Here is a 143,145-nt window from a genome sequence, read left to right on the forward strand (position 1 = left end):
AGAATCAGTGAAATGTGATGGGGTCATACGGGCCTGAAATCAAAGATCAGCAAAACAGTGACTCGTGTGTTAATGTGTTTACCGAACGCCACTCTTCACTGTCTGTCTGAGAGTGGCACCTAAAAATACATCCCGATAATGACCTTAAACACTAAACAGGATCAGTGCGCTCTCTCTGTGAACCATCAGCTTGCTTTTAAAATAACTAAGCTATGGCTTACAGGGACGCTGCAAATGTTCTTTGGTGTGCAGCACGTTAAAGATTTGAACAAGAAGTAGACTACAACTGCAGGAGTGTGTAGAAGCTCTCCAGGATGTTTTGGAATGAATTAGAGAAAAAAACTCTTATTTTTATGTTTTTATGACCTCTTTAAAAAGTTATAACCAAAAACAAAAAGAGGGTAACAGGTGTGAGATTAAATCCTTTTTTGGTTTAAATTACTTTGTTGTTATGTATGTTTCTCTGTGTTTATTTTTATTTTTTAGTGGTGATGATGGTCAATACTGACTCACTGATCTCTGGGGAACAGCAATGTTTGTAACACGTGCACTCATGTAGATTAGTGCTAATACCAGGGGGTTAAGCAGTCCCCACTTAAATTAAATGACACTGACATTCACCAAGAAGCCGAGAGCTCCAAGGGTGACGAAAGGTAAAAGCGGCAGGCCGTCTGTGAGTGTGAGTTACATTATATTCTGACACTGTGGTGAACACTGAGGGTCAGAAATCACGTAATGTGTTTTAGGGGATGAGTTTTAATCTGCATTGTCTTGCTTCCATGGTTTCTACTGGGAGTCACCACACAGAGAAGTTTTATATATCAGGAAATTAAATATAAATTAACTAATAAAAATACACCAAATGAAAATAAACTAAACAAAAATAGAAACATAAAAAATACACAGAAATACAAATGCTTGCAAAGTTCTGGAAGGCTATAAAGGATATAAACATCACTTATAGCTTGAAACTTCCACACTAAAATCCACACTAACCTGCCTGTACCCTCATAAATGTACACAGTCTGACCGAGGTGAAGGAACTCATTGAAATCATACAACGCATACTGATGGGTTGATTTTTTTATCCCTGCAAAATGGATTGCTCTGCAAGGGTCAAAACAATCTCACGTGTTTGTTTTCATTAAAATATCCCATTCCTTAAGATGCACATGTCTTTATCTTTTACCAAAACCTTTATTAGAACCAAACATAAACCTTTGAAGGACACTTTGAACTCACTATATCTATTATAACGCCCTGAAATGCTATGCACAATTGAAATATTTAATGCATTTTTGAAATATATAAACTGGATCTAAAGGTCAAATTATTGGAGATAGAAGAAGGAAAAAGTCACCTGTCTGACGCCTTTTCACGCAGATTTTTGCGAGGCAGCAATTCTCATACGATTCCTCCGATATAATCACATCTTCCCACACAGAAAGAAGATTTCTTTCTTTCTTCTTTTAATCCACAGAAATATTTCCAAACGCTCTGACCCGTGAAAAAGTCGCTAAAAATACCGATACCGGCCGTCCATAATTGACCCCTGAGGTTCTGCTGTCCGAAGTCGGCGCACACTGAGCGGGCAGGTCTGAGATGAGAGGAGAGGGGAGGAGTCCCGTGCATCCTCCAGCTGCCATCACTGCTCACGGCAAACACAGTGCTCATGGGCCAGGCAGTGCTCGTAAAAATAGCTGCCAACGTTTTATTGTTTCTATTAAAAGCTTGCTGCAAAATCGTCAGAATTAAAAGTTCGAATTCACAGTAGAAAATTCTCTGTTACTGGTGTGACATATATGTCATCAGTGCTGCTGAAGTTTTGCCTTTGCAGTTTACTGAGCTCAAACATATGGCAAAGGGCCGCACAAACTGATGAACAAATGATCATGATGGTCATGATAGGAAAAAAACAAAACACTGACAGACTGAAACTGGGAGGTCTCCTGCTTTAAAGTCGCTTTTGTTTTTAGCCCATCCACACAGACCTCCTCCTTATGGCATTTTTGTGCTTCACAAATTCCATCACGTTACTTTTGCGATAAAACAGGAATCATTGTATGTGGAGGCATGCATCTCAGGGGAAAAAGCTTATTTCTGTTTTGTAACTTCTCCGTCATTGTCGGAAAGTAAGGTTATTTGCATTCAGTATCACATTTCAAATTTCAAAGAACGAACATGGCGAAGGTGAAAACATTCAGATCGAACCTTGGTAAACTTCACTCATCAATAGGTGACATCACAGTAGCTACAATTATCTTTTAAACTATTTGTGGTATACATGCAACCAGTGGTGTGAACCACAGACAAAAATGGACTCATGTGCTCAGGTAGCATACAGGTAGATGTTATTGGCGATGGGCTTCATGTGATGACTCCATGGTGACATCACAGGGTCCTAGGGGAAGGAAGAAATTTAAAGTAATATCAGTGAAGCAATTGCTGAGGGAGGAGGTGCTACTGAAGGTTTAGCCAAATATTACAGCTGTGAATGCCTACAGAAAAACAGAAGTGGTCCAAGGTCAGAGCCTTGAGGTATCCCCAATGAGAGGAGCAGATATGACTTTCATATGTATACAGAAATGAACAGGGAGTCTGTCACCTGATGAACAATAATGTGGGTGAACAAAGAGAGAGGCATCGTTATGCTCACTCTGCCACATAGCCCCGCCTCCACTCATACATCACCTGCACACATAAGGTTAAAAGAAAAATCCCTTGGCAATATACGGAGCTTCAGTTCTAATCCCAGATTAGACTTGAGCACCTATTTCAGCCAGCTAATGCTCCCTTGGGGCAGGGGAACATTTTATCTTCTATGGGAATAATTTAGAGATAAAAATGTAATATTACTTTTTTTTAAAAACTGACATATGTTTGTGTATTTTAACCAACACGTGACATATGCATATGTGACATATGCAGCGAAATTGTATTTCAGCTGAGAGAACTATCGGTGTATTGTGTGCTATTTGTGTCTCATCAAAAGCATTTGTGAACTGCCAACACATTTTCAGCCTCTAAAATTATTATTTTTAAATTATAATTCATGTTATTATAATTATTTTTAAAGTCATCACATTTAGCTTGATTGAACTTGAGATCTTTTAGATTTTAAAGCTGTTTTATTTGTAACTGTTAGTTAACTTAAATATAATTTAACTGTTAAATAATATTTTCATTTGGACAGCAGAGATGAAAAACTTGTGGATTTTGCTGTGTTTCGTCTGCCAGAAGAAACACAGGGATTTAGCTATGTAATAGACTTTGGGATTGTCCTTAGAGTGGCTTTAGGGCAATCCAGATACACAGAACAGGTGATTATGGTGTACAAAGAGGGGTTGGCCAAGTGGGATCATTACTTTCACTAAGTCTCACAGATGACCAAACATAAACTTAGTTTTTTGTTTGATTCCAGTTCAGTGTTGTGGTGAACCGGTCGAGCAGTGACTCTCTCGGTCCGCACGCCTCATTAGGTTTACTGTCCAGGTGCACCGGGATCTGTGAAAAGCGTCTTTAGTTCTCTGCCAGGAGGCACATGGTAATTACTGCATGCTAAACCCTGTCAGAGTGCAATTGTCTCTTGCATGTTGGCTTGACTGTGCATTTCCAAGTCAATCAGACAGGCATCAAATTCATTTACAGCCCTCAGCCAGTCATCGACGAGCTGAATATAAACTGAGGTGAACAGTCTCTAATCAGACCTGATTACCAGCTGGCAGCACGCTCGCTCTGAGCTAAACAAGAAGAGGGGAACAGTCCCAAATAAAGAGGATCAGATGACCCGTGGAGAGTGGTGCAGCCAAACTGCTGGTATACAGCAGCTTTTGTTAGGCTGACCCAAAGCCTGACCAGGACCATCAGCTTCCATCAACATCTTCATGTCCCAGATTGATTCATTTCACCTGATTTTAAGTGCTTCTCATTATAAAAACATGAAACTCAGCAAAGAAACTGGTCGGTCCTCTGACCATTTTCAATGGAATGTCTTTTATTTGCAAACTCATTTAAACAATGACCTAAGCAAACATGAAAAGGGACCAAACTCAAGGAATAAACAAATGTTGTTTTTACGCATAACATCTAATTTAGCAACGAACCCATTTTAAATGGTATCTTCTGGCACTTTGTTACTAGCAGCATGTCACAAAAACACAACACACATTTGTTTCCATTTCTTGTGGCTCGTTTTGTGTCCTTATCCATTTTAAACCACATGAAGCCATTTCTATGGCCTCCACTGCCATTAGTTATTTTACTATGTTTTGCATTATCGTCCCATTACTTTAGTTATTTTAACGAATACAGTTGCATACGCTCCAGGCCTGAGAGGGTGTGTGCAGCATCCTCAGGCTGCTACAGATGGGAGCTTCCTGCTTTTCTTTATGAAAAGATACAGTAAAGCCTGAGCCAATATCTAACTCCATATCAAGGTTCATTTGTTCTCCTGAAACAGCTCCATGGATGCATTTGTTTTTAATTCACATGTACCTTGTACTTGTTAAGTTACTCTCCATTCTTTCCATTTACCAGCTGCCATTCGGCAGCCCAGCACAGCACAGCCCAGACCTTTTTCTCAAGGTTTTCTTATCTGTTGTCCACATTAAATAGACTATGAATAAATCTCAGCACATACTAATTGAAAATACGTGAGTTTGAATGAACAGTATCACTGAAGAATGAAGCTGAGGACCGTTAGCCTGAGCTCGGGGCCTGCAACAGGATAACAAGATTAGGCTAATATAAAGAAACCGAAGGACAGCAGCCCCCTGAGGCTATTCTTGAGCTAAATGGTGCTTTTCATGTTAAACATGCTGATGTGTTTGGGTTTATTGCCATATAAAACCATCATATATACTGAGCAAATTACAATATAGCTGAAGATTATGAGAGTGTTTTTATCTATTAGGTTAAATGTTGAACAAATTTGACCAAAAGATGGCAGCAAGTTAAAAACTGTGGATCAGATTGATATTTTTGTCTTCAGTCTACGCAATAGATCCCCACACCAAAACCAGACATCCACCACTGCCGCTGTATGGTTTGCTGAGTCCCACTGTTTCCACCAGTGCTTCTCCAGCTACTTCTAATTCCCCTGTTTGTTTGTTTTTAACCTACTGGAAGAGAATGGATGATTTGGTGTTTTGGTGGTAAAATGGTGCAGAGATGTCACCGCCAAAACAACAGCACAAGTAATACTGCTAGCATCTGCAATGTCCACCTACTCGGGTGTTAAATTAAACACAAATGCACAAATTAAGACTCATAAAATAGAGAGAGTTTTTTGCAATGCTCTGCATGTACACATATATACAAATCTTATCAAACTACTGGGTATATTTATTTACTTATTATGGCACAAGCATAAACTTCAGAAAGGAAAAACAAAAAAAGAGCAACATTTTGTGGGATTACAAGGTTCTACTAAGATTTAGACTAAATGAAGTCCGCCTTCCTTTGATTCGTCGCCCATCTGCATACAATAAGCAGGGCCTCAGATGTGTCACGGCAGCCGATATCAGCTCAAGTGTCCGTGGCGCTGCCGTGGGCCCTCTTGTTCTGATTAGCTGCAGCCTGTTTATCAGTTGCTGGAGATAAGTACTTTCACTCATCTGTATTTCATACCAAACAGAGGAGATGATTTATCCTCCTCCAAGCACTTAGCCTACACAGAGTTTCTATGACAACCTGAAGGAAACTTGTGTGGGCCTTTAGGGCTGCATTAATAAGTACAGCTGCACATTGCTGTGGAAATGCAGATTAACAGAATTCAGAGGCAGCACAGAGACCTTCCTGACCCTCTGACCTTCCTCTCAGGAGACTTTCAGTTGTAAATAGTAATTCTTTTTTTTTTTTTGATCAAGGTCTTTTTATTGAACAAAGAATTGCTTCCAACAACAATTATGGCAAAATTAACAGACAGTTGTGCCCCCACCCCCCCAGAACAGTGTAACTAAAACCCAGCCAGAGAGGAAAGGAGAGACAAAATAACATAAAATAAAATAAAGTTACAGATACAAAGTAAATAATAAAATAAATGAACAACAGCAAGAGAAAAAAAAAAAAAAACCCCACTCACACGCACATTAAGCAATAGTATCCGGACTTAATCTTTCAAAGTAAGTAAGAAAAGGTTGCCATGTGTCATAGAACCGCCGAACCGAACCTTTTACAGTGTAGCGGATCTTTTCCAGCTGAGTATAGTACATGACATCCTTAACCCATTGCCCATATACAGGTGGAAGTGGCTCTTTCCATTTCAATAATATCATTCTACGGGCCAAAAGAGTGCAGAAGGCCAGAAGATCAGAGTGTGATTTGGAAAGACTGGCATCACAAGGCGTCACTCCAAAAATAGCTATAAACGGGCAGGGTGCAATTGGAACACCAAATATGTTGGATATGGTTTCAAATATGCTTTTCCAAAAGCTACCCAGTTTTGGACACGCCCAGAACATGTGAAATAGGGAAGCAGGCTCTCGTTTGCACCGGTCACATGTGGGGTCAAACCCATCCTTGATTTTGCTCAGTCTAGTTTTAGACCAATGGAGACGGTGAACAACTTTGAACTAAATCACCACATGTTTAAGGCAAATAGATGATGAAGAAATGCTATTGATTATCTTGTGCCAAGTCTCATCTAATCCGTTGGCCAAGATCACTTCCCCATCGTTCCCTAAGTGATTGCAATGTGGACAGCCTAAAATTACTCAACAGCTCATAAACATCACTTATAACCCGCTTAGCATTTGGCTTAAAATCAAAAATATCATCCAAAAGGGATGGTGGTGGACAGGACGGAAAGCAGTCAGTATTAGAAGCAACAAAATTCCTGAGTTGTAGATACTTGAAAAAGTGTGACTGAGGAATCTTGAACTTGTTCACCAGCTGTTCAAATGAGGAAAAGATATTGTCCGTGAAAAGAGCAGCCATTGACGTTATTCCCAGCTTTGTCCATATGTTAAATGCCTCGTCCGTCAAGGATGGGGAGAACATGCAGTGTCTATGCGGTGGTGCATTAAGAGAGAGTTCAGTCTGTTTAAAGTGCCGTCTGAGCTGATACCATAACTTCAGTGAGTGGACAACAAGAGGATTCGTGGTGAAGCTGGAGATCGGTCTCGCCAGAGGTAATCTGGCACACAGCAAAGACACCAGGGAGGATTGACTCACCGATAGCCGCTCCAGTGTTACCCATGATGATGATAAATTATCATGGTCTTTCATCCAGTACAATAATGCTCTTATATTAGCTGCCCAGTAATAAAACAGAAAATTTGGGAGTGCCAAGCCTCCTGCGCTCCGCGGTCTTTGTAATACACTCTGTTTCAGCCTAGGTGGTTTTTTGTTCCAAATGAAGGAGGAGATTTGACTATTTAGATTATTAAAAAAAGACTTGGTTAAAAAAATTGGAAGACACTGAAAAAGATATAGAAATTTAGGGAATATAGTCATCTTAATGATATTTAATCTACCACCCAGCGAAAGAGGCAAGGACTCCCACTTTCCAAAATCCTCCTTTAGTTTAGACAATAAAGGAAGATAATTAGTTTTATACAAGTCTCTATGATTCTGCGTAATCCAAATGCCCAAGTATTTGAACTTGTTATAGCTGAGCTTGAAAGGTGCTAAAATAGACGAAAGTTCCCCGGTTATTGTACCTAAAGGCATTGCCTCACTTTTCCCGAAATTCACCTTATATCCGGAAATTGTCCCGAATTCCTTAAGTACATCTAAAAGTTTAGGGAGGCTATTTGAAGGGTTGGAAATAAACAAGAGCATGTCGTCGGCATAAAGAGAGACTTTATGCTCGATATCCCCACGACATATTCCCTCAACCTCAACACAGTGTCTTAGAGCAATAGCTAGCGGTTCAATTGCGATGGCAAAAAGGAGAGGTGACAAAGGGCACCCCTGTCGTGTGCCACGCTGAAGCTGAAAAAAGGGGGACAGACTATTGTTGGTCCGAATGGCCGCTACAGGGTCACAGTACAATACTTTTATCCAGGATACAAAATTACTCCCGAGGCCAAATTTTTCAAGCGTATGGAAAAGAAAGTCCCATCTCACCCGATCAAACGCTTTCTCAGCATCAAGTGAAATAACAGTTTCCAATACAGTACCTTTGACATGGCTATAGATTATATTTAATAAACGTCTAATATTAAAAAACGAGTACCTGTTTTTGATAAAGCCTGTCTGATCAGGTGAGATAATGGAGGGCAGATGTTTCTCTAAACGGCGGGCCAACACTTTAGCAAGGATTTTGGTGTCGGTGTTCAGCAGAGATATTGGACGGTATGAGCCACAATCTAAATGATCCTTATCCTTTTTTAGAATTAGGGAGATCACTGCCTGACGCATTGTTGGAGGCAAGGATTGTGAGAGGAAAGATTCTTCAAAAGTCGATTTTAACAATGGATTCAATTGGTTAGAAAACTTCTTAAAAAAATCGGAAGGATACCCGTCGGGGCCAGGTGATTTTCCAGACTGCATACTCCGTATGGCCATTTCAATTTCAGCATCAGAAATGGGCTCCTCCAAACTGGTGGCCGCATCTTCTCCTAAGGAAGGGATATCAAGTTTCTCAAAGAAATTTTCTAGAGCCAGGTCATCCTTAGCCGGGGGGGAGCTGTATAAAGTCTGATAGTATCTAAAAAAAGTAAATAGTAATTCTAAGAGGTAATACAAAAGAAAAATAGTATGGAGAGGGCATCATGATCCTCTTTGAAGCTCTCTGATCACCAAATCACACCAACAGTCAATTCGAGTGGCTTTATATTGTAAAGGAAAGACCCTCAGAGAAGCCCAGAAGAGAAACCACTTGGCGACAGTGGGAAGGAAAAACTCTCTTTTAACAGGAAGAAGCCTCTAGCAGAACCAGGCTCAAGGAGGTTAAAGATGCTGTTTTATAATCCACTCATAATCAGTTATTTTACCTGTGCCCCAATCAGCTGCTGTTTATTCAGTTTGCACTCACAATCAGTGGACCACACAAGTGTTTGTGTACGTGATTCACATCAAAATCACAAGAGAATTTCATTCATTGAGCTCCTTGACAACACTGATTTCACAAACAGAGAATGAAGACTTCGGTCTAAAAATTCTAAAGAACGTTTTGCAATCATGTCAACATGAACTAGAAAGTCACAGGAATGAATGCATCCTGAACAGGAAGACTGGAGGGTGTTTGAGGGAAAGGGAAGGCACTTCATGATGTGGCTTTTGCTGCATGAGTGTACGTGCCTTAATTGCAACAGTGTGCCATGTTCCGATGGCTGCTTCCAGCAAGATAACAGACCGTGTCACAAAACTCAAGTATTATAAAACTGATATCTTAAGCTAGTTTCTTGACAATAAGTTCACTGTGCTCAAATCTCCTCCACAGGCGTCAGATATCCAGCCTAGCCTAAGCTAGGCTAGTAAGGTTTTAGAATGAAAACTTTATCTAGTGTTTGTAATTTTACACATAGTGGTTTAGGTTTATGTATGCAGTGGAAATGCAGTGGCTCAGAATGTCATTTGCCTTTAAAATGCAGTGCTAGTCTTTTTCACATCTTATTTTAATCAGATTTATGCAGATTTAGCCTAAAAGCTTTTGCTCTTCCCTGCTCATCTTAAATTTTTGTTTACAGTTTTTCTGTAGGGAAAATAAGGGTGATGACATGATTTCAGGACCCTGTTTACTCTCATAGTGTGAGCAGCTCATGGAGCTGTGGGTATTACACGTCTGCCCTCTGTTGGAGGCTTGTGAGATTAAACACACTCATTTGATGATTACATTAGATTAGATTATATAAAACTTTATTAATCGGTCAGGTGGGTTCCAGGTGGGGAAATTCAGTTTCCAGTAGCACAACACAATTGGAACTTGCATGTTACAGAGTTGGAATACCAAATAAAAGGGAATGAAAGAGTGCGAATATAAGCATAAATGTAGCATATATACATATTTTCAGGTAGGCGTGTCTCTCTCTTCCACATTAAGCTTGCCAGGTGTATTTATAGAAACGCCTGCAGTTGCTGCACGTATGCAGTTCACATAATTTGGATAGTTTCCCTTTTCTGTTGCTTTCTAAAAATTCTAGTTGTGCACGTGAGGCACTGGGAGAGGATCTAAAAAATTAGCAGGTTTACTTAATGGTAACTGCACTAGTCATTTCCAGTCCAGCTGTATTTCACATAATGCCACGTAAACTTTGCATAAGAATGTTTTGATACATCAGAAATCTAACACTTGGACTGCAAATAGCCCAAAACATTAATACATGCATAAGTAATTGCAGCCATGCACGCATGACTTACGCTGTGAATTGTGAGGTATTGTTACAGTCAGAAGATTGCCAATAAAACTTCCAAATATTTACAGTGTTGCTTCCGATTTTCCGATAGCAGGTCCTGCAGGTTTCTCTGAGCTAAAACATTCAAAGCATCAAAATAGCACAGACCCAAACAAAGTCACGCCATTTTTGTGTCACGCTAAATATCTAAGGCGCTCCAACAAGGCAGATGTGACCAATCAGATCTAAAATGAACAGATTTTTCTTTAGGATATGCTTCACAGAAACCTGAAGGTACACATTCCTGCATATATGTAAAGGTGTTGCCTTATGAAACACAGCATTTCAATATTGGAGCTCTATAGAGGGCAACCGTGGCTCAGGGGGTTGGGAATCGCATCTGTAACCGGAAGGTCGCCGGTTCGATCCCTGGGCTCTCTGTCCTGGTCGTTGTGTCCCTGGGCAAGACACTTTACCCTACTTGCCTACTGGTGTTGGCCAGAGGGGCCGATGGCGCAATATGGCAGCCTCGCTTCTGTCAGTCTGCCCCAGGGCAGCTGTGGCTACAACTGTAGCTTGCCTCCACCAGTGTATGAATGTGAGAGTGAATGAATAGTGGTATTGTAAAGCGCTTTGGGTGCCTTGAAAAGCGCTATATAAATGCAATCCATTATTATTATAGAAGGAAGTTGTGACAGTGTTTTCCCCCATGTGTCAGCCCTGCTGCAAAGAATACCTCCAGAAGAGTTTCATCCGTCAAATCATGGCCACTAACAAGAACGTAACTGAATCAGCACAGCCAAAATTAATGCTCTAACTCTATGAAATTAAATCACCCAGAAGCTGATTAAATAATAAATTACCTAATAGTTCATACTTTTATGATAAATAATCCTCGAAAAATCACTAATACCAGCTTCTGTGCCTGGAAAAAAGGACGCTGAGCCACGATGTTTTGCATTTCCAAAAACTGAACCTGTGTGTCTTGTATGTTTGTTGTAGTTTGTTGTTGTTGTTGTTTGTTTGTTTGTTTTACTAAAAACAGATGGTTCTTTATGCCTGGAAAACAGTAACAAGATCATCATCACTATATTTGGCACTGACTTCCAAAGTGACAGTTGTTACTCCGCCAAAGGGGTTATGTTTTGGTAGCTTTTGCATGCATGCATGAATGTGTGTCCCCAGTCTGTCTTTAAACACGATAGCTCGAAACATTTTAAATGAATTCTGACTTTGTAGAAGTGCAGAGTAGGGTCATGTTAAAAATTCATTAACATTTGGCTTACATCCACCCAGGTCTTTAGGGTCTGACAAAAAGCCTTATAACTTTGACGATTCTTACTTGTGTGATGAATATTGTCAACATTTAGAGTATCATGTCACATTTGACCTCTGACCTGTCTTTTAAGGTCAGCAGACTGGTATTAAGGTCAAAGTGATATTTAAAGCTATATAGAACTACTTAAAACTGTTTCTTACTGCCATGTTTGTACTGACCACATTTAACACGTTGATTCTGAAACATGTTACATTTTTAAAGAAAGTATTGTGAAGAGAGATCGAATGAGCTGCCTAGTTAGTTAGAAACATATTGTAGTATAACTTATATTATAAGCTCAAGCTTTTCATGTCTAGTTATTTATAAATCAGCACCTACTATCCATTACCTACTCCTACATAATGTTTGCATAGTCAAAGTTAATGTGAGTGTTGCTACCCTTATCTGACATTTACTGAACTACAAACTTGTGAAAGTATGTTTAAAAAGGCAGAAGAAAATGAAATTAATATACAAAATGCAATACAGTTACCTTAAAAGTAAACATTGCCCAGAGACTGAGCTGCCTGGGACAGACGTTCATGCTTTAAACGGGATGATGTATCTAAAACCTGAGTGATTCCATGACTCCATACAATTTTACCTCTGGATGTGCTAAAGACATGACATGGGCAAAGTTGCTTTAAAGCCCCTGAAGATCAAGGATAACAGTTTGAAACATCATGCACTCATAAACAAATATTTATATATATTGTAAATGTGGCAGACTGTTGCATCATTCACTGGTTGGAGGTTTGCTTTTGTTTTTTTGTTTTTTAACTCGGTTGATGTTTTTGTTGCGATTTCATTATCTTCCCTATAATGCTGACCTTCAGTTTTTGGTTTTTCATTTGTGTTATCTCTCTCAGGGTGATATTTCTCTGTCCTCTCTCTATCTACAATGTATGAAAGCTGGAATATACAAGCCAAGGCAGAAGGAGGACTCAACTAAGCAGCAGTCTTTTGTTATTCAAATGTTGTTTCAGTTCTGTAAGATGAACCAACTTTCTGCGCTTCTCTGTTTCAGTGTGATTAAAATAGGTGACATATTGTCACATTGCACTCTGCTGTGAATTTAATTCAAAGTGACCCTAAATAGAAAAAATGTCATCAGCACTGTTAGATCTGAAATCAGAGATCACAAATGTGCCAAATGACTCTTTACTGACATCACATTAAAGGATTGCGGTGTAGGGATAAAAGGAATTTCCTGCAGAAGGCTAAATCAAGCTTAAGATGAGTTGGCAAGAAGTCCACGGTGTGCAATCTAGGAAATGAGAGAGGAGGTATCTGTTAGTGTTGCTCTCTATCCTTTGGTTGTTTTACTTTGAAGGTCAGACTTCTGTTGTGTCCTTTTTTAGTTTTACTTTTTTCCTCTCTTGGGTAATCAGTCCACTGTGTATATATAGTCCCGTGTTCCACTTTGGAATTTTTATTTTTTTATTTTTTTGTGGCTTCTTATTGTTTTGGATTGTGTTTTATCTCTTCGACTTTGCTGTTTTTGGATTTGATTATCAGATACTAAATTGCATCGTTCCTAGGAATATTCTGTTTCAGGCATCTGACATTTGGATCGGCACACATCACATGGTGACACATGTAGATGGTTATTTGTCAGTGACACAGCACTATTACCTCAATATAGATGTCAGCTGCTCTGTTTCACTAACAATGGAACTGATCTCATTTAGTGACTTGTAGTTCTAGTTCAGATATTACAGAAATGCCTGGAAAACATGGAGAAATTCCTTTTTTATGTTTCACAAGCAAGTAAAACATCTAATTGCATCATAACTTCTTTATTCATCATTGAGACAGGCTTCTAGAACCTCACATTTATATTAAAAAATTAACAAATTGTAGACACACTGTTGATTACGTTATTGAATTTTTTTACCGGGTTTAAAAATATACAAAGACTGCTTGATAATAAATCAAATAAACCTATACAAACACTAACTAACTTAAAAAAAATCTGTGTTTCACAGATTTGTGCTTGCATCATATCAATACTTGATGTACATATAGTGTAAATGAGTAATACAGTTTATCCCCTGGGTAAAATTACTGACGATAACAAGAAGCTTTGCAGCCAGCAGTAAATCACCAACCTTTGTCCTTGTTGTGAAACAAGTCCAATCTTTGTGTTATCTTACTATAAGTTTTGCAGATAGTCACTGTCCTGTAAAAGCTCTTGCTCTGCTTTTTTCAGTACAAGAGACTCTCTTATGTTTCGTTAGAACAACATCAGTGATGAAAGTCACACTTTACAGTTCAAGGAAACATTTGTTTACACCCTTAGACAAGGCGTGAAGTGAAAGTAAACACTGATCCACGGACATCAGAGGGTTAAAGAGCACCAAGCAGAGCAGGTTTGTGTCAGCAGCAGCAGTCTTCAGGCTCCACGACCTCGTGTTATCTCCATTTTTACCTCTAAAAGATTCACTGAGTACCTGTCAGCACTCTCTGTCAATCAGTAACCTCTGTACTCCATAGTTACATTTATCTATAGGCAATGTTTTTTCTATATAAGTAAATTCGGTGGAGCCGGTATTTGGAGGGTGTTCACTGCTGCTTTTCTGCTTTAGTGAAAATATTTGGACCAAAGGAAGATCACAGCACATGTACGAGCATAGTTCAGTGTGTACACACTGGCGTTGTTTGTGACATCGGTTGAGGTGTTTCGCTTTAAGCAAAAAATAGTAAAGCTCAGAAATTACTTGCCTTAGAAATAATTCCTTGATGTAAATGGCAAAGAATTAGGGGAGATGTCATTTGTCTAAAACACTTGTCTGACACAAGTGACTTTGGTCTTTTGTAGCACTGAAATAAAAATAATAATTCTGTAATGAAAACATTACAGCTTAGGAACACATTTTATTACTGCACCCAAGTCATAGATGCAAACTGGAACCATTTAATAGAGAAACCCCAGAAGCCAGAGTAACTAAGGAATTATTTTCACCTTTATACATCACATTATATTCTTGTTCCTCTTGCAGAGAGATCGTATGCTGTGCATGTTGAAGGACTCCTGCTAAGGACAATCCGTGTCCACAGTCCATGTCTACAAGCAAGAGCTGAAAAACTTCAGCACCCAGTTTTTCTTTTTATAATTTAAATGATTACAGCACATAAACGGCAATTAAAAGTCTCTTTTTTTCCAATAAACTTTATTTCAAGTGGTTAAGAAAGATCAAAGGAAAACCTCAGAATCATACGTTTTTTAACAAAGAGGACAAAAATGCAGGAGAATGACAGAAAGTCGACTTAAACACACACAGGACTGACAGCGTTTACTATTATTACTATTTTCATTTCCTTTGTAAACACAAGAATAATTGGATTTTTATTTACATTTTAAAAAAAAGTTGAAGGACTATATGCAGCAATCTCGTTTTCAACTATAGTCCATCCATCCTTTTCCACTTATCTGGGTCTGGGTCTAAGTGGACACTGAGGGATTCTGCAGCTGACAGCATGTTCTGGAGGAGCATTCTCTTTGCTTTGAGCACTTCTGTCTCACCCTATATATAAAGACCAAAATTCGAGACAGTTTTATATTAGAAATATATATTCTGCACAAACAAGATGTAAAATATGACCAAAGTGAGAAGAATGAGAGCTGTGGTGGTGCTCAGGTCACCATTGGTCCTTTCTTTGTGGAGTTTGCATGTTATGTTCTGATTGAGGCAGTTAAAGTGACTAACCTGTCTAGTATGAATGAATGAATGAATGAAGCTTTAAAGTATATATTCCAAAAATGACAGATTCTGTTACCAAATATTCCTCGTTTTTCAATTTAAGTGTAGTTAGTTTTATAAGTTTACGGTGTCATTCTGTTCTAGCGTTTAATTTGTGTTGTCTGAAGGGTCTCCGTTGGGCTTTGATCCCGGTGATAAGGTTGTTTAATGACCGCTTGCTGTCCGTGGCAGCCGGTGACGCGTCGCATGGAGCGGAAGAGGAAGCGGGAGCAGAGAGAGGCCGACGTCCTGTTGGTAGTTAGCCGCCGCCGCTGCTCTCGGGAGTTTTTTTTTTTCTTCACGGCTATGATTGACAGAGGCAGCAGAGGTTTACACGGGCATGTCCGCACACTTGCTCGTTTGTTATCGTAACAGAAAGACGTGCAGCATGGCGACTGAAGCCGGAGCCCAGAGCTGTCGCCAGAGGAGGAGACGGAGAGCTGCCTGCGTGGGGCTCCTGAGGATCTTATTTATTGCTTTTATTCACACGACGCGGGCGAATAAACAAGGTTTGGAACTTAGCTTTAGCAGGAGCTAACTTCCGCAGACATCTCACCAAGTGTGTGCTGTGGTTAGCGCTACCTTTGCGGGCCGACTTTACACCAGCTCGGTGCTAACAGCGACCCAGCAGTGCTGAATTATTATTAAACGCTAACAGAGAGCAGGCTGTGTTTAAACTGACAAAGAACTGCCGTTAGTTAGCCAAATGTATTTGGCCTTACTCTGGACGTTAGCTTCGTCTGTAGCATGTTGTCATTCTTTCCTTATATGGCTTAGTTGGGCTAATAATTTACCTGTGAGATATGACAGGGTTTACAGCCTCGGCTAGCCCTAGAGCTGGCTCAGAGGAGCCTCTGGGTGAGCTTGAAGCACAGACAGAGGGGAGTTGTAGGGGACAAGCTGCCCAGCAGTACTTCCTCATACCGGGCTCAGTGAGGAAAAGCCTCGACTGTTTGTTTGATTGGGCTCCAGCCGCTTGTTATCGATCTTCTGATCGTGTCAGGTCACTATGACTGGCACACAGCTGTCATCCAGGGCCAAGGTGGTCCGAGCTAGCCCTGAAACGCGCCCGTGAATTAGTCCACATGAACCTGGACCTCACAAGAAGTGCACTCAGGTGATTGTGTTACTTGTTGAGCAACTCTCAGAGCAGAGGTGTCAGACTCACAGTGGTTCATGGACCAAGCAAGAAAAAAAACATTGCGTAATGTTAATATTCAGGCTTTATGAAAAACAGCCCAAACGAAAGACACCACTTATTTTAAAAACTGGTAGATACTTGTTATATTATTATTTTTGTAGTTCATGGATGATGTATTGAGAAAACGGGTGTACTTTTACACCCGTTTTCCCCGGGGACAATTTGAGCTTTGTATCTCTGTCCAAATTCACGAGTCATCCTCTGTATATTACAGTATATTGCACTCTTTATAAATAAATAATACAAGTACTTAACGTCTTTGTAATTCAATCAGCTCGTCTAGGTCGAGAAATCTAGAAATACTAAAAGTTTTCCCGTGTGAAACATTTTACAGATAATTTGTGTTGCTGTTTTGCTTATTCAATGACTTCACTGCAGTTTTCACACTCGGCACTGGATTTGGGCTCGCCCTGTAACAACATTATTTTGGTTAAAATGATTCAGAATCACAGTTACAATCACATTAACAAATATAATCCACCATTTTTTTTTTAGTTGATGTTGTGATTTTGATTTGTGACTACAAACTCTGGGGAATAATGGATTTGTTCACCAACAAGTTGTAGTTCAACTAAAATGAATTTCTAACTAACATTTAATTATTTTTTTGCTGCCTGAAATGTTCCTATTTAGTATTTAGTATTTATTTATTTATTGTCATTGTCAAGAACAATGAAATTGCGTTTGGGGCTTCCATACAACCCAAAAAAAGAAGAAAATAATAAATACCCCTTAAAACCCAAGTGTACATATTTAACCCAGTGTGACTCCAATGCAATAAGACAATCCTTAGCAATAATGTTCGTAGAAATTCAGACAAAGACCTGAGAAACATGACAAAATACAACAATGCAACCCATTCAATATTATTGTACTGTGAGATATGATATCAGATATGATAGTTATCTATTTAAGAAAGGGGGGGGGGCAGGAGGGGGAAGAGAATAAAGATATGATGCACCAATGCAGACCAGTTCATTGCTATTAAGAAGTTGGATATGGTTATTGTCCGTGAGAGGGGGGCAGAGAGTTCAGGAGCCTCACAGCCTGTGATAATGCCTCACACTCCAGTAATGCACTTGAATGAATTCACGAGTTATTTAGCAACTCTTAGAGTCTGACTTCATCTTGTCATGCTTTTTACCAACAGTGCAAACTGAGTCAGCTGATTAAATTTAGGCTGTTCGCATATCAGAGGTTCACTACAACATTATTGTGGTCAAACTGACTCACAATCACATTTTTTAAAATTGGAGTAAGCCTGCTCGATCGTGACAATATTAGAATCTCAATTTCGGTAGATATTGTAATCGAATTTTTTTTCATTATGATTATTCATTAATTTGATAAGTATCATGCAAGTTTTTACCGAGTATTTCCTCAAACTTTAAACATAATTCAACAGAAGAAGAAGAAGAGGAAAAACGGAGGGTGGCGATGGGTTCGGGGTCGTCCAGCTGGGAGTTAGAGCCTGTACGGGATTTGAAGACTACGAGTGATCCAGAGACAAAGGCGACCATTTCATTAATCCTCACAGAGGAAATGTTGAGTTTTACTTCCTCTGCATCGACCTTGTTGACTGAACGCTCTCTTTTATTCAGCTGAACTCAACAGTGAGTTTGCATTTTTAGTAGGGCTGCCACGATTTGTCGACTAGTCACGATTACGTCGACTATCAAAATCGTCGACGACTGATTTAATAGTCGACGTGTCGTTTGAAGCTTTGTAAGATCGCAAAAGACGCAGGAATAATAGCAGGATTTAAGAGTGTAATAACGGACTGAAACAGAAGATGGCAGCACTGCATGTACAAGGATGCCAGCTGCCGTTAAACCCCGAAGAAGAAGAAGCAGCTGTGTCCCAGAATTCATAGCGCGGCCCAGCTTAGTTTCCAACAATGGCGGTAGCTATTTTTTTTTTTTCTTTCTTTTATTAGTAATATAAACATACAAACAAAATGCGCCATATATTACAGATTCAGAGAATAAACATTTCTTACATATTAGCAACTTTCATATATAGTGAAAATAAAATATAAAGATGGGGTCACATAAATTAACAGATTATTAACTCACTAAATCAAAATCTTCTACAAAGGAAACAAAAAAAGCAGCCTTTTTCTTTTTAACTAAAGTCAAAGATTTAACCAACAGGTTTAGGTCGTTTTTCCAGTGAGCCAGTGTTGGTTTAATCTTAAAAAAGCGACATTTATGTATAAAATACTTACACAAGATTAATAACACATTAACACCATAATTAGCTTTCTTTTCTTTCAAAAACACTCCAAACATTATCATATTTAAGGTAAATGGGGTAATTTGAATCCCACTGGAATAAAGCCAGGTATGAAAATCCAACCAAAATATTTGTATAAAATTGCACAAAAAGAATAGATGGTCCAAATCCTCCTCTTCTGTTTCACAAAATACACAATTACCCGTTTCTATTTTGAATCTATCACTAAGGAGTCTATTTGTCGGGTAAATTTTATTCAAGATTTTAAATTGGACTTCTTTCCCTTTAGGAGGGATAGGGAAGGTGATATAATCAGTTCTTATTTTTTCAATTTCTTCCCTTTGGAAATCTTTTAATATGTAATTACGTCTAAGTAAATTTGGAGAATAAAGACTCCTTAATGAAGATCTAAGAAACTTATTGTTGCATTTAACATCACAAAATCGAATACCATCTATATATAATTGCCTTAACTTGGGGGAGATGTCAGAATATATTATATCATTTACAACTATGTTTTTAAGTGACAATGGAATGGATTTTATAACCCGATTAAATTTACTTTTAGAACATTGGATATTAAACTTTTGGCAAAAATCTTGATGTCCTAGAACATGTCCTTCCTCATCTACAAAATGGGCAATTGCCCAAACACCTTTTGATAACCAATCTTGAATAAAAATAGATTTTCTGTTCATCAGTATATATCTATTGTTCCAAATTGGGCTATTATGTGGAGTGAAATTATGTTTAAATAACATTTTCCAATAAAGAAGGACCTGTTTATGGAATTCAGAGAGTTTAGCAGGTAGCTTAGTAATTTCAAAGTCACACTTTAGGAGAAAGTCGATACCCCCTAGTGTGTTAAAGACCAAATGGAGTGTGGATTATTTAGGAAGGATTTTAACCATTTAAGTTTCAAAACACCATTCATTATGTCAAAATCAATTGCGTTTCCACCGCCTTCAATGTATGGTTTAACCAAATCATCTTTAGATATATAATGGCACTTATTCCTCCAAATAAAATTAAAATTCAAGCTATTAATTGTTTTTGGCGGTAGCTAGTTAGTTTTAATATTACTCTTATTATTCTTTCTGGGTCACAAAATAAACGTTTAACATATTTTCAGGCGAGAATGTAGCTGTGTAAACCTCAAATATCGGCTCAGTTTATCAGGACACCACATATTTTCAAAAGCGCTCCGACGTTTTCGGAGACGTCTGTTACCCACTAGCTCGATAGCTAGCCGGGGGCTAGGTCACTAGCGCCGTGAGAACACCGGACTCCCGGCAAATTGTTTTCTAACCCACCGCCGTCTTTCGCGACTCAGGTTAAATATATATGAGTCACTTAGATAAATTAAAAATGTTGTTGTTTGGCTTTTTTTTTTTTTTTGTATTTTATTTGTTCCTGAGTAAATCGGTTTGGCTGAGATTAAAGTTATAGTTTTTACACAGCTGAATAAACGTCAAGCAGACAGCTGATTATCAGAAGTGTGAGATGCTGGAGAATATACTCCGGTGTCCTGTTATATTTTAGATAGCAAGGAGTTTATTAAACTTTACCGAAACAATCTGCAAATTTCATTAAAATTGAATAAACTATCATCTTGTCTTTATTTTTAGTTAGCACCTTAAAAGCTTAAAGCTGTAAGCTAATGATAGTTATATAAGAGCAGATGCTGCTGGTGCAATAAGCTGTAGTTTTACGTCCAGTGGATGATGATCTGATTAGTCGACTAATCGCATAAATAATCGGTGACTAGTCGACTATCAAAATAATCGTTTGTGGCAGCCCTAATTTTTAGGGAGGGGAAAAGGGTGTGATTTGATTTATAACAGGAGCAAAAGTGAGAGCGTTGCATCAAAAACAAACTTCACGATGTAATAATTTTACCCTTTGTTTAGTATTCATGATTATTTAGCATCATCTTTTAGACAGTTAAGCTCTGGATAGGTTTAAATGGTCCTTCCCCAGGGTCATCCACAGAAACCTTTGAGTTTTACTACCTTTAGATCATTTTTGTTTGTTCCACAGATGAAGTGGCCGTGAAATTTTACCTTTCTGATTCAAACGCCCGGTGTAGATCTAGGAATTATGATTTTTAAGGATAATTTTTTGCATGACACATCAGTAGAGACAGGAAAGCAGGGAGAGTAGTGGGTAACGCCATGCAGGGACTTGAACCCCAGCCCTTGCAATAGCTTCTGGAAAATGAGTCACCTGCTCAATCAGGTGAGCTACAATATGACCTTGAGGAATGATTTTCTTTCCTCTGGAATAAAGCTGGCATCTCCAAACCAAAGATAGAAATGCATTTTGTTGAAAGGTTTGAGTAATTGCTGTCTTTACTGCAGTTTTTTTCATACTTTGTACACCATCCATGAGGCTGAATAGGCTGTTTTGGTGTGGATGGATCTAATCCTGACCCTTTGTTCACCTTAGCTGGAGCTGAACTAAACAGCGGCGAGTTTGAGCTCCTAGGGCGAGAGAAACGGACACGATTGAATAACAACACAAGAAAAACAACGAGAGCTTTGTAGCTAAAGTTAAACGCTAAGAAGTTATCTTTCTATCGTGACTGTTTTAGGTAAGAAAGTTGAGAGAGGGGGAAAAAAAATATACTCGACAGCTGCTCGCTTTCATGTTCTCTTATCTAACCGATCTACTCGATTCAGACATTGATCTGTCTGTAATCTGGAGGTGGTGAGGCAGTGGCTATGACAGACACGTCAATGTCACTGTGCAGCAAATAAGACAGAATTTGCATGTAGATTTACATAAATGGCTTAGAAGTGTTGTTGTGTTTTTGTTTTGTTTTTTTGTTAAAGACTGGCGTCCTCTACGTGGAAACATCAGCATGTCTGCCTGCAAAGTACTGTTCACTCTCGTACCAGTTTCACTGCTTGTTTCTCCGGGTGTCCATTCTGAGACGATTTCAAGAGCTCCTGACAAACTCGTAAGCTTAGGACGCCGAGAACTAAAGCGGTGGAGTTTCATGTAAAAATCTGATGCCATGGAGTCTTGCATCTCTACCAATGCCACATCATCCTTGTGGACCACAGACTGGTGACACTGTATAATGAAACACCCACAGAGGTGTTGCCGGTGCTATTCCTGCCAGTCAAATGGCGACATCCACCCCTTTTTCAAGCCACTGTAAAGACATATAATTTTAACAGACAGTGAGCACGGCATACTGAGCTGAGGTTGGTTTTACTCTGCTGTAGAGATGGGATTGAGCTTAACATTTTTTATTTAGGACTTAAAGGATGCAGGACATCAGAGTGATTCGGTTTAATTTTGTGCAGACGTGTATTCAGAGCTTGAGACTTTCATTATTTGTTAGCTTTTTTTCGTGATGTACAGCAGGAAGTGTAGCTTTTTCACACCTCTGCTCAGCCTGATGTTGGCTGTGTCTCATCGGCTCAATGAAGTTGTGAAATGTTTCTTAACTGCTTAGATCCCCTGATTCTGCTCAGATATTTGAATTTAAAACCTACATTGTAGCTTGCAGGGTGTTATTAAACGTAGCAGTTAGTTGAACGTAACAATTACGCTTGCCGACAGTGAGCTGTGAGCACAGAAAAAGGTCGATCTAGTAGCACAACTTGTGAGATCTGTTAAGTTTAAGGCAAAATTTAAAGCTCTGCAGATGATGGAAGGGACATCCGGCCTTTTAAAATCATGTCGATAATGGTGGTTGCTGAGGATTCACTTCACTTAACCCCACCCTGGCATTTATATAACACCCTGAAACAGACGTGCAGAGTTGCTCTGTGTTCACAGCAGTGATTGAGACCTGGGTTATGCTCAGGTTTTGCTCCCGCAGTTGTGTCTGTTTGCGCACGTTTTTTTTTTTTTTTTTTAATGTTTTACAGAGAGCCTTTGGAGAAAAATGCTCTGGTGTAGTCCTCCAAAATCCCAACTACATATTGCTCAATGTGTGTGGCGCTGCGCATCGTTCATATGCTGATTGGTTGATGAATGTGCCAGATCAGAGACGAGACTAACAGTGAAGTTCACCAGAGTGGGAGAAGCACAGAAAAAAACGTTAAAGAAAACAAAAACAAAACTGGTGGCTGCAGTGGACATGGCATTATTTTTAACGCTCAGCTCTTTAGCTCTTTGAATGTTAGAGCTTCGCTCTCTCCGTGGCTGACTAACACAACTGGAACACATTGGTTGTACCACATACTTTGGCACTGTCCCCCGGTACACCCCTCTTCCCGAGACTATTGGTGGCAAAACCTGTACACCTAACTCAAACTAAACTTAAACACAAAAAAAGTGTGAAAGAATGTTTTAGTTTAATGAAATCTGAATGAAAATTGGAGTTTAGAATCAAACTAAGAAAGTAAAATAAGATAGCTGGGTTTATTGGGTTGGTCAGTTAAATGCAGTATTGAAGCACATTTTAGCTGGAGACTGGGGTGAGGCTGTTCCCTCTCTACACTCTTAATTCAGATGTTTTGTATTTTTTGATTTGTTTTGTTTCCTTTTTCTACGTTTTTTTTTTTTTTTATATACTTAATGAAAGTTTTCAAATTTCAGAGCTGAAAAGCACATTTAAAATCAGTTAAAAACTGCAACCAGATCACTTTCACACCAACTCAAAAATCCGGTTTTGATCTGATCTCTTAGCTAATGAATGAGCTGCTTTTCTACTACGGTATATTTGAGATCAGGCTCATCACCTAGCCGGAATTTCTTCTGGTGAAAGTAGCTTTGGATTAGATCCTTCTTTCACCGCACATGGAGCAGAAAAGGAGCACAGATCTGGAGGCTGAACTTTCTCTTGTCTCTAGTTCAGTACACAAGATTGAAGTTGAAGTTGGTTTTTATTTCGTTAAATTCGACAGCAATCAGCAGCTGCTGCCATCTCCAGTCCATAAATCAGTCTGTACCTTTTCAGGGATTTCAAAAAGGTGCTTTGCCATGCAAATGAAGCGTTAGTTGGTTTTGGTAACCCAATCAGCAGCTCACACACATCAGTATGCTATGATTTTGTTTATTGAACATTTACCCCTTTTAGCTTTCTTTTATGTAGTGTAAAAATGTGTTTCTCTCTGATCTTCCTATTTTTCTCTTTGCAGCATTCATTCAGTCAGACACAATACTAGAAGTTCTACATTTTGGCGAGGGCAGCCTTTTACAGGTAAGGCCATTAAAATGGTATTGTAACGGACCTTCACAGAGCAAGAAGAGGCTAAAGCCCTGCTCAACTACCAAATTAATCCCCTGGTTTTTGATATTGTGATTAATTCTTACTGTATGTTTGTGTTGTGCTTGCAGGGAGAGTCTGACATCGATTTTAGTTTATATCATCAACAAAGGTATGAGAAATCCTCCCTTTTTTTATACTAGCATGAATTCAATAAAATGTTGTATTTGTATTTTTAAACCGTGTGCTTCTACATTAACTTGCCTGGACAACAAGCAAACGCAAAGTGTATTGTGTTAAAGCAAAACAAGTTTTACTGCTTCAATGCGGCTGCTGTGACAGCATGTTAAGATCATTTAGGGGGTAAAATTATACAAAAAAATTAGATTGTGGGGAAAAAGGGCAAATATCTGTGCCACTGATCATCAGAGAAACCTCTCTGTCTGTGTCACCCTGAGCGCTTTTCTGGCCACATGTTCTAGGATGAGTCGAGTCCACAGTGACATTGGTTTTATAGCCTGCAGCAGCTGTTAGAAGCAGGCAGGATTCTTTCATGCAGTCGAATGTGACTGAAGTGTTTTTGGTTTTTTTTGAGGAAGTTATTATTTGCTTCAGGCTCTTTTTATCCCAGCTTTGGCACAACAACAGGCAGAAGTGCTCAAACAAGTAAGGACTATTTTCATTACAGGAAGTGTGTAAAAAGTCAGTTGGTTGCATCATGTTCCTGTATAGCGGTTCTGAAGCGTCACAGAGGGCTCGCATACCTTTCAGATGGATGTTTTATCAGGGTCCAGCATACAGCTCAGACAGCATGTAAACCATACAAAGGTTATCTTTAGGGGCATGGCGTGACCACTCCCTAGACAGTTATGTTTGAGGTCAGTGTGTGTGTTCCAGTCCTTTTTAGATGTTAAACTTCCCCTTTTTTTTTTCTGTGTGTGTGTGTGTGGTTTCAAACCTGTCTGTTTGCGATATGTATTTGCCAGATAAACCTCTGTACTGGTGAACAAACAGCTACAGTGGTGTTGTATATTTGGTGTGGCAATGCAGAGGCAGGCAGGTAAGAAACAAAAGGAGTCTTTATTCATTGAAGGCAAAAAAACTGACTTAGTCAGAGAGAGAAAAAAAAAAAGGGGGAAACCCAGCAATAGAACACAAGGAAACATAAGGGAGGGAATCCAGCAAGAAAAAAAAGGAAGTAAAACGGGAATGAGACACCGGTGAGACTGAGCTTACAAAGTAAAACAGGAAGTAACCAAAAGATAAACAACTAATACTAAAACACCAACTAACAGTAACCAGGGAGCACAGAAGTCACAGGAAATGAAACGCCAACTGAAAATAGAAAGTGGTACAACAGAACTACAGAACGCCAGAGGTCTGGTGTAGTAAGCAGGAGTAGGTGCTTTCACTGTTGTGAATGTGGTTCACTTCTTACTGGTGTAAATAACCACTGTAACTTGTGCTGGACCCCTGTTCTGCTCTGGAGCAGCTTGTGTTTGAGAGAAGAGATCAACAGGTACCCACTGATCCGTCAGAACACCACGTCTTTCATGCGAACGTGCTTATCGCCACATTAGGAAACCTGGTGTTGACTTATGCAGTTGATAACCACCTTTGTGACCACTTAGCGAGATTAAGATTAGCCACTGTTAGAGTAAGCGAAGCCTGGTGACGGAAAGATGATGGATTTCTTGATCACAGCCAAGCCCCTGGCAGCTTCTTAAGGTCCGTATTTAAGAGCCAGAGAGGATAATATTTAGTATTTTAGTTGTGTTTAGTTTGTTTTATTATGATGACCTTACTTTAAAAAAATAATAAAATACACGCTCTCCTGACAGAAAAACACCCACAAATGCACAAATGATTTTTTTTTTTATAATTGAAGTCTTTATTTGTTTTTAACATTTCACAACACAAAAACAAACAAAACAACCAACAAACAACAACAGGAAAAAAATATATATAAAAAATATAATAATAATAATTTAAAAAAAAAAAAATTTAAAAAATTAAAAAATTAAAAAAAAAAAAAAAAAACTCAAATCAGTTAACTCAAATCTTTAAGTCATTCCCTTACTGAGTGCCTACACAAACAAACAGTGCAGCAAGCGTACAACATGACTAAAGATAATTGCCCTGACCAAATAAGTTCCAACCATCTCAGCCAAAAACACGTCCCCACGATTCGTCAAAACCCTCCCTATCATCATTAATCCTAGCCAAGAGCTTTTCATACGACACCATTTTCAGCATAGTTTCTTTCCACCTATTATATTCTGGAGGAGACGGTTCCTTCCATACACTGAGAATAACTCGAGCCGCTGCGATCACCCCCACCTTTATAACCACAAAGTCATATTTTGAAACCCCAGGTAATACTGACCGATCCCCTAATAAGCACAGTCTTGGTGACAGGGGTATCATCAAACCAATCCACCTTCCTATTTTGTCCAATACTTTTTGCCAAAAGGGATAAACTTTCCCACATTCCCAAATAGCATGTATAAATGTCCCTGGATCTGAACTACATTTCCAGCATACATTACTGGGACTAATTCCCATTCTATAAAGTTTGGATGGAGTGAAGTACCACCTGTGTATTAATTTATACTGAGTAAATTTACCCCTGGCCTCTCTTATATATTTATCAGAGAATGACAAAATTCTGCGCCAGTCTTCTTTAGAAATTGCACAACCCAGATCCCTCTGCCATATAACCCTCAAGTTTTCACATATCTCTTTTTTTGGATTGTTAAACAGTTTGTAGAAAACCGCCGCCCTATGTGCTGTACTGGACAATTCTAAAAACTCCACAACCATATTCGAGCTTTGAGCAAATTTTCCTTTGGTAACACAATCCCTTATTTGTAAATATTTCCAAAAATTATTTTCTCTTGTCAAACTGTATTTTCGGGTTATTTCAGCAAATGACATAAACACTCCCCCTGAGTAAAGATCACTTATCCTGCGTATGCCTTTGACAAGCCATTCCTTCCAGAACACAGTTTTCCGCCCAATCCTTACAGCAATATTGTTCCATAGCGAGGCATAAGGTTGTCTTAGATGAGATGCTCCACACAACTTGTGCACCTCCACCCAGACAGCTTTGGAATACCTGAGCACTGGGTTATCATGAGTCTTGTCCATTAGTTGCCGCGCCCTGCGAGAGAACATCCAAAGGTGTGAAGGGGCTCGCTAGTTCCTGTTCGATCTTCATCCAGCTCAGCTCAGAGCCCGATCCTGTCCAGTATTTGGCCAGTCTTGACAATTCAAAAGCTAAATTATACAACTTCACATTTGGGAGGGCCATTCCTCCAATGTCTTTAGAGGCCCACATTTTCTTTATATTCACTCTCGGCTTCTTGTTATTCCACAAAAAATCTTTGATTAACTTCTCAATTTGACCAAATATGTGCAAAGGAATCCGTACAGGTAACATCATGGAAACATAATTGAACTGTGGGACCACCATCATTTTAATCACATTAATTTTACCCCATAGTGTAAGATTCAATTTACCCCATTTATCCAGATTTGTTTTTATCTTTAGGAGGAGAGGTTCCACATTTGAAAGCATAATATCCTCCAAGTCGGGTTTTAATAATATTCCTAAATACTTCATACCTGAAGGTGAGTACTTAAAATTGAATGGAGTAACGCAGAATGACATGATGCTGACAATGGCATGCCCTCTGACTTGTCCCAGTTTATCTTATAACCTGACAACCCTGAAAATGACTCAACACACGTGAGTAGCGCTGGTAGAGACTGCATGGGATCCGTCAATACTGCTAAGATGTCATCAGCATATAGAAACAACTTGTGTTCCATACCCCCTGCATGAACACCTCTGACACCCCTGTTTGCTCGAATAGCCAAGGCCAGCGGTTCCAGAAATATTGTAAAAAGCAACAGGGACAAAGGGCACCCCTGTCGGGTCCCGCGAGTAAGATGAAAAAACCCTGACACCAATCCATTTGTCAAAACCGCTGCCCTTGGACTTGCATATACAGTTTTGACCCAATTACAAAACCCAGGCCCAAACCCGAACCTTGTGAGGGTCGTCATAAGGAAGCCCCATTCCACCCGATCAAAGGCCTTCTCAGCATCTAGCGAGAAGGCCGCAACCGGGGTTAGATTAGATTCGCTTCTGTGCATGAGATGAAGAAGTCTTCTAATGTTATCACCTGAGGACCTATTTTTAATAAAGCCAACCTGGTCACCATTAATGATATCTGGTAATATTTGATCCAGGCGGGAGGCCAAAACCTTTGTCAAAATTTTGCAATCAACGCCCAAAAGGCTTACAGGCCGGTAATTTGCTGGGTCCGACAGATCCCTATCCTTTTTAGGAATAAGGGAGATCAGTGCTTCATTAAACGTACTCTGCAAGGAACCTATCTCCAATGCCTCAAGGTAAACTTTATGCAGGACTGGGGCTAAAATATCGATATATTTCTTATAATACTCAATCGGGAAGCCATCCAAGCCTGGCGATTTCCCATTCTTCATTAATAAGATCGCAGCCCTGACCTCTTCTTCCGTTATAGGCTCATCCAGTCTCGTTTTCTGTTCCCCAGAGAGAGTAGGTAATTGTAGACCTGAAAAAAATGTCTCCACCTCCCCTTCATCAAGCACACCAGCAGACGTATACAAATCTTGATAAAATGATTGGAAAACTGAGTTTATTTCCTTCGATGAGGTTATCACTTGGCCGTCCTTCTTAATCATAGATATATTATTCAAATTATCTTGCTGCTTCAGTTGTCTTGCCAATAGTCTTCCACTCTTTTCGCCACCTTCATAAAATTTTGTTTTGAGCCTAAATAAGGCATATTCCGCCTTTTTGTTATAAATGTCATTCAACTGGCATTTTAATTTACATATAGTCTGATATTTATAATTTGAATATTGACTCGGTAAGTCCTTCTCCAACTCCCGTATTTCTTTATCCAAGGTTTCTACCCGTTCTAGATCACTTTTCTTAACTTTTGATGCGTATGCAATCATCTTTCCTCTTATATATGCTTTAGACGCTTCCCAAACTGTGGCTACTTTGTCTGTGGAACCCATATTGATTTCGAAAAAAATTTTGAGATCCTTTGTTAACTCCTCACTGAAACTCTTGTTCTGCAACAACATCGTGTTAAGCCTCCAGCGGCCCCTCTTCGTTCTATCCGTGTTCAAGTCAATTTGCAACTCTACTGTGGCATGATCACTAATAGCAATGGCACCAATCTCACAGTCTACGACTGACTCGACCAGAGACTTTGATATTAAGGCGAAATCGATCCTCGAATATGTTTTATGACAGTTGGAGTAAAACGTGTATTCCCTTGAACTGGGATTAACTAACCTCCAAATGTCCGTTAAGCAAAGATCCTCTGTCAGTAAATGAACAGCCTCTCTGTCCCTGGGTGTAGACGTACCCCTGGGATTACTCTTATCAATTATCCCATCCATCACCTGGTTGAAATCCCCAGCCAATATCACCTGCCCCACATGATCCCCTATTATCTTATTAATTTTGTGAAAAAAAACTGGCTCTTCCTTATTAGGTGCATAAATATTGCACAAAACTGTTCGAACCCCATTAATTAAGGCCTCCAAGCATATAATGCGTCCTTCGTCATCATTATACTTCTTCAGCAACACGAAGCTTAATTTCTTATTAACAAGGATCAATACACCATTTCGTTTACTCGAATATGAACTATGAAAAACGGAGCCCACCCAGTCTCGTTTAAATTTTTTCGCCTCTTCTTCCCCCGCAATGTGGGATTCCTGAATAAACGCTATATCTGCATTTTTAGATTTTAAGTATTTTAGAACCTTCCTCCTCTTGATTGGGTCCCCACATCCGTTTATGTTCCACGATATTATTTTAGTATACCTGTTCATCGCTTTCTAACAGAAATGGGGTAAGGCACACCTTGTGCGCTTTACAACACAACACAAATATATGCATAGGCACTCAATATTACAAAACCCATCTGGTCTTATCAAACTAGCCGTCATTAAAAACAAACAAAAAAAACAAACAAACCTGAACAAAACCAAAACCCTTCTTTGCATAGCAACTCTGAACAACGTTGCTAAGCGCCCCCTCCCTCCCCTCCTACCCAAGCCTAACTAACTTTAGCTTGAGACCCCAAACTGCTCGTGGTCCGTGAGACACGCTAATCATCCGACAGCAGCACCACCGCCACAGCCCCATTGTGCCCATTGTTTGTTTGTTACCTTATTTCAAAATCCACATACACTACTCCGATCTGTTACATCATGTCCCGCATTCCTCTAAGTCGACTCCTGCAGAAATTTCTCGGCCTCTTTTCCGTCTTTGAATGCTTTCTTTTGTCCGTTCCACGTGAAAACGAGCGTTGCAGGATACATCAGCCTATGCTTCACTTGTAGCTCCCGAAGACGCCTCTTCACCGGGTTGAATGCCTTCCTCTTCTCCGCCAGCTCCTTTGTAACATCTTCAAAAAAGGATAGCTTGGAGCCTTGCCAATCGACTCCACGCCTCTCTCTGGCCACCCGAAGCACTTTCTCCCTAGCAGATGAACGTAGAAAGCGGACATGTATCACCCTGGGAGGCTCGTTAGGTTCCGGCATTGGCACCGGGGAACGGTGGGCACGTTCAATTTCAAATTCACTTCCAGAAAGCTCAAATGCTTTGGCCAGTATCTCCATCACATATTTGTCCACGTTCCCGGGTGTCTCCACCCCTTCTTTGAGTCCAATGATCCGTACATTATTCCTCCTGCTACGGTTTTCAAGGTCCTCCACTCGCGACCACAACGCGTCCATCCTCTTCTGGAATTTGTCCACTTTTGCCTCGGTAAGCACGCTGGCATCTTCCATGTCTGATATACGTTGTTCCGCCTCCCCTAACCTCACTTTTATATCTTCCACCGAATCTTTCAATTCTTTAGTGGCCTCTTTAATAGTGGTGACATCTTTTGCTACGACCTGAAGAGTAGCGTTCATCTTCTTAATTTCTTCAAAAATGTCTTTTTTGCTCTCGCTCCCTATACAGTCCTCAACTACTGGAGAGGCGGCCTCAGATGCAGATGCTCTTTCGGGTGGTTCCGGAGCGAGGCTAATGCTAGCTTGCTTCTTCCTCGTGGTAGCTCCCTTAAAAAAGTTTGCTTTGTTGTTACCTGCCATTTTCCAAAGACGGTAATCCTTGAAAAGCTTCAAAGTCCACAAAGGGTGTCCAATTTACGACTACAGCTGGAGTGTATGTTTCCAGATTCAGAACATTAATCAACAGGCTTTAGGCGCGCCTCTAGTGTGCGGCCATCTTCTTCGGCGGTCCCACGTGACTCCCCTGCACAAATGATTTTAATGATAATGTGATGTACCATGAAACCAACAGAATCTTTAAAAAACTGGCGGTGACGTCTTTGGCCATGCTGATGTTAACTTGTCACTGCACATATGGAGATCTGTGGCCAGCAGCCCCAGTCCTAACTGTGACCTCCTCAGGCTGCTCCAGTTACATGCTGGCATTCAGCACATTAGCGCTGAGCCCAGTGACAGGATTCACAGCCAGGACCCATTTGATTCCTTAATGTCACGAAATTTGTCAGTAGTTGTTTCATCGATGGCAGAAGCGATGGCAGGGCCGCCACGTTGCTGTGTGCTGCGGGAAGCTCATCGTGTCTCCTCACTGTTGATTCCTTTGTCTGGGTAGTAAAAAGGTGAAACTGATCTCCTGTAAGTTGCCAGGTAGTGTTAGAGCAGTTACCTGTGAGAGATTCTTGAAAAATCACAATGAAACATTTTCACTTGTTTGTTGTGGTGTTTGTAAATTACATATTTTACCCGAGGCTCCGCTGAGTGCCACGTCTGCATTGCTGATGAATTTTTCTTTTCATGCGATTTGCATAAAGGCCAAAAAGACGAGTTGCCTGTATTTAGGGACGGGCTTCTCTCTTGTTAAGATACACCTGCTGTCAAACAGGTTTGGCGAGCTGCGCGACGGGGCCAGTTTTACCCGATTCTCAAAACTAGTTATTATAAGGGGAGTGATACACACCAAGGGTGACACAAAGAGAGAGGTGGTTTTTTTTGTTGTTGTTGGGGTTTTTTTTTTTTTGGTTTTTTTTTGCCTTTCCTGTGAATCTTTAGATTTTCATGGAGACTTTACATATGGAAATCATGCTCTGCCAATGGGAGTGGTCACACTGCTGGTTAACGCACTCACAAAAAAAGTCTGAAGACTGACCGTGCGCTCATGTTTTTGACCTCTCAGTTGTTTGAAATGCACACCAACATGGAGGCTGTTTTTCCTATTTTGATTTTTCTGCTGCTGTCACACCTTCCTGTCTCTCGCAGCACGTCCACACACCGTGGGAACTGTCGACCTATACGATTTGAACCTCCAATGTTGGATTTTCATGAACAGTGAGTCTCTTTCTCTTTGGAGTGGTGTGATTTACGCTTTGATTCTCACATTGTTTGTGTGGTCCTGTTTGAACTTGCACTTGAGTGAATATTGGATCAGACTTCAATTTGCCTTACGGCAATTTTTAAAAGATAAAACCAGTATCGTGCCAAAGTCTTTTTTTGCTTTTTACCACATCCTTCACTAAAACGTTAGTCCCCACCAGGCTGTGGAAGTTTTGATTAACGCCACGTTTACATATTTATGGAGTTTACGGAGTTGAAATATGATCATAGTTCAAGGAAATTAACTTAATTCTCACTCAGATAACCAAACTGTTTCATTGTTCAGTCATATTTTATACAGAAACGTACTTTTTCCAACTCCTGAAATCAAGACATCTGCCACAGGAAATGTCACGATTCACTGCAAAACATCCCAGTGTAGTCTATAAAGAAACATACAATCAAAAAAGCTCAAGTATAATTAAACATACATATCAAAGGTTGTAGGAGAAGTTGACAAATTCATGGTAAACAACCCCCCCCCCCCCAAAAAAAGAAGCTATAACCGTACATGGAAATATAGAGCTGACCCCATTCAATCGTTCGAAAGATAAAAAGACCAGTTTCTTCTTCTCCTCTTTTTTTAAAAAGTTTAATAAATTTACTGTTTGTTTCTGTGGGTCTGAGAGTAAACATGTTAAATAACTGATCATAATATTAACCAGTATTAGCTGTACTCATACAGCTCTTAGGTATTAGTCATTCTGCAGTGCACCTCCACTCAGAGTGCACCTGCATGTCTACAATAAATTCTAAGAAAATATTTGAGCAATCTGTGGAATTCATTTTACAAACCACATATGCTTTAGCTCTTACAGACCCAAGCTTCACCTACGCTGGACTTAATATGTCACATTCCAGTCAGGCACACCCACCCAGCGTGGCTAAATTTTACACGACCAGGGTGCAGGTTCAGGAGCGCTCGGAGGAGCGGGGGTCACTCGCACTCAGACACCCGGCTGTCGCGGTCCATCTTCGCCTGTCCCACTTTCTTAGTAAACAATTTGCTTATCAGCTGTGATTGTTTTAAGGGCATAAAAATTGTGTCACCGAGCTTGTGATGATGGTGGCTCGACTTTAGAATGATGACTTTTTAAAATGTATTTAATACATTTTTTGTGTCAAAGAGCATTCAGGGGATTATTTCAGATTTAACCAGCAGACAAAATATTTTTAGCAGAATTTGAAAACTAACTTCCCTCAATTTTATTTCACTCAGTAACGAGAATCATAAACACGCCGAGTTCCGTGTATCTGCGAGTTGATTTTCATAGCATACTGATATAACAGAAACCGCAGGTTCACTCTGAGGCTGGAAATCAAAGAGTTTATGATGAGCTTGGGGTGTTGGGTTAACAATGCAGAGATAGTCACTCTTTTGAATGTCAAATCCTGTCCCCACAGGAAAGTTACACCTGTAGGTTAATGTCCAAAAATCTCTGAAGTATCTGTTAACGTAAGACAGTCTAAACCAGTCGGTTCCCCAAGCTCATAAACCTTTAATTTTCATGGCATGTTTATAGGTGCTGCTCGGTTTCTTCTTTGAATGCGTCATGGTGGATGCTCATATTAAACATGGCCAGGGTTGCAAACATTGGGGTCAGCATATGTAGTCCAAATTTTCCTGTCTTGGATCTCTTTGATCTGTATTATCTCAGTGAGAGGGGATATCCCTAATATGCTAATATGTTTACACAGAGGCACGAAGCCCAGGATAATGCAAAAACTATTAATTTGAGCTATGAATCATGCAAAGCTATTGTAATACAGTCCAAGAATATAAAAATGGAAAGCTGGAGATGTGAGTTATGGCTCCATTTTACATATATTGTTATATACTCTAACCAAGCCTTCTCTTCTTCCTTCCAGGCCCGTTGGAATGCCAAAAATGGAAAAAGTTTATTTACATAACCCTAGCTCTGAAGAAATTAGTTTGATATCAATATCAGCAACAACAGCACATTTTCACGCATCCTTTTTCCAGAATAGGGTAAGTAGCTGTCACTTTAAAACCTTTGAAACCACATTTATTTTGTGCGCGTGTGTGTGTTATTGCTGTGTGTAAGCAAGTTGATCGCTTTTAATCTTGAAAATGAATTCAGTGTACTGACTTTGTGTTTATCAGTATTATCATTTTGTGTGTCTTCATACACACGAGTCAGACTGCATGGATGAATGGTAGTGCACAGTAAACACACAGGAGCGAGGATAGACCTGTGACTCTCATGAAGTGTCTTTACTGATTGGTTGTCACTGGTAATGTGATGCTCTGCAACATACGGAAGCAGTGAGGAGTTTTTAATGTGTTTATTTTTGTTTCTTTTTTTTTTTAAATTGTAGAATCAAAATTAAAGCCATCAAACTTATTTATTGACACATCAAATTATGTAAGCAAAGCAAAATATCTGTTATGTGTTATGAGCTCAGTCCTTTAGAGTTGCGTTCACACCGTTCTGACTTATACCAAACCAGATGCAGTGACTTTGTTCCCACACTGAGTGGAAAAATCCAGTTGAAATTCAATCATCAGTAAAATGTATTTCATACAAAAGACAAGAACGTGTCATGTTTTCAGGGTACCAAAATATCCTTCAAACCTAAAATGAAAACAAATGTTAACCAAATTAAAGTCTCTTTTCTTGTTAAACATTTTCAGGAACTTTTTAAATAAAACTTTGAATGATCACCACTTCATGAAACATGAATATCTGCTTTCATTTAGCCTGTAAATGTTGTTCTATTGCAACTAGGAAAAAAGGGGGAGGGAAATCATCCTGCAGGGAAAATATGGGAGAAGAGCAAGATGAGGCTGAAGATCATGATGATGATATTTATGAGCTATTCGTAAAGTTAGTCTTGGATTTGATCATGCGCTCAGACATAGTTTAGTAAAGTGTGGAAAAATGATCACTGTGCCCTCACAGAGCCTGCTGGGAAAACAAAAAGTTGTTTTTGGGAGTTTTCATCTGCATAGAGAGAACGATTATGGGATTTTGATCAATGCAGAGGCTACCCACGAGAAGGGAAGCCCTGGGGTTGCTGCAAATAACAAGAGTCACACAAAAAAAGAAAATGCCAAAGATCAAGAAATTAAAGAAAAGCACAAACAGTGTCTGCAGTGGCAAAGTTGTGTTTTTGTTGTTTTAAACTCCTCTATTAGGTTCTTTGTACCTTATGACTTTTTCTTCACTGCAGGGCTTAAGCTGAAGGCAGGCTTTTATACATGTTTTTGTGATTTCCCCTTTATGATAGTAGACACAAACAACTCTGCATGGACTGTGTTTTCCTGTATGCACACCAATGCCTGCTCCAACATGATCAGAAATCTGAAAACTTCCAGCAGCAGAAAGCTTTTTCCTCACAGATTGTTTGTATGCAGGATCTGGTCATAGAGTCTCGTCCCAACAGTTGATGCTGCTTGAAGAAATGTGGATGTGGCCTTTAATATGAGGGGCTGTGATTTGGTTATTTCTCGGGGAGGGAAGTCTAATGAATTTATTTAATCTCTCCAGCAGTGGGAATTTTCGGTGTTCCTTTACCAGGCGGCCTATGAGCTAGTTTCATCCCAGTATCTGAATCTAAAGGTCTGGGACCGTCTGCCCAACATGTCTTATTATACTTCACACATCTTCGACTATGCTCAGGTCTGCTTGGGTATAAGTGACGTTATTTGTCATTAGTGAGGGTGAGGGTCCATTTGGATCTACATGTGACTGCCTAGCTTTGTGACTGTGTCTTCCATGCCTTTACCGGCTTCAAAGTGCAGATAGCATAAGTTGTTATTTGAGTGGGTTGGCTGGTGACTTCGTCTGACTCGTCATCAAACATTTTCCAGACATTTAAAATAAGATTGGTATAGAGTTGGGGGAAAAACAAAGGGGGAAAAAAAAGAAAAAAAAATTCAACCGAAATGTAAATAATTTGTTTTAATTGAGTAAAAAAAACAATTACATTTAATTTTAATAAATAAAAATAATGCTACAAATAAAATAAAAAATTTCTATGTGTATTTACATATTTTTGGTTGTTTTATGTTTTTCCTGCTCCATACCTGTCCTGTTTAAAATGTGTGTGTAATGTTTTATGATGACTACAAGTTTAGATGTGTTGGGCACGTGCTGCTGGAACTTTAACCTTTCAGAGATGTCATTGAGGCAAACGGGACACTTTTGACTTGTTTACACTTTTTTTTTTTTTTTTTTTAATCTGCTTTTGGCATTTGGTAGTTTTGCTGTATTTAGGTGTTTAGAAAATGGTAAAAAGAAAAAGAAAGAATAGCCCATGAATAAGAAGGTGTGTGCATCATGTGTACGTGCTTTTTGAATGCTTTTCTGTGCTGCATTAGAGTCCTCCCTTTTATATGAGAAACCTGTTCTGTGGCTTCACAATAGGCAGTTTGTGTCTTAGAGGCTGAGACGCTGTTAAGGTGTTGCCAGTGAATCATCTTCTAGAACAAGGTGTTTGTGGTGACAACAGCCTATACGGGTGTGCAGCAGGGGGATCTGAGTCAGGTCTTTTTGTTTGCAATTCTTTGAATTGGTGAATGTACACATTCTTAAGAATCCTATCTGTCATGGAGTGAGGCCTTGCTGAGATAAATGTGCTTGCTTTTTTTTTTTTTTTTTTTTTTGTTATCTTGCATCATAACCTGAGGAAATATTTCCATAGAGTACAAAAGTATGTTTGAGCAGTCAGCAGGAAGATCAAAGTCCTTTTAATAGCTGCATTTAAATGGAAGTACAACTGAGAAACACCGAGTCGCTCTGTGGGACTGAAGCCAGGGCAGATTTTAAGGCGACGTTAAGGCTTGTTTGAATAGGCTTACTGATTCTAGGCCAGACAGGTTCACTCCTCCAGGGAGATTTTTTTTTATTTTTTTTATTAACCATCAGAGAATTAGGCAGAATTAGGTAACCACACAAATATGAGAGCTCACATTTCAGTGCATTCCATCCCCTCCCATTCAGCCAGACTTTTCCACTCACCCTTATTCATGCAGGCCAGTCATAACTGTTTATGCAACGTGGCAGTTCTTCAACAATCACTGCCTTCTTTGCCGTTTCCCGTTCAGCTCTACGTCACACATGTCATTGCTCTGATCGGTTAAAGTTGTGTCTAAAATGGATTTGAACTCATTGATGCCACTCATTTAAAAAAAATCAGAAGTGAGAGGTTCTAGCTCATTCATATTTGTAGCTTTCTTGTGGTGTCCATTAATCAGGAACAAGTTTGGGTTTTTTGTTTAGTTTTTTTCTGCAGGAAAAGTGTCGCATTTTGAACATATTTATTAACGGGGCAAGTTGGTGTGAGCTTGCAACCGCAGAAATGTGCCGATGGGAGTGAAAGATTATGCAAAAACCGAAGACGCAGCTCACTTTCTTTTAATAACGCAGCGCACATCAGCAGGTCGGAGACGAGCAGGTCTGATGAGAGGGCGACAAATGTACAAACCAGAATAGTGCAGCGTAAACTTTATGCTTTATGTTTCCCTCAAGAAACGACATGTGAACTGAGATCAGCGAGTCTTTACGTTTTTGAGATAAAGGCAAACTCTTCTGTTAGAGCTTGCTGGGAACTGTGCTATTAAACGTGAAATCTGACAGCTTAGGAGGACAACTGCACCATTACAAACTTCACACGAGCTTGTATGCGGTTAGCCTGTATGTGCTGCTGTAGCAGATATGTTTGGGGATCCCTCCTCTGATCACATGCTGTAGTTCAACATGTGCTTTGAATCTTAGTTACTAACAAGAGAATGCCAGAAGGTCCCAACCTCATGAGTCTCTGCTTTAAGGTATGCGGTAATACTTTCTACCTGTGCCTTTATCACTTGAATATATTGTAGAGTACATTTTTTCAAAATCCTATATTTCATCACCCTCACTTTTGTTTTCTTAGTATTGTCTCTTTGAACGCGGCACAGAGGAAGTTACAGTTAAAAAAAAAAAAAATGAACAGAACATCATATTATTATTTATTTGTTTTGAGGAAGAGTTGAATTGTTAGTCAGGCGATCAACACCAATCATTTGTTACTGTTTTTCGTTGCACGTGAATGGATACCTTTGGATTTTGGACTCAAATTTTGTTTTTCCTACTAACATCCTACTAACATTAGGTTAGTGGTATATTAGCTAATTTTTTTACACACACCAAAACCAGAAAAAGGTTTGTAGACTGAAAAGACGATCTGGGTAATGTCCTAATCTGAATACCTCTTCATCTGGTATCCCTCCATGGCCATAGGCCACTACACAGTCAGCTTCTTCCCTTTTGCACAATGTTCAGAGATTGTTCTGCACAAAAAGCTTTAAATTGTTAAGTCTGCTTAATTCCTGTTTGATGAAGGTTCAGAGTTAAAAACTTGATCACATAATAAACGAATAATGCACATTTTAAAGTGCACGTTTTGGATTAATCTCTGATCGGGCTTTTATTATTTAACCTATTACGTATCATCTAACACCCCTTTATTAACATTTAACCTCCAACAGCAGGAGATTCTGCTTTGGCTGAAGTCTATACGAGTATATTTGAGAATGGTTTTAGTATACAAACATAGATAATTTATTCCTCTTTTTTTAAAGGCAGCTCATGCTGTGGATTACTCATGTTGTTATAAATGCAGCAGGATGGAATCCACCTCAGAAATCCCCCTGAGCAATCGCCCACTGAAAAACCGTCCCCACCAAAATGCTAAAGTTACCATGGAGCTGTGATGTTTTCATAGCACTGGACCTTTTTACGATCAGGTGGTGTGGAAGTGGGCGTTGATATCTGTGAGGTTAGAAGTTTGTTGGTCAGTGCATGTGAATAACCTTATGGGATCTGTTTGGGTTCTCTTTTTAGAGCTGGAGTTGGTGACGTTATCCTTCAGGGTCAGAGTGGCTTAGCTACTGAAGTGAAGGGCCACATGATGAACAGATGAATACAAACATGACACACAAAGTGCTGAAATATGTTCAAATCCACGAACTCTGGTAGATGTGACAGATCTGTAATAAGCTGGTGTTCAGTCGACTTTCAGTCTTTAAAAATATTCTTTTTTATAAGTGAAATAAATGCCTGCATCTGATAATTTAGAAAATAGTAGACACAGATCCATGGCCATATTCATATGAAGTATTTTCTCTTCTGTCCTGACCTGTGTGTGGTTGGGGGGGATTTTTCTTTAAGGATGGTCCACTAACCAGTTATCAGGCTTTATTCACCTACACCTACATACCTCTGCAGGCTTAGGGCACAGGTGTCGAACTGCAGGCCTCGAGGGCTGATGTCCTGCAGGTTTTAGATGTCTCCTTGATCCAACACAGCTGATTTAAATGGCTAAATGACCTCCTCAACATGTCTTGAAGTTCTCCAGAGGCCTGGTAATGAACTAATCATTTGAGTCAGGCATGCTGACCCAGGGTGAGATCTAAAACCTGCAGGGACATCGGCCCTCGAGGCCTGGAATTCGACACCCCTGTGCTAGAGCATAAAAACTGAGCGTACAGAATCATCATCAATTAGCCAAATGTAACAAGGGGGGGGTTAATTCTTTTACAGATTTGTATTCTTTGGCGTCTCTTTATTAATGTCTTTTATAATGTCTCTTTTTTTTCCAACAGATAATACCACCAGGAGGGAACACATCATTTGATGTGGTATTTCTTGCTCGAGTAGTTGGGAATGTAGAAAATACTTTATTTATTAATACATCACATCATGGAGTGTTTACATACCAGGTACAAATGAAGTGGCACACCTTTTTTTTCTCTCTCTCATTTTTTTTGTGTGAAACATGTGATTAATGTTGCGTATCTGTCTTTGAAACTGAAGGTTTTCGGGGTTGGTATACCAAACCCCTACAGACTGCGACCCTTCATTGGGGCCCGAGTCCCAGTAAACAGCAGCTTCTCACCTCTTATAAACATCCACAACCCGTACAGTGAACCACTGCAGGTAATACGGACACATTGTACCCTTTGTTTATTTTATTTGCACATTTTCTTTGATGATTGATTTGGTCTGCTTCTTGTCTTTGCTTCAGGTGGTTGAGATGTACTCCAGTGGTGGGGATTTGCATCTGGAGCTTCCCACAGGCCAACAAGGAGGCACTATAAAATTATGGGTGAGTCCTCCTTTTGATTTTAAAGCTATGGACCTGTTGTGCTTGTTCACATTAAACATGGCCGGTGTTTCCAACAATGAGGTCATTGTATGCTGTTAGTGATGTGGGAAACCCCACCCACACGCTGTTAAAGCCAATCAGGCAAAAGTTGTCTTAAAGCGAGAGTAGCTAAAGGATTATTTTGACCCATGAATCATACAGATTAGAGTAAAATGGGAATAAGAGCAAAGTGAGGTTTTTAAAGGACAGTAGGCGGTCCCACTCACGCTGACCAACCCTCCCCTCCTCCAGGAGATTCCCCCATTTGAGACAAAAGGGGTGATGAGAGCCAGCTTCTCGTCCAGAGATGTGGACAACCACACGGCTTTCATCAGAATCAAAACCAATGCTCCCAATGAGGACCAGTTCATCATCCTCCCCGTAGAGGTGGAGGTCACATCAGGTGTGCTGCTAAACCTTTGTGCGACAGTTCTTTTTAATCATTATTCCCTTCTAACACTCGTGTTTCACTCATTGTTTGCAGCCCCTGGTATATACTCCTCCACAGAGATGCTCGACTTTGGCACACTCAGATCACAAGGTTTGCTTTCCTTAAAGAAACGACATCTATCAGTATTTTCTTTTTCAAACCAACCTCCCGACTCCTCCCTCTGATCTCTGCCTCCTACTTCCTCGTGTTGCAGATCGTCCAAAGCTGCTGAATCTACACCTTTTAAATTCAGGGACAAAAGATGTTCCCATTACGGTGCGTATCCAAAGCAAAATAAAGCATGAACACAACAAGTATCTCAAGGCTGTAAGAATCCATGACTGTATTCATGCTGCTTTTCAGAGTGTACGTACAACACCGTCAAATGAAGCCGTCACAATAGACTTCAAAGCAGTTACACTCAAAGCTGGAGAGAACAGATATACCAAAGTCGCAAGTATTAGTTTTGATGGTAAGTTGAGTTTTACTTCAGTTCTCTTACTTGACAGGTCACAGGAAGCTGAACTTGTCACCGTCTCTAACACTGACCTGTGACGTGGTCATTCATAAGAGTTCAGCTGAATCAGCTGTTTTTTCCTCCTGAGGAAACTCATGAACATGATGCTTCTTTGGCAGCTTTCTTTATAAAGTTATGTTAAGTAACATAATGTCACCTTCAAGATACACATCTGTATAAATAATCAAAAGCTTCAGTTGTTCTCCTTTGACTTAGTTTTTAGAAGTTCCTTCCTTTCTATTGCGCAGCTTCCTCCTGCAGGCCCTTTGATGTGTTTTGCAGTGTCTTATCTGCTCTCTGAATCTTTTTTTTTTTTTCCCCTGTAGCCTCAAAAGCCAGAAGACCATATCAGTTATCTGGAAAAATAACAGTTAAAGCAAAAGAGAAGAGTTATTCCAAGCTTGAAATCCCATACCAAGCAGAGGTTTTAGACGGGTAAGTTTTTCTGAGGATGAACAAGGAGACAAATGAAAATGTTGCTGTAAGAGTTAATTTGAAGCTTCACTGCTGTGTGTGTGCTTCCTCTTGTGGCAGCTACCTGGGCTTTGACCACACAGCCACATTGTTCCACATCAGGGACAGCCCCGTGGACCCGGTGGACAGACCCATCTTCCTCACGAATGCCTTCAGCTTCGCAATCCGGATACACAACGTGTCCCTCCCCGAAGAGGCCAAAACAATGTTTAATGTGAGCAGAAATGCATTAAACAAAGAAACGTAAAACAGTCAAAGCTGAGAAAAGTTCAACTGAATCTTTTTGGGTAAAATAATTAGAATAGACATGTAAAATGTTACCCTCGTAATATGAATATTTTCCACGTTACAGCCTCTAAGTGCATTGTGCATATGCTCTCATGGAATTTATCATTGTTTATTGTAGTAAAACAATCACCTGCTTGTCGGGTCTCGGGTTGGAGATACTCACTGATTTCTCTGGAACGACCCATCCAAGGTCAACCCGACTGTGAAGTCTGATCTTCCAGCATCGCGCTGACATCGCTTTCATTTATTTATGTTTTTCTTTCTGTTTTAGGTGCAGAACTTCAGCACGCCCATCCTCATCCCCCCACACGAGTCGCGTTACATCTTCTCCCTCCTCTTCCGACCGGTTCGACCATCAATCCACATAGACAGCAACATCCTGCTCATCACAAACGCATCAAAGTTTCACCTGCCTGTTCGGGCTTACACCGGCTTCTTGGAGGTACGCAGTGAACATGAAGTGGGTGCAGACGGGCGAACTCGGTCTATCATTGTAAATACAATTGTTTACTCTTAAACAATAAAATAATATCCACTGAAAGCTCCTGTACTAGTTATAGATGCTCTTGCCTCTCAGTGGTTTGGTTCACTAATACCAGACTGCATTATAGCTTCATAATACATCGCTGTTGAATCTGGTACTTAAATCTACTTTAGAGTGTGTAACATGCTGTTTTTACTGCCTGTTTTTACAGCCTCTGGTTCTGCCTCCCAGTCTGAAGGAGAACCTGCTGGACTTTGGTGTCCGCAGTGCAACAGACACCAGCAGCATCATATTTGTAGTGGTCAACAGTAACCCCATAGAGGTGAGAAGCCGTACAAGTTGATATTGGAGTGATCGATTGTAAATTGTCATAGCTCGGCATCTCGGGATGAAAGTTTCAGGCCTTTATGTGTCGTTAGGCTTCTAAAGCTTTTCCCCCATGGACGTGCTCAATTTCATAAGATTGCAAAGTGCTGAGTAAAACTGAGTTAGCTGTCGTGTCCTTATCTTCAGATAAACCTGGTTGCGGTTTGTTGGTTAAAAACTCCACTGTAGATGAACGGATGCTGGTTAGGGTTAGGCTGTTAGGTTGTTTCCACAGTGTAAACCATGTAAAGTTTAATGCTGCTTGGCAAAAGTGAAAAAGCGCCACTTTGTTCTTTTCTGTCCTCCAGCTGGAGATTAAGTCCTGGTTGGTCACAGGAGACAGTCTCTCCATGGAGCTGCTGAAGACCGAAAAAGGGAACACAACGGTGGCCCAGGGTCACCTGGAAGAGCTGCAGAACACCTCAGCCTCCCATCATAAAACGGTGAGACCTCCACAGCCCGAACGCCATCACGCTAATCCCCACAGGAAGCTAGAGTGAGCAGAGCAAGCTTCAGTCTGATGCAATCAGTCCAGTGAAATCCTACGACATGAGTTTCACTTCAACTTTTGTGGCTGTAGTTTGTGAGGACGGGAGTTTCTCGTGAGACACATGAACAAGGTCACCACTTCTGTATTTAATTGTGAAAATTTAAACTTAAAAATTGTGACAGCTTATAAATATCTATGTTCATGTTTTTTTTTGAGAAAAAGCATGAATCTCACATGAAAAGGTTAATAAATAACAAATAACTGTTTTGCGCAGTTTACAATTTGGACTTTTTTGGCTCTAATAATTAACATAAGCAAAAGTATTTCATTAATCTGAAGCTCCCGGTTCTGTTTTTCAATGCTGACCATAAATGCACTATGAAGGCTTAAAGAAGATGCAGCTTAGCTGGGCCTGGTGTCCTCCAGTCAGTGCCCCCCCATCCTCACAAACGGCTGACTCACATTCATACATTAACCTTAGTATATTTAATGAATGCAAAATGCAGAATTTTACCTCTTTGCATTATAAAACCTCAAGTACAAAAGATTTTTGTATTTTTAGCAAGTAATTTGAGGTCCCACCTCGTCCACAGGGTGATGTGAAACTTGAAAGTTTACCCAAAATGCACTATTTCAGGTTTTCTCCAGAGAGTTATCAGGAAACAGATCAAACACACAGCGCACTGCCGCTTGTTTCTGTTCCTGTGTCACAGGCATTAAACTGCTGCAGTTGCGCTTTAAGTTGAGAGGTTTCTCTCTTTGTACCGATTTTATCTGGAATGAGGTTTGTAACACAGATCAGGCTGCTGCCTGGCTGAGTTAATGTTGTTTTTAGTAATTCACACTACTGTGAGTACTTCAGAGATCACAACAAAACAGGAAGTTGTTTAAAAGTAGAAATGAGAGACGCTGAGCAGAAGTTGGCAGAACCACAAAAGTATCATAAAAAAGTCTAGAAATCTGTAGTTCTTAAATAGATAAGACATTACTAGCCGAGGAATAAATGGTGTAATGAACTATTTATCTTATCTTAAAAAGCATAAAGATAATAACACTGGACAAAAACAAAAAAGAGACTTAATTATTGGAGGAAACGGCTGAGACAAACTTCATGTAGCAGCATATTTTCCTCAGTGTTGCTGGTAGCTAATACACAACTTGGCCTGCTGATTAATGAAGAAGCATCTTCTCATATTACTGAGGCTGTCAGACCAGCTGAGCTTGTAAAGTAGGCCCTGAACGCCATTCTAGCTACCGTTTGAAGCACTCAGAGATTCCCTCAAGTCAATTTATCTAAAAGCTCCGTGAACCGCAGTGTCGTACAGCTAAACAAATCAGAAAATGAAACAAAATGATAAAAAAAGAAACCTCTCAAGGGGGAAAAGAGTTTGGAAAGTATGAAAATAAAATAATAAACTGTGACATGCATCATATTGTTCAAGTAGTATGCATGTCACAAAAAATCAAATAATTAAGTTTTGTTTGTTCTTTGATTTCAAGCTTTTTCCTTCTAAGCAGCATCTCATTTTGAATCTAAGAGGTCTTCTTACTCAGATAATCTTTTCTGTCATTTGGTTGTTTGGTTTTAAACATTTTAATCATCTTAAATCCAAATTGAAACTATGTTCTTGATTGTTTTTGGCTTTTAGAGAACCATTTCAGTATTCATTTCCTTTTTAAAGGGAAGGCTATGAAACCTGTGAAAGAAATTTACTGCCTGTGTGTTTTGCTGTCTCGGATGTGGAAGCTCTTCAACCACAGTGTCAAGATCGGAGATAAAACATTGTTATTCCAAGCAATTTGATGATGTGTGCAAAGAAAACAAAACAAGAGGGGACGGACTTTAGAGAAACTGTAGCTTGTTCACAAAGTGTTGAGAGACAGAAAACCTTTTTGTTTTCACAGGTTATATTAGCATCTGGATATTACGCAGCATTCAGAGTGACACTAGTGGCCAAAGCTCTGGAGGGCACGTACGACGGGGCTGTACACCTCACCACAGATTATGAGGTAGGCTGGCTGGTGTGTAGTTTTCAGGCAGTTTCTTCAACATAAAAGCATAACCTGGTGTTGTTTTTGGCCTCAGATATTAACCATCCCGGTGAAAGCTGTCGTCGCAGTGGGCACATTAAACAGCTCTCCCAAACACATCATTTTGCCACCTTCATTTCCAGTAAGTAACACAAAATTGATTTCACAGCCATCATGTGCTGGCAGCATGCAGAAGATGAGTGTTTAAGTTAAAAAAAAAAAAAAAGAAAAGAAGAAGAAGCCAGCTTCCTGTTTAATGCCTGAGGTGTTGGATTGAGTTACATGTCTTCTTCTTTAGGGGAAGGTAGTTCACCAAAGCTTTAGCATACAGAGCTCCTTCACACAGAAAGTGAGACTGCAGCAGATCCGCTCCCTGACAGAAGACATCCGATTTTATTACAAACGTCTCCGCAACAGCAAAGACGAGCTGGAGCCCAGACGGAAGTCTAAGGTACAAAAATCCTCCCAGTCCTCAACAACACAAAAAGTGGGTCACGCTTTCTTTTGAGACACAAACGTATTTTTATTACTTGTTTTACAGGTGGCAAACATTTATTTTGACGCCGGCTTGCAGTGTGGTGATCACTGTTATGTGGGCCTGCCATTTGTGCTTAAATGTAAGTTTTAGTTGTTATTAAACTCTGTGTTTGTGTGCACGTCGGTGTTTTTAACAACAAACCCTTTAGACCGGACTTATGCCTCTGTGAGGAGGTGGGATCCTTTTAGTGTCTCAAATTTTGATGTTTACTGATGATTTGATCCAGAGGAAGTATGTATAGAGAGAACAGGATGGGACCTAAGATAGAACCCTACACCAGCACAGTGCTGCTGGTGAAGAAGAATAGTTTACAGTAAACATAGAGAAGGATCTATTATTCAGGTATAAGATGAACCAGCGTAGTGCAGATGCCAGCACTGATGTGCACGCGTTGTGGTCAGTGCTGTTAAATGCAGCAGTGAAGCCAAGGAGGATGAGGATGGCACAGTCCCCAGAGCCCGAGCAGATCATTGCAAACTTTTATCAGTGGATTCTGTTAATGAAGAAAGACTTTTTCCCAGACTTTTAAAAGAAATGGAAGTCTGGAAGACAGGCTGGTAGTTTTTTGGGTAAGATGGGGTCCAGGTATTCAGCAGGGCTTGAACAACTATCTGCTTAAAGAGAGATGGAGCAGTACCAGTAGCCATAGAACTGTTGTTTAATACAGTTTTACAAACTCGTTGCAGCCCTTTTGGGTGAATTCCATCTGGAGCAACATCTGCTCATTTTGAAGTGACTTTTTTTTTTCCTTCCCTAATGTCGCTAAGTGAGAACTGGAGGATTTGGATTTACTCTGGATTGAATATTGAGTCTGATACTGTCAATTCAGTTGATTTCATTGTTCTGTGTTTAATAAAAGTTAGCTGCAGGAGTGCTAACACAGCATGAAGAAGCTATTCTTTGTTTGCAGTCATTTTTTTTTTTTTTTAACGACTGCAAGTTTTGGTCAGACGATGATTTTTCCGCCGCAGCAGCTTCAATCTCTCGTTATTTAGTTTATTTGGACTCTTTCATCGCAGCTTCATTAATATTATTTGATCTCTCCACTCTGTATGTGAGGAGGTGCACACACTGAGACCGAGAGCAAGGAAAGGAGAAGTGAGGTGTCTGTAAACAACAGCAGTGAAGTCGGCTCAGAAATATATAAAAAGAACAACTGAAGTGTTATTTCTGATATTATTATACATGCATAGCAGACAGATAATACCGATGTGTCATTTTTAAATCTCACAGTATCATCAGTATGTGGCATCCCTAATCCTCGAGAGATGTGGGTTTATGGTCGAGTCCCATCCCTAAAATATAAATCTAGTCTGAGCCCATGGTTGAGAATTCAGTGGTTAATTTATTATTTATTTTTTTCCTTCCACAGCTGAGGCTAAACCTCATGGGCTGGCGTTACAGGAGGATATCTGGGACGCCGATGTCGATCTTCACCAGAAGCTCCTCAGACGATGGAAAGAGCTCAAGGAGCGCTCTGTGCACAAGTAAGCACGTTGTGCATTCAAAGCGCACTATGAAATAAAAGTTCTTTCCAGGATAAAATAAAGTAAAAATGTAACTTCTTTTCTCACCAAAGGATCGAAGCTGTCTTTGAAGTTAACACAGATCTCCAGAAAAACGTTCAGGCTAAAATAACCGCACACCTGACGTGGCCTTCGCTGGTCAACTCTTCACAGAGAATCACGTTCCCCCTGACCAACACCAACAGCTCCTCTGTGAGTACTCGCCCATTAGATAGATTAGATAGAACTTTATTAATCCCTCGGGTGGGTTCCTCTGGGAAATTCGATTTCCAAAAAAGCACAGCACCGACAGAAGTCGGTGTTTAGGACACGGCACACAGGTTTTGCGTGTTTTAAACATGTTTCAAACTCAGGCATGACATCGTTTGTCCGCAGGACGAGGAGGTGATTTTGCAGAACCCAGCAGATGTCCCTGTTTATGTCCAAGTACTCCCCTTGGCGCTTTTACCAAACCCCTCTGTGTTTTCTGGAAAACTGGCCGACAGGTAAGAAGTCACAACTAAACTCCCGCTTATTCTTTTTTCCCTCAGCTTACGCTGACAGTCTTCTTTACTACTTTTCTTTTTCAGGTTTCCTTTAGGAAACTTATCCAACATCAATATAAACACAAACACCTTTGAGTTCCAGGTTCACAGAAATCAAGTAAGTCCATTGTTGATTTGGTGGCTTTTCAGGAAATCGGAGAATCGGCTGCTTATTGTGCTGCTAATCACTGTCCTCTTATCCGTGGATCTGACAGCATGTGGAAGCTGTTTGTCTCTAACAGTCTCTCCGTTTGTGTGACAGACATCGCTAATGAGGAGCAGTACAGGCTTTGTAGAAGGCTCAACCAGGCCCTTTGTGTACAACCTCCTCCTGCTGCCTGGAGAAGTCAAGTCTTTCAACATAAGATTTACTCCCATTGGAAACCACAGCGTCTCCTCCCTCCTCATAGTCAGGTAATACCACATTTTAATGTTAGAAACTAAAACAAAAATGCACTCCTCCATTGAAATGAATCACTTTACTGGGGCATCTGTTTAGAAACAACCTGACGGTGATCGACACGATCATACTTCACGGACGAGGCACGACAGAGAGCCTGAAGGTCGGAGGGAAGCTTCCAGGACAAGGCAGCTCGCTGAGGTTTAAAATGACTGAAGCTCTGTTGAAAGACTGCACAGAGAGTGAGTTTATAAACAATGCAAGAGAGCGGTGTCACCCAATCAATGTGAGCCAGTCATGTTGTAGAGGTTCATCTTAAGTTCAACTGTCTGTTGGCAGGAATATGTACTCATTATGTTAGTAATTGGCCTGCTGGTCTATTTTTCTAAAGATCAGTAAATCTGCCAGTGTTCAATTTCAAAGGCAGCCCCATCCACGAGAACTCATAGATGTGCAAAGTAAAGCTCAATAAATGCAATGAAATAAAACAGATTAGACATGTAAAATATCACAGAGAAAAAGACAACATTATGTATTAATTAAACTTCCTAAATGAAAATATCCAAACACGCAGTGAGCCCTGCTGTTAACAGGATTTATTCCAGTACATTTACTGTGTGTGTGTGTGTTTCAGTATGTTCTATCTAATTTTTCCTCTTTTGAAACATTAAGTTGAATCTTGATTGTCCCTGTTTTTTGTTTCAGAAACAAAAGTGAAAGAGCCAAACTTCACTCTGAAAAGGACGTTCAGAGTGGAGAACACGGGTTTGCTCCCGATCACCATCAAATCAGCAGAAATCAATGGACAAGCCTGCGAAGGATTCGGATTCAAAGTTCTCAACTGTCAAGAATTTGCACTCAAGCCAAATGCTTCGAAAGACCTCGTCATACTGTAAGGACTCACTGCTACACACACACCTCCATCATCAGTGGTTTTCCTGTGCGTGTGTGCGTGCATTCCCCCCTTCGCCACACGAGCCATCCCTAATATGGCCATCTGAGGCGCAGAAGCTCATTTAAGTGCTGTTTAAATGTTCTCTTTGTTGGTGTTAGCCAGTCTGAAGAAAGTTAGCTTCACGGGGGAGTAGTTAAAAGTGCTTTTGTCAGGCAGGGGAATCAATAATGGAAACACCTGCATTAATTCAACTTTTTCCAGTAATGCTACAAAAACACAGTCAGTGATACTGAAATGTTGCTTCCCTAAATTTGTAAAATAAAATGTAACAAAGAGGTGTCAGAATCTGGCCCAGCGGTGTGGCCAGGAGAGCCATGCTGTGATTGGAGAAGGATTTACAGCTGCAGAAGCCCTGAGGCAGAAATGTAGCCTTTCTTTACTCTGCCCTGACAGGTGTATGAAAAGAGTGCTCAAACCCACATAGCAGTGAGACTGAAGAGTGGGAATATAGGACACTATGACAATGACTTATCAAACTTATTAGGGCACGACAGTTTATAAAGCTTTTTCACTCGTATTTGAGGCTTACTTTATGCTAAAGCTAATCTATTCTGCTCATTTCTAGCTCTTTGTGGTCGCCCTCTCTTTAAAGCTGCTTTATAGATCAGCTTTCAACCTTTTTGTTTTTGATAATGTTTACAGTTGAAGCTAGATTGGTCAACCCTGTTGGGTTTTTTGTTTTTTGTAAATTTCAAAGATTAAGGCTTCATTAAAAGTTTGCTTCAGAAGCACTTTGAAATCTCTTCTATAGGGTCGTTGGTGTGCATTTTATTGTGCAATTAATCTTTCCATATTCAACCTCAGGGGGTCCTCTGAATGACGAAGCATTTTTACTGTTGTTCCTTTTTTGCTTTATGATAAGTTTTGTTTATGGTTGCACCACCCGTGAAAACGTACAAATGGACGGATATCAGAATATAAAAGAATATATTTGAATGAAGTGAAAATGTATTCAAAGTGAAAAGGGTTCCAGAATAAACTCCTGCAAGTCATGACTCGAATATTCCAAATAGGAACAATGCACTTGGACACAAAAAGAGTGTGTGTGTGTGTGTGTGTGTGTGTGAGAGAGTGAGAGAGTGAGTGATATGAAAAGAATAAGCTGAGTGAATTCCATAAATGTGTTTTCATGGCTTTGTTTCGTTTGAATTCCTGTACTTTTCCAGGGCGCTGTTGTTATTGTGCAGACACAGAAACACCCAGGTGCTGACACACCTGAATGCATCTCGTGTCTAACTGGTGTATTTGTCTGATTTGCCCACCTATTTGATGAGTTTGAATAACAAGCCTTTATTTTTGGTAGTTTTTATATGTACGCAACCTTCTTGCTGTCCTTGGTTTGTTTCTGCCTCGGTGAGAGTTTACCTGTGATATTGGGCTGTAAATATAATTTGTTTTGATCAGGACTGTCAGGTGAAACACAATGGATGCTTTTAAAGATTTGGACACAGAGAGAAATTTGGCTGGATCCTCTGAGGCGTGTACGTTCAGACAAAAGCCTCTCAGATGTTTATTATAGGCAAAGAAACATTGAAACCAGACACACCCTTCATCTTTATACTGTACATATCTTTGTGTATATAAATAACTCATTAGCTCATAAATCATAAAGATACCTCCCAGGTGTTTCCTCCCATGAGCAGGTTTCACGTGGATCGCAGGACAGGCTGCTCAGTGTTCTCTCTCTCCTTTATTGTCAGGTTTACACCCGATTTCACTTCCTCTCGAGTGATCCGGGAGCTGAAGCTGGTGTCGTGCGGCGGCTCAGAATTTGTGTTTGTCCTCAATGCCTCGTTGCCCTATCACATGTTAGCCACATGTGCAGAGACCCTGCCCAGGCCCACCTGGGAGCTCCAGCTCTACATCATTGTGTCTATCGTTATGAGGTGGGTGTCGCCGCACAACGCAAGCAAAACATGCAGAACACGGTTCTATGTGACAATCAATTCATTACAAAAAACTGAGTAGCTGTAGAGTTGACTTCAGGGTTTTAACCTGAATTTCTGCAGTTAGGCCATCAAGATTATGTTACCCTTAATGTAACTTTTAATATTAATATTAATTCTCCTGCTCATAACCAATGCTCTTCTTTCTTTATCACTGGGATTGCTCTTTTTATTTTAAAGCAGGATTAGATTTAAATAAAACTTTATTTGCTTGCCAGAAAAGTAACAGCAAAGACTGTATGCTCACTAAAGACAGATGAGGATGAGGAAACAGCAGAGAGGATCTGTGTGCACGCATTTCTGCTCTCAGCTATTCATGCAGCTCCACCTTCACACACCCAAAGGGAACAGGGTGGTGTTCAAGGCTAACAGGTGCTCTTACCTGGAGACAGAGCTGCACTTTTATTAATGAGCCCGATGTTTGTTTAAAACCCTGAAACAAAAAGTGTTGTTATAGCAGCAGCCTTGTCACGCTCACGCTGTAACCCTGCACTCAGGTTTAATGGTAGGATACTTAATCTAGTTCTGCAGATAGGTCACATGTTTGCATGGGATTGTTTATAAGCCTCAATTATGCTTGTATAGCAACGGCTTTGGAATACAGATTAAACTAAGTTAGCAGAAAGCTTGATCTCAATCTGACAAACGGTTCATGTGTGCTGTTTGTTTGTGTTACAGTTCCATGTTTCTGATAGTGATCACCACGGCCTACCTGGAGGCTCAGAGCATATGGGAGCCCTTCAAGAGGCGTGTGTCCGTGGAATCCAACTCCACCTTGGAGACTGGGAGACCCTTCAATCTCAGGGACATTGTGCAAATTCACACTGATTCAAAGTAAGTGTAAATGCTCAGTGACAACCTGGGCAAAGCCCGATCACGTGGCACAAGCGGGTGTGTTCAAAGGTGCGAGCACATATTGGTAAAGAGAACTGATTTTTGAGATGAAAGAGGACGTAAAAGTGGTGCAGCAAACGCACAATAAAAATTATCCTTTCAAATGTTTGTGTGCAGAACTTAGAACAATTTTTAAAGATAAAACAGGATCAGTGTCCAACCTCTAAACATCTGAATGTGAGGGTGAACGTAATATTATTATTATTATTATTATTATTATTAGTGTCGTTTTCACACCAAACTAAAAATTTTTTTGGCTCCTAGCCTCCTAACCACAAAAAGAACATGTGCACACTTACCTGCGTGACTCTCACCTGGACACGTTAAGCCCGTCCAAGCGTCCGTAGCCAGCTTTTCAGTCCTTTTCAGCATGTTGAAGTCATTTATTAGGATGCTGTTCGCACATAGTTCAGATCTCACCAAACCTGGAAACCGACTGTCCATCACCTCCAGCTGTTCTTCCCCGGGAGCGTGAAGCTTTTTTTTTGTGTGTGTGTGTGTGTGTGTGTGTGTGTGTGTGTGTGTGTGTGTTATAGACTAAGAGCTGCTTTCTTGTAGAGTTGGCAGCTGAAGTTAAAATACATTTTTGAACCACGACCATGATGGGCACCCCAGCATTTCCCATTTGTTAACATCCTTAGCTCTACACATTCATGCGTCCATGTGAGCTCTCCTCATATAGGTATCATTGAAATTTATAGAATTCACAGATTAATAAATTCATGTTAATCCCACAGCTCTACGTGCACTGAGTAGTTACTCCAATGAGCATCATTTCTCTGTAATGTCATTTTTCATTCATTCAAAATTTAGACCTGCAGTCCAGATCTGGCCCTTATAATCAGGCACTCCTTAAACTTCAGGCTTCAGTCATTAAAATGTCCAAACATTTGAAGATTTTTGCTGTTTTTTAACTGGATTAATTGCCTCTGACGCGCCAAGAAGGTTGCTGATGGCCGTTTGCCTGTGGCTAACCGCTTCCTGCAGTTTTTACCATATCTGGCACTGAAACAGCTTATTGGCCGTTATCGCCGGCCATTCAGTCGATTTGAATTTTAATCGGAGGCGCACTGAGATGGAGCACAAAGCAAAACTTTATGGTTGCGGATAAACTTTTTTTATCTTGTGCTTGTTCTCAGTACAGCTGAGAATTCAAATCAAGACCAAATAGTTCTACATGCAAATCTTCTCACTCGGCAGCCATCTTTAAAGCGTTCTGGGAGCCTATTTGAGCATTTATTTCAAGAAATTATGAAATTATTTTAAATAATCTATAGACTCAGCAGTCAAACCTCCGAGAAGGTTTGATGATTTTGCCACAAAATAAGATTTTGAAAAGCTTTTTTCCCCTGAAAGTTAAGCTTCTGTCACCGTCGTTCCTGTTAATGCTCACTTAGTGCTCAGTGTGTCACTCAGAGGATGAGGTGCTTCTCCCTGCAGCGAGCAGGGGCTTCACAGATTTGAACCGCCGTGTTTGACGCTCTTTATCAACGCCCAGAGACAGTTTAAATGTTAAAACTATAAATGTGCATATACAGAGTTACTGACAGACTTCTTTGTGAACACTCATCTATAGCGACCCACCACAAAACTCCAGAGGTTTATACGCATCCACCAACGGGTCAGCTCGGGGAGGCCGACAGAACAGCAGCCGTCCCTCGCCAGACTCCGACGGCCAGGGTAACAGGTCCAGGATCAGCTTCACCCGCCCACCTATGCAACCTCCTTCCTCCCAGCTCACCAAAGGAAGTTCAGTCTCTGGCAACGAAGGCCCTCCAGCTCCCTGCCAGGTAACCAACCGCAAAGGTCGCAGCACCAAACAGCCTGACCTCCAGAGTCCAAGCTTAGGCGGCCCGTCGCTGCCTCACAGAGGCATCTGCCCCGACGACGAGTTCGCCAACCTCATTGGAGCCATGGACAACGACCTCGACCGTCCAGAGCCGCTCAGTCCCGAAACTCTTCAGGAGCAGAGTTCTCAGTCCATACCAAGCAAAGGTACAGACACAACTTTTAATGAGAGGAGAAATTCTCTGTGGTCGTTCACAGCGTTTTACAGTGTGTGCTGATATCGTTTGCAGGGTTGGAATCCAAAGGGAAGCTGCGCGCTAAAGCAAAAGCCCAGAGAAAGAAGGAAGAGAAGGAGAAAAAGTCAACAGTAAAGACTCAGGGAGACGAGCTCAAAGATCTCGCCGACAACGACGACAGCTCCTCCACGACTACAGAGACCTCCAATCCAGATGTGGAGACAAACATTAAAGAGGTAAAAAAATGTTAAAGTATGTGCCAGCACATGGTCTCTGTTTGTTGTTTGCTAAAAATATGCATCACTTTTTCCAGGAACCAGTAAAAAAGAAAGGAAGGACAATAACCCCGGAAATGGCAAAAGAAGAAACATCAAATTTTCTTATAAAACCTAAAATGAAGAAACAAGTAATCACAAAGAAGGAGAACCAAGCAGAAAAATCCAGGTTTGAGTCTTTTTTTTTTTTCTTTTTCTTTTTTACTTTTCATCCTAAAGTGACTAAAATAACACAGTGGACTCATTTATGACCTCACATTTTCCACAGAAGGCTTTTCTTAATGTTCTATTTGCGTCTGATATCTGACCAAAAACATCAGTGGCACATAGAAATGCTCAGTGTGACTCCACGCAGTCACCTACAAGTTAAACTACAAGCCACTGCTTCCACTTTGTTCTCTTCCTGAACAAATCGTTCGTGTTCTCAGTTCTCTCGAGCTGCCCTACGTAACACCGCTGGAGACCAAGCAGCGGAAGAACTTCCCCTCCAAATCTCTCCATCCTCTCACCAGCATCACAAAGACGAGACCTCTACAGAAACCTAGATGTAAGTTTTGTATACAATAACTTTATTTAATTATGCCATCCAGAATTTGACCTTCATACTGTGAATATTTTCAGTATTACAGGCCTTCGAAGTACATGAGGGGTTTCTCGTTGTTTTTACTGCCATTTTTGAGGCTTCATAAATACAGCAGATATTCACATGAAATTTCCAGAGCTGAAAAACACATTTAAAGACGCTCAGTCCTTTAACTTTTAGTGGGTGTAGCACCTGATTATCTATCTATCTGATGGTCTAAAGCCAAGATATAATCATGTTTTTGTTCTTTATGGGTTTTTTTTTCTTTGAGCGTCACTATGATGGGCTCATACTTTGAATAAAAAGCAGCAGTTTAATGTCTGTGATGTAGAGGAGCAGAATCAGAAAGCATTAGTGCCCTCATCTGTTTCTGAAAATTCACTGCGGGGTCATATTTTCATGTGGGCTGGGTGGCTGCTCAAAACAACTTACAGGATATTAAACGTCTCCTTTATACCTTTATACAAACATAGATTTCATGTGTCTGTCTTCGAAATTACGAGGAAGTAAAAATAACACGAATAAGCAGTGCCAAAGTTCAGTCATATTATAAAGGTAAAACTTTGCATGGCGTCATGTAACATGCTGAATAAAAATCAGCCGATTCTTAGAGTCGGATCCACTAAGGCCAGCAGGCAACTAAGAGGCACTTTCCACAGAATGACCTTGGTGGTTTTGGCGTGTTTTTCACAGTAGACGGAAAGCTGGAGGACGGGCGGCCTTCCTTTTTCCCCAAAGCGTCAGAGCTGGGACACAGCAGCAGCTCTGAAGGAGAGAAGGAGTGCGCTTCACCTGAGTGGGACGTCCCTCTTTCCAAAAACAGCATCCGTAAGTCCAGACCCAATCGGTGGCGTCAGCTCGCGTTCAGACCGGTCTTCGACGAGTCTAACGAGCTGCTTTACTCCCGTCTCCTTTTGCAGCAGCTGACAGTCTTCAGCAGATCTCCCTGCAGACGATAAATGCAGATCCTTTCCTGAAGCGATCGGCCACAGCTGGGACCTGCTCCCCTCCACCCACCTCCCCCAGCTTACTGTCTCGAGGAACCTACAGCAGTGTGGTCAGCAGCAACAGGTGATTCACATGCAGGACAGTCAGTCGTTTAGGACTCTTGTTAACAGTGAGAGGCGCCAAGGCCATAGACAGGACATGTTTTATCTTGATTTGTCAGAATAAAGCATGCTGCAATTCTAACAAGAGTACTGAACACGTGCTGTATATTCACAGTGAGATAAACCAGAAGAAAGCCCCAGGAAATAAACTGCCTGCAGCCCTCCCGCAGCCGGGCAAAAACGGGAACCTCACCTTTGCTGACGCTGTAACTAAAGGTTATGACAAAAGCCCAGGTGAATATGGAGCGCTGAATCAGTCCTTTATGTTAGTGGGAACATTTTTCCCACTGTGCTTTGTTTACGGGATGTTTTCTGCCTCCCTCAGGTGGCTCTGGTGCAGGTAAAACTGACAGCCAAGGCAAGAGTCTGGAGCACATGAGATCCTTTGAAAGCGACAGCTCAGACAGGTAACAGGAAGGAAAGTGTGCACCAGCACAAATATCTCATTTTAGAGGCAGTTTACTGCAAATTGAGCTGAAATTAGTGTTGAAATAAGCACAAGGTGATATTCTGCTCTGCCAAAGGAGTGTTCATTTATTTGGAATGACAGAGCAGATATTATGAGGATGGTATTGGCGCAGGTGAATGGCTCAAAGCTGCGAACAGGTGCCAAGGCTTCGGTTCTGTCCTGAAACTCGTCAGTTCTCTCCACAAATGTTTGGATTGGATTGAAAGGAAGTGGCTGTGTCCTTGTTTGTAGATCAGCACACTGCTGCACAAATTTCCACTCTCTTGCGATCGTGGCCTGACAGTAATGTGCAGTACTCTGGATCGGTGTCCCAGGGCCAGCTCTATTAACTGAGCGTTCCTTTTTATCTTAAAGCTCTGGACTGTGGAGTCCAATCGACACGACCAGCAGTCCAAACTACCAGTCGGCCAACTCTTTCTCCGCTTTTGGCTCCAACAACCACTTCAACCTGACGGGAGGTAAGCAGACGGACGCAGAGCCTCGTGTTCAGATTGTTCACAGCCTTCCAGCTAAAATGTGTGTGGTGTCTGTTGTTTTTAGTGTTCAGTGGAATGAGTCTCCAAAAGCCATCTGAGCCTCAGCAGAGCTGGCCAGAGTTCACTACCACCGTCCCCTCCTCCATCTGGGACATACCGAGCCCCACTGATCCCCTGCACTCCTGGACCAGCACCCCCAGCTCTACGCCCACCTCAGCCACAGTGAGATCTTTTCTGTGATATGATGCAGTTCGCAGATACTCCGACTTCCTGTTCATGATTTTATTAAATTTTTTTCCCCTTAGTCACTCCTGGGAAACGGCCGCAACCCGTGGTCTACAACCACACCCTTCGGCAGCTCCATTTGGTCAACGAGTGCAGAGCCAGCCTTAAACCCTTTCCCTCCAACCACCACCTCGACACCTCTGACGGATCTCGTCAGCAGCTCCGCTCCGTCGCCACCGCCAGCCGTGGTGGCTTCCACCGAGATGAGTCGGACCTACAACCCCTGGAGCATGTGGGGCCCCACCGTTAGCAGGCGCAGCTCTGAGCCGTGGCCCAGCTCCTCCAACAACACCAACTAAGGCCACGCCGTAGCACTTAAGTTCTCTGTACTCATAAAGCAAATTCTCATGTAATCAGATTCCCGACAAGAAGCAGCCTGGAGCGATCGCCAGCCCGGCGCTGCGTATAGGTCTCTGCAGCTTTTTATTCCCGAGGGGTGGGGGTGGGGAGGGATGCTTACTTTTATTTGAATTTCTTTTAACAGGTTTCCCTAAAGTTAAGAGGCTGATAGCACGGCGAAGGCTGCGTTTGTCCTTTAAAAGTGACACTTGGAGCAAAATCTCTTAAGTTCAGTATTAATGTTGGAATAGATGTCTATTTGAAGCCATAAGTCCCGCTTTCACCATCACTTGGATTCCTACTGGTGGCTTTGAGGTCTGTCATTGCACCAGGCTTTTATTTGGCTGCAGGGATCTTGAATAAATCCAGAGTTGTTCTTCATGAAACAGCCCCCAAAAAAGCTTCAAGAAAATTCATGTCCCCACTACTTTTTTTCTTCTTCTTCAAAGCCTTCTGTGGGAATAAATTGGTCAGGTGATCAAAAAAATATTTAAGTTTGAGGTTTGTATTGTACATCACCTCGATTTGTCAGCAAAATTAAATAAAGGATTTCAGCAGAAACGCTCATGTTTCAGGTTTTTTATTCCATTGAAACATTTCAAGCTTTAGGCTTTTACAACAGCTTTGCATGATTCAAAATGATCCTTCTTTATATGACACTGGGCCTCATTGCAGCCCCTCAGTGCATTCTGTGTCTAAAGCCAGCCTTTATGACCCAAGACGTAGAAAAACCTCAGAATGATTGAAGAGCCGTCTGAAGCTTCGGGTACGTACACTGACCTCATTACAAAGAGCATCCACGACTGGACATGGAACAGCAGAGAGGTTTAGGTTGTTGTGCGCTTCACCTGAAAGCCTGAGCCCTAAAAGTTTACCCAAAACTACTGTTTGAAGAAAACCGATCAAATATCCACGGTAACAATGCTGGTTCTGTTCCTCATAGATAAATATGTGTTTATGACACGATATCCCATTATCCTAAAAAACAAAGTAAAAAGTCGATTGACAAAGTTATGATAGGAAACATTTTTAGTTAAGAATATTATATATATTACTGGCACACAGTAACATACAGCCAATGAAACCCTCCAAAGGGTATTTTTAAAGTTAACGTAGCACGTGTTTAGTGGAGCATCCTCATCTTATGTCTCAGATTGTAATTTTTAATGTAAGAGATTTTACGTTAGTGCTGTTACGTTGCATGTTACTGATGCTAAAAGTTTATTATTGGAAACAGAATAAAAATTTACTCAGTATGATTTGGTGTGTTTGTGAGATGAGTACAAACAACTTTCATGTGACAAAGTTTCAAGCTTTGTTACCCTCAATGTTCGATCCGTTTTCTGATTATTAATCGTAGAAAAACTTTACCAAGTGCATTCTTTGTAAAATTTCACTCATCTTTTCGCCGTGAATCCTCCTGAGTCCAAATCATTTTCTGATATAGCTTTTATTTTTTAGATTGTGACACTTGGAGTGGGTCTAAAATTGATTTGGTTGCAGTTTAAATGTCCTTAGCTCTGATGTACTCTTGAGGGATTTTAATTTTAAACAATCACGATCGCCTATAACGGTAAAAGGTTGCATTGCTTTATTAAATAAAACATTCCAAAAAATCCAGCTTATTGTGATTGGTCAGGTGGGAAAATTTAGTAACCATCTTCCCTGACATCATTTGTGGCTATAAAATGATGTCAGTCAAAGGGCACTTAGTGATGCAGCAGTTAAATGAAGGAAGTCCAGACCTTACTTCTTGCAGGGCTGTCTGAGGGACTCCTTCAGAAGCTCGCTGAACTTGGCTGTGTCACATTTAGTCAACACAAACACGCTGTGGCTCTTCTTCAGCTGATTTGTGCGATCCAGCGCCAACATGCCTCGAGCAATGGAGCCCTGGAGCTCCACGCGGACGGGACACTCGATGCTCTCCGTCACCACGCTGCGGTCGATGCAGGCCGCCATCGCGTAGGAATCATAGGAGACAAAGCTCGGCCCAAAGTACACGTCTCTCTTAGTCATCATGGCCTCTCTGGAATAAGCCCAGCATTTAGACGTTATCATCCTCATGAAGCGTGCAGCTGGAGCGTCCTGATTGACGAGCTCCTCAAGGAACTCCTGCACAAATCAGGAATTTCAGTTTAAAGTGACCCACATGGCAGGGCCATGCACTTCTCTAAGCGTGGAGATCTTACCCACGTCAGTGCGTTTCTGCACGCATACTCCCACGATGCCAGGTAGGTAGGACAGAGGAACTCCTCAAGAACAATATAGGCCGACTCTGGATCCATGGCGAAGTTAAACTCTGCACACAGAGTCACGTTTCCTTTTCCTATAAAGGCAGAAGCACCATTATTCACTCCTGAACGCCTCACGCTCGAACACCAGTCACCACGAGGCCGTTTTACCTTCCATGTTGCCGCCCATGATGTACACCTCCCTGAGCTTTTGGGGAAAATGGGGGTCAAGTCTGACCGCCAGCGCCAGATTAGTGAGTGGGCCGAGAGCCACCAAGGAGACCTGTGGAGGACATGTTTTCTTCCATTAGTGTTTTCTCAAGGGGAATTGTTGAGATCTGTGCCTAACTGAGCAAAGAATCATGCTCTTTGGGAAACGCATCACAATTTAGGATCAAATTGTGACTAAACGAAGGAGTTTTTGAACCTGGTTCTGGTTTTCGGACACCAGTCTTATCATTGCGGTAACTGCATGCTCCTTTTGGATTTTCTCCTCCCAACAAGGATCTTTCTCCTTTATCACATCTCCGAGTCCATCACTTCCAAAGTGGTCAGTGGGTGAGTTTCCCGCTCCAACCAGAGGGCCAGCAGAACCTCGAAACACTGGAATCTACAGGAGGAAGTTCAGATTAGTGCAGCTTTCCTTACAGATTAACACCTGAGTTCTGCCGACACAACACTGCGGTGTAAACCCTGCTGGCCAGGCTCAGCAAGACTTGTCACAAAATACCAAAGATTACAATATATTAAACTCCGCCAAGGATGTTACTTTAATGCTGCCATTTGTGTTTATGTGAGCAGAAATTCACTAGTCCAGGAACCTTTCTCCTAATCTGGTTAAACTAACATTTTATGAACATGCATGACAGGAAGTCTGTTACTGACTCTCAAAGGCAGACAAATCCCATCTGTTTAAACAACCAATGGATGATTTACAAAGGTATAAAAAAAAAAATCCTTAAAGGGACCTCAGAGAGGGCAGTTTAGAAACAGATCATTGTTTCTAAACATAACATCTGTGTGTGTGTGTGATGCAGTTTTTATTTAATAATTGATATTTGAATAGCTGGAGGTCTGTGCTCTTCTAATTTCGACAATACCCTAATTGTTGTGACTAATGAGTCTGTGTGCTACACCAATACTTTGAAAAGTAACAACTTAGACTGTTTCTACAGCACATTTAAACACACGTGAACCGAAGTGCTGCACAGCAGGTGAAACATTCAGTAAAAAATTCATAGAAAATGAATCATTTAAGAACATTACATCTATATTAAAATACACAAATCTGCATTTCCTCAGATTGTGATTGTTCAGACAGCTTCAGTAAACGCACCCCGTTACGCTCACAGACTGAGAGCACCCTCAAAACGTTCTGACACACGTTGTTGACCGTCGTGTTCCCAAACACGCAGGTGACGCCCAGGATGTGGATGTTAGGCGCCGCCAACGCCATCATTATTGCCTGAGCATCGTCTATGCCGCAATCGGTGTCGATGATCATTAGCTTCTTTTCCATGGTCTCCTGTAAGATTACAAACAACACAATACATTAACTGTAAAACAGTAAAATATGATGAGCTCCTAACAGGCGGACATATGCACCACCTGGTTTTTCATTAGAGAGGAGTTTTTCACTGCTCTGCCTATCAAATATCTCCAGGATCCTGATTCTCAGCTCACACAGTAGATTCTGCTCAGTATTCAGAGCTGTCTGAAGGACCTTTGTCATCATTACCTGTATCTGCTGAGAGAAACTCCTCTAGTGGACTTCTGTACCTTTGGAGCCTGCCTCGGTTCTTGTTGCCTCACACCTGGCTGTGGCAGTACAGGTAGGTGGAGACACTCATACAGATTAACTTCTCCTCGGTGACCCTTTGGACTCTGAGGTTACTCTTTCTGGCAAGAGACGGTTTTGTTTTGTTGTTTTTTTGACATTTTAATCTTCAAGTCTTCAATCAAAGACTAAACAGCAGTGTAATATTCCTCACCATGACCTCTGAGGAGTGTTATCCTGTTATCAGGTTTGATTTACCCCTCAGCCCTTTTTCTTTTCTGTGTTTGTTAAAACAAGAAATGCCAGGGAAATGCTCTATTAGCAATGAAAATCCTACAGATAATACTAGAGTCAGTGGTGTCATTTTAGTTCAGAAAGGTACCGAAAGGCGCATTTAAAATCTTTTTACAGGAAAAAAAAAGTTTTGACACCAATATCACATCAATCATATTTGTTACTTGTTACGAAGAGCAAAATATCCCACACAAATCTGACTAAACTGGGAGCTGTTTCCACAAAAGAGAGCCCTGAAAACTAAAGGCTTTTCAGAATGTTTTTAAAACAACCTAATAATAATGAACTCAATTACTCAAAGTATTTAAGTAAGTAAGTTTGTGAGGTTTGCTCATAGGGGGTCATCTTGATTGTTAGCTCTTTGCCTTACAATAAAAAGCATCTTGATGCAACTGTTGATCTGATTTGGCGTTATGTAAATAAAAAGAAGTATTATTGGTTATTCAAATAATATTATCATCTGAAATGTGTTAAATAAATTCTAGTATTGGAACTGAAAAACATATCTTAACCATGAACAAATATTTAAAACAGAAGTTGACCCAAGGTTCTTTAAAACTCGGTTTCTAAAAAAAATTAAATGAAATAAATTCTTTTAAAAACCAAAAAACGTTTCAAAATACATGACAAGCTGAAAGGGTTGTTTTGTTGTGTTAACTAATTATTATGGAAAGTTACTATCGCTGTGATTTAGTGACCATTGTAACATGTTCAAGCACACTGCTCTGTATAAACTGCTTTTATAACTTTGAAGTATCCGTATCGGTAAGATTGGCCCTGTATTTTACTTGTTATCATATAGCACACCACCAGGGACAGGAGAAGTCATTCTGCTAGTGATTCGGCTAAGCTTAGCAATTAGGTTAGCTTCCTAAACAAACAATGAGTGAATATTATGCGTATAATTTGCAGATGATTCAGCAAAGAGTGTGTTTCTGATAAAGAACGTGAAGGTTACATTGTGAAATGAGCCGTTAAACAAAAGCATGTAAGCATGTGATGTACAGATTAACCTGCTGAAAAACACCACTGTAAGTAGTAACAGGAACCGGAAGTGATCCAATAGCAAGCCACGACCGCCAGAGGACGCGCAAAGATCAAAGTTCAGGTTTGCTTATAGTTTTTAGAGTCAGGTCACCTGTTAGAAGAAAGAAATCACAGTATGTCCACTACAAAAACGGCCAATCTGTATTTATAGAGTGATCGTGCGGTTTAAACTGCAAGTAATGTAATTATATTTTCGCTTTTAAAGGTTTAAGTCGGATCTCCAATGAACAGACTCACCTTAGGTCTGCGTGCTTGAGCTTCAAAGAGCCTCCGCAGGCGCTCGAGCAATTCGTGAGCCGCAGAGGGACACATTTCCGGTCTCTCTCTTATAGCCGTCTCCCCTCTGTCACACTGTCTTGTCTCAATCTCTTCCATTTTTCTTTCCTCAGTCTTTCTTACTGGTATGAGTACAGGGCGTGGCACTGGTAACCTTTAAACGTTTAAAATAATGCCTTGAAATAATGCAGAAAAATATTAACCGTTATGTTATTATTCATGCTGTCATTATTAACATTTTTTGTAGCTATACTGTTAAAAGTGACATACACTTTTAACAGTATAGCTATGATCAGCAGCTATGCACTCTGTGTTTGTGTGCATTGTGGTACAGGGGTCGTCCTCTGGACCACAGGGCGATGTATAAAGATGCTTGGGACAGCGTCTGCCTTCAGTCTCAACTTTCCCTTTTTAGTACAAACTGATCTGCCTCAAAATGTGCCTACAGACTAACTTCATTATATTTATTTCCATATACACAGAAACTAATTTACAGAATATGCAGCTCTACATGTCATTACATGTCTATAGGTTTATAAAAGTTTATGTTACATTAGTAACTGATGATTCTTTGCTAAATATCAGCAGGCAGTTTCCCATTCAAGCCTACTGCATGTCTGCATTTAACTTGCTCTCGGCAAAACCAATGGAGGTATTGAGATTCTCAACTCCTGGGTTTTTGGAAAATGTTTTAAGTATATGCCTTTCTGTGTGGAGTTTGCATGTTCTCTCCGTGTTTGCGTGGGTTCTCTCCGGGTACTCCGGCTTCCTCCCACAGCCCAAAGACATAACTCTAAATTAGCCCTGTGACAAACTGGCGACCTGTCCAGGGTGTACCCTGCCTCTCGCCCTATGACAACTGGGATAGGCTCCAGTCCCCCACCCTGAAAAGGGATAAGCGGAGGAGAATGGATGGGTGGATGGAAAAACAATGTTAACTTGTTACAATGGCGTTAAAGCCATAGTAGTAACTGTTAACGCCGTGGGTAACGGTGACCGTTTACTCACCGCATACATATATATTAATGAAACTACATATAAGATAACATTTTTTTTAAGTTAATGCATTTAGAGATTAATAATTACCACAAATAATAAATGTATCGACGGACGTGTCTCTGAGTCTACAAATTTAAATTGCCCGGTATGCACTTTCAGGAACTATCTGAATATATCACGTGACGCTGACGAGACTCGTCCATTCAAGCGCTCTACTGTGATTGGTTTAAACTGAGAAATAATTTTACTGAGACGGGAAGAGGAGGCGCCAACTGGACACGTCCAAATATGTAGTAAATTTAATGCAGTGCAATAACATACACATGTGTGCGATGAAAAGTGTTTTTGCTCATTTAAACTTTCTGTTTTTGTTTTTTTAACAATCTTATAAGAATTTAACAACGTTGATATTTCCCTTCCTCCCGGTTGCTCCTCAGAATGGTATAGTCCGATGGACCTGCTCAGGAAGAGGCTGCGGGTCAGAAGGACGACGTTTGTTGCTTATTTTCGGCTATTTTCCACATTTTTCGTGCTAATGTGTGCGGCGATTTGGTAGTTTGCTCTCAGCTTTATCTTTTTCCGCCTCCCCGCCAAGGGTGGTCATTACTGAAGATTTTATGAGTCTATCTGTGATGCTGAAAATGACGGCTGGGCGTGTTTACGTCCGCTAACCAAATTGGATGTTTGTGGGTGATCGCAGCAGCTTTACAGGTGAACCGTTAGTTAATGTTTAGGTGGATATCAAGAGCCATGCTGTCTGTTTCTATGATAGGTGACTCATTGTAGGCTAAAGGCTAAGAGGAACAGTGCTTGTTTGTCTCTCCGTGAGCCTGACAAGTGACATTCAGGATTATGTCTTTGGAATTTGTTATGTTCATAGTTTCAGGTGTTTTCGTTAACGTGGACCAACACTGGGTTTGCCAGGGGGACGATTTAAAGACTGTATATAAATGAGGGAGCTAGCTTGCTTTACAATTGTATAAGACCCTCTGCCTATTAACACTCTACTTTGTCTATAAAATTTCTTTTTTGATATCTGCTTCATGTTTGTCCACCATCCCTTCCAATGAAGATCTGAGCATCTTCAGCTCTACCTCCTGTCTCCAAACCATACATGAAAGCAGGTCTCATTACCATCTTGTAAACCTTCCCTCTCACTCTTGCTGCTCTCCTGTCTTCACCTCTCTCGTCCGCGGTCGAGAGAGTTAGTTACCCCAGTTATTTAAACCGATCTATCTTCGTTACCTGTGCTCCATCCGTCTCTCTTTCATCCACAAACATGTATTCAGGCTTGCTTTTACGGATCTCCATTCATCCTCTCTCCAGTATATACTTCCACCTCTGCTGCCACTTCACCAACGCATGGCACAACATATAAGAGCCACCTCCACGTGACAAGACTCAGCAGTCCATCTGCATCTAAAGAACAAAGGTCACTCTTTCGAAAATGCCAGTGTTCACATTTTGGACAGAGAAGATGGATGGTTTGAAAGAGGAGTAAAAGAAGCCATTTATGTCCACTGTGAGCGACCATCTTTGAACAAAGGCGGTGGCTTACGACACCAACTGTCTGCCATCTATAATCCAGTTTTGAGTTCCCTTCCCAGACGCCTTAACGCCCACTCACATCCTGGGCCATATGACCTCAGGAAATCACATGATAGGGTGGGGCTAGGTTTCACAATGAGCTCACCCGAAACCTTGGCTGATTATGACCTACACCCGTTTTCACACCTTGGCTCATGTGATTGGGTAGAGGATCATTAGGGGGTCCTTTTGTCCCTCTTGGGGGGATACTCCCACAGGGTTTAAATCTGGGACTCTCCACCATTTGACCCTAGAACTGAAGAAGCTTCTCGGATGAGAGATGAAACGTCTTCAAGCAACTTAAAGAAGTCTTTCGTTAGACTTCCACCTCTGCAGACTCCACTTGATCACTACGGATCAGTGTCATCTGCAAACTCCTGCCTGACTTCATCCATCAGCCTCTCCATCACCACTGAAAAAAATTTAATCTCACCCCCAACTTGAACCCATCTGTCACTCCTAACACACATCTCCCCACTGTCTCGCTGTCCTCATACATGTCCTGCACGACCTTAACATACTTTTCTGCCACTCCTGACTTCCTTATGCAGTTCCTCTTTTGGCGCCTTATAATATCCTTTCTCTGATCCATGCAGAGACCGTCAATCTCCTTCTGACCTTTTCTGTACTCCCCCATCAACACTCCCTAAGCACACATTACATCTGTAGAGCTCTTTCTCAGCATGAAGGCATACTGCTGCTACTTAACCTAGCTTCAACAACTCTTTCCCACAGCTTCATGGTGTGGAGCTCTGCACATCACCCTTGTTCTTGAAAATCAGTACCAGTGCACTTCTTCTCCATTCCTCAGGCATCCCCTCACTCTGTAGGACTTAATTATTTAATTATTAAGCAATCTTGTTGAAAAGTCCACTGGAAATTTTTGATAATGATGGATTTTGCTAGTTATGGTAACTGTTAGACTAAGAAAGTTGGTTCATGTGTTTCAGGAGCTTTTTGGTTCTGCATTCTCTCCAATGTATGATCCAAATACATTTGAAGGCAGGTGATTGGATGCAAATTCCTTTCACAGAAGCAAAAATATTAAAATATTAAACATCACGTGCAACAAAAAGGCAAAAATAAAGTAGAATAGTTTGGTAAAATAAAATACAGTAATGGAAGACAAGCTCAGTGTGGTAAAAATTACAAAGAAGAAGGAGAGGGAGAACAAATACACAGAAAGAGCTTGGTGAATAAAAATCTGTTGTGATATGTAACATATGTAAGATTCCCCTGTGTCTGTGTTTGTGGCAGCAGAGCTGAGCTATCCTGATGTAATACAGATGTTTCTGTGTCAGATAAAACTATTAGCTGACTGATTTCTCCTATCTGAGTGCAGTGTGAGGTCTCTATCTCTGCACTTTCATCTTCTTCTCATATATTTTGAATAACCTCCTTTTTTCCCTGCAGAGGTCACTTCTCCATCATCGCGTTCCGTCTCGTCCGGTTCTGTTGCCAGTCAGCTTAGCGGCCGCTCGATGCCTAACACCTCAGAGGGTCAGGGAACAAACCTGTCTGGGTCTGCGGAGCCATCAGGGCTGCAGCGGACCGCAGACAGGGAGGAGGAGCACAGCCTGATTCGGTCCCTGGCCCGGGATGCCGCGAGGGTGAGGCGGGCTTCTAGTGCTGAGCTCCACCTGCCGTGGACCTGCCCGGTCACACACTCCCGTGAGAAGTTCTACACAGTCTGCTCTGATTATGCCCTCTTAAACCAGGCTGCCTCCGTGTACTGCCCCCCAAACACAGGCAGGGACGCGCTCTCAAAGAAGCAGGATGACGGATCCCCACGTGTAAAGCCCAAACCCTCCACAGAGCTCAGTGCCGCACACACTGGAGGTTCCCGTGGGGGGGCAGGCGAGGACTGTGACATGGAGGACGTGTCCAAGCCTATTTTGGCCTGGGAGATTGACACAGCAGACTTCAACACTGCATATACAAGGAAAATAAGAGCAAGTAAGAAAGGTCTGGAAGTGAATTTAATCAGTTTGGTTTACATGATGTCACACTTTGATGTTTTTTGAAACACTTTTTCAGGCAATGGTAAGAAATGCGGCGCTAAGAAGATGAAGTCATCCGACAGACCCAGCAGGAACCTGCAAGATGTCCCTCCTCACGCCTCACTGGAGGAGATCAAACAGAGGAAAGTGCTCGACCTCAGAAGATGGTAATGTTATATTTAGCCTCCATTTTCATTTCCTCCATGTTCGTGCAGTGACTTTTACAGAAAGGAAAGCAGAGACCATCCCCTCCATCTCCCTGTACACACAAACAAAAAACATCTCTCTTTACTATTTACTCACTATTTAACAAGATAAACTGGATCAGATTAAAACATACCATTCATGCTGTTTATTTTCACTCTACATGGACATCTTCACATTTTTGTATCTACTATCTGTTTAGGAAAAGAACCAATAAAACACTATGAAAACACCTCAGTATACATGAAACTGTTTTATTGGAAAGTTGTGCCTAAAATATCAAAAGTAAAAATAATCACTCTACAGAATAATGTTCTCTCTCTGTGTTAAATCGTGTATTATTTATATTACCTTAAACATATAACTGCTGTGTATGTTTAAGGTTGAGCGCATTGTAAATAGTTATTCTGTTTAATGTTTAATGTCCAACATCACATGTTTGCGATGATCTCTAAAAAAGTTAATGAGCTGATAAATACAGGTCTACAAAAGTATATGAAAATATTAATCACAAAAAAATAATCTGAATTAAAAGCGTTGAGTGTTGTGTGACGTGGTTAATGGTCAATATCTATCGGGGGATTAAAATATGGATGGAAAATGTTGGTGGAGTGTTGGCAAAACAGCTGGTTAAACCTATTATGTTTAGAGATTTTTATAGATGCTATTCTGAAAGTGCTGCTGAGCCTGCACCTGCTCAGCTTGCCTGTTTTATTAGACCAGACATGGTCAGCGCCACTGTCCATTATGTCCATTATGGTTATAGCTTCCCTTGCTAATGTACTAAAGGAGTTATTAACATCCTTTTCAAACTTCATCTTCTCTACATCACACATGTCGGCTGAGGTGATTCGCCGACGGTAAATCACTGAAGCTCTTTTACTTGCTACTCCACCACTAAGCTGTGTTTCCACACAAAGGGTCAATCATAATTGATATCAGAGCAGTGAAAGCAGAGCCGGGGTTGCTTCCCTTGCATTCTTGTTTCCCATCAGACCAGACGAGAGGTTTGTCCAAAATGTGCATATGCAAACCATCAGAAAAAAGCTCCTCCGGTCAGTGTTACTGGGAGACGGACACGACTATATAACAGAGGGAGCTATGGTCTCCATTGTGCATGAAATAAGCGCAGCTTTAGCGACAACTGCTGACTGTGGCCACAAGATGGCAGTCATGTAGAGGATGGATGGAAACATTTGATTGTCTGAGATAAAAGGGGAGAGATTGATTTGACTCTCTGCACTCTCCATTTTCACTGCAGAGCTTTAGAGCCAGCTCAATGCCCTTTTTTGTCCCCTGGGGTCAGGATTTACTAAAGAAGGGCAGTAAAGTTTTGAAACCAAAGAGCGAGGACACGGTCAGCGCATTTGTGTTTATTTGAATGAGTTTTTCTTTCACAGCACAACGGCTGTCTCGTTTTGTTGTCGCTGTGGCTGTGACAGCTGCATCTAGAAGTGTTCATTTATCTGAAATTGTAATTGCACAGGCGGATGACTGAAAGCTGTGAGGGCAGTGCCAAATGTTTGCCTCTGTCCTCCGGGTTTTTTCTGGAGTAAGACTCTGCCATTCTGCTGAATGGTTGCACATTGATTTAAGGCAGTGAATATTTGTTACCTTCCTACTGTAATCCAGCATTTCCTGTTATTTCTGGCAATTTTGATAAACCAATATGAATACTTGAAGAAATTAAACCCCACATAAAAAAGTATTTTCATTGCAACCCCGGTGATTCTCCAGAAGCTCTTGTCTTCTTTCGGAGAGGACCCGTTACCTTAACAGAAGTCTGTCTTTTGTGTTATAATCCATTTTTCTGCAGGTACTGCATCAGTCGGCCACAGTATAAGACGTCTTGTGGGATCTCCTCGCTGGTTTCCTGCTGGAACTTCCTGTACAGCACGCTTGGCGCAGGAAAGTGAGCAGCCTGCATCTTATCTCATAAAAAAAAAATCAGCTTATGAAGTGTGGGCGATGAATAAAAGGTGTAAATGTTTGTTTGCATTGCCAGTCTGCCACCCATCTCTCAGGAGGAAGCTCTGCATATTCTGGGGTTTCAGCCGCCGTTTGAAGAAATCAAGTTTGGTCCCTTCACCGGCAACGCTACACTGATGCGGTACACAAACCTTCCGTCTTTTACTTTAAAAAAAAAAAATCTAAAGAGTGCGCAGGTCTGCAGTCAGTGCGTTTTCCTCACAGGTGGTTCAGACAAATCAACGACAACTTCCGAGTGCGAGGTTGCTCCTATATTCTGTACAAACCACACGGAAAGCACAAGACAGCAGGAGAAACAGGCGAGTCAGCTGACCCACTCAGCGCTGTTATTCTTACAGATGTGCAGCTTGAGTGATTAAACTCGTTCTTCTTTTCAGCTGAAGGAGCTCTGATGAAACTGACACAAGGCCTGAAGGACGAATCCATGGCCTACATTTACCACTGTCAGAACCACTACTTTTGCCCCGTGGGGTTCGAAGCCACGCCGCTCAAAGCAGCAAAGGCGTACAGGTAACGCCACGTCACAGCAGTTAGAACTGCTCATTTAGATCAGTGCTCGCTAAAAGCTGTGTTTTGAGATTTTTCTGCTAGCCCCTGCACAAAATATAATGAATGAGGTTTCGGTTTACTGCATTGATCCACATTAAAGGCTCATTTTATTTTATGTAGATATTTACTTGATGATGCTCGTTCATTTTTTTTTTTACTTTTTTAAACTTTTTAATTTAGCTTATTTCTTTTTGTGTAGAGTTGTTTTGTTTTGTCATATTTCTTTGTTGCATTGTTTGCTGTAAGTTTACGTTTGTTAGAGATTTTATTTAATCTTTTGGCTGCGTGAAAAAGACGTTTTAATGGGACTCTTTGCAGTCCTGAGGACAAAGTCTTGACTTGAATTAGAGGGTAAGTAACAGGAAACTGTTTATTCTTAGAGGTGCTCAGGAAGTGTGAACACCTCTTTAAAAGCAGAGGCTTCGGCACATTCAGGTGTGTGCTAAGTCTTCCCAGGAGTGGACATCCCAGCATATTCACTCCATGCTCAAACCCTGCAGTGCTCAGAGAAACTCCATAACTCTACAGGCCACAATAAGCATGTTAAAGGTTAAATCCATGAAAGCACACTTTAAAAAACTTAATTTACCTAATTTTATGACCCTCTGAGGAGCAGCTGATTTTTTTATTATGTCCTGAGATGTAAAATCTTATGGACTTAAACAAGAGACTTTACATTCTTAATGTCACCATATGAAAATATTAACAAATTAGTTGACTAGTTTTTAGTAACAGATGTTGTCCTGTTTTCTGTGAAGGGGCGCTCTTCCCACTAACGAAATGGAATACTGGATCTTAATCGGGGAACCCAGCAGAAAACATCCGGCTATTCATTGTAAAAAGTATGTTTCTGTTCAGTTTTTACTCCATTTCCACGTCTGCTGCTGTTAAGCAGTTTAACAGGAAGTTCTCTCTGCAGGTGGCTGGATATCGTGACTGACCTCAACACCCAAAATCCAGAATACCTGGACATTCGCCACACAGAGAGGGGGATTCAGCGCCGCAAAACCAAAAAGGTTCCAATTCTCAGACCAGCTGTTTAAATGTTTGTGTGTCTGAGATGGTGAATAACTAAAAGGCTTCTTCATTCGCAGGTAGGTGGAAACCTGCACTGCATCATGGCCTTCCAGAGGGTCAACTGGCAGAAGCTTGGCCCCTGGGCGCTGAATTTGGAAAACCTGCGGCACGACTTTCACCAATCTGCCACGGAAAGGGCCCACGCGAGCGACGACAGCGAAGAGAGGACGTCAGCCAAGCGGATGGCCCAGCTGGGACGCTCGCACAGCATGGGAAGCCAGAAAGACACCAGCTGGAAACGCCTGTCCAACAGCACGGAGTACAGACAGCGCAGCTCGCCCGACAGCGACCTCGAAGAAGACATCACAGACTGAAAGGTTCTTAGGGATGAGCAGGATGAGGACTGAGTATCTAAACAGTAGTGAAGTTATGAAGTTAAAGAATAGGTCTGGGGTTTTCTGCAGTTTACTGTTAATAAACGGCATGAAAACACCAAAATGCACTGTTAGTGAAGCGTTAGGACTCTTTAAATGTCCAAAAACAGCTCAGATACGTAGTTTCATTTTTTTTTAAATCATCTCCTAAAACTGCTCGATGCATCCATTTCTTCTGCTTATCCAAAGTCGGGTCACTTCTAGGCTCAGCAGGTTATGCCAGATATCCTTTTTCCCAGTGACCTTTCCCGTTCCCCCTGCGGCATCCCCAGTCAAAATGAGATATGGGTCTGCTAGGGGGTCTCCTCCCAGTTAAAAACTTATAGAGGGAAGTGACCAGGAAGCAGTTTTTATTGAATTTATTGACAGTAGAAGCTTTACAGAAATCACAAGAGTCTTTTTTGAATATTTAAGACTACCACATGTTCAGCTCATTTTAGTGCTTTGAAGCAGATACTCTCTTTAGGGTGTTTTCACTTCTTGTTTGTCTCCTGTGGCCATATCCTTTTTCTTTGCTCACTTTGTCCTTTAGCAGTGAAGACAAGCAATATGGAGACAGCTGCTTCGCAATCATTACAGAGGCAGTTCCATGACTGATCCACATGAAATTTCTGGCCCATGTAGCATTGCGTGCAGCTTTCAGGTCAGCAGTAACTTGAAATGGTTTTCCAGCCTTGTGTTTTCAGTCTGAAGCAGTAAACCGACAAACTAACGAAGTAAACTTTGAGGCCATCAGTCGTCTGCGTCCTTCTAACCGGGGCGACATTGAACCAGTTACAGTTATTTCCTCTGGAAAAAGGTTGAGTGTTGAGTGAGTAAAAATTCAGAAATAATTCTCAAATACATGTTTCCCATGTAAATCGTCTCAACTTTCTCTTTGTAACACTACGGCAAGTTTGGTTCTTCGGTCTGTGGAAATGTGGATTGGCAGCAGCCGAATTTCTTCAATAGCTCTGTGTTGTTGTGTCGAGACGCAGCAGAAGAACTGAAATTAATAAACTCATTTGTAGCCGCCTGTTGCGAAAAGCTCAAATATTTGACCAATCAGAAAACGTGCAACACTTCTGCAGAATATCCCAGCAGAACGTTTTCTTCTAATAGAAACAGGGAGGATGCTTTGGTTTGCTGTAATCATTCCCGCAAGAGATTTGGCCGCAGATCATAAATGAATAAATCTATAAATAATAAATAAAAGGAGCTTTGAGAAGTCGGACCCACTCAAAGCAAACCTCACGGCGTTGCCGCTCATCACAGACACGTTTCTGCAGGTTTAATCTGAGCTGCACCGACACATCCACTGTACATTCTTTCAGACGCAGCTCATCGTACAGGTACAGGAGGTGGGATCGTTTCTCACCTGGCGTTCAGCGGCTCGTCCAATTAAAGTATCGTGAAAGCTGCTGGCGTTGTGTTGTGTTTCGTGAAATCTCCGGGGGGACGGTAGACAATCCTGGTGTTTAAACACAGGAGCTGTAGAAACTTTGGACACTCCGAGTGACACTCATGGTTTATTTCAGACACGAGCAGTTCCTTTACATGTTTCTTTGCACCTTTTGTGGGTCCGTTTGTCTCTGACCCACACACACAGTCATTGTGTACCTAAGTGGGTTTGATGTAGTGGTTTATTTATTGACTTATTTTACAATAAAATGGGATTTTTAAGAATTCCTGCAGCATTCGTATTTCTTTTTTGTTTAACATTTATTGTGACTCTTCCGGTGTTGCTTTTATTCACACGGCTTATTCACAGTCTCATTTCATGTCAAATAAAGCATATAGAACCCTTTTTACCATGAAAGTCTTAGTCACCAGCATCATGTAATCAATCACAGATTTCATTATAATTTGCAGAAAGTCAGCAGTGACAGGTTTCTGCCTCCTTCAGCTTGTCCTGTTCTTGTAGGCAGCCAAGTTTTGAGGCCTCTCTGCAGAGGCTGGAGGTTCAACGCCCCTTTAACTGCCGTCTTAGCTCTGCTATGTGAGCAGGGCCGATACGACAGCATCCCCCTGTAAGACAGAGAAGAGCTGCTCAGAGAAAATGCTGCAAAACAGAAAAAGACTGAGTATAAGAGAAAGCAGCTGAGCTCACCTATCAGAGCAGCGCCCTGCTTCACCCACATGTGGCTCAGATCAGGCGTCCATCCTGATGGTTTTCCTGATGTTTGCCACCTTTGAATGAAAAAAAGATCCTTTACTGAATCCACACAGATATTTAGCAGATTTTCCTTTTTCTCTTTAAGGAATCAAGTTTTTATGGTAGCTTTATGTTGTATTTACAGAATGTAAACGTTGATGTGAGGCGTTTAGACTTAGTGTGTTAATTTAGCTTCAGACCCACCCCCGCTCAGTGTCCCACTCCTCTCCGCTGTTAGGGTACACCACCCAGCTCATGTTTGAGACGTGCAGCGGTCCAGCAGAGTCCAGCAGCGACTCCACCACGTCTGGAGGACAGCAGTTGACTCCCACAGCGAGCAGCTGCGTGGATCTCTCGGCGACCCGCATGGCGTCAGCGAACAGGCTGCCGTCCGATATACGCTTCTCGTCCTGATGGCGAGGCGAGTCATTGTGTGACTAACAACGAACTAATATGGATCTTTCGTCATCGCTGTTCACGGGCAGCGATTACCTTACAGGAGAACGACAGCCAGGCTTTTGAGTTTGGAAACTCCCTCAGCAGCTCCACCACAGCCTCCGCCTCTTTGATGCTCGGGATTGTCTCAAAGGCGATCAGATCAACTCCCGCAGCTGCTAAGCAGTCAACCTGAGGCCTGTGCCAAACTTTAAGCTCCTTCAAATAGATTAAAGACACAAGTGTACACAGCTTAAATGTGTTTTACAATTAAAATGTCATATAGATCTCTGTTGTACTCAAAATGCTTCAATTTTGTTTGTAATTCTGAAAGTAGCCATAGTATTAAGGTAAAAAGTGTCATAGTGTCATTAAATATACTGAAGTTATTGTCCCAAAAAAGGAGGTACTTAATGATTTTTCATGAAATGAACCGAAAATATAAACAGAACCAGAACCGGAGATATAAACAACTATTCTGGGTAATCTTCTCAAAGCAGGCATAAAGTCCAGTAGGTGGCTGAGGGGTACCTACTTCAACACTCATCTGCTCTGCGTAAGCGCCAGTGTACTCCGAGCCATCATGGAGAAAGGCCCCGTACGGCCCCACAGAGCCTGCCACCAGGGGGCGTCTCTTCCCTTTACAGAGAAATAAACAGTGAGATTATATCACAGTTTACAGCAAGAGTCGGCTCAGCTCAGCGTAAGCTCTCCTACCTGACTCAAACCTCTTCACCGTCTCTTTGGCCAGATGAACTCCGGACATCAGCAGCTCTCTGGCGCGTTCAGCGCTCACCTCCAGGTGGCTGATGAATCCTGGGATACTTGCCTGGTATGTGGCTGTCGTGATGACATCAGCACCACTGAGGAGGAACCTGTTCACACAAAGTGTATACATTAAGTGCTGATTGATTTGTATTTACCAACATTTTTTGCATGGACACACCTGTAATGAGCATCTCTTATGGCCTGAGGAGCAGTGTGCAAAAGCCTGGCGCTCCACAGAGGGTCTCCCTGCATATGTAACACACACACACACGAATTTCAGTCCAGATTCACATTAATAAAAAAAATCTTATATTTGATCTGTAAAGACCAGATAAAAATATTATTCACCTGTTTACGTACTTTATATTTCTCAAGAGGGCAGATTTGGGAAATTCAGTAAAGATAATACAATGAAAAAAAAATAAAAGCTGTGAAAAACAAGTAGCTCACAGTCACAGACAGGCCGTGAGAACAAGGCCAGAGGATATATTCAGGTCATTTAACCATCTCTCTGAAAATAAATACAAAACTATGCAGGTATTTTCTGCTGCAAAGATAGAGTACACTCAGATCGCAGATGAGCCTTTGATGCTCAGGTTTGACTGACTCTGTAAAGTTCAGCAAGCTGTGATTCTAAGTAGGGAATATCTGCAGTCTACATCCCAGGTGAAGCATTGTGAGCAACTAACAAGTCCCAAGTTGCACAAGTTTCACCAGCACGTGTAGGAAATGCAGGTGTGGTGACGACTGGAAGTTTCTCGGGTGGAGTGGACAGAGTTTTTCTAACTTCACAAACAGATGTGCTGTAGACAAAGAAACTTAATGTAAGAAGAAAAAACACTTCTGTTTTGTTTTGTGCGCTTTTGAATCTCTTGGGTTTCAGTGGGTTGGACATCTCAGGGCCACATATGCTCCCATTCAGGTGACGTCTTTTTCAGGAAAGGCCTTGCGTATTTCAGCAGGATGATGGTAAACAGCATGCTTCATCAAATCTGAGTCTGAGTGCTGAACTGCAGGCCTGTTGTCCAGACCTTTCATCAAGCAAAGCGTCTGGAGCATCATGAAACCAAAAACACAACAAAGGAGATTCAGGACTGCTGAGCAGCTAGAATCCTGTATCAGACCAAAATGGGATGACATTCCTCTCCTGATAAGTCCAGCAGCTGCTCTCCTCAGTTCCCAGACACATGGCCTTGTCCCACCCTTTTTTTTATAGATATGTTACTGCCATCAACTTCAAAATACAGACATGGATTAAAAATAGACACAAAACATCTCCAGAGAGAAATTAAATTAGTCTAATCAATAGAAAATGGTGACCTGTTGCAGGTTATTTTTATGATTTACCTGCAGTTTGGCTCCATGCGCTTCCAGATCAGTTGCCAGTCCACCATCTAGGATCAATGGCCCTTCATCATTAACCATTTGTGTGAGAAGAGCAGAGGAGCCCATGGAGCAACACTTTATTAAAAGATTTACTGGAGAATTCTTTGCACTGCTTTTCATAAGAAGATCATTCAGTCAAGTTACTAACGCTGACTCCTCTGAAATAACACCACCGGGCAGCTTAATTATTCACACAGAAGAGAGTGAAGTGCAACATCAGATCCTTCACGTTTCATAATGTTGTCCTTCCGGGTAACAGTGAAGGTGCGTTTATGGCCGCTCAAAACTGAACTTCTTCGCAGCATCAGCAGACCGCCACTAGATGTCCTCCTACACAATAAATGCACACTGTATTTCACCAGAATCCGATTCTTGCTCGCTCCTTTACTTTATAAACAACCACTGGAGCAAGACAGCGCAGCTTTTCTTTTGTACTGCTTTATAATTATCACGTATACAGTTTAATTTAAGATATCCATCCAATCATTTATGACTAATATATTACATTTTAAGGTCTGCATAAAAACAAATAACAAAAACTGTGCTGAAAGGTCAGACTTCCCATGAACACGTGAATGCACCTCTGCAGTTACTATAGAAACGAAGTACGGCTAATGTTTGCTAGCTAACAACAGTGTGCTGTCACACAGAGTTTACAGGGATGTTTTAAAAGATGGTGAGTAAAGATTCCCTCATGTCATCAAACCGGGGGGCGTGAGGGCTTCGGTGAAGGTAAAAACTTCCGTTAGAGCCTGAAACAGGTTGCTGTTTGCTACTGTTAGCATAATAAACACAAGCTAGCCGAGCAGTTCTAAACATCAGTGCTTCAGGCTAACGGGTTAGCCGTTAGCTCCTTTAAAAATATCATTTATGGCTTATACACAGTTTAACTACAGATACTACAGGTAGCTGTGTGGTTAATGTCTAACGGTGAACATCAGCTATGATTAAATTAGCTAAAGGTGTAGCTGAGCAGGTGCTTTTAATGTTGGTATACCTGGCATCAAACATGTTTCTGCTCAAAGAGTTTCTATCCATTCAGCTGGTGCCCATGTTTTCTGTTTATTCGATTGACTAGGCTGAGTGGAGGAGGTGGTCTGAGCTTTTAGTTGTGAGAGACATCCTTATCTCTCACACGGTGCGTTAGACGACTGATTAATGCTAAACTGCAGACTGGTTAATCAATCAATCAAATTATATTTGTGTAGCACCTGTAGGAGGTGGGTGCAGATACTTTAAAGAAAACAAAATGCAATGATACAGAATATGAGAGGAAGAAAATTCTGAGCATCTTAAAAATAATTGAAAACATAAAACATTACAAAGTAATGATATTACTGATATTTTAAGAGCTAATCGAAGAAAGGAGGAGGAGGGCAGTCATTTATTATGAAAAAATAACCCACTTTGAATTTTTCTTAATTAATCAGACTAACAGCACCAAAACACTGTTACTGATTTATTTGTCCTTGAAGAAATTGTATTCATTTATCCTACTTTTTACTGCCTCTGTGCCTTTCCAGTGGTGCCATCCCACATTGAAGGAGCACTGCTTTGAATATACAAACTAAGAAAGTAATAGTAGCACTGATGTTTTGCTTGTTCGGGATAAGACCCGGATCATCCCCAGGCTTCATGAAGCAGTGGGGCAAGAGATAGGGAACATTTTCTTTGCAAAACCAATTGGATTAATGATGAGCAGAAGACCAGGAGACACCTTCAGCAAATCATCCTTTAAACATGATAACACTGGCCTGGCGGTGATTAGGACAATCACTGCAGCGAAATAGTCTGTGAAATCACTTCCTGTGTCTTCCTAACTGCTTAATCTTAATAGGAAATGTCATGAGGAAGATAAGGAGTGTGGAAATGCAAACTTGTCCTGAAGATGGAAGACAGAATGCAGAATGCAATATTTGCAAATCTCATGAGCCCATATTTTATTCGCTGTAGAACAACCAAAAAATGATCTTCTTTGTGGTATTTTTGGTTTTGTGATGCTCGAAATGTTTTCGTTTGGCGAAAGGTCTGATCTGCAGGAAGTGACCTGCAAACCAAATCCAGGCTTGTGTTGCTTAGTGGCAACAGTGCTAACCAATCGTTATCCGTGTTTACTGAATTGTTTTTGGTTGACAAGGTGAACTGAATAAAGTCTGCTACTAGTCAGGTGAGCATACTTGATCATATTGAGTCATAACATTTCTGTGCTTATTAATAACAGACGCCTTTGGTTTGTAAAAAGCCAGATTTTGTAAATATTGACCACCTTATGTACTGCATTCGTTTTCTGTTAATAAATACATTTGTGGAAATGGACCAAAATGTAAAAATAAACCTGAACTGTGTGGATTCATGCCTCCTAGTTTACATCTGTGAGGCTTGCGCATTCACCTGAACATTGGCCTGTGGTTTCAGGCGACCTTTTAAAAGCTCAGTATGTTTTATTTGTTGGCACAGATTCAGGGTTTTCCTGGCTCAAACTGGGCCTTTGGGGTTGAAAAAACACACATGATTTGTCCTCATAAGTTAGTTAGTTTCAGTTTTTGAAATAAATGGTCAATTTTGTGTTATTCTTGATCATTTTATAATGAGAAATGGAGGAAATTAAATCATGTGGGTGAAAAAATATTTTCTTTTGGCTTTTTGGGGGTTGCCAGAAATTCTCCTTTGCAGAAAGAAGCTTAATATTTAAGTTATACTTATTTATTTATTTATTTTCAGGAGGACCGGTTTGCCTTTCTTACTGAGTGGTATGACCCCACCTCCGCCCTCCTGCGGCGTTACCAACTGTTTTACTACCCCAGAGATGGCTCAGTAGAAATGGTACGCTTTTGCTCCAGTGCTTACTTTTTGTCTCTCTTTTTTCTGCCTGAAGGTGTGTTTATGAATGTTCTTTTTTTAATCCAGAATATGAATACCTTGTAGTGGAAAATGTAAATAGCTTATTTGTTTTAATTAACTCCATATTGATGAAAATTTCAGATTTTGTCTTTAGCATTTCTGAAAAATATACCTGTTTTACAGTTTGATGTAAAGAACCAGCGGATATTTCTGAGAAGGACCAAATACAATGACATGCATCAGGAGGACTTATTTATTGGGAATCGAGTGAACGTGTTCTCACGACAGCTACATCTGATCGATTATGGGGATCAGTACACAGCAAACAAACTCGGCAGTAAAAAAGAAAGGTATGATCATTCATCTAACTTACATTTGGGGGGGTGTCTACCCATGTAGACACGATTGATCTATTTGGAAAGTTATGGCCTTACAAATAAATCCTTTAACTGTAACCTGCTGACAGACATTAAAAACACCCACGAAGAGATTACAACAAAGCTGTTTGCTCTTGAGTGTTGAAATCTGTGATTTTTATAAATGTTGACAAGCTGTGTAGACACAGAATAAAATGTATATGGAAAGACTAAATCCAGGTGTGCAAACACTGTAAAGACTTATCTATGGAGCTGTATAACAAAGTACTGAATTAAAGGCTTGAATGCTTTTATAAGTGAGAGTTTCCAGTGCTGGGTTATGAATGACTTTGTTGATATTGGGCGGATAAAGATTATCTATTTAAAACGAAATCTACAATGAAGTATAGTATACAGTAAGGGAGGGTGAATGCTCTGAAGTGACTGTAAATCAATAAAGATCAGTAGAGAAGTAACAGGAGCACTACAAAGATACGGGACACTGTGAAGATGGACATCGATAAGTGGAGAAAATATGGCTCAATAGTGACATCACCAGCAACTGGATAGTTGAAAGATGATCAATGCTGAAGAGGAGGAAGAAGAAAACTGGTCGGGGAGGACACCAAGAGACCTGCAGGAACATTAAACAAGCTGCAAGAATTTCTGACAGAAACTTCCTGTGCACCACAGGTGACAACATTAACTGTGTTTTTCATATGTCTGAAGCTGTGTTTTGGTCTGATGAGAACAAGGTTGAACTTTATGGCCATAATTCCACAAACTACGCTGCCCATGACCACACAATACCATCCCCATGGTGAAGTACGGTGGGGGCGGCATAATGCTTTAGGGGTTCTATAGGTGGAACTGGAGCCTCGGTCTAGGTGACCAATTTTAAATACCAGTCAGTTAGCTAGTCAAGTCAGTTAGCACACAACCCTCAGATGTCCGCTAGAAAGCTGAAGAGTTTCAGCTATCAGCACAACAACCCCTCTGAAGGTCGGATTAAACGTTTGGAATGACCCAGAGCCCAGATCTGAATCCAGCTAGAGGTTTGTGGGAGGATCTGAAGAGGGCTGTGCAGAGAAGGCGCCCTCACAATTTGACAGATTTGGAGCTCCTTTGTGAGGAAAAGTGGGCCAATAGTGGAGGTCTAAATGTGCTGCAATGACACGAACTTAAAAGGCTGAATGCTGTAATTTAGTGAGGATTTTTAAATATCTGTTAGTTTGAGGGTGTGGATGTTTATTCTACCAGTTTATTGTAAGTTTTCACTTTTTTCCCCCTTAAAAGATTTATTTATTTTTTATTTGACAGGCTAAAGGTCACATCAAAGGTGGAAAAATTCAAATTATTTATCTTGAATATCACACAAACCTGGTACTATAACTGTGTAGACTTTTTGTATTCACTGTACCTACAGTATTTTGTTTGTGTCCTGAGTGTGCTAATGTGCAGCCTTCTGTTGGCTGTGATATCTGCTGTCCAATCGCATCTCTTATTTTCCCTCTCCTCTCCCTGTGTCTCCAGAACGCTTGCTTTGATAAAGCCAGACGTAGTCACCAAGATCGGAGATATCCTTGAGCTGATCTACTCCTCCAACCTGATAGTGACCAAAGCCAAGATGACAAAGCTCACGTGGTAAAGTCACAGCCTCTCTGCCAAACATCCAAAAATAATAATACTAATAATCTCACTGTGGGAAAGTATCAAACAAGCTGTGGGAGAGGGAAACACGGGCAGTTTGGTGCCAGTGTCCTTGTATAAACAGACGGATGGCTCTCCGTTCTCACACACATTAGGAACATATGGCGAGCCAAGAGGCAAACAAGGTCTGATTTTTATTAAACACTAGCAATTTTATCAGGTGGATGACCTCACAACATTAGCCCAGTCTCACCCTGATCTGATCTTTCTGTGTTTAATTTGAAAGTACAGTTTGAAGTATAATGCTTGTTAAGTTGAGTGAACTTTGAGTTGAGGGGTTATACAACAAAGACATTGAACATATCTGGGATTTCTGTGATGGCTCAACAAGACCTAAAAGCCCAGTCCGGGATAACAGTCATATCACAACGGTGGTATCAACTTTCTCTTTATGTTCAAGTCTCTGAGAATGCTCACATAAAATGAGTGGTCTTTGACTCATCTGTTCACTCTTCTGCATAAAATTAACCTTTTTTTTTATTGATTATTTTGTATTTGTATAAGTTAAATACCTGGGGTTTATGTACAGCATTTTGTCTATGCATTTGTCTGTAACCTGCTGTTTCTGCATCTAAACATCCTTCTGCTTTAAATTTGTGGAGTCAGATCATCAAATCCAAGGATATCCCCTTTTTATGACATGTCTCAAAAACACAAAAACACAGATCCAAGAGTGGAAAAACTGTGTGAGCATTTACAGCAGTCTGCAGCCCTGTGAGCCCTTTTGGCTCAAAGGGATTACTGTGCACACCCTAACCTCATTATTAGAAACTTTGACCATGTTTAACATGAACATCCTCCACTTAATCCACTGTAGGCTCAAGGTTTGAATTTACTGCCGCCTTTGGCATTGCCTGTAATAAAATTCAGAAGTTTTACATTTCATTTTGCTTCCCAGAAGTAGCAGAACTTATAACTGGGTCAATTATTTGCATATTTTAAGCAAAATGTACTGTAAAAAAAACCTCTTCTGAGTAGTAAACGCTCAGAATATTTTTCTGTAATTGGTACCAGTTTATTAATCATAACTCTTATCACCTACACATTTGAAATTGTGGAATTTCTATGTCTAGCCTTGGTGGAATCATGGTTGGGGGGCAGGGGAGAGTGCCCATCATTTACTTCCCAAAATCCAAGGACATGAAATTAATGTTGATGTTGAAATGTCACTTTATTTAAATAGTATGATTGTAGAATGAGTTTATTACCGCAGATAAAAAGCTGGGAGATAAGAAGACTGATGACCTCTATGAATGTCTTTGTCAGTAAACAGCGTCATTTTTCTGCTCATTTACTCATTGTTTTATGGGTTTCTTGCGTTGCAGGAGCCAGGCAGCTGACTTTTACACTGAACATCAAGGCAAGCCGTTCTTTAAGTGAGTGCCCCGGTGAATGATGCCTCAAATTTCAGTAGAAAAGATATCTGATAGCAAAAAAATATTATTCAAAGTAATCCTAACAGTAAATGTAAACAAACACGTTGCTCCATTTCGCAGTAACCTAGTGCAGTTTATGTCCTCGGGCCCGGTGGTTGCCATGGAGCTGATGGGTGATGAGGCCATGTCTATCTGGAGGGGGCTCTTGGGAACTTCAGACCCTGCTGTGGCGCGGAGGGAGGCGCCACAGAGCGTCCGTGCCCAATTTGGAACAGATGGCATCAAAAATGTTGGGCATGGCTCCGACTCACCCGCTGCAGCAGCGAGAGTGAGGATGTTACTCTGTGACCTCCAGACTTTATTCATCCTCACATGTGCCCTGGTAGCCCAGACGTGATCAAAGTGTTTTTATTCTTGTTAGGAAACTGAATTTTTCTTCCCTTCCACGATTGGGCACGGTCCCTCTAACACAGCCGCCTTTACGGACTGCACATGCTGCATCATCAAACCCCACGCCATATCCGAAGGTAAGGAGAACACAATTACTAACAGTAGCTGCACCTGAAGGTGAACCAAATCACACACCACAGCAAAATTTCAGCAGACTGAATTGGATACAAGCAGTTAGCCACAAATTCATCAGCTCACAAAAAGTGCTGAAACATGTTAAAATCCATGAATTTGGTTAGATGTGGCAGACTTCTTCAGAATAGACTTAAACTTAAAAAAAGTTTAAGTCTTTTTTTTTGCTGGGGGCATTTTTTCAGCCTTTATTTGACGGGGCAATAGAGAAAGCCCAAGTTGAGATGGCACACTGGAAACAGTCCGGGGGGGACTGAACCCGTGTTCATGCTGCCTTTCAGCATATGACTTACAATGTGTTTATTTTATAAAATAAAATACAGGCCTGCAAGACTGAAAGAAGGTAACAATACAAATTGCAAACAAACCCATAAGTTGACTCTTTTTCTGTTTTGTTACTGTATGAAGAGCATAGATCTTTATTTTATTTTTTTATTTTCAGGATAAAAGGACTCTTGAGATTAAAAATGTCTTTTGCAAGCATGTCCTGGCTAAGACAAACAGCAGAACAATCAGCATTGACTAGTTACACAGCAAAAATACCAAAAATAATTAGACCAGTGTACATGAGCTGAAGCCTAAAATAGAAAAACAACCAATGTTTAGAACATTTAACACCACTGAAACCTGAAATATCAGCGTAAGTACTAATATTCAGGCAGCCTGATTGCCTCCAGATCTTAGAGTTAACTTAGTTAATTTACTTAAATTAATCTAATAGTCAGACTATAGTCAATCAATAATAGTCAGACTATTATAAAGAAAAACCTGGCTAACATCTGTTATTAATAAAATAACACATTTTGCTTTAATCTTTTATTCAGGGTTTCCCTCACATAGGGCTCAGGTATAATGTGTGACATTTATTTATTTATTTATTTATTTTATTTTATCATTTGAGAATTTACTGTTGGGCAATCCTTGTTCAGCTCTTCCTGTTTCCCTACCAGTAGGTTGAGGTAGAACAAGTCATCCACTAAGTGGAACGTTGCTAGCTTAATCCCTGTATCTGGTTCAGGTGCCAGTTTCCCGGGTTCACTCAGGCTGCAGAACAGAACAAAAACTTCTGTCGCAAACTCCAGTTAAACATGGTGGAGTTGGAGTCCATCCATTGGATGAGAAAGTCAGTGAAGACAGACTTGACATTTTCTCTGTCATTTATTGTCACCATGTTCTGTTTATATAAAGTGTGAAGTATTTAGGAAAGCGTGTGTGCCCCTTTCATGCGCCTCCTACCCAACTTACAGCTTTGTTTTGGGGTTTTTTTGGGTTTTTTTGAGGGTTTGTTTAGTTTGTGCTCTGGCTCCTCCTCATACCTTACCTCCAATCGCTCTTACAAAAAAGACAAAGAGGTCTGAAGCTTTTGGTTCTGGGAAATCTTTTAAAAGGTTTCTCTCTGAGGGAGTGCCTTTTTAGCTAGTTTGACGTGATGTTGACACATGTAGCTTTTGCAGTGGTTTTATTTCTTATTGTAGGGTCACCTGCACTGGTGTTCCCTTTTGGTTCCCTCAACACAAGGAACTGACTCCTGTGACATTAACCTTCTCACTAATAGTCAGGACCTTTCATGTGTCATAATTCCCTCTGCCTTACAGCTGCGCAGACAGACTGTTGATTCTCTTTTGAAGGATTTTTATAAATACTAACAATGAAGTTGTTATTTTTTGAGAAGTTGAAATAATATATAGTTGTCACAAAGTCCCACAGCAGTCCTGAGTTTTCAACCTCGATGAACACAGTTTGGAAACCACTGATCTAAATAATCAGTTTTACCATAAATACTTGCACAAGAGTACTGTTGGTTGACACTCATTCCATGCATGACTGTTATTGTGCTTGTGTCACAAGGAGGCACTGCGTGGTTACCACATTTGGATTTGGATTTTTCCAAATCCCTGCCCTGATCCCTTTTCACAGTGCATGCCTCTGGAGCTCTGACCTGTGAAATCTGAAATTCTCTGGATAAGAGCTGAAGTATGCATACACAGAGTTGTTGATTGAGGAGAGACCTGGGCTCGTTGTCCTGGAGCGCTGTGCATTAGAGTAAACAAGCTCACTGGGGTCCCTCATGAATTAATTCAATTTATTCCTCATTTAGCCTCAAGTGTTTGTCCTCAGTGGTCATTTGTTTAGTATCAGATTGGACCAGGCTCCCTGTTATTGCTGTAAATGCAAGTAACCAATAATGGCATTCCTTTCAGCCTTAGTTATAACAAAGTCTTTCTAGAAACAAATCCTGCCACTAGACAGCCGTGTTGACAGTTATTTCAGGCTAAACTGAGCACCTTCCTAAAAGAAAAATTCCACCCAAATCTGATTAAACAAAACGTAAAATGTTTGAGCTGGGTTAAAAATCCATTTCCATTACAGGTTATATTTTTAAAAAATTTTCTGGAACAGCAAAAATAATACCATTAACCAAGGATAGTGTTAGTTCAGGCACCGCACAGCTCTCCCACAATCTGAGCAGATCAGCTGATCTCAGTGCCAGTCCACATCAGCTGATACCTTTCTATAAATCTAACTGGCTAACGTTGCGTGTGGCGTGTTATTTAAGGTGCTTTAATTTGTACTCAGTAAGTACTGCAACTGCAAACTGCTTTGCAACCCACCTCCGCCCCAGCTGTCATTGATGATCTGTTCTGTGTTGCTGCTTTCTCTAGAAGTCCCAGAACAAAGTCTTACTTTACTACTACTTGGGGAAAATATAACTAAGTATACCTTATCTTACTTACACTTACTGTTGTGGACCAGACTGAAACTGCATTCTGTTAAGGCACAGGTTAACCACCTGTGGCATGGGGCTGTTTGACCAGCTCATGGCCTTTCCAGTGACGGCATTTCTAAACTTCACAGTTAGGCTTCCACCTGTAAAGTCTTGCAAACACATCTTTCCTGCTGTCGGTACTTTTTACATTAATGGAAAAACAGAAAGAGATGCATGGAGACTGTAAAATTGATTTCAAGTGCAGATAAGATGTTAAACCCAGCAAGATGGTTTAAAGCAGCAAGGATGAGTTGAGGAACAAGAAGACTGAGACAGACTGAACCTGGGTGCAACAAGTACATTTTTCTCAAGTTAAGAAAATTGGATTCCTGTTTTTTTCCACAGGTCAGTAAAACTCTGATGTTGTGGCCTAGAGGGTTGGTGAGAGGAACGTAGTGTTTCTGGTTAAGAGATGTTTTATTCCACAGTGCAGACCATTCTCCTTGGGGGACATTTTTAAAACGCACACACGTGTGTGTTTGTGTGTGTGTGTGCGCCAACACCCTGCTGAATTGCATGCTGTTCTCTTGTATGACTTCCTGCCACACCTAAAGGGAATGGTGCCATTGTTAACGTTACACCTGTGGTCTCCCTGCTGTGACTTGTTCAAATGTTGTGAAACATGCGTGAGAGAGAACGCGTGAAATGGGAAAAAAAAAACTTGCATAACTTGCACTCAGGCTTTCTTTGGTTTCTTTAGGGTTTCGTTGAGCAACTGTTAATCTCACAATCTGCTGCTGCAGTAAATGACCTCAGATGTGAAGTATGTGTGAATGAAGACTTGTGGCTTATGATGGAGCTGCTCATTTAGTGCTGACTGTACACATTGATGCTCTCCCCTGTGTTATACTCTTATTTATTTATTGTTTGGGTAAAAAAAAAAGAAGGGTTAGGGTTAACCCTGGTACCTCTGCTCTGTTATTTAGGCTGTTTTCACTCTGTTTAGCTTTCAAGAACTTTTTGTTTTACGTTGTTACAGTACAGACTGTTTATCTTTATTTAAGGAGGATCTTGCACAATCTCACAAAGTCCAGCCACAAATTTCTCTGTGCTCATTGTGGTTTGGTGGCTTAGCAGGTATTTGCTGACATAATGCTGGGAAAGCTGTGCTGTAGGCACAATAACTTTTTTTTTCGCTCATTTGTTTTCTGATATTTAAAGGGGCAGTCGCCTCAAAATCAGGTCTGCATTTGTTGAAGTCAAATCATTTTTTGTAGCAACAGATATTGAACAGTTATGTAGAGCTGAGTAAGATAGTCATAAAGCAGTGAAATGCATTTAAAAGAATGGGGGGGAAACTGCTGGACACGTACACTGTATCTAAATATGTGTATCAGTATATTTATTGATATATTGATATACGATCTGTACAGTGCTTTCCAACTTTATTAGATCATCTGTCATAAAAAAGGAAAACATACAAATTTTAGGAATGTGTTCGAAACTTCTCTGGTTACCTCATTACTTATACCCAAATATTAGCTGGGACACTGGAAGTGTTTGAGAAGTCAGATATTAATCAAGTATGACAGTGAACCCTGAAAAGTTAGTTTTCTGTTCAGGATTGGCATAAATAACTGTAATTTGGCTAGGGCTGTCAACATTAACACGTCATCACAATTAACATGATTAAAATTTTTAATGCAACTAGCCCATCTAATCCCTGAAATGTCTCTGTCAACGCATTTCAGGCAGTTTGTCCAAAGTTTGTCCATTCTGCACTCCAGATGGGTTAATTGTGTTAAAAAATTTTAATCGTGATGACGGGTTAACGCATTAACGTTGACAGCCCTAAATTTGGCATCTTAATCAAAAAATAATAATGCTTCTTGCTGCTTTTTTCTTCTTCTTTCCGGTTAGTCAGTAAATTTGAAAATATGTGGATAATAGCAATAATTATGCGCTCAGGTGCTCTACCAGAGGCCTGAACAGAAATGAGAGAGAGAGAATTATTAAAATGTTTTTGTTTATATGTTTTGTTTGTGTCTTCCTGTTAAATGTAACTTTAGTCAACTTCAGCTTATATAGTTTTGGTTTTTAAGTGTCTTCAGTACCTTTCCTTTGCAATTTCATTAATTCGTTTTGATCATCTGACAGTTTACTTTTTTATTTTTCAGATTTCCAATTAACAATGAGATATGAAACTAGTTCAGGATCAGAAATTGGTTATAAAATAAAGAATAATAGTAAGTAATTTTGAACACCGAAGTTTAGTGTTGTTAGTTCAGCTTCCTTTTATTTCTTGAGATTAAAAAAATCAAATTCAAAAAAATTTAAAACTCCAAAATACATTTTAATAGAAAATCACAAAGACATTTATCCTATAGCATCATCCGTAAGGATAATTGAATTTGGCCTGTAAGTGCATATTGTCCTGTAAATTATTTGTGTTAAATTTCAAAAATGCAACTTTTAAAGTTATATGTCCCCTCCCCCCCTTTTTTTAAATTTTTTATTAATGCTTAGAATAATTAAGAATTTTATTAAACTGAATTTAGAAAATTGTACATCCGTCCATGTTCTGCTGCTGCAGCTGAGACCAAACTGAGATCATCAGTGCCCAAACAGCCCCGATCCCTCGGGGATCACTTAAAAGGCTAATTGACGTGACAGCTACATTTGAAGGAAGGACTCAGCCAATCACATCAGTGATGAAGGAAGTGGTGACTCAGACATGACTGGAACAGAGAAGCTACTGTTGCCAGGCACCCAGAATATGATCTCCTAGCAACAGCACCAGCTGCTGAGAGCGTGTGCCGATCCTGAACCGGCTGCTGCCTGGGGAGGGCACAGAGGACGCGGGAGCTGCTTCCTTCCCTCACAACTGGACTGAAGGAGACTCATCGATGCCAAAAGTGCAAGTCATGAATCCACACGGTGGCGTTTAGAGTTAATGGAAAGTCCGGTCTGACGAGCACACAGACGACATTTTATCAGGAAGTCAGACTGAGATTATGGGACTGGCGCCCTCATTCAGTTATGTGTCTGCATCAGTCTGACCTTCACTGTCACTGCAGCTCTGCCAGATTTTACAGTAATAGATGGCTGCAATGAGACGTGCACCTTTTTCTAAATAGTAGGCTGTCAGGAAGAAAATCATTTTTCCACTAACGGGATGCTCATAACACAATCTCAATGCAAAGGAAAAACTGAGGTCACTGCAAAATAAACACTCGCTTTATGATGGCTTCACTGCATGTTTACTAATAATAACTCTTAACTTCAGAATATTAATCAGGTAATCATGCTGCTGCTGCAGAGGCTGTTTGTTTTGGATCTCACTCCAGGTTTTATTGCCCCACTATAGACTTCACTTATCAGCCTGGGTAAACTTGACAGAAAGATTATAGAAGATTGCAGATATGAACTGTTCTGATATATCCACAGGTCTGGCTGGGAAGATCCTGAACTCCATATCCGCTGGTGGATTTGAGATCTCAGCTCTTCAGATGGTAAATCTTCTTCCACTGGTCCTCATGCAAATTAGTGGTAATGGTAGATGTTCATATGAAATATACCAGAGTTTAAAGTAATAAGGCCTGTGCACACATACTTTGTCAATAAAGATGGGGATAGAAAGCATTCTTAAAGGAAGCTAAAACTGCTTGTTTCAGACAATCTGAACTGTGAATCATGCAGAGCTATTCTAGAAGAGCCTAAGTCGTAAAAATATGGACCTGGAAATGAAAATAACAGGTCCCTGATAAGTGGAAAAAGAATTCCAGGAAACAAGATTTTCTGCTAAAATCCTTGATCTGTATTTGCAATCAAATAGATGCGATGTTAAACACAAGCAGAGAGGAGACATTCTTACCAAGCGTCTGCACTGAGCAAAATTATACAGGTGTTTTCCCAGGAGTACTTGGGTACGGCATCATACACAGAGTCAGAAAGTAACAGAAGATAAGCACAGAGCATCCTAACTGAGTGAAGTCTGTCCATTTGATTAAAGCTAAATTTTTCTTGTCTGTATCCTTTTATTTTTCATCTGTCATTTCCTGGAGTGTTATCTCCATTTGTAATTTCCTACTTGTTTTTCATGTCTAATCATTTTTCCTCGCAGTTCAACATGGACCGGGTGAACGCCGAAGAGTTCTATGAAGTCTACAACGGCATCGTCACAGAGTATCCTGTGAGTATAAACACTGCCTTGTTGTGCCCTCACAGGAAGCCCTAGAATCACTGCCCTGCCCCTTGCTACTTTTGATGACACCAACACAAATTCTGTGCGATAAGGAAGTCATAAGGTCCTCAGAGAGTAACAAGGCGTGTCAGATTCCCAGCCAGCAGCCCATATTTGAAGCTCAGTTTTTGATTGTTGCTATAATGAGTATGTAAACTGATCTAAGTTAACAAAAAAACCCAAAAAACACACATTTTATGATAATCATCATTAATAAACAAACTGAATGTTGAACTTGAGTAAATATTTATTTTTACTGAATGTATATTAGTAATGCATACAGATGATTAGTAATCTTAGTTGTTTACATCATTAGTTTGTGTAAAATGAACTGATAGGAGCTGATAGGAGACATTATGTAATAATGGCGCCAATAGCGTCAGATACTGCTGTTAAGTCAGAGATACGTCTTTAGTGTCAGCCTTGTGATGCATGTGTGGCAGCAAAAATGAAACGATTCTCAAACGTGCACTCACGGGAGTGTTTTTGGACACCTGATAATATTCACCCACAGCAGCAAGCACAAGGAGGATGAGTGCGACCAATATCTGGAATCAAATTATAGAAACATATTTTCTAAACTTAGCAGGAAGTCTTATGTTTATAAATATAATATAATAATATAAGTACACAGTGTCACTCCAAAACAATAGCACTAGGTGGGTTTTAATTCCGCTTGGTTCCCGCAGAACATGGTGACCGAGCTGTGCTCTGGACCCTGCATGGCCCTGGAGATTCATGGCACAGACGCACCAAAGACCTTCAGGGAGTTCTGTGGCCCTGCTGATCCGGTGAGTGTTTCCTGTTTAAATTCTGCAGGAGCAGCCTGTTCAACAAGTGAAATGTCAAAATGTTCATCAATATTCTCTGCAAACGATTATCCATCCATCAGCCTGTCTTTAAAAGGGAGTTTTCCAAATGTCCTCTTCACAAAAAAATGAAGTGATTATACAACATGTAACACACACATGCACCTAGCTTTAAGTAATCCAGCAGCCCAGCGATAAATCCTCCTTTTATGAAAGGTCTTAAGTTGTTCAGCATTAAACGGTAAGTATCTCGTCTTAAGAGATAACATTTCTCTGCTGTGGCTTTACTTTTTATTGTCCTGAGTAGATCCAGTTTAGACAATTATATTCGCGCTCCTCCCCCTTTCTTTGTGCAGCCTTACATACCCGTTTGCTTGGCTAAATCTTCTGCACCTTCTTCTTATTCACCTTCTTTGGGAAACATCTGCTGAGAAGTAATTAAAGCTGGCAGCCGGACAGCAGTGAAGGAGAACCCTGATATTTCTAATTTAGACTGAGCTCACTATTTGGTTCAATGCTGCTTACAGGAAAAATAATACATAGCTCAGGTTTTTTTAAAGCTCTTGTTTGTTGTCAGACTAGACAGATAAAAAAATATTGTGTGTGTGTGTGTGTGTGTGTGTGTGTGTGTGTGTGTGTGTGTGTGTGTGTGTGTGTGTGTGTGTGTGTGTGTGTGTGTGTGTGTGTGTGTGTGTGTGTGTGTGTGTGTGTGTGTGTGTGTGTGTGTGTGTGTGTGTGTGTGTGTGTTAATGAAGCCCGAGCTGCGTGACTATGCTGGTGTGTGATGTGAAATCTGATGATCTGACGCTCTGCTCGGTTGCCATAACAGTGACAGACTCCACACCTGCACCCGCTACAGGTGCAGCAGCTGCTGACAACTCAGCTGTGATTCTTCTTAAAATATCAAACACTCAACTTGTTTTTCACTTGTAATCAGCTCTGCTGAAGATTTAAGGCTAAAGTTAATTAGCTAATGCGTTCCAGGGCACATGACTCTACGCCGCTGCTCATTGATGTCGAAATAAAGATGTGTTTTCCACTGCTCAGTTTATAACACATTATTCTAAATACACTCAACAAAAATATAAACGCAACACCTTTGTTACTGCTCCCATTCCCCATGGGATGGACGTAGAGACCTAAAATTCATTCCAGATACACAATATAACCATCCCTCCCAAACAGTGGTCACAAATCAGTCCAAATGTGTGGTAGTGGGCACATCTGCTATATTGAGATAATCCATCCCACCTCACAGGTGTGCCACATCAGGATGCTGATCTGACATCATGAGTAGTGCACAGGTGTACCTCAGACTGCCCACAACAAAAGGCCACCCTGGAATGTGCAGTTTTGTCTCACAGCAAAATGCCACAGATGCCACAAGCAATGAGGGAGCGTGCAATTGGCATGCTGACAGCAGGAATGTCAACCAGATCTGTCGCCCGTGCACTGAATGTTCATTTCTCAACCATAACCCGTCTCCACAGGCGTTTCAGAGAATATGGCAGCACATCCAACCGGCCTCACAACCGCAGACCTCGTGTAACCACACCAGCCCAGGACCTCCACATCCAGCAGGTTCACCTCCAAGATCGTCTGAGACCAGCCACCCAGACAGCTGCTGGAACAATTGGTTTGCACAACCAAACAATTTCTGCACAAACTGTCGGAAACCGTCTCAGGGACGCTCAACTGCATGCCCGTCGTCCTCATCGGGGTCTTGACCTGACTCCAGCTCGTCGCCGTAACAGACTTGTGTGGGCAAATGCTCACATTCGATGGCGTCTGGCACGTTGGAGAGGTGTGCGCTTCACGGATGAATCATGGTTCACATTGTTCAGGGCAGATGGCAGCTGAGAATGTCCCAGTTCTTGCATGGCCAGCATACTCACCGGACATGTCACGCATTGAGCATGTTCGGGATGTGCTTGACCGGCGTATACGACAGCGTGTACCAGTTCCCACGAATATCCAACAACCTCGCACAGCCATTGAAGTGGAGTGGACCAACATTCCACAGGCCACAATTGACAATCTGATAGACTCCATGCGACGATGTGTTGCACTGCATGAGGCAAATGGTGGTCACACCAGATACTGACCGGTTCTGGGTCCCCAGACCCCCAATAGCGCAAAAAACTGCACATTCCAGGGTGGCCTTTTGTTGTGGGCAGTCTGAGGTACACCTGTGCACTACTCATGATGTCAGATCAGCATCCTGATGTGGCACACCTGTGAGGTGGGATGGATTATCTCAATATAGCAGATGTGCCCACTACCACACATTTGGACTGATTTGTGACCACTGTTTGGGAGGGATGGTTATATTGTGTATCTGGAATGAATTTTAGGTCTCTACGTCCATCCCATGGGAAATGGGAGCAGTAACAAAGGTGTTGCGTTTATATTTTTGTTGAGTGTAGAATACAGGTCTAGCGTACAGGTGTCTGTCCAGATTTGGTACTTTTTGATTTTTTTCCCCCAGCATTTTTGAACCCTCATAACTTGAAAAGTACAGGAGGATGACCACATGAAATTTTCAGGCTGAAAAAACACGTTTAAGTTCTGTTACCAAAATTCAGTCTGTCACCAGGTGTATTTATGAATCGATGAGGATTGTACAATTTCAGCCCATTACTCATTAAAATGTTCATAGGGTGAAAGAAAACTTTCCATTGATCCGGTTAAAATATTCAACTTATTGAAGAATCAGTTGGCTACTACAAACCTTTTCAGATTTGTCTGATTTATATGGAATAACCCAACAGAAGAAGAAATGTGTTTAGATTAATGGGGAAATTATTTCATTGACCCTAACAAAGATTAATAGTTATTGTAGTTAACAAAAAACTAAAAGTAGGAATGAAAACAAAACAAACACAAAATGTACAAACTAACGAAAATACAATAAAAATCCACATTAAAAACGAAACATTTCCAAACTGAAATGAGTAAATGCAATCTAAGATCTAACTTAGTTGAAAAGTAACTATAAAGCTAATAAATATAATGCATAACTTTTGCAGCTGTGGTTCCGATTAGTCTGAGGAGACTGTTCACTGAGCTGCTGTCATTTCTTTTTAGCCCTCTTGCCCCATACAGGACTCTAACCGCTTTGATTGCTTCAGAGTTTTCTGACTAACTGGGAGGTCAAACAGTTTAATCACCACATGGCCTCACTCTCACCTCGTTATAATCTGACAAATCACCTAAACATCAGCACTCCTGCTCTTCAGAAGAGTTCACCTCTGTGATCCATCAGATTAGTCACATAAGGGCAGAGGTCTCTGAGAAGAAAGTCAGGGCTGGATGATTAGCTGGATTTTAATTTCAGTTACAATTTTGGCTTCTGCAGCTTCAGAAGAACAAGAAAACACATCAAAGGATTTGACTTTTGCCATTTTTGTGTTGTGATATAAATCAAGTGCACCCTTTTTGTTTCCAGATCAGCTTAAGCCAAGATGGCCTTCTGGTCAAGAAGACCCATTTAAAAGATGTAAAATTTTCTACTGTAGGTTTGAGCACAGGTTTAAGGCGTCAGCAGGTCTGCTGTATGAGCGGATGGCCTTGAATGGATTTAATTCAATTTTAAAATAAATTCCAAATTTCACTGGAAGACAGTGAAAGAAAGCAGGAACGGGGCTGATCACCCACTGGCTTTTGTTATGCATCAACTGAACAAAGAACTGAAACATGCACTGACAAGTGAGTTAAAGTGATCTAGACGGGATGAAAATGAAAGCGTGTATTAACGGTTACAAATTACTGGCTGACAGAAACGGGAAAAGGCTGGATAATATTAGAGATGTGAGATTTAAGTTTCACGTGCAGATGATTTCAGTGGCACTGGGTGGGGTACTTTATGAGGACAATAACCCGAAACTCTTATTACACTTCACACACAACCATCATCAGATATGGGACGCGCTCTCATTCTGTTATGCAACTGATGCTCACGTGCATAGGTCATGCTTAATCTGATTACCGAGTACTTTATTACTTCCTTAATTATACAAAAACACTGTCCATGCCTCCTTATAGTTTAAAACTGGATAAATGGTTGAGTGCCCAACATTACAGGCTAACATTAGAACCAGCTCTGCAAGCACAACCCCACAATCTATCCCAGGAACCGCTGCCCGCTCTGCTCGTTTTCTGTGGACAGGCACATGTAGCTAAATCCAGCCAGTCCAGTCGGTACAGAGTTTGACCACATCATCAATGCGCACAAAAATATATGAGCAGCTCAGTCAAAAGTACAACAGTAGATTGGAAATGGTTTGCATTTCACTCATAATGTTGGAAGCAGAAAGTCAGAGTTTTTTTACGTTTTAGTAACCATATTGTAGTTTCTAAGACCTTTATGTCACCTCATACAAATTAAAACTCAAAAATGCATTGATGCTTGATTTCTTTTTTCTTGAATCTGTCCAAAGTTTCAACACTCCAGTTTTTTAAAAAATTTGAATTTTCTGGCAAATATTTACAGTTCGGTTTAGTTAAATAATGAAGATTAAATATTGACAAAAATCATGGTTTTTACCCCCGTAGACGTCGTTATTCTTCAAACAGCGGGCACAGTAGGGAATGTTTTCTTATCAAACGTAGTGTGTGCGTACGTGTGCGTGCATGTGTGCGTAAAGACACTCCCGACATCACTATCAGGCTGACAGATTAGACTGCACAAACACTGTCACCCCCACAAGTCTATTCATAGTTAAGGGTCAGTTGTTTGTGGTAAGAATAGACTATTGATTTAATTCTGTTTGACTAATCTATACACAGCACAGATTCAATGACCTCGAACCCACTTCATCATGCCAGAGTGGATGCTAGATCAATTTAATCCCAGTGTTTCCATACAGGAGGGAGCAGAAACGATTCGAATATACAGCCAAGTGCATTAACTAGGCATAAAGAGCGCTGGTATATTCACACCTCCACCCTTCAGCTTCCCTGCGCTGCACTCACTCAGTCATAAGATTGCACCGTGTCTTGTGATGTGTCCTCTTATCAGAGTGGACAGACACAACGGTCGTCTATACAGCTTTACTTTCTTAGATTATACACAAGCAGCATGGATGGCCACTGTGTTCCAACTAAAGATATTACTGTAAGAGATGATCCGACAGGCCCAAACTTCCCGTTACACAAGGCTATCAAACCAGCCCTGCATTGTAATGGTGAAAAATATGCTTTTCCTATTGATTTTTGAGGCGTAATGGTTTAGTGGAAAAAAGTATCGGCTTCTCTGTAGAGGTCTCCGTGCTAAATTTAGTCCAGTTTAGAGCACCCAAAACCCTAACGATGGAAACTGTAACCAGACACGTTCGTTGTTCCTTTTAAAGTTGGCCTACTGAGACGTCCGTGCCCATATTTCATTTTGGCAGCAGCTTCAGGATCTGCTTCTCTTTTATCTGTTCCATGGAATGAAAATAAAAGAGGAAAAAGATAAACAAGAAATCGTTTCCAGCTAAAGAGCTGCAAGGATAGAGGTCGAAGACAGGATACACTGCTTAGTTTTTCCTTTTTTAAAGAAATAACACAGCAGCCAGTCATCTGTTCCCTCATCTCTGTGGTTTAATTTCAAACCTGCACTGTTTTATTCAGTTTTATTTTTTTTGTAGAGCCTTTTTATTGTAACTTCAGATTTTTACACTGTTTTCGTTTGTACGTAGACATTCTCTCACTGAACTGTTTTATTTCCCTTTTATTTTTTTTCTGTCTGTGTAATTTCTGCCTTATTGAAATTTCTTTTTTCTTACATTTTTTAGAGGCTGTGTTTAATGTTTTGTCTAATTAAAAAATATATATTTTCTAAAACTTCAATAATGGTGATAGAAAACTCTCAATCTAAGCACTTCACTTTTTGTAGTATTCGTGACTTTAGGCTCAAAGAGTGCAGTACAGTGGGTGTACTCAAGTATCAGTTCAATGTCTTGCTCTTCTCAGCAGGGTGGGACAGTCAGCAGGGTGTTAAGGATCAGGCATATCTGTGTGTTCATGTGACCACTAGGTCCCTGTGCCCGAGTCTTTGCTGGCCACCAGAGTTAGCAGTTGTTATGTGAGCATCAGTCTGGTACACTATGGGACTCATTAAAATCAAATTAAACACTGACAGCAGGCCACTCATGGGTAGATAATGCAATTACAGAGAGCAGTGTTTTGCAAAGAATTCTTTTATTGCTAAGTAAATCTTCCCCTGACTTCCCCTTTGCCATCGCTGGCTTTAGTCTCATGTGGCACGGGACACATAAACTGCAGATCTGCACAGGATGTTATACTGTGTTTCCCACCAGCAGCACGCACACTCAGCAAACAGCCATATTAGGAGACCTGTTGATGTTCCTGCTGTCTTCCAGAGATGAGGAGAATCTCCACAAAAATTTCCAGTTGTATAATTCATTTGAACCATAAACGCAGTTGCAAGAACTTAGAAGTTAATGTTAGGCTGTAAATAAGCTGTACCGCAAGTGCGCGACTTTAATGCACCGTTAACCGCTTCTATTTAGCATGATGATGCTGAATGTTGAAGGTGTTTTTACTGTTGTATTTTATGATTCACCATAACCACAGGCCTTATTCCAGGGATCCACAACCCTCACTCCAGGACGAGGGAAGTCTGCTTACTTGTTAGCATGCTAACATGTGCTTGATCAGAAACTGGTAGATTGTAAAATTGGAGTTGAATGCTGGACATCCATGGGTGTTTTCTGAGCTTAATCAATTCTTAATCAATTGACTTTGTTTCAAGAAGGCCGAGGTGAAAGAAATTCATCATGCTTCTGGTAGTCTTTTGCTGGCCAAGCCTAAAAATACCTATAAAACAACTTTTTGTTAGCAACAGTTCCATTTTTGATGCAATGGGTGTTAGTTGGTGGTTAGTTTTTAAGCTGTAAGTGTCATTTTTATGGCAGCCTGGTGGAAAGCCGCCATTACTGACGTCCTAATCAAATGTCTAACCTTAAAAGGGAGTTTTAAAAAAAAACAAAACTCAGTTGACACAAAGTTCCCAGCTGATCTTTAGCTACGAGTCCTTGAGCCTGTAGTCTTTATTTTCCTTTGTAGTCTTTTACGTGTTGTGTAGTGCGATTGTTCGAACAGCAGATGGGTTTCCAACTGGTTTTTTCGAAAGACAATGCATCTCTTTGAGAGGAAGCCTTGGGTGATTTGTGACCTTCAAACTGGTTCCTGTCTTTTGTCTGCAGGCTCATAATCCACCGAAGGATAAACAAGTCAGAAATGTTTCCCTGCTGCCGAACACAAAGACCACACAACCCTTGCTGTGTTAACACCATCATATTTTTTGCTTTTCCCAGCATATCAAATATTACTTCACGTTGCGTAAGATTTGCTTTAGATTAAACAGGCATTTTGGTAAATGAACTATTCATCAGACACCCCTCTCCTGATGGCAGACATTGTTGGGAGGGTTTCATTTCCTGGAAACTCAAGAGGATGAGACAGGCCAGCTCTGACCTTAGGAGTGTCAGAAATAGACTGAAGATAAATGTGCTGCATGGAAGAAGGTGGCTACTGTTCTATAGCGGTCAGACAAAAGTGTTGAATAAAAAGACTTGATTTGTAGCCCGTAAGAAATTAAAATGAAAAAAATTTGTTATACTTAACTATAAATAAAGGAAAGGGGAGTGGTTTTAGTCTGAAAGTCAAATTTGTAAAACAGTGTCACAAAATGCTTTCTATATAAATACAAAAAACCCCAATGCAAACAAAAAGCTTCAAATTAAAGATTCAAAATTTAAACTTCAAGGATGGTTTCATATCAATTTTTAAAATGTAGATGGTAAGTTAAACATGTAATAGATATGAGGTATAAGAATATTTAGTCTTCATATAATTAAGTCAGTAGAAGAAACTGATGAATCAAGCCAGTTCGTAACAGCAAACGCTCGGTCACAGTTAAATCACTGCTAGCTGTCTGCTGTCTGGACCTTCTACTAATCGAGTGTCTGGTTTACTTTTTTTTTTTGCCCTTTTTGTATATTATTGAAAATCTAAACCATTTCTTAAACAGTTGCCCGCAGCTAGAAAGTCAAGTCTTAACTGAGCAGACAGGGAGGTTAAGGCTCCAAATGTGATTGTAAAACTACAAGTCAACAAGTTATCCATCATGGAAATGAAATTTAGAAAAAAAATAAATAATAATAATAATAATAATAATAATAATAATAGGAAAAGGTTTAAACAGCCATTCATTGTACAGTACTCAGGATTTAGTGTTACATATTCAGGGAGGGTTTATTTATTTAATGAAGGTTAGTTTGCTTTGCCAGTTGGTCTCTGCAAAAGATGAGCAAAAAGTAAAGTCATTTTTGAAAAGCTGTGGTGAAAATGTGCTTGAGAACCGAGGCCCCCACCCCTAAGTCAGTGGAAAATTTGCTGGGTGTCTGTTTTGTCACTTCCTCCACAGGATCACATGTTCAGCCGCTGAGTAATCACTCTGCCGGTACAGGATGTTGACTTTCACAACTGTCCACAGACTTTGACACCAGGATAGAGATGGCGTCACAGCGCCGAATTCACTTAATTTAATGTTGAAGTGCAACGCTAATGAACACGTGATAATCCAGATGTTTCCATCCGACAGGAAATTGCACGGCACCTTCGTCCAACCACGCTGCGCGCCCTGTACGGCAAAGACAAAGTGAAAAACGCCGTCCACTGCACAGACCTCCCCGAAGACAGTGTTTTGGAGGTGGGTGGCGCATGCGCATGTTGTGCACTCCATACACTGAAACGACACCCATAATGTGTTAGCTGTACAGCTCCTCTCATTCTTTTCCAGATAGACACTATGAAGAAACCCTGAGCCCCTGCATAAATAAGTACCTCACATTTAGCGAGAACGAAACCTTCCTGGACTCTAAGGCCATGTCCAGTCTCATGATTGCGCCCTGTGGGCCGGGGCAGCCTCAGATCACACTGGTTTTAGAAAAGCAAGAATGGCAGAGGAATTTGAAACAAAACCATTGTTTTGCAGGGAGTGGGCCTGACCCATCGTGCGTCATTGTTCAGGAAAACTCCTGATCTGTAGTCTGGACAAACGCCTCCTTGTTGAACATTAGCCTATGACTGACTGAGCTGCCATTTTCCCCTGACTGGAACAGTAGCAAAGAAAGGGCTTGTGCAGAGACATTTGAGGTGTCAGACAGTGTTAATTCATCAGCTGTTACTATAAATGTCCCTTAAATTCCTTTTCCAGGTGCAGTATTTCTTCAAGATTTTGGATGGATGAAAACCACGTTGAACTACACAGTCAAACACTTCCAGTTTTCTCATTTTTCTGTTTATTGTTCCAGCCTTATGCAGATTAAATAAAGTAACAAGAGCAGACTCCTGACAAGTGTTTTGATCTTCAACACTGAATTAAGTATTTTTTAACACCAACTAAAACGTATTACACGGGATACTGCATTGCCTCTGATGTTCTTGAACTTTTTGACCAGCGACTTTGGTATTAGATTCATACGTTACACTTTTGGAAATAAAAAAAATAAAAAAAATAAAATAAAAAAAAATTTGTACAACTGCATAAATATAAAATTTGTCCACCATGAAAATGGCTAAAACATTCAATACCAAGTAGCATCACGTCACGTGATGTCTCCAGCAAACCAATTTTAGAGAACTGAGTCGCCACTGTTTCTGTGGAGGTGACTGTCTTCTAGGCTGGACCCACAAAGCGCTACACTAAGAATCAGAAAGGAAAAAAAAAAAAAAAAAAAAAAAAAATTGCATTAAAGTATCAAACATAAATGTAATCAAACCATATCTAACAGCTAAGGTGAACAAAACAAATGTGCCCCTCCTCCAATAACCGGGACGACGAAGCGCAAACACAGAGCACTTATTTACTCAGACGTGGGCCTTAAACATTCAGAGTACCATGCCAGTAATTCAGTTAGTCAGAGCACATGAACACACACTCCTGTAAACGCCTGCACATAGACACGAGCACACGCGCGCACACACCTTGGACCACTAAAGCGGACATAAGACAAAGAGGTTACAGCTGGGACTAGACTACAGCACTGGACACTCCAAAAATATATAGAAACCACGTAAGGGTGAAGTATTTCGGGACAGAAAACAACTCGCTACACGTCAGTAGTGGAATTGCCGTTTTACAGTAAATGGATGAACGTTTCCCATGGCTCAAGGAATCTTTTCATGTACAGTAGAATAAATATTTGCTATTGCTACTTTTGTATTTTACATTCTAACCCTCGACGAACACACAGAAAAGCTAGTGTAAAGCACACAGATTAAGTGTAGGTCCTGTATATTATGAATGTTCAAAGACTAGTGGTGGTTTTTATCTGAACGGGTTTCTCTAAGTTGGATTCGTTTTCAAATTGAGTGCTCGCAGTAGCTCAGGTCACGACACGGTGAGCTTTATGTCAAAGCGTCCCTGGTAGCGGTCCTTCTCGCTGTAATCTATGTTGTCTCCGAATGCTTTGCACTCGATGCGGATCTCCTTTCCCTCCGTCACATTGACGAACTGAACGGCCATCAAGGGCTGCAGGTAGTCGGGGTGCAGCTGTTTGCCGTAATATGGGTAGTACTGCAGAGGAAAGCCTTGGCCTATCCCATAGTACTTTATCTCTCCGATCTGGCCTTCATCCTCAGCTCTCTGCAAACACAATACTTGAGTGAGACTTACAGCCGGTCCTTTTGAAGACAAATATTCATTCTCCCTGTATCTGTGAACTGGAAGGCCACAGCCACACGCTCTCGCAAACGTACCTTAAGCTTGCAGTAAATGGGGATCTCGTTAGAGCTAACTTTCACCGGCAGTTCTTCTAGTAATGAGTTGTTTGAAGGAGCCTAAAGAAAGAACAAACAAGCAATAACTGGTTTAAATTAAACTTTCACTTATTGGTGCCTACATTAACCACAATGCAACTTCAAGCTCCAGCTTCTCAAAAGTTTTCCATTTTCAAACATAATGGAAAAAGCTTCATGGATGGTTCACATGTCTGTAAGGTTTCCTAAGTTGGAAATGCACTCCCTGTAATTTTTGGGGGGGGTATTTGCTTTTCTGTTTGTGGATTTGGGTTTTCTGTTTGCTCTGACCCCTTAGCTCCCCTGACACCACACATTTGACCTTTGAGACAAATGATTGCCAACTCTACTCTGAGCAAGAGCTCACTGCAAGCACATCTCACTTGTTTTAGTCATTTGAGAGGCAGTGAGACTACGAGTAGATGGGAATGAGAAGTTTCTCTATTGTAATTTACAACATCTTTTTTCCTTGAAAAGGCAATTCTACTAGCGCTATAGTGCTACGATTGTTCACTCAGAAACGGTCCACTAAGGTAGCCAAATGATTGAGTACAGATTACTTACATCTTAAGGCCACAAAGCAAAGCTTCACAAGTTTACAGCCAAAATGGGGGATGTTAGCCAGCTAGCTCTAACTTAGCTACACAGCATATCACCGCCACCTGTGCTGTTATTATACTGATATTCAGGTATATAAAAACAGAGCAGCACAGTCCAGGACTACAGTTTACTTCATGCCTGCAGGTTAAATTAATGTCTGAGGTGAGCCTAAGCTCATTAAAAGAATTTAAAAAAAGGACTGGTGCCATTTTGCGCTACTTATTAGCCTTTGAATTTAAGCGGTAACTATACCTTTGGTCGGAAGTTGACAATTCTGTTGAGCTTTATGATAACACATGGGTTCCCCTCCATGAAGCCATAATCAGGGTCTGTGCCTGAGCAGTCTTTCAGCAAAGACCTAGAAAACTTGCAGACTTTCTTCTTTTCTTCCATACTTCGATCTTTGTATGTGCTAGGAAGCGCTGAAAATGCCACAAGTAAGAAAACAAAATTTAAGTTTAGATCTTCAAACATCCACTCATGAGTGACAAATGGTGAAAGCTGATTGCATTGTATGATACTTGCTTCCACATTCCTCGTAGGAGTCCCCAGTCTGCTTTGTCTCATTGTACAGCTCAAGGAATTCGTTCATGCTTTGGACATACTTTCTGTATGAACTCGGATCACTCTTCTTAAAAGAAATTTCAGATTTGTCTGAGCGTGGGGTGTGTGACAGACCTGCAAAAACACCACACTGGTTTGGTAGGAAAACAAAAGTCATGGGACAAAAAAATAAAAACATCTTATTTAAAAAAAAAAAAAAAAGAAAAAAAGAAAAGAAAAAAAGAAAAAACTCAATTTGTGTGAAAAAAAAAAGTGTAAATATCTTAGAGAAGCAACATGACATGGCACGTGAGCCATTGTGAGCATTCTCCATTATCTAAGGACAATGTGAGGGTCTTGGGGATTTCCTCTGAGAGCTCCTCACAGCAGTAATTTTCCACAGAGTTGGTGCGCGAGGCGTGGCGAGGGGAGAGTGTGACAGTGAGAGTAGCTAGAGGCAGCATGACAGCCGCGAAACCCTTCTCGGCCTCGCCGCAGGACCTGTTTTATTTGCTGCCGCAGATATGAGCGGGACTCGAGCTGCCGGTTGAGACGGCGAGAGGAGAAGCAGCAGTTTGAGTGTCAGAGGAGGCTTGTGAAAGTTCACCAACCCCCACCCATCCACTCTCACGTGTGTTTCTCTCACAATGGAAACTTTTAGCCTCTGAGTGGGAGGCGGGATCACGCTCCGAAGGGAGAGAAAAAAAGAAAAAAAAAAAAGAACCTTTCTCGCCGCTTCCTTGATCATGCCACTTCTGGAAACTTGCTTCAGCTTAGAGCTCTCTACGCTCACGCTGTTGTTCTGCTCGCTCTAATCTCTGATTGTCAACAGTCGTGAACAAAACGGCAGCCACATGCAGCCAGTCATCTAGAATGGCTGCTAAAAATACTGCTAAGGGGCAGAGCATGTGCTGTGCAAACCGCGAGATGAGGCTTGGCACTCAAATCAGTCTCAGAGCGCACAGGAAATTTTTAAACTGCTGCAGCGTTGTCTGATGACACTCTCACGAGATTACACATTAGGTTTCCCCCCCCTTCAAGCCTTTAAAAGCTGTGGTGGAAAAACAAAACTTTTTCTTCCTTTGAAGAAACAAGCCACAAACTGTAGTCACGCAAGTACATGCAGTCGTGCCAGCTGTGATGCATAATCATAGCACACATTTTAGTTCCCCTGTTGCCCGCAGGGGGAACATCGACCGGCTGAGGGGAGTGAAGGACAAAATGGCCGAACCTATTTAAGGTCAGAAACACTGCCGATAGAGGAGCTGCTCAGAGGCACACCCCTCCCAAACAGTCGTCTGTAACGCCCACGAAACACCAACAGGCTTTTTGTCTGATCGCTGAGCTGATGCAGCAGCAAAGTCAGAAAGGTGAGGAGGAAGAGGATGTGCTTACCTGGGGGAGCAACTCTGTCCTGATAGGTGGGTTTGTCTTTGCTTAATGTTAGCAGCAATGCCTGAATGGTCCCAACGAAAATTCCAGCCAAGCATCCGTAGAAAATCAGATAAAACAAGAGGATTTTAACTGTAGAGGAAGGAAGAGAAATCAAATTACTGAGATGAAAGCAGCAAGAAAGAAACTGTTTCAAATGTGAAATATAACATCGCCTCAGATTTCAGAAGTCACAAGCACCTGAAGGTGATAAGACTGACTGCTTTATTAGAGCATGACTAGCATCAGCTACCCAAAACCCAGGAAAATGTACTGCATTTCTTCACAACAGCAACATATCCTTCATAAACCCCTTTCCCAGGTTCTTTTCACCTAATTTAAAGTTTAAACAGATCACGCAGAAGGTGGGTTGGCTGTGCTTCCAGAGCAACAGGATGAGTCACTGTTCAGTCCTGCAGACCCCCCCCCCCCCCCCCCCGGCTGTGTCACCTTCAACAATTAGGATTAAAAGAAGAAAAGAAAAAGTCCTTGTTCATGCTCCTGTGCATAGAAATGTGATGAATTTAGGCAAACGCTTCATTACACGAGTGAACAAAACTGTAACGGCACATGCTTCCCTGTATGATGCAATCAAACCATCAGCATCATATTTCCTGATTTTCCCCATCAGATTTTTGGCGTTCCAGAGGAAAATAAGTTTTGAGATCAAACAAATTTGTAAATTGTAAGTGTGGTTTAATTTCAGCAAGCTTTAAAAGGTTGTTGTTGTTCAGATGGCCAAAACAGTGGGGGTGGGGGGGATGCTTGAACCTCTGTTAACTAAGGTAACAAAGACTCTTTGTAACTCTATGCTCAATTGTGCTTAAGGTCGTAGTCACCTCCGAAAAGCCCCCGGACACCCAGTTATGATCTGTGGCAGGTTAAAAATGCTGATTCTGATTTTCTATCAAGTAGAAAAGAGCTCAGCGAACCTGAAAGGAGGTTCGCTTTAAGGCCTTTAAAGGCCACTTGGCTAGCTGCCTGTGATAGCAAAGACGCAAGCAGAATTTGTTTGGTTTTTTCCCCTCAAATCCCCCCCCTCAATACAGAGCATGATTAGACTCTGGGATGAGTCTAGTCGGGCCCCAAGCGGTGGCTGCTAGTGTCCTATGAAGCAGTGCCTGACAATAGGCGCGGGTTTCTGACAGTTCTGTCAACTCCTAGGAGTGCGCCATCTCGGAAAAATATGCTGCAATAACCGCCTGCTGTGCAGGGGAGGTGAATTTGCAAAACAAATAACGGCTTATTCCTCGTGTGCGAGTGAAAAGATGTCAAACAGGTGTGGCACGCAGCAGGAAGGACCATCCAATCGGGTGTTCTTTACCCGTCTTGGCCTGTTGAAATCAGAACAGGATCAGCCACAACATTAGAATCACCTGCCTGAAACTTTGTACCCTCTGTGTGCGCTGCAATGGTAACTGGCAGCAGACTTTTTTGGCTTTATCAGACCAACATTTGGGGGGGGGGGGGGGGGGGGTCTTGAGGTCAGGCCAATTTCACGGTGTAAGCACCAGTCACCTTATCATGGGGGAGGGAGATGTTTGAAGGCACCACAGATGTTAAAAGAAAGACATGGCACTCAGAAATAGTGGTGGAAGTAAAACTTCATTAGGAGAAAAGAGCTTTTAAAAACCTCTCTCTGGGGCAAATTCAACAAACTTTTGGGGCAGTTTTCAGAGCTGACTGGAGATTCTACGCCTCTGAAACTCAGCTCATTTTAGATCATGCTTCAAAATGGCTGCCAAGTGGCAACACTAGGAGGGCTTTGATGGTCTGTGTCAGATTAAAGACCCATTGGATTGCCAGGAGATTCCTCAGAAGCTTCCGTCGTGAGGGCGGCTGTTCGCGCCGTTAGTGGTTTTAATGTTGTGGCTGAGTATGTGTACAGCCTGTTGTCTGGCTGTCAGTTTGTGTGATTTCACCTGAGCGATCGGAGCGGCCTGAAACGCTGCAGGGCTCAGAGTAAACAGCATGGAGGGAGACGTAGGGGGTGGTGAAAGGCAGCTTCTGAATTGAGAGCACCTCCCCCAGCAGGCTGCTGCAGCACGCCGTGAAGGGACTGTCCCCGCATTCATACCACATGTGTCTCCACGCTCGCAGAGGCCTTCACCAGCCCCGCAGCCTACTTTCCGTCTGGCATGTTGAGACAAACACGTGGAGGAGACGTAACGAGCGCCAAGACTGACGCTGTCACCGCGCCACTTCCTGTCTGTCTTTATGAAAAGTGCAAGCGACTCACATGGCACACAATTAGCACGAGTGTTTTACTGAAACACAGTTTAATGTGCTAATGATTTACTCTGTACTGCACACTGTATGTTTTAAAGTTTTGCAGATTTTAAATTATAAATCTACCAGCACATGATGCTGTAAGTAAAGGCACCAATCTGTGTTATCTGTATTTGACTGCTTTTGTGCCAGTTGATTGTTTAAAAAAATAAATAAAAAAATCCCTGGTCCAGTCTAACATGTTTTTGGGCTTTCACTGTAGCTACGAGGATGGTTTTTTTCTTGGGGGGGGGGACAAAACAAAAAGGCTTAAAATGTATCATCTGTCATTTTATTTAGTCAAGCTCAGATACTTTTGTTTATTAAGGGGGGGGGGGGGGGGAGGCAGAAAAAGTAACAGGAAAAAGCACAGACTTCTGTTAAGTGACGTTAATTGACACCCCTCCACCCCAAAAGGCCCATTTCAAACCAGAAAAAAGTCCTTTATGGAAAAACCTGACCGTCATCCACCATGAAATCACTGAGCAGATGACGGTGCTGTGTTCATGATCCGGATGTGTTTGTAGTAAAAAAAAAAAATCCAATCAGGGCTTTTTTCTTTACAGTCTTGAAATGAAAGAGGACTTTGAAGCGTAAGAATATTTATGTGCCATTTAATTAACCCAAACTAAAATAAATCAGTGGTTATGAAATGACCAAAAATAAGACAACCACAGAGGCTTGTGTCAAGTTGGGGGATAAAGACTGGGTCACACTCAGAGGCTTTTTCTGAGCCTCAAACAAGTCTGTGATCAGCGCTGTGGCCAGAGATGCTTTGAGCAGACATACCTGTTGCTGCTAAAGCAACATGGCTCACTGCGTGTGCTCCACGGGACACTGAACTACCAGCCTGGTAACCCCACACCACCACCTAGAACATGGAGTGGGTGAAATGTTCCACCCGAGAGCAGCTCCTGATTTTAATCGCAACACACAGCCGTGCTTTGAGCCACAGAGAATTACCGTTTCTCAGAAATAAACGTGTTAGTTTGAAGCTTTCATTAAGCCCCGAAGAATGCGCTTCAACGCGCGCACACAGCGACGCCTCATTTCTTCCAGGATAAAAATACAGAGAGGGGCGGCCCGGGAGACATGTGAGTCGTGATCACAGTGTTACCGTGCGGCGTCCGGAGAGGAGGGGGAGACGCGCACATACGCGCCATATCTGACGTGCAAAACGGTTTAACGAGCCTAATTGGCGCTATGTAATGCAGGGCAGTGATCCCATCAAACCATCAACCGCTGCGGACCGCGTTAGGCGTCTTAAAGTATTGAAAACGGCGCTGAAACGATTAGAGCCGGATCCAGTAATCCCGGGTTCGAGTTAAAACGTGGGGAAGGCAGAGCTGGGCCCGGGTGTCGGGTCCAGGGATCAGCTGCTCGGGTTTATTAAAGGCAGGAATAAAATGTCCTCAGCCCTTCTCCTGCTCCCCGCGGAGGGCTGACACTCAGAACAACAAAATAAACGGCGGCAGCTACCAACTTGTTGGTTCAGGTAAAAGTCTCGGCTGTCCTTCAAGATGACCTTTTCAGAAAAGACTGCCGCTAATCAGGGCTACGCCTTCGTAATGAACACCTATGACCGCGGGAGCCCTGAAAAATGCAAAGAAACACCCCAAAAGGAGGAAATCATTTACGTCCACGGAAACCAAATTGGCTTATTGTCCTCATTTACTGTCCTTGTTTTGGACTCCAATCGATCCGTATCGAGCACTCCTTCGTGTATCACCTTTTTTCACTTCATTCTCGTTTTAAACACCAACTTGCGCACGCAGCCTCCGTTAAAAAGGCAAAGTCACGACTCGGCGCGCCTCCGGCTGGGAGCTCTAACAGGTGCGAACGTCTGCACCGGCAAAACATTGAGTCAAAATACAAATAATCCGCTGTGAGCACGGTCGGTTTCCACTCTGCTCCATCATCAACAACCAGCAGCCCGCCTGCCGGAAATAAAGAACAAAAAGAGTACTCACACCAGCTGCCTCCTGTGCGCCCTAGAAACTCCTTCTTTTCCGAATTCCACACAAAATTCTTCCATCCTCCGTCGCTGTCTTTATTTCCAGACATGGTAACTCCCCCCCGTGTCGCTTTCTCTCTGCTTTAACGGCTCTGCTGCGTCTCAGTTCTCAGGCTGAGACTGTCGACTGTCCCTCGCAGGAAACAGAAAAGGACAGTCGATTGCGCGTTGCTCCCACTTGTACCGCGCACTATTTATCTCAGAGGGGAAACCAGTGACTCCGCCTGCAAACTCTGTGAACAAGTCCAGCCCCGGAGAGGAGGGCCGAGGGTAGCAAATCACAACCTGCCCCTGCTCAATGCAAAACAGCCAAACAGAGAGCGGCAGTTAGAGGTAGGAAGGCTAATCAGTAGGGCTGAACGATATATCGCATTTGCGATAATATCGCGACATGATCAAGTGCAATTTTCTAACCGCAAAGGCTGCGATTATACTCTGGACATGTCCAAATTCATGGGCTGCATCCTCCTGAGGCCGCATTTGTAGACCGATTACGTCACAGCGACGTGCCGAAGGCTGTCCAAATTACTACCATATCCCAGAATTCATAGCGCGGCCCAGCCAAACTCCAGTTTCCAGCAATGGCGGCCGCTACTAAGTTTTAAAATTACTCATACTAATCCTTCTGGGTCACAAAATAAACTTTTAACATATTTTCAGGCGAGAAAGTAGTTGTGTAAACATCAAATATCTGCTCGGTTTATCAAGATATCCCATATTTGTAAAAGTGCTTCGACGTTTTCAGAGGCGTCTGCTACCCACCAGCTCGACAGCTAGCCGGGAGCTCGAGGGTTACTGATGCGGCCGAGAGCGGCACAACTCCCGGCACATCATTTTCAGATCACCGCGGAGTTTCGCTGCTCGGGTTAAACGTAATATATAAGTCACTTAGACAACCTAAAAATGTTATTGTTGGGCTTTTTTCAGTGTTTTGTTTGTTCGTGAGTAAATCGGTTTGGCTGAGATTAAAGTTATTAGATTAGATAAAATAAAACTTTATTAATCCCCCGGGTGGGTTCCTCCTTGGTTTTCACACAGCTGACTAAACGTCAAACAGAAAACTTATTAAACAGAAGTATGAGACAGTCGAGAATTTACACCAGTGTCTGGTTATATTTTAGATAGCAAGAAGCAGACGGCCGAGTTTATTAAACTCCACCGAGACAGCGGTGACGCTAATCAGAACTAGACCGTCCAATTTCACGCCTTTAAATTTTAAAGGCGTGTTTGTGTGTGTGTTTATACAATTGCTATTATGTTTGCACTTTATGTGTAATGTTACTGACTGCAGAGATCAGTAAGATGTGTGTATTTTTTATTTATTAGTTTTATTTATTTAATATTATTTTTTAATTGAATGACTGTCTAGTAGTTCACAGATGTCGAAAAACTGAGTGTGGTAAAGCCACTGATTTTGTTTATGTATATTTCTGCAATCTGCACATTGTACTGACTTTCATTTTAATGTTTACACCAGGGTTCCTTGCCAGCACTTTATGCTCAGATGTTTGTAAGCTAAAAATAAACTATTGTGTATGTTCAAATATACTGTTGTGATTGAAGAAGTTAAATAAAAATGTCAGTCATCAATTCATGCATCACCTCATGTCATCATAACAGAGGTCTGTCTTCCAGGAAAGAACAGTTTAAAATTAATGTAATATAGTATTGGCCATACTATATGATGTATTGCTTGTCTTTGTTTAATAATACAGAAGACAAAGACCTTAAAAAATAATCGCATATCGCATCGCAATCGCAATATTGGGGCAAAAAATCGCAATTAGATTATTTTCCATAATCGTTCAGCCCTACTAATCAGCACACGGGGAACACGACTTTCAGTCAGTCTACGTTGCAGTCATGGCAAGCATCAACCTGACTCTGGGGTGGGGGAGAAAAAGATGGGAAGCAAAATATGACCTGTAGTGTAAGGAAACCTCCAGGGTCGGATCTAGAAGGGTGGCGTCGGGTGGCATGTGCCACGCTACAATGATATCTTGCCACCCTAGTTTTGCATATGACAGTGTTGTCTATTAACTCATTCACTGCCAGGGTTTTTGAGCATTTTTACTCATTTTTGAAGAGCCACAGAAAACTGTGTGTTATGATCACATAAACGCTGAACCTACCAAAATGAAGAACAGACTCTCTTCTTCCATCCAAAAAAAAAAGCTTGTTTCTACCATTTTCCGTTCTTTAGTAATCAGCTGTAGAAGAGAGGTGGGTTCCACCAAAAATGCCTGTTTTGACCAAAAAAAGGGAGAAAACGAGCTTTTTGTGAAAAATACATTTCAAGCAGTCTGATGTTCACTGACAAGCTGCCCGAGGTTGTATTCTAGCCCCTCCCATTGAAAACGTAATTGACGTCTATAGACGTCAATGGCAGTCAACGTAAGTTTTTCAATTGACGTCTATAGACGTCAATAACAGTGAATGAGTTAAAATAAGATAGCATTAACAACTTGAGCCTAGCTACAGTTAACACTGAATATAAGAGGGGGAAGTTATGGGAGTGATGGCAGCAAGACAGAGTAAGCGAGTGAGAGAGAGAGAGTTTTGAGATGGGAGAGATTTGCGACGTTTAGCGTGGAGTGTATAGTTAGCGTGTTGTGTTATCTTGTATAGTTAGTGTTTGTCACGGCTGCCGAGGCGAGCCGTGTGGATATAGAAGGAGGACCCAAGATGCAGGCAGTGGATGAGATACCGGTGGTTTTATTTACAGAGGTGTAGTGGCAAACAAACAGTGGGGCATAACAAACAACTAAAGACACCTAAACTGGGAGAACTAAAATAACAGACCTGGGAGCATATGACAACGGATGATGAATAGCAGAGAGACGCAGACGAGGAACAGGACACCGTGGAACACAGGGTAACAGACTGACACAGAGTTACACAGACTGACACGGAGGAACACAGACGAACCGGCAACAGGCAGGAGAACACACAGGGCTTAAATACACACACCAGTAATCAAGGGATGAGAGACAGGAGGGCAACACAGCTGGGAGGAATCTGGGCTGACGGGACAGGGGAAACGTAAACTGATCACACTCACATACGACACGGACCTTCACAATAAAACAGGAAACTCAGATACATGGAACCAGACAAGACATTGAACTAAACAGACAGATTCACAAACAGATGGGGAGACACCATAGACAGACAGGTACAGACGCAGACTTAGAGGCAGATTGAAAATAACACAGAACTTAAACAATCATCATCTAGAAAATGATAACAAACCAAAAGCGCTGGGTCACCGACCCAGGACCATGACAGTGTTTTGTGTCGTCGTTGTTGTTTTTTGTGTGTAAGCGAGGGTACTAATGAATTTCACAAAGGCAGAGTGCAAATAGGGTGGAAAAATCGATTTTGCCACCCTATTTGATTTCCATGCCACCCTCATGCCACTCTAAGAACATTTCTCTAGATCCGCCCCTGAAGGGGTCCAACATGAAGCTAATGAGGAAGTTAAAAAGCTGCAGTTCCTCTGATGGCCACTGGAGGCTTCAGCGGTGAATCAGGGCCCATAGACTCCATAGCAACTGTATAGAGTTCATTTAAAAACGAACAAACCTTCTTTTAAACATTATTAATGTTTAATGTTAGAGGCGTGCCTCTTTGACCGACAGGTGGATAACGACACAGGTAAGGATAGTAACTGATAAAAATTTAATGATTGTGATTCCTCATGTTTACCAGTTAATGACATAAATCTATAGGCTACAGCACCACACACCAACACAATAATTCTCAAATATTCGGTGGAGAGGCTGAGATTGATGACTGAATAGATTTTGGGGACTCGCATTTGTTGAAAACAGAAAAGACAAAGAACTGCGACACGTTAAGCAAAAGCAGAGCCTCGGTCCAGGAAACAGGGCCAATACATCAGCAGCGAACATTAGTCACAAAGGCTGCGTAAGGATTTTACAAAAGGACAGACTCACTTAAACACAACAACCTTGTTATTATTACTAGATGGTAGCAAATTGCTGTTTTTAATTAGAATAACAATACAATAACTTTAGAATGAAAATCATTCATTTATGTTAAAGTCTGAGTTATGTATGAAAAAGGTGAAGCAACAAACTGTCATGTGACCAGAACAAAAAAGAGGAAGAGATGTTCAACATGAAAGGATAAGGGAAGGGAGTGACGTACATTGCAGCATGACATTTAACTTTAACCTGCAGCTCTAAAAAGCACCTAATCTGTTGTTTTTGGTGGCTGAATTCATCATTTATAGAGGTGATTACAACTTAAGCGCTGAAGTTCAGAGTCACACGATTGTTAATCACATTAATCACAGATCCCGCTATGGTGAGACATCCGAGAGCGAAGTCATGACTGGACATCCGAGAGGTAGTCATCATTGCCAAATATATTAGTGAACACTGCATAAGACAAAGGAATTTCACAAGGAGCTGAGCAGAAGTAGATGGCACTGCTTGATTCATGGTGGTTTACAGAAGCCAGCACTCCAGGACAGTCTGGGTTTTATCAAAGCCTACTACCATGGGTGAAGTGCAGTTAACATATCACTGTATTTTCCTGCTTATATTATCCTCAGTAAGGGAAATCTGTCACCATAAAGACAGAACATTTTGCCGTTGTCTGTGGAATATGATGGAAACTAGCACATGCTAAAGGAAACGAACCAATGAAAACCAAAATGACTAACTCTGCTGAGTGAAGCCAATGGAAAGCTATTCTCAGTTTCTGTTTTTTTGTTTGTTTTGTTTTTTTGTAAATTTTGACTTTAAAGTTTTGTGGGATAAGTGACACGGTCCATGTGATCTTCACAAGAACGCTGTGGTTAAAAACATGCTGATATGCAGATGCAGCCCAAGTGAAACCAGCCAGACAGAACTGCAGCTAAAATAAGTTAAAACTGTTTCAACAGCTAAAAAATGTTGACCTGTATGACACCTTTTAGACAACTTTATTTTTTTAATTGTCAAGGATCTTGTATAACAACACTGATTCCATGTGAGAAAAAGATGCCTTTTACTAGATTTTGCTGCTAGCTTCCCAGTTGCTGCCCTTAGGCAGGTGCACGCAATATTAAACGATCTATAAAATATAAAATGCATATCAGAGACATACAATAAAACATGCACGCAATGCTTAAAAGCGCTGCATCTACCACTCCCACCCACAAAACACATTCACCGTGTTGACATTGTGCATGCATTGTTTGAAGCAAACAAGAAGTGACATGTTCTTCTGTAAATTTCCTCATGCAGCAAATTTATGATCTAACTTCTTGAATAAGACAGACAGGACCGAGTAGAAGGTTTATCACCTGTATAAAAATGTAGGCCTCCATATGATGCAGAAACACCAGCAACACAATTCTTCTTGTAAAAAAATACTGTTAGCTCAGAGAACACATACAGAAATATAAATTACCTGAGGTAGATGGCGATTAAAAGGTGTGACAGCAACGACGACTCCATGTCAGTTTGTGGGAGCAGATCTTATCAAAACAGAATTTCTTTGTTAATACATGTTTCGGAAAACTGTGTTTAGGAAATGAGAAGAGAAATATTCAGAAGTTAAAGTTCAAATATATAAAAAAGAAGAACGAAAAAGCACCTTAACTTCACCAATAATATTAAAAGTGAACAGTGTAATGCACTGCTTTGGAAAGCCATTGATAGTGCAGTGATAACACAGCGGCCTACTGTTAACAGGCATCGAGGGTTTGCCAAGATTACCAGGAGGTGCAGCATTCTGAGAGCGACTGTGGATGGACTGTGGTATGCAGCATTTGAGCTGGTCTTGAGCTCACCAACAATAGTGAGTCTATGCAGAAACCACTGTTGGATCAGCTCTTTGGATATGGACCAAAACATCTCAAATCAAAACCTGAAAAAATGAGGTGTAATAAGAACAAAAGAAAAAAGAACTTCAAATAATGAACTGTTTTCATGCCAAGTTCACAGAAATGTCTTACAGTCTAAATTTTAAAAGTGATGTGAATGTAATATTGCTAACTAATATTAAAAATACATTCAGTCATTGGACTTTACCACTGTCTGGGATTTTTGGGGTGAACTTTTCTGTTTTCGATTAGGAACCTTAATAAATTCTTTGAATCCATTTAATTTCCCAGCATTTTGGTACGAGCTAATTTTTTGCATCGTTTATCCAATAAATGACTGTTACTGAGCTGCTTTGCTTGTTTTTCTTTGCCATAGTTTTAATCTGGCATTCCTGTTCTTGACACTGACTGGTGATGATCAATGATAAATGTCATGCACTTGGCTGGATGCTGTGAAAGGAAGGGCATTTCTTTATCAGGTAAAGGATCCTGCGATCATCCACCATTTCATCTTCAGTAGATGCCAAAACCTGTTTTAATGCATTTTAATTTTGAATGAACAGTAGAAATGTGCAAAAGCTATTCTCTTTCTTGTGTGAGCGTGTGCTGTACTTCATATTTCTACTTCACAGACTGTCCACAGCTGAAACAGCTCGCACTTCACAGCTAAACTATTTTCCACTGGCTTAGTTTCTTATTAATAGATACATTATCTGCTTTTTTGTTGTTGTTTATTGTGACTAATTCAAATTAGAAAGTCAAGTCAGTTCATTTAGAAACACATTTATCAAGTGGCACTCATCCATTAGTGGACCACTTCTGGATGAGTGAATGGACTCTGCCGGTGCTTCTGTCATCAACGTCCAGCTCCACTTTCAACAAAACCAAATATGCAGAAATATAAATTACGTCAGGTAGAAATAAAGTGACTTTCTGTCAGGGGTAAGCAGTACTTGTCAAGTGTAAACTAAAACAGTCTGTCAGTTAAAATATACCAACATAGAAACATCTCTCTTTTCATCTCATATGGCAGTAAAGAATACATTAACACAGTGCATTTGAACAAAGTGTGACTTAAAATTTAAAAGATAAATGATTAAAATGGAAGTGAATCACAAACATCAAGGACATAATGAAGTCTATTATATAACTTACAGAAATTTAAAAATTAAAAGACACAGAGGTACATTAGGAAGCCATAACAGCAAATGCTCAATTTGCTTTAGCTGAAAATATCAAGCAGGAACAGTTCATCTCAGTTCATTTTGAATTTATTTTACATGCTGTCAAATTAAATAAATAAATAAAAAAAAAAAACAAAAAAACCCCAACAATCATATGATCCCCTAATGAGCAAGCACTTGGCGACAGTGGGAAGGAAAAACTCCCCGTTAACAGGAAGAAACCTCCGGCAGAACCAGGCTCAGTGAGGGGCGGCCATCTGCCGCGACCGGTTGGGGGGTGAGCGGAAAAAAAGTTTTTTTAGGTGTCATCTGCCTCAGAGTGGCAGATGACACCTGGGCGGTATCACTTGTTGCTGATTTTCAGTTCTGGATCTTTGAATTATTCTCTTTAAAATATTTTCCTGATGTAGGATTTCTGAACATTAAAGAGGAATAATTGCGATGAGAACAAGCCCCAGAAGGAGAATTAGAACGAAGCCCACAATCTTCAGAACATCTTTCCACCAGCAGTGATTGGATGTTTCATTTGCTGCTGGGTTGGTGATGTGGGCTCTAAAACACTGAACAATGGCTTCATCTACTGCTTGATCCTGTTGTATTATCAGTAATTCTAGATTCCTAGAATTTCTAGATTCCTCCTTCCGTTGGAAACCCAAACAAAACACGCATTAAGAGGCTCAAATGCCCGTGTCTCAATCTCGCGTCTCATAATGACGTGAAGAAATATTTTCTTAAATGATTTAATATGAAGGCAATAGGCAGAGTGTTACAGGCATAGCCCTAAAGAATGTAGCCTCATGGGCAGTGTAGTCCGTGCTGCAGGGAGAATGGACTGCCATACACGTTATGTGTCTGTGAGCGAGGGAGGGAGAAAAAAGAGAAAAGTACGAGCTGTCACCGAGCAGAAACGGGAGCTTGAAGCATGTAAATATATTAATAACCACTGCAGCCAAAAAGAGAGCCTGACGAGCCCAGTTGTAAGTACGCTATGAACACTCGACTGTACACTGTGTTCATGTTTTCCTCCGAAACAATAAGTTCCGTTGGAGCAGCCTTTCAACGCCTCTCTCTGTCTCTCGCTAGCAAAGTTGACCCAGATAACAAAGTAAAGCTAGTTTTCGGCTACGAGCCGACAGGGACCCGACTTATTAGCCAGAGGTCCCTTTACTATGGTTCGGAGCCGCGGACCTGTTTTATATACGCGCGGAATAGTTTTCTATACGAGATCGCTGCAAAAAGTGCAGCTTTACCTAATGTCCACCTACTGTTACTCATTTTATATTAAGATTTAAACATCTAGTTGGTATTGATATGGCGAGTAACCTTCAGTAATAGTAATAAATCACACAGCAATAGTACATTCATGTAGTTGTAAACAAGCATGATAATATATTAAGTAATCCAAAGTATTCAGAATACGTTACTCTCATTGAGTAACGTAACGGAATATGTTACATTTTGGGGCATGTATTCTGTAATCCGTAGTGGAATACATTTTAAAAGTAACCTTCCCAACACTGTGTGCAGTATCAGTAAGGGTTAAAAGTGAGGATGAAGTCACATACCGTAGCAAGCAGAAACATCCAGATAGCAGCACACAAGATGGGATTCAAATCTGAAAATTTCCACGCATATTCATTTTTCTCCTTGGAAGTCTCAATATTTTCTACTGAAATGAATTAGCCAATTTCCAGTTTACTGCACCACTCTTTCTCAGCTGATCTTAGTTGATGCTGTTTTAAAATTTTCCATGTTCTCATAAGGCTTTTCTGTTTGGGTTTTCAAAATGGGCAGACATTTTGTAGAATACTGGATCCACAACCTGGTGGATGTTAAAAAATTAACCTAGTTGGAATAAGAGTGTACCTGGCATATAGTTGTGGATTTCTACAATGTATGTGATGGTTTTCTGGTTTTCATCAGACTGACTTTTCTTTTCTAAATAGCAGCTTGGCTGGCTTTTGAAAAGATAAGGGTCATAGTGAGCCAATGTCCTGGTGGGGTTAAAATATGTTAATGTAAACTGTAACTGGATGAGCTGAATTGTTTGCCGTACAGTCTTAGTAGCGAATGCTTGCTGTAGAGTATGTTGATTGAGATTATGCCCTGCAAGGTTGTCTGGGTTACACAGCAAAATCAATAAACTGAACGTCACATTATTTTCCGTACAGTGATCACAGATAGAGATGTCTCTCTACAAACCGAACCCATGAGAGCTCTACCAGAGTCAATCCGTGGTCAGCTTACTATATTTTAGCCTTGGTGGCTATTCTTAAAGTGATGCTGTGTGGTAGCTCAAAGACTTACAGAATTATAGAGCATTTAATGCCACTGTAGCCTTTAGCTGAACATAAAAGCTAAAGCTGTCATTTAAACATAATGTAATTGGCGTAACGTATTGGTTGGCCATCAGCCCTTGAGTTCTGTTTCTTTATTTGGTCACCCATAGAGTAACTGAAGCTGTTCTGTGTCACTTTTAAACACCCTTTTGTTCGTCTGGTAACACACAGAAATTTGCGTGACTGCACCTCTGATTTATTAAAAGGACAGTTAAACATTTTGGGAACTAATCATACCCATTGATCAGCTGGGACTGATTTTCTGGCAGGAATAGAAAGGCTTTCCCTATTCTTCGGCCTGTTTCTTTGTAGTATAAACAGAAATTGACTTTATTAGCAGGGTTTAGCTGATTGTCTCCATCTCTAACATCATTAGCCATTTCAGGGTTCAGTTGCTCCTTGAGTTCCTTCAAACTCATGATCTGACCCCTTTCTGACAGTTTTAAACAGCCCAAATTCTTTCTGTTTTCAATTTTTTTTTAGTGTTGCTGTTTTCCCAAGTGTTAAAATAAAATGTAATGTCTTGATGAGTAGAAACAAATGGACAAAACTTCAGGTGTTCAAGAGAAAATCTGAGATGATCCATCCACAACACAAGGTTAGCAGTTGTATTTGGATTGCTTACGCTGTTGTTGAGGTCCAACAACGACTGTACTATTAAAGGAGATTGAGAGTTTTTAACGTTTCATCTGAAATTATGACCCCTTTTTATAAAATTTTTAATGTTTTGTATCATTGCTTGGTATGGTAATTTCTCTTTGACCATTACGACCAGACTTGGTAACCTGGTTAAAGTGGCTGGTCAGATTTCAGGGAGGTCTCACGTCCAGCTTGTTCACTTTTATAAGGTGCTGATGATGGCGACCTCTGTCATGTTAAGACCGTCCTCTCTTTAGAGATTTTCAGCTGCTTCTCTCAGGTTGCTTGCAGTGAACACCAAGAGACACAGAGTGTCTTTTATACCTTCTGCTATTATCATGATTAACATCACTAAACCATAAGCGTTGATACCATCACTACTGCACATTGCACTTTGTTAATGCTACTCATGAAATTTGGGCTGGTCTCTCTCTGTGTGTGTGTGTGTGTGTGTGTGTGTGTGTGTGTGTGTGTGTGTGTGTGTGTGTGTGTGTGTGTGTGTGTGTGTGTGTGTGTGCTGGCATGTTGCAAATCAATTTCCCATTGGGGACAATAAACTTACCACTGACTATGAATGACTTTAAAAACAAGAATTAGGTATGTTTGAATTGATCTTGGATCTTCTCTAATCCACACAGAGTCAAATATAAACATATACACAAATATCACTTAAATCTTTTACTAAGTGTCCACAAATATTTACTTGGGATGAGGTCCGACTTTTGGGAAAGCTATTACGGAAGCTTAATGTTAGTCTCTTTAATCATTCCAAAACCGGTTTATATGTCTGTGTGGGATCCTTGTTCTGTTTAAACACCCAATTGTATCCAAGTTTCAATCATCTAGCTGTCAATTTGAGGTGAATTTTAAGAAGTTGGAGGTAGTCCTGCTTTTTCATTATTACATCCAGTTTGTGGGATATACCAATATCACTGGGAGCAAAACCTCCCGAGAGCATGATGCTACCACGCTCGATAGTTGTTACAGTGTTCTTAGGTTTGAAGGTCTCGCCTTTACTTCTACTTCTCCAAATATGTGGATTAATATTTATTTCATCTGACCACAAAACCTTTCTTGGGCACCCGTTTCAGTCAGGTTGAAGCTGTCAATTTTGGAGCAGGGAGCTTAATTCTTGGGCGGTACCCTTTCAGGGCATAGAGATGTAAAACTGCTTCACTGGTGCTCCAGCAGTTTTCAGTTCATGTCAGGCTTGAGCCTGGGTGGTTCCTGTGTTGCTGCTGAATATCCTAACAAAACTGAGGGTGACAGTTTGGGTCCTCTCCCAGACCTCAGCAAGGTGGTTGCACATCTGAGTTACTTGTATTTTCATACTGTTGTTTGAACTGTTGATCTTGAAATCTGCAGTTGTTTAGAAATGGCTTTACAAGACCTTCACATTCTTTCCGAGCCCCTGTCTATATAAACCAAGCTGTTTTAGTGGATTTGGTACAAAAAATTTTCATATTTTACAGGACCCTTATAAAAAGATAATGTAAATATTCCAGCAGAGAACAAGGCTGAAGTAGTAAATGTAAGTGAGATTATTTTCTGAGAAGCAGGAACTGACAGAATATAACTTGAATTGACATCTGTGTAGCTTAGAGTTACTGGCCATTCAAAGTGCATTTTATAAACCATCACAAAACACTTCCTCTCACATCCATTTTGCCATCACTTTAAAACCAACAATTAACCTCTGACATTGTTGATGGTTGATTGAAGAGGGGTTTCATCTTTCATCTTATAATGGAATATAATTGGATTTTGCCTTCAAAAGGAAAGGAGTAAACTTGAGACTGAGAATATTGTGTACATTCAGAAAGAGATCTGCTTGTTTTGTTTAAATTCACAATCATACTATAAACATTACTTTGAAAACCTTATCTATGTAATGTAGGCTTGTGGTTCCTGATTTATTCTCTTGAATTAAAACATCCTTTTCACAGATCTTATACTGATGACAAGAGAGACCAATAAATTTAGACTAGCTCAGTATAAAGAAAAAGTAGCCTGTTCTCTCCAAAGGTAAAACTGTTTCAAATACATGACACTGAAACCTTTCCCCTCCTCTAAAACAGCAGACTGTCTGACTCCACCGTGCTCATTCAATCCAAACTAAAAACTCATCTTTGTCTAAAATTTCAGTTAATCGCTATCATACTGCCCCTATAATGTAAATGATCTATAATTATCTTTAGTGCTTTGGGTTGGTCTCACTGAATCGATTCGTGTCTAATGTTGCACTATAATCCTGTTTACACTGTGACATATTTTTCTTTGCTTTACCGATGACTGTCCTTTCTTTCTTTTTCCTTCAGTGGCTGTCTCATTCCAGATCTTTGGGATCATGAGCTTCACAGATCTCCCCCCCTTCCACCCTCTCTCTTCAGTGTGTAAAAATAGGATTCATCCTGGTTCCTCCTTTTTATTGCACCTGTTTTGCTATTCTGTGCTCTTCAGGACTGAAGGTGTTTTTATTTTCTTCTTTTTATGCCAACCTGGCCTAATGCCACTCAGCTGCATAGTTATCTTCATCTATGTTACTATGAAGTTACAAAACCAACCCCCAGGAGTGACGTCAGTCCCAAGTTAGTGCATTCCAGAAAAAGTGAGAAAGAACAGGATTTGTTTTGGTTCTTAGCATGGTAGAGCCATTCAGGTATTACTAGCAATATAGCATAATGCTATTTTTTTGTGCACTGCATATGGCTTTTTTAGTGAGTCAGAAATACATTTTTCTCAATTTAATGACTGTTTGATCACATTTTTACAGTTATTATGTAAGAATTCTACGTTGGACAAAAAGAGAAAATGACATCAGGATAAACTAGAATGTGGTTACAACGTGTGGCATCATTTATCAGTGTCCCTCTCACCCAGGATCCTGTTAATTTGTCTCCATAATTTTCTAAAAAAGCATCGTGGAAGCTTTATTTAAACTTGATTCTCACTGTGTAAAATAAAATGGAACTAAATCCATATTTTCCAGTGTGAAATGTAAGCGTCACCTTCAGCAGTAGAGGGTAATAGTTGTGTTTACATGCAACCCCACCACCCATCAGCATTCACTGACCTACTTCTTCAAAATGAGAAAAGATATAAATTCGCAGTCTGAGTGTGTCATTTAAAAAAATGGGAAAAAAGTGATGTGAGTAAATTGATATTATGTAACGGGACAGAAATCAGCAGGATTTGACAGATTCAGTCTGGATGTTGACATAAGATGGTTCACCAGGTTCCCTTTCCAGCAGTGAGTTTAAAAATTGTCAAATTAGTTTGTGATTTGACAAGTGACCTTGGACATAGTTGTCCTTTAAGGTCAAACAGTTTTGTTTTGAAATTCAAATATGCTGGAAAAGTCTCCGATGAGCAGTAGGAGGAAAATAAATACTCAGATTAGTGAAAAAATGTTTACGCTCTGATTTCCTCTGAGTCATTTGAATATTATCAAGAGAGGAAAATAGGAAAAACATTAGCTAAGTCCATTTGTGTGTGTGTGTGTTTTTTAATCCACTTCCACTGCAGATGAGACAGATTTGTGTATAGACTGAATGACCTTCATTGTATTACATAGCAACAAGTTAGTGAAGTCCTGTTATTAGCTGATAACTACATACTCTGTACATACTAAGACTAAAGCTTCAGAATGTAAAGTCAAGTATTAATGGCTGACATCAAGGCAACTGTGGCCTTTTTCTATACAGGCTATGAATGTGCCTTGAAATTTCTATACAGTCTGCTGTGACGTCTTGATCAACTATTGATAAACCTCACTCTCTAACCTTAGCAAACAGACCACACTAAAGCTGTGCTTGGAGGTAGTACTATAGAACTGTTACTAGACAGTAGCCACAGTTTGCAGTTACAGGATTCTGGTAAATTAAATTCTGCAGTGCTTTGCAAGTTCTAGAAAACCAGGCACCTACGAGTCTGAAAAACTATGCTATTAAAGATGAATGTCCAGGATGTATATTTCTTAGAGAGCTATAAATAATATCTATATTTTATTTTTTCAAAAAAGCTATTTTTTTATTCAAAAATATGATTTTAATGAAAAGATTTTTTCAGACATATTGAAAAAAACATTGCCCAAAGCATCACACTGCCTCCACTGATTCCTATAGTGTATCCTGGCACCAGGTGTTCCTCGAGTAAGCGATGCAGACACACCCAATCATCCACATGTTGACAAAGAAGACGTGATGTGAACTAGTCAGCAATTAGCATTATGCTATATGAAGTGGGTGCAACACACTTTGTACTGAAAATATAAAACTGTGTCATTAAAGTAAGGAGGCTTCACATTTCCATTTGACTTTCATAATTATTACTGAGACCTCTGCGGTAGAGGAGTACAGCCACAGGAAATAAGTTTGTTCTTGCTCTGACTCTCCAGGATCTGTCAGAGGAGATCAGAGTTGTTGAACTGTGCTGGTTGTCCAAGCAGAACTATTAAAGCCTATTCACTCAATTTGTAGGTGACAGTGTTAAAATATTAAACATATAATAGGGACATTTTAAATATATCTGTAATCAGAGAAAATAGATCATGTAAATTAGTTTTGTTGTAGTAAGGTTCCCTGTCTGTTAATCATTTTGATGCTCACACATCATCTTTCAGATTACTTTGAAGTCTGAGGCGGATGCTGTGGCCTCAGTGGATACAAATAAATGAAAACAGGGTATCAAGTGCCTGAAGTACTCGGGGTGTGATTAATTTCTGGGCAATTATTCCTACTCTCATGTTATCACTACTGTCAGTGAGGCTTATCTCTGCCTGCCTGCCTCCCTCAGCAACCATGGCTCAGACACAGCCTCCAAACAACCACGACGCATTGTTCTAATGAGGTTACAGCCTGAAGCAGAGTGATTTGTTTTGTCCACGTTACTATGGTGGCCTTTTGGCTGGCCTCTTAATTTCATCAGTGAAGGACTATTAAACAGCAAAGGCTTTTGGGGAAAATGCACCATGCCGAGAGACCTTTTAACATCCTCACAGTTGCAGTTGCGCAACACGACATGCCAGAGATAGTTACGTTTTTAAGAAGCTAAGTATCTCACTATTTATTTGTTATTATAGCCACAGGTGACAATATATTTTCAAAGTCGATTATGTTAAAGGAGACCTGTCGTGCTTGCTTTTGGCACCATTTATGAATTATTGGACACTAATGAGCCCTTATTTATCTCAGGGGGCCTTAGTGGAACCCCTGAGTTAATCTGACAATAGACATTTTAGTTTCTTTCTCATTAAGACAGCTTTTTTTCTGAGTGGCTTATCAAGCTGTCACTTACACCATGTGCAATTTGTGATTTCCACGCTTTGAAAGCTGGTGATCAGATGAACCCTTGTTCTTGTACTTTTTAAAAATATACACCTTATTTATTGAAATTATACAAGGTGCTCAGGATGTAGCACCTCGATGACCGATGTTTATTAAGACAGTATCCTAATATTTAATGAAAATATTGGAGCCCCTGAAAGCATCATTGTTTTATTCATTAACCAACTAACATAATTACAGAAAATAACATGAAAGAGAGAGAGAGAGCAACATAAAAGAATTATCCCCACTCAGGATTTTGGACAGGATGTTGTGGTTCATGGTCTGCACCTTAAACTCAGGCACCTGATAGTATCTTGTGTGACCCTCCCTATAGCGACTGCTTCCATTAAGAAAGCTGCTGAGAGGCTGCGTTGAGGTCTTTACTGCGATGTATTCCACAGAGTCCATTCTGAAATCCACTGAGGATGAGGATCCTGATTTTATTAAAGTTAACTGTAAAGGCAGCAAGCATTACACCGGAATCAATCAGTGAAGCAGAAGTGACGAGAAGTCACAGGAAATATCTGAGCCATACTCACTCTGATGAAATCACGCCCATTGCACCAGTTACTGGAAACCGATATAACCATGGTAACCATTTTGACTCCTAAACTCTCCGACTGTTAAATGCTTATTTTTTAACCACACCCTCAAACTCTATCGCAGCCTTTTCCATTTCACAACTGTGTAACACAACAACAAGATGAGTGTTAGCCTTGTCATCAATTTAACTCAATTCAGTTTTATTTATGCAGCACCAAACAACATCAGTCGCCTCAAGGCGTTTCATATTGTAAGGTAGACTCTACAATAATACATACAGAGAAAAACAAAACAATCCTATGAGCAAGCATTTTGGTGACAGTGGGAAGGAAAAACTCCCTTTTAACAGGAAGAAACCTCCGGCGGAACAAGGCTCAGTGAGGGGCGGGGCCATCTACTGTGACCGGTTGGGGTGAGAGAAGCAATCATCAATATTATCAGCCTTATGAGTAACAGCATTATATGTTCTGAAAGTGATAGCTAATATTCCTTACTCTGTATGGGAAAATAACTATTTGGATAAAGGATAAATTACTAACTTGTTTAAGGAAATGATGTTCTCTTCCTTATTTTTTGTTCCAGTACTGGATGTTCATTTTAAACTGGTTCCCACTCAGTTTAAAAGTTTTCATCAATACAGTTAGCTCTGTATGATGTGAAAGAGAGCACAAATCCCCAATATGGTCACGCATCTCTGGCTGAGAGTATTGAAGCCCCTCCCACTCACTGTTCAAACCAATCAGATGAAACCTGCCTCAAAGCAGTAGTTTCTAAACTAAACTCTCACCCTATCCCTAACATCCTTCATCACATTTCCTACATCCATCAACCTTCTCTATGTTCTTTCACTTTTCCTCCTGCCTGGCTGTTCCATCTTCTGCATCCTTTGTCTAATATATGTCCAATATATCCACTATCCCTCCTCTGCACATGTCCAAACCATCTCAGCCTGGCCTCTCTAGCTTTGCCTTCAAATCCGCCCGACCTGAGCTGTCCCTCTGACACACTAATTTCCAATCCTGTACATTCTAGTAACAATGAAGATCCGAAAATCTTCAGCTCTGCCACATCCAGCTCAACCTCTTGTCTTGTTGTCAGTGCCATCATCTCCAAACAATATATCACAGCAGGTCTCGCTACCATCTTGTCTATCTCTTTCTTTGGATGGCATCTGCAAACATCATGGAGTCCTTGGAGACTTCTGCCTTACCTGATCTGACAACCTGTCCATCACACTGCAAACAAGAAGGGGCTCAGACCTACCACCCAGACCTGTATGGGGTATGTGTTTTATTTTATAAATGTTTCTGTCTTTAATTATGCTCACAGATTGCTGTATTTTTGGTTTTGTTTAATAATCTTATATGCCATCAACCTGCCAGGGACAGCACATGAAAATTAGCCTGTGCAGCTAAATCTGTATATTTATATGATTAATCTAAGTGCTCATGTTAATTAATATTCATTGCCCTTCCAAATAAACATTAACACCCGTCACTGTCCTCATACATGTCCTGTACCACCTTCATATTCTTCTCTGCCACTCATGACTTCCTCGTGCAGTACCACAGTTCCTATCTCAGCAGCCAATCATCTGCTTTCACTGATCCACACAGTGAAGCTCTTTCCGACCTTCTCTGTACTTCTCCGTGTCATCATCCAGGCTGAGTGTCAGGTTGTTTTTCCATTCCTGCCTCTGCATCCAGGTACCTCCCTTCTGGTGAGCTGGTTTCCTGCTCTTTGCAGACACACCTGCATGTCATTACCTGCAGTTAAGAGCCTGCAGTTTAAGGACAGACTGCACAGCACACTCACCTGCTCCACTGGACACTCACCTGGATGCCTCCCTTCCAGAATCTTCACTCCTTGTTACCAATGAATCTATCCCGCGTGATGCTCACTCCTTGTGGTTACCTGTTGCCCAAGTCCTTTGTATTAAATAAAGTCTTTACTGTGAGTGATCTGTTGCCTATCGTGCCCACTTCTGAGTCCAAAACTTTGTATTAGCCCTTGATACTCCACCAGTGCTCACTAAGAAAGCACGCTCTTTCTCAGGATGAAACAATCCTACTGCTCAATGATCGTCACCTGTCTCCTTATCCTAACCCCAACAAATCTTTTGCACAGCTTGATGGTATGGATCATCAACTTTGTATCTACACATCACCTTTGTTCTTAAAAATTGGTCACCCCAGACATCTGAGTCAACAAACCTGGGCTTTCTTCCTACCATCTGTGTCTGGATCACTGCCTTCATAAGAAATAATTCTCAGAGCATCAAACTTGGGCCCCGCACTTGCTTATCCATCACTCTGGAGCTACACAGGGCTGTGTGCTGAGTCCTTTTTTTTTTTTAACCCACTCTATATATATATGATTGTAGTCCTGTCCACTCATCCATCACCATCGTGGTCACTGTTCCTCAGGCTCAAGATGAGTTAGCATACAGAGATAATTCAGTGACTATCAGCAGTCTTTTGTTGAACAACACTAAAACCAAAGAGGTAATACTGAACAACAGGAAAAAGTGTAACTCAGACCACCTCCAGCCCCACTCTGTGCTAATGGGAAATTTCAGCCAATTGGTCAGCCAACACTACTCGTGAAGAGGTGAAGAGGGAACATCAGAGACTCCACTCAGGAAGAGCAACATGGAGAGGAGACTACTCATGTGTTTTTAATATACTGCAGTTGAGTTTCTTTTAACATACTGCTTACCAATGTGCTGTTCAGGCTGCTCTGTCGCAAACAAAAAAGCTTTGGAAGGAGTGGTGAGAACAACAGAACAAATCATTGGTTGCCAGCTGCCATCCCTGGAGGACATAACCAACTCTCACTACCGCAAAAGAACAAAAAAACATTATCAGGGACTGCTCACCATCTGTTACCCTCTGGAAGAAGCTTCATATCAGCCAAAACACCCACCTGTAGATTCAGAGACTCTTTCTTTCCAAAGACCTAAACACTTTTTTTGATAAATGTCTGTACTGACAGCAAACTATGCTGCATTTCTGTCCATTTTAAATATTTATAAAATGCAGATGAATAATGGTATTTATTCATATGCATTTTGGTCTTCAGTGGTTTATTTTAAACACCATGTTGGAGCCACATTGCTAAGTTTTGCTGTTTGCTCTGCTCACAATGACAATGATGCCATTCTACTTTATCTGCTCACCCTGGTCCACTTTTGGTCCTTAATTATAGAAGATAATTAGAGAACGTATAGTAGATCGATGGGGCATCTGAAGTCTGAAGCAGAGCTGCTGGTAGACATACATCACACAGCTGTTCAGGCTTTGAAACACACAGTAGGGGGTAGAACGAGTGGATAGCACCCTGTTAACGCCCAGCAGGGCCAAGCCTAAAATCCAGAAAATCTTCTGTGCTTCTCAGTAGATGGAGAGCTGTGGGAAGTGCTGCTTATTGTCCCAAAAAAATAATTATTCATTTTTATAGTCAAATATGAAATATCTCGCATGTATTCAAACATTTAAACAAATTAAGACAGACATCCCGAAATGTGAACCACAGAAAGCTACTTTTAAAATAATATATGGGGCAGGAAATGAGCATAATATTTCTCCTTCAAAGTAACTGTTTTAGATTTGGGGTCTTTCTTGAAGAAGAAAAAAGCCTCATTAAAGGGTAAGTTTACAGTTATTGCAGTCATTAAAAGAAAGCAACCCTGACTCACAGTTAAGAAACAGGAAACAAACAGCAGTCTTCAATTAGGGTTTTTTTTTTAAATGGCAAAGACACACACGAAAGAAACGTTTCGCAAAACCTTTAATTCTTCTGGTAAAACCACAAAAAATGTATCAAAACAGTTTTATCTCTGCTCAAAGGTACATGCTGCTGTCAGAGGAGTGTAACTGCGCACAAAGTTCAACACAGCCAGGCTTTCTTTGCATCAGCTGGCTCAAACAAACTTAAAACCCCACTCGGAAGAGATAGATAAAGTGTCCAAGCCTTTTAACTCTGCAGGTTTTTTTTCACTGACTGCCAGTGAGGTGGACCAAGTTGCGATCACTATTTTAAGAGATACTGATGCAAAGGATTCTGTGGCACGCTGCATAGTGCCTTTTCTGACCAGTGTGGGGAATAAAAAGGAGTATTTTGCTTGTGTTGCTTCATACAGTTATACTACTTTCCCCCTTGGTGTCTGGCACAGTGGGAGTGGGAGTGCCAGACGAGCTGCCAGTTGCTGATGTTGATCTTGATGTGATTTGGCTGGGGGAGAGGTGTTTCCTGCCACGCCCGAAGTCACTGAAAAACCAACTGCTGATACTTGCCTTCATGCCCCCTCTTGGCTTGGTGTCTCTTCAGTTTTTCTGGCATGCATCGTTACTAGTGCCCAGGCTCTTATGCTCGGTGATGTGGTGGAGTCTGATGCTCCTGTTAGCCCTTCCCCTGATGTGATACCAGATGACACAGTCTGGCTATAGTCTGGCTATAGACAGAAAGCAGCTCATTAAAGTATCTGATGCTACTTTGTCTGCTGCCCAGAAACAATCACATGTAACCCAACCTGTGTCTTACCAATTTTACCAGTCTTTTGCTGTGTAAGTGGTCTCCAGTGTCTGGAATGGAGTGTGAAGTGGTCACTCAGGTCTACAAGTTTTAAGCCTGGTCCATCACCACCATCTGTCTGGACACTTAGGAATCAGGAAAACTCATGACAGAGTGCTCCTCCATTTTCTCTGCCCAGGATTTCAATCTGATGTTGCCAGATACTGTCGATCATGTCTTATATGTCTAACGGGTGATAAACTCAAAAAGTTAATCCCTCCAGCTTCTTCACATCCAATCCGTATTTGACTGAGTAGGACCAAAGATGGTCTTCAATATGTACTCATCACTTTGTATGTCGCCACACGTTTTCCCGAGGCCACCCTGCTGCGTTCATTGAGGGCAAAACCTGTGGTGAAAGCACTGGTTAAGTTTTTCTCCACATTTGATTTGCCAAAATGCATTCAAAATGACCACAGATCAAATTTCATATCAGTGCTGGGTATTAAGCATAAAGTGTCTAGTGCCTGTCAGCTAGAAAGTCAGGGTGTGCTGGAGGGATTACACATGACTTTGAAATCCATGCAGAGAAAACGAACAATGCCACCATTAAGTGTGGAGGAGCAAAAACAATACACAAAATTATGACCTGGGTCAGAACAAAAGCTATAAACAGTGAAATACAACACAGTTCAAAATAAGACAAGACATTAATGCTGCACAAAATCGTTAACCCGGTGATTTCATGCACAGAGCAGTAAAACTGACATTTTAATTCCAGCTCATTATATTATGGCTGAGTGTGGTCTCAGCGCTGCAGCTTTTTTTTTTCAAAGATAATGGCTCAGATGAAAGCTCAGAAACGTTGAACATTAAAGCTTACTGTACCACAGCCTGAAAAAGGAGATGTAGAAATCTCTTTAGTTTGTTAGCAGTAAGGTGAAATTAAATTGGTTGATGGAAGAGGTATTTTCGGCGTATGTTCTGCATTTCCTTGAGCGTAAAAGCGATGACAACATTTATACACTTTCTGCACCACCTAATAACACTGAAAGCATGCTGAAAAAATCAACTTCCAGGCGAGTTTAACCTGAAACTCTGACCATATCCATGTTCAGCATGAGTTACCATGGTGAAAGGAGCCTGTGTGACACAGAACATTCTGCATTTAGGCTCAATCTCTCCTCTGGTCCTTTTCTGTTTTTACTTCTTATTTTGTATTTTTTGCAGAGAGACAGCCACATGCAGTTTGGAAAACTTGACTTGCATATCCTTTAACAAAATTTTGACTGTGTGTGTGTGAGAGAGCTGCAGACATTGTGTGGATTTGATGAGTTTGTGACATTTTGCCACATACATTTTGAGTCATGCATTTTGTCAAAGGAGCTGAAAAATTAGGTTTTGTGTTTAGTTGTGGAAAAAAAGAGTGGGACATATGCTCGGAATTGGCCGCACTATCCATTTTTAGGAGTTTGTAAATGTAAATTTCACTTCTTGGAAACAAAATTTGTTAGCTATAAATCTATGTGTTGTTGTTTTTTTATGTAGAAGGAAGTGTAAATGGTAAATGGCCTGTATTTGTATAGCGCTTTACTAGTCCCTAAGGACCCCAAAGCACTTTACACATCCAGTGATCCACACACACATTCACACACTGGTGATGGCAGCTACATTGTAGCCACAGCCACCCTGGGGCGCACTGACAGAGGCGAGGCTGCCGGACACTGGCGCCACCGGGCCCTCTGACCACCACCAGTAGGCAACGGAAACTTCCAATGTGTTACATGGAAACATTTCTCACAAAAGATAAGAAGAATTGCTGAATATTTGTATTTCTTTTACTTGGCCACACAGTGTACACATTTGGAATGTGTACAAACTGTACTCCTGTACAAACTGTTTCAAGACATTTCTGAGAGGAACAGCATCTACTTGGCAGCTGCTCGTGTCCAAATACCAGCTTCACTGAGTTTTATTGAGCTGACAGACTTTAGAAACGAGCCTTTTTCCCAGAGTAATTAATAGACAGGACATTGTTCTCCATACAGAGTTTGAATGAAACACTGGGCAGGGAAAACTGGTTTTTCTCAGCCAGTGTGTTTATACAAAGAATAACCTTAATGCTTTAGTGTCTTCCAAAAAATCCACAGTTTTTTTCCTCTTCCACCATCAGGTCAAAAAGATTTGTTTTGCTTCAACTCAAGCAACAATCTGATACATGAAGCCATTGTGGAAGTACTAAAACCTGCAGGTTATAGTTTTGTTTATCCTTCCTCCTCTGTGTGTGCGTATCTTGTTAGTCTCAGGCTCTGTGTTTGGTGTCTCTTGTCTTGTCCTCCGTGATTAGTTGAGCTGTGTCTTGTGTTTCCCAGCTGTCTCACCCCCCCCCCCCCCCCCCCCCCCCCCCGATTGCCCTCCTGTGTGTATATATAGCGCTGTCTCCTGCTTAGTGTTGGTCAGAGTTTCTCGTTTCCCTCTCAGTGGCTTTGTTGGTATGACTCCTGCTGGGTCTGACTTTATATGACTTTGTTAGACTCGTATCCAGCAGTAAAGGTGTGTTTTCTGTTTACTCTATCTGCATCTGTGTGTCTGAATTTTAAATCTTAACACTTCACATCAATATACAAGCTCTGCAGACTCGTGACACTGCCCGCTTTTACTGACATCTGGATGCCAACCTAGGCCGGCTAAACCTCAGCTTATTACAGTCTCTGAGCTGGATCTCTGGATGTTTATGGTTTTGGTGCCTTTTCAAGCTTTTTTTTTCTACAGTGCAGTTATCTGGGAAATAATGACTTGCAGTCTACCAGTCTGCTAGCAACCAAAGCAATCATGAGGAGGCTTTTGGTACAGCACCCTCTTTGCAACTAATTTCACCCAGCAACAGCCAGTAACCTCCAGCAACCACTTGCCAAGCATTCAGGGGATGCCATGTTTTCCCTAAAGGTTGCTGCCTGGTCTCCAGGCCTGTGTGGCTGAGGTCTTAGAGGCAAATATCAGTTATGTGCTCATGCTGACTTTAGTGTTTTGCCAAAGTGTCTTCAAACAGACCCACAGAGGTGTAAACTCTGACGTATGGTGTGAATTGTACATTTAATATCTCTGTGGGTAAATTATGAAGCATTTATACAAACACAGACTTTTCTGTGTTCTTTAGCCAAACACGGTAAACAAATGGAGTGCTGCTGACTCTTGTCTGAATGATGATGGGCTTTGAAGATGAAAAACAGATGCCTATTTGTGTTTATTTGTGCACATCTGATTCAAAAAAAATTTATATTCACATACTGCATCAAAGATCTTTTCAGCATGTTCATGTTACTCATCCTGATGTTAGAAACCAGTTACGTTAAATGATCTTTCATTTGCCAAATCGTTTGCACGCAGGAGATTTCGGAGCTCAGACCTCGGCACACCGACACCGTGAGAAGCCACTTTCAGTCAGAGGCCCGGCCGCCACCTCTGTGTGATCTTTGGCTTGTACAGCGTGTATGTCACATTCAGATCAAAGTATCATGAATGAAGCCCTACATTCTCAGAGTAGCAACAGAACTGCTCTAAATAGAGATTTTTAAATAGACAATAGTGTCTATAAATACCCCCCCAGATCTGCTCCATTTTGACTTTTGTGGAACTCCTGCAGTGACACATTCCTGATGAGCATGTGCTGTTATTTATTTTTAGATGCTTTGACGATGGCGTCTCACATGGGATCAGTTTCTCAGGCGAACCGTGATCAAATGGATTTCTGTCCTCACTGCACTAATAAAAGTTGTATATTGAACCCCTAACATTGGTCTGCTGTGACTGTAAGCGGCATTTTATTGTGGTAATAACTTCTTATAAAAATGTTTAATTAATCATAAATTGCTGATTATTTTCTCAATCAAATAATTGATAGTTATAGCCGAGAACCCAAAGGTACAGTTTGACGGTGTTTTTTTTATCCAAATAACCATTCCATGTTTAAGAAGCAGGAAGCTTCAAATGTTTGGGATTGTATCTGAAAAATTGCCTTTAAAGTAAAAAATGTTGCTACTTTCTATAAAATAATTCTTTCACCAGTTAGAGACTGATGGCTGACTCTAACTGAGCCTGGTTATTCCTGAGGTTTCTTCCTGTTAAAAGGGAGTTTTTCGTCCCTACTGTTGCCAAGTGTTTGGTCATAAGGGGTCTTCTGATTGTTGGAGTTTTTTCAGTATCATTGTAGTAGAGTTTCACCTTGCAATATAAAGCGTCTTCAGGTGATCTTTGTTATGATTTGGAGTTGTACTAATGTACTGTTATTGTATTATTGTAATCTGATATATTTAATCAGATTAAGAAGAGTTAAAAACAAACAAACAGGTAGACTTTTGAGTGAATGTCAAAAAGGAGTAATTTTATCCTGTTGAAATTAAAATGATGCTTTCGTCAACTGTAATTGGTGTATAAAAACTTGCTTGGCAACATGATGACATCATAAAATCTAATACAGGAAGAACCTTCAAGTTCCAAGATATACCTGCTATATCGCAACTCCTGATTGTGTAGAAGTTGTAGAAGAAATAAACACACAGACATTTTGTCTATTACATTTAGATACACAGTTGGCAACTTTTATCTGTAGTAAAAATATATATATACATATTTATTTTCTAAAATTTAAATGTGAAACCTAAGTTTGATCATAACTGTCACCACACTGTTTGTATGTGTGTGTTTCTTCAAATTTATGACATAATTAAATATGTGTAAAAATTTGTATGACTTACCATTGACTTATTTTCAAGTGATGTCTTATGACTATAATAAATATTCATATTTTCCAAGCAATTAATATATTTAAAAACATTGTGGTTAGAAATAAAACATTTAAAGTCATAAGAATAATATAGCAGGGTAAAAAGTACAACCTATGTGTAAAAAGAAGTTGGGACAAACTGGTATTATTTAAATGTAGCTGAACAGGAAAAAGATGGAATTTATTATTATTATTATTATTATTATTGTCTGGATGGATTAGTATATGCTAAAAATAGGACCCTATATTTAGCTATATTTCAATAATTTCTTCCAAGAATCCCTCACATTTGATAATCCAGTACTCAGGTCACTACTCATAATTGGGTCCTGGTTGGTGTGTTGCCGGGGTTGTGGGCGGGTGGGTGCATGGGGGCCCAGCCCTGGAGCAGGGTGCCGCCGGTGCGTCGAGCCACCTGGGGGGCTCTTCAACTGGTGGGGGAGATTGTCACATCTTGCAGGAGCTTTCCTCTCCTCAGGAGCTGCCTCTGCAGGAGGGGGAGATACAGGAGAGGTGGAGGAAGATCTCAGCCTGGGTGTTTATTGTCTTATGTAGTCTGGAAGATGAGTGGATGGTGGGGTGGGTGCAGTTTTCTCTGTGGTGGGGTTGGGTGGACTGTCCCGGGCTCTGTGGGGCCGGGCGGCGCTGCTGCACTGGGCCCGGTCTGGATGGGCCTGGGCCCCCTTTCCCTGGCAGGTCGCGGAGTATGGGGGTGCCTACTGGGGTCAGCGGGGGAGCTGGCCCCAGGGAGAGGTCACTTGCCCCTCCCTTCCTTCCCTCCCCATCTCCAGCTGCCTCCCTCTTCCCGCTCCACCACAACCACCCACACATGCAGGGCCTTGGAGTAGGGGTATGTCACCAGGGTGCAGAGGAGGCTACCCCCCCCCCCCCCCCCCCTCTGTCCCCTTCTGGCTGCCTCTGCCTCAATTTTATCCCACAACTTAGACATTCACATTACTCACACTCTCATTACACATACATATAGGATCTTGGGGGTGGGCACGATACACGGAGTCCAAAGTACCATCAGGGTGTACGTTGCCCACCTCTCAATTTTAAATACACGTAGACATTGAGGGCTAGCAGGAGGGACCATGCGCTTACCTGCTGCTCTCTGGCAGGTAGCTCCATGCCCTCCTGGGTTTTAAATGCACCTTAGAACACACATGCATCAACATTACAATGAGCGGGTGGAGGGAGGTTTGGAGTCTTCTCTCACCCCCGTTCTCTGCGACCTGCTGGAGCAGGGGGGCTAGGAGGAGGAGTTGGCCGTCCGACTGCGGTCTGGAGTGTGGAGCCTTCCTGCTGCTGCGGAGTCGGGGCGGTCTGCCTCCCCCCACCGCAGGGAAAAGGGAAACACCACCTGGGTCTGGGTGCAGTTCCCCCCTCCAGGGGCGGGGGCACCTAGACCCGGTTTGTAGAGTACGCTTGGGGAGTGTGATCGTGTGTACAACGTCTCTTTATGTCTGTCTCCACGTTGGTTGAGTGTGGAGTAAGTGCATATGAGAGCATGAGGGTGGGAATGGATGTTTGTATCTGTGTGTGCCTGTATGTCTGTGTCTATATGTCAGGTTGGGTGTCAGGCGCCACCTCTCTGGGGACATCTCAGGCCCTCCAAGGTTTGGAGGCCTATCTCCCCCTACCACCACTTCCCCTGCCAGTGGCGGACCCCCTCAGACATCGGTGCGTTGGTGGTTCTTTGTGTCCGGGGATGGGCGTCCAGGTACACACCGGCTCACTCCTTGGCGGCCGCTTATCGGGGCCTGGAGCCTGGGGCTCGCTCGGGCCACTTCGGAGGTGGGGTGCCCCCGGCCTCTCGGCCTGGGGCTCGGTCACTCAGGCGCAGCTGGCTGCCGGCGGAGCTCACGGGCGCGTCACTGCAACCCCCCCTGGCTTCTGCTCCGCGGCTGCTGAGTGAGCCCTCATCTGGGACTCTCCTCAGCTCTTTCCGGGACAGTGGCGCAGCTGCCCCTCTGTTGGTCTTCCTTGGTCTCTTGTGTTCTGGGGGCCTCTGGATGTCTGGAGTTTTGATCTCATCCACACCTGCTTCATGCCCTGGAGGACGGGGCTGTGGCCCCCCCACACCCTCTAGCAGATTATTACATGAAGGAACCTTTTAAAAAAACAAAAAACAAGCGCGTCCATGCTCACAGGTGTACACACGGGTGATCACACCCACAAACTACACCCTTTTTGGCTCCTACCTCAAAGCACACTGTGTTCTGTTGATCTTATGTGCTGCACAATAATGTTTAACATTTAGTATTTACTGTCATATTCCCATATATCATTGTGATGTTGTTTATTCTATTACTCTTGTTCTCTTCTGCTTGCTTTCTTTTTTCTTTCTCAGCAGGTGATCCAGGTGATTGATATATGCATTTTTTTTTTCTCTGCCCGTTCTGTTGGTTTTTGTCTTTTGCCCTTCTCCCCCGTCCCTCTTCTCAGCTGTTTCTCTTTCCCTCTTTCTTTCTCCCCTTCTTTCCCCCAGTCAAGTCTGTCCCGTATTCAGTAAGTGAAAATAAAATAAACAATAAAAGGTGAATCAAATGGACCATTACGGCAAGGCTGGGATGGTCAGTTTGGTAAAGTAAATCCGTTGGGCATCTTTCTTTGCCTTTAGACAACAATTCTGAGGGCAAAAGAGCCAAACGGGACAGGCCAAAAGAAAAAAAAAAAAAAAAAATCTTTGCATCTGACCTGGTCAAATTGCTTTAAGTAATGCAATTTGCTCCACATGTTCTATTTGCTCCAATAAATACTTGAGGATCCTGGCAAAACAGACTCCAGCGAACGTAAGAAATGTCTTTGTCAAGATCAGCAAGATGTGAACCGCACATTCTTGATGAGCGCAAGAATGGCTGGTCTTGACACAATGTCACTTATGTGCAAAATTATTTTTCTATTCTGCAAGAATGAGCGGAATGCTTTTATTTGTTTTATAACAGCCTGCTTGCTTTGCTGTGCCTTTTTCTCATCTTCCCTCTCTGATATGGCTGTATCCTACACCACTGGTAGACGTGTTCTTTACAGATGATCTCCTCTGGATTTCCAATTTGCAGCGCTCTGACTGTTACAGGCAGCTGCAGTACTTTAGCAGGGCCGTCAAAGCTGAACTGCCCCCTCCACTGTCTGCAAGTGTGACACCTCCATTCCATGCTCTTGTCAGTCTATAGAAGAAAAAGTGGATTAATGTCAGTTCCAAGGAGCCTCACAAAGCAAAGTGTAGCTTTAAACATGAGAGTGATTCTTGTTGAGATGGTCATCTGCAGCATCTGTAAGAGGGAAGGGAAAAACAGAGGAAGACAATACAACACATCAGCCGCATAATAACCAAACTAGCATGTTAAGAGAAGGGGTTTAATTAAATGTAAGCGGCATCAGACAACCGACACCTCAATGTGCTTTGGAGATGTAATGCCTGTGTGTATGTTTTCTCCCTCCCCCATGGCCTTCTCCTCCCCTTGATTTTCCCAAGAGACACCCTGCTGAGGAAAGGACAGGGCAGCTAAAACGTACAAAACAGGCTCTCTGCCGGCTTACGCCACCTTTCTTTGCTCAAAGAGAATCAAACCACGGGAATAAAAAAGGATGGGCAACCCTCTGTCATTTATCTATCTATCTATCTATCTATCTATCTATCTATCTATCTATGGACATAAAACATTACAAAGCAATGTATTTTATACTGTAATCAAATGTCTTCATTATATAATTTAGTAATCACACAACAGTAATTTATTAAGGCATTTTGCCATCTGTATTATATATTGACATCATTCAGTTAAGATAAAAAAAAAAAAACATCAAGCATGCATTTCAAAGCAGGATTGGGCAACAGTTACCTGACCTCATTTGGTATATATTATAATAACATTAAAGTAGCTGAAAAGTGGAAAAACCACCACCATAGGAGTCAAACAAAAAAAAATAAATAAAAATAAAAATAAAAATAAAATAAAATAAAATAAATCCAGTCTCCAAACGTGTTTTTGTCCATATTAAATTTACATATACAAAAAACCCAAACAGTGTGTTGGCACCTTAATGAGGTGAAAGATGTGCTCCAGACCCCTTGTGACGTCTTCTTGTTAGATTTTTTTTTTTTAAACTGGGACATAAAACAAGCAAGCGTGACCAAAAGCAACACCTGCAGAAATGATTCTCACACCTCACTCCATAAATAATCCAAGCACATCTTCTGACAGCAGTCATGCTTTTACAGGAGTGCTGTTTCACAGGAACAGAAGAAACTGAGGAGATGTGTAATAATGGTTTTTCGCCAAACAGCGAGGAAACTTTGCAATCATCCACTGTACTTTGTGCCATGTGCATTTGTGCCTGGTTTTCACAAGTTCTAAAGGTGTGTCATGTGTGTTACTGTTTGTAATGGATATTGCTCTGCTGATGGTTTTCTTTATGATATTAAATGCTAACTTGAAGCTGTTCCTCTAATTCCCTATAACCATGCAAAACAGGTCACAAATGTAGTGTTTAATGTCTTTAAAACGGCTCAGTAGTTTCCCTAAGCAGCTTGGCTCTTGTGTTTTTTTTTTAAGTCACACATTGCACGAGCAGGGGTAATCAGTGTTTTCCTTTGGGACTATTTTCTTGGCATGGTAGTGAAAATTCACAGCACAGCATTGAGTATGTGGGAGTGACTCGCACTTAACTTCAGCGCCCATGTTTATGGTCACCCTAAGCAATTTCCACATAGTAAATTTAGTATATATGGAAAACTTCATGTGGTGGTTGAAAAAAAAACATTCTCGGGCTAAAGGCTGTATATAAAAGATGGAAATAGCTACTGTGCTGCCATCCACTGTCCATTTAGAAGTTTGCTGTCTTGTATTTGTTTGTTTGTTTTGCTTTTATTTTTAACACCAGATGCTTTTTTTGAAAAAGCTGAATGGCAAATGGTCTTTTTATTCAATTTCTTGCGGTTAAGAAAAATACATCATATCAACAATTTGTATAGTTTTTCATGATTTTGAGCACAATATTTATACAGACCTGCTGTACTGCTCAGTTTTTGCTTAGCTGTTGCCAAACTTTTAAACAAAAAGAATTAAACATTTGGAAAAATAAGACATCAAATATTTAAGATGATTTCATCCTCCATATTTAGACGGTTAACATGTGAATGCATTTTCCAGAGGATTACAGCGCTGTCTTTTAAGGTAAACCTTCTTCTGCACTAGGACTTTGTGAAAGCTCTGTCTCAGAGTCCACCTTAAAATGACGCGAGGTCTACTTGTGGATTTATCCTGCCAGCAGCAAATTACACATCACTCCTGGATACAAAACATCTGGACAACAAAAGGCTTGGAGGAGTATAAGCTGAGGCAGATGTGAAGAAGTGCAGCAGATGGACTGATCTCCTCATCATGAATCCAGCTCTGGTGCTGTTGGCGTTGCTGGCCTCAGTGGCAGCTCAGTCTCAAGACCATTATGACATGGGCTGGGTCAATGGCTACCGTCAGGGATTCAACTTCCAGTGTCCCCACGGTGAAGTCATCGTGGCCATCAGGAGCTACTTCAGTGAGAATGATGGCTCCGACCGCCTGTGGTCGTTTGAGTGCCAGCCCACACCTGCGGGTCTGGGGGAGCCCAGTGACTGCTGGTGGGACGACATCAACCGTGCTGGGATGGAGTGGTGGGTCCGCTAAGTCTTAATCTGTCTTTTACTTGCTTGGTGCCAACTTCTATTTGCTTTTTAAAACTTTGACAGCTGTGTGCTGAGGCATGCTGGAAGACAGTCATATGCGTCCCAGGTTTATAGATCAGAAAATGTCATTCATGTTTAAGCAGTCAGCTGTAAGTCGGCTCATAGCAGTAAATCATTTAATGTGAAGATGCACAAAACCCAGTCTGTTTAACTGTTGGAGTTTACAATCTTTCTGAAAATGACATTATGCTAAATGGCTTTTAGGGGCTTTAGCCAGCTACTTGCAGCAATACCAAAATAAGTGATGCACAGTGATTGAGAGCATTAGGTTGTAAATGCACTCAAGGGACAATCCCCAATGGAAACATCAGGGAAGCAGGAAAATCTTGTTTTTCCTCAGTGGAGCAGCTGTGGACACGCTTGGATTTGTTCTTTTATGTAATAATTATACAAGTAATGCATCCCGGAGCCAATAAGCATCACTCGGCTGTTAACTTCAGGCAAATCCAAGAGGCACAGCTTTGTTGGTTGTTGCTCCAACTAGCCCATAAATGCCACTGTTACTGGGTGGATCACTTAAACACAGCAGCAAAATATCAGGAATAGACGTCACAGGCTCAAACTCATAGGTTTTGTCATGAACTAAAGGTGGAGATTAAAGTGCAAAGCAGAGGAGCGAATATAATCCCTGTGAGGTGTGAAATCAATCAATCAACGCACCACTGAGAGTTTAAAAATGGTCCAAATTCCACAGTAAAAAGATCAGTGTTTCTGTTCTCCCTGGAGACCCAGTGCAGTTTAACGTCCACATCCAGCCGAGTTAGAAGTTAGCAAGAAGTTAGCTTGTCTATCTACAGATGATACACCAAGTTTTGATTGAAGGATTTCTAAATCAAACTGAAACACCGCGCTGAAAGAGCTTTGAATATAAACAAGGAGATTAAAAAGCAGTTTCTAAAGTTTCCACATATGTGGCCACCTGGTGGCTAGCTACAGAGCTATGGTTAATATAAACACATTAGCACAGGGAAGATGGAGGACAAGGGTCAAACTGTTCTTAATAAAAGTTTATAATGAGGGTTCCCAATAAGCAGAGGACCAAACTTCAGCTAAGAAAACCTCTGAGACAATCCGCAGCACATGGTTAGTCATTTATATGATAGAGGAGGTTCTCAGAATAGTAAGAGTGCTGAACCTGTGAGGACAGGAAAAAAAGTATTCAGTTATGACAGAAACCACCACATAAACACTAGCCCCTGCACTTGCTCCACTTTATTTACTCAGGCATTTCTTACATTATAAGCAGATGCAACCAGCCAAACATAATTTGAAAACAGTAATTAAATTACTTTTTAAGCTGAAGTTCTTTGGACCTATAAGGTTGTCATACTCAGAGTTAGTATGTAATAACTTTCAGCTGTTCTCAGACTTTCCACATATTTGTCCTTCTGTTATTTTCATAAAACATTGCTTTTTGTTCTGTTGTTTCATTCAGAGGAACAGATCCAGGTCCTCCTGGGTCTGTATGAATCACCATCTCACTGCAGAGCAGCCATAAGTGTTTTCCGCTGAAATTTCTGGGAACAGTGAATTTTAAAGAGCTTCGTCCAATTGTGTTCTTTAGGGATATCCGTGCATTTTGTAGGCCACATGTTTCACGTGTTTCTGAACTTTTGCAATATGCCATTCATGAAAAAAGGATTAAAAGGATCACTGCAATGCACAATAGGCTCTGACAGTAAGAATCCACTAGAGCGAAGAAGAAAATAAAATGAGTCCTTTCCAACTTGACATAAACATTTCTGACTAACTATCAGTTCCACTGAAAGGTTGATCTAATTAAAGGACTTGGGTCAACCTTTAGAAAACCGGTTTGGGTCTATGATTCAACCCGCTGTTTACACAGAGACGTCAGTCTACAATTCCCCCTCCAAACAGACCGCTTATCTGTTTCAGATGACTCTTTCTGGTTTGGACAGCAGAACACATTTGTGCTCTTTAGATTTATTTCAAGTTGAGCTTGACTGCACCCATCCCACTGATTGGTCTGCAAACACTGTGAAGGCTCTTTACCGCAGCCTCGCCTGCCCCTCTTTAACATAGCTGTCTGTTTGAATTACACCAGGGAGGACAGTAAACTGCAGGGAAACTTAGCCCCCGACTGAAAGGCTGCAGGCCAGGTCCATGTTGCCATGACAAACGTCTATGCATGCTGCATGTCTTTAGCCCAAACATAAAATAGCTGGTCTTTCCACCAAACTGTCTAAATGAGTCTCATCTAAAACTGTTTCTCAGCTTTTTAACTGTTGAATATATATTAAGTAAGTGTTACTCACTTAATGACTTTTATACTTCTTTGCAGGACTTCAACATGCACCCGTAATGGCCTGGTAGCAGGTGTTCAGAGCAAGTACTTTGAGTCCACTCTTGACCGGGAATGGCAGTTTTACTGTTGCTTCTACAAACGCCGCTGTCCCTACTCCTGCATGTAGGTTTTCAGATTGGATTTCGATTTTTTTGAGTGGGGATGCAAAATTCAAACAGAGAAATTGTGAACAACTTGAGGTTTTGAAGCGTCAAGCAGAAAATTTTAGACGTCATCAACTTTTTGAAACCAGACTTCACAAGTCTGGTTATAAAAGGATTCCTGACTCTAATAACGACCATAATGTGACCACAGAATTTGATCATAAAATAACGACAAAATAAAACTCGTGTTTTAGTGACTGAACCCATAAACTTGTCAGGAAAGTGCTTACTGAGCTCATTGAATAAGGGAGCTGAATGTTATTTTCTCACGGACTTCTATACAACTGGATATATCTTTTTTTAAGCCAGAGGAGTCGCCCTCTGCAGGCCATCAGAAAGAATGCAGGCTTAAGGCTCTTTAACTCACTTTCAGACCTAGTTGCTAGCC

The 143,145-nt window shown here is 41.1% G+C and overlaps 7 protein-coding genes across 9 annotated transcripts in view; 4 read left to right on the forward strand and 3 right to left on the reverse strand.

The window, feature by feature from the left end:
- The first annotated feature begins 15,578 nt into the window (after positions 1 to 15,578).
- Positions 15,579 to 58,530, forward strand: tmem131 (transmembrane protein 131). Of its 3 annotated transcripts, none has more exons than XM_085349042.1 (41): positions 15,579 to 15,850; positions 23,877 to 23,938; positions 24,076 to 24,116; positions 32,291 to 32,359; positions 34,274 to 34,394; positions 40,014 to 40,130; positions 40,225 to 40,347; positions 40,436 to 40,516; positions 40,808 to 40,958; positions 41,040 to 41,096; positions 41,200 to 41,261; positions 41,349 to 41,457; positions 41,829 to 41,937; positions 42,037 to 42,190; positions 42,536 to 42,706; positions 42,960 to 43,070; positions 43,423 to 43,557; positions 45,510 to 45,614; positions 45,691 to 45,777; positions 45,934 to 46,086; positions 46,177 to 46,252; positions 47,546 to 47,660; positions 47,753 to 47,891; positions 48,075 to 48,184; positions 48,269 to 48,341; positions 48,486 to 48,637; positions 48,723 to 48,865; positions 49,329 to 49,515; positions 51,279 to 51,464; positions 52,203 to 52,358; positions 53,995 to 54,413; positions 54,497 to 54,678; positions 54,756 to 54,886; positions 55,146 to 55,264; positions 55,994 to 56,128; positions 56,221 to 56,371; positions 56,525 to 56,643; positions 56,735 to 56,816; positions 57,233 to 57,336; positions 57,419 to 57,576; positions 57,660 to 58,530. In XM_085349042.1, exons 1-41 carry the CDS (start codon positions 15,682 to 15,684, stop codon positions 57,936 to 57,938), a joined length of 5,403 nt encoding a protein of 1,800 aa, XP_085205168.1. In that variant the 5' UTR covers positions 15,579 to 15,681; the 3' UTR covers positions 57,939 to 58,530. The 3 variants fall into 3 exon arrangements, with proteins under 3 accessions (XP_085205168.1, XP_085205169.1, XP_085205170.1); XM_085349043.1 differs by having other exon boundaries at positions 56,224 to 56,371; XM_085349044.1 differs by lacking the exon at positions 32,291 to 32,359.
- A 1,071-nt stretch (positions 58,531 to 59,601) lies between these two features.
- On the reverse strand, positions 59,602 to 63,702 carry LOC146607671 (inosine-uridine preferring nucleoside hydrolase). Its single transcript, XM_085347736.1, has 6 exons — positions 63,565 to 63,702; positions 61,546 to 61,734; positions 60,637 to 60,819; positions 60,381 to 60,492; positions 60,168 to 60,304; positions 59,602 to 60,090 (listed from the first exon to the last, which is right to left on the reverse strand). Exons 1-6 carry the CDS (start codon positions 63,700 to 63,702, stop codon positions 59,725 to 59,727), a joined length of 1,125 nt encoding a protein of 374 aa, XP_085203862.1. The 3' UTR covers positions 59,602 to 59,724.
- Positions 63,703 to 67,625: 3,923 nt separating this feature from the next.
- Positions 67,626 to 72,395, forward strand: LOC146607672 (basic immunoglobulin-like variable motif-containing protein). Its single transcript, XM_085348232.1, has 9 exons — positions 67,626 to 68,145; positions 68,227 to 68,356; positions 70,210 to 70,305; positions 70,399 to 70,503; positions 70,587 to 70,681; positions 70,760 to 70,892; positions 71,690 to 71,773; positions 71,851 to 71,947; positions 72,026 to 72,395. The coding sequence occupies exons 1-9, from the start codon at positions 67,671 to 67,673 to the stop codon at positions 72,320 to 72,322; spliced, it is 1,512 nt and encodes a 503-aa protein (XP_085204358.1). The 5' UTR covers positions 67,626 to 67,670; the 3' UTR covers positions 72,323 to 72,395.
- Positions 72,396 to 74,276: 1,881 nt separating this feature from the next.
- Positions 74,277 to 77,321, reverse strand: LOC146607673 (uncharacterized). Its single transcript, XM_085348859.1, has 8 exons — positions 77,067 to 77,321; positions 75,898 to 75,965; positions 75,669 to 75,826; positions 75,487 to 75,590; positions 75,009 to 75,170; positions 74,721 to 74,926; positions 74,472 to 74,551; positions 74,277 to 74,389 (listed from the first exon to the last, which is right to left on the reverse strand). Exons 1-8 carry the CDS (start codon positions 77,223 to 77,225, stop codon positions 74,325 to 74,327), a joined length of 1,002 nt encoding a protein of 333 aa, XP_085204985.1. The 5' UTR covers positions 77,226 to 77,321; the 3' UTR covers positions 74,277 to 74,324.
- A 399-nt stretch (positions 77,322 to 77,720) lies between these two features.
- Positions 77,721 to 101,081, forward strand: nme7 (NME/NM23 family member 7). Its single transcript, XM_085348861.1, has 12 exons — positions 77,721 to 77,781; positions 79,827 to 79,928; positions 80,130 to 80,296; positions 81,836 to 81,946; positions 83,338 to 83,388; positions 83,509 to 83,716; positions 83,810 to 83,915; positions 90,125 to 90,189; positions 90,801 to 90,869; positions 91,610 to 91,711; positions 100,341 to 100,448; positions 100,956 to 101,081. The coding sequence occupies exons 1-12, from the start codon at positions 77,779 to 77,781 to the stop codon at positions 100,986 to 100,988; spliced, it is 1,125 nt and encodes a 374-aa protein (XP_085204987.1). The 5' UTR covers positions 77,721 to 77,778; the 3' UTR covers positions 100,989 to 101,081.
- On the reverse strand, positions 99,953 to 109,569 carry atp1b1a (ATPase Na+/K+ transporting subunit beta 1a). The gene is made up of 6 exons (XM_085348860.1): positions 109,351 to 109,569; positions 105,077 to 105,205; positions 103,664 to 103,816; positions 103,391 to 103,560; positions 102,500 to 102,580; positions 99,953 to 102,386 (listed from the first exon to the last, which is right to left on the reverse strand). Exons 1-6 carry the CDS (start codon positions 109,442 to 109,444, stop codon positions 102,132 to 102,134), a joined length of 882 nt encoding a protein of 293 aa, XP_085204986.1. The 5' UTR covers positions 109,445 to 109,569; the 3' UTR covers positions 99,953 to 102,131.
- A 30,325-nt stretch (positions 109,570 to 139,894) lies between these two features.
- The window catches only part of dpt (dermatopontin), a 6,214-nt gene continuing 2,963 nt past the window's right edge, over positions 139,895 to 143,145 (forward strand). Inside the window, exons 1-2 of the mRNA XM_085348089.1 lie at positions 139,895 to 140,216; positions 142,591 to 142,716. Coding sequence (XP_085204215.1) covers positions 139,948 to 140,216; positions 142,591 to 142,716 — 395 coding nt within the window. The 5' untranslated portion in view covers positions 139,895 to 139,947. The remainder of the gene's footprint in view (positions 140,217 to 142,590; positions 142,717 to 143,145) is intronic.

This window comes from Diplotaxodon limnothrissa, linkage group LG23 (genome assembly GCF_057381915.1).
Source record: "Diplotaxodon limnothrissa isolate DT_005_m linkage group LG23, D_limnothrissa_male_GT1.1, whole genome shotgun sequence".
Taxonomy (NCBI): Eukaryota; Metazoa; Chordata; class Actinopteri; order Cichliformes; family Cichlidae; genus Diplotaxodon; species Diplotaxodon limnothrissa.

Bases quoted from the DNA above. Each gene is read 5' to 3' on its own strand.
- nme7 (XM_085348861.1), top strand. The intron at 83,389-83,508 runs GTGAGTGCCCCG...TCCATTTCGCAG, and splicing joins CAAGGCAAGCCGTTCTTTAA to TAACCTAGTGCAGTTTATGT. The intron at 90,870-91,609 runs GTGAGTATAAAC...TGGTTCCCGCAG, and splicing joins GCATCGTCACAGAGTATCCT to AACATGGTGACCGAGCTGTG.
- atp1b1a (XM_085348860.1), bottom strand. From the start codon at position 109,444: ATGTCTGGAAATAAAGACAGCGACGGAGGATGGAAGAATTTTGTGTGG. The intron at 105,206-109,350 runs GTGAGTACTCTT...CTTCCTCTACAG, and splicing joins GCGCACAGGAGGCAGCTGGT to TTAAAATCCTCTTGTTTTAT. The intron at 102,581-103,390 runs GTATAGTTACCG...TTCTTTCTTTAG, and splicing joins TTGTCAACTTCCGACCAAAG to GCTCCTTCAAACAACTCATT.
- LOC146607672 (XM_085348232.1), top strand. From the start codon at position 67,671: ATGCCTAACACCTCAGAGGGTCAGGGAACAAACCTGTCTGGGTCTGCG. The intron at 70,682-70,759 runs GCGAGTCAGCTG...TCTTCTTTTCAG, and splicing joins CAAGACAGCAGGAGAAACAG to CTGAAGGAGCTCTGATGAAA. The intron at 70,893-71,689 runs GTAACGCCACGT...TTTTCTGTGAAG, and splicing joins AAAGCAGCAAAGGCGTACAG to GGGCGCTCTTCCCACTAACG.
- LOC146607671 (XM_085347736.1), bottom strand. From the start codon at position 63,702: ATGGAAGAGATTGAGACAAGACAGTGTGACAGAGGGGAGACGGCTATA. The intron at 60,493-60,636 runs GTTCAAAAACTC...TGTCCTCCACAG, and splicing joins TGTCCGAAAACCAGAACCAG to GTCTCCTTGGTGGCTCTCGG. The intron at 60,091-60,167 runs GTAAGATCTCCA...TGATTTGTGCAG, and splicing joins GCAGAAACGCACTGACGTGG to GAGTTCCTTGAGGAGCTCGT.
- tmem131 (XM_085349042.1), top strand. From the start codon at position 15,682: ATGTCCGCACACTTGCTCGTTTGTTATCGTAACAGAAAGACGTGCAGC. The intron at 32,360-34,273 runs GTGAGTCTCTTT...TCTTCCTTCCAG, and splicing joins ATGTTGGATTTTCATGAACA to GCCCGTTGGAATGCCAAAAA. The intron at 48,342-48,485 runs GTAAGTCCATTG...TTTGTGTGACAG, and splicing joins TCCAGGTTCACAGAAATCAA to ACATCGCTAATGAGGAGCAG.
- LOC146607673 (XM_085348859.1), bottom strand. From the start codon at position 77,225: ATGAAAAGCAGTGCAAAGAATTCTCCAGTAAATCTTTTAATAAAGTGT. The intron at 74,927-75,008 runs GTAATCGCTGCC...CCTCGCCATCAG, and splicing joins GGCTGTCGTTCTCCTGTAAG to GACGAGAAGCGTATATCGGA. The intron at 74,390-74,471 runs GTGAGCTCAGCT...TCTGTCTTACAG, and splicing joins GCAGGGCGCTGCTCTGATAG to GGGGATGCTGTCGTATCGGC.